This window comes from Mustelus asterias, chromosome 20 (assembly GCF_964213995.1).
Source record: "Mustelus asterias chromosome 20, sMusAst1.hap1.1, whole genome shotgun sequence".
In the NCBI taxonomy this organism is placed as follows: domain Eukaryota; kingdom Metazoa; phylum Chordata; class Chondrichthyes; order Carcharhiniformes; family Triakidae; genus Mustelus; species Mustelus asterias.
The window spans coordinates 15,220,065-15,364,243 of record NC_135820.1 but is presented as its reverse complement, the minus strand read 5'-3'; the positions used below and the strand labels follow the sequence as shown (position 1 = coordinate 15,364,243).

The window sequence follows — 144,179 nt, the reverse complement described above, 5'->3', positions numbered from 1 at the left end:
CAGAAGCCGTTACTGATGTCCGACACTGTGAATGGTTTTGCACGTGGGGCTTGTTTCATCATGGGTTCTGTGCTAATCGCCACTGTGGGAGCTGTGATGGGTGTGGTCTGATTTAGGACTTGATAATCAATTGTGAGCCTCAAGGAACGGTCCGGTTTCCTTCCCGGCCATATGGGGGAGTTGCTAGTGGAAGCAACAGGACGCAGGAATCCTTGTTTTAATAAACTTCTAATCACCTTGGCCACTTCCCCTTCGGCTTGCTTCGGGAAGCCGTACTGCCTTTGGGGTATAGGGTCAGGACCTTCGATGATTACCTCCCCTGTTATTCGGCCGCAGTCATGCTTGTGACTGGCGAATGCCTGTGTGTGTTTGGCTAATATAGCCTGAGCTTCAGGGTCCTCCGTCATTTCTGTGGGCCTGCTCCACAATTCTCCAAAAGTAGAGATTCGGTCTACGTATCTACCGGTGGCCACCTCGACTGGGGATTGACAGGTGGTTGGCATTAGACAAATGCAACAATTAGCGGGATCAAACGATAGGTTGCATTTCCTCATCAGATCGGACCCTAGAAGGTGCTCTGCCTCTGGGTGGAGTTTAACCAAGATTGCTGGGTGATGACATATTATATTACCCAGTCGAAATTCTAATGGGCCTGTTTCTGAGCCTTCCTGTAAAGGTCCCGTAAAGCCACTTAACATTATTGTTTTCGTGATCGGCCAAGTACAGCTGAGGTCACATGATGTGTTAAGAGTGGTACGGGATCCCCCTGTGTCCCATAAGAATTCAATGGGGCGGCCTCCTACTTTGCCTTTTACAAGGTGTCTCCCTACACTATCCCATTCAATGTTGCAAACCCACGTTGTGGAGGTCTGGCACAGTCCTGCTTCCAGTCCAGAGTCTAATTGGGAGTAGAGGCAGAAAGGGTGTCGGAGGCATCCACCGGGGTTGTGATGTATTGTCTGGCAGGTCCTTCTAATGACATAGGTCGGGATTCTCTTCTGTGAAATCGGTGGGGCGGTCGTAGGGTCTGGCTGGGCATGGCTTTACATTCCCTGGCAAATTGGCCGAACTGGCCACAGTTGTAACACTGCGCTTGTGGGGGTAGATAGCTGGAAGTGGCTTTGTCTTGTTCCCTGTACCTGGGGTTGTGAATATATCGGGGTTTTGCCCGGGGCTGCGGTTTTCTGTATCGATGATTGGCAGGGGTATATGAATGTGGGTGCCCTGAGTTTCCCTGTCCCCTTTTTCCATCTCCCCCTTCTCTTCGCCAAACCGGGGCTAGGTCTGTGTGGATTGGGTTCATATTTCCCTATTTTGTGGGTTTTGGGTGTCTGTTTTACCTGACTTCCCGGTCCCACACGCGAGTCATTTTGCAGATGGCCCAGGCTTCTGTGTGTGTACTATCATCGGGATCAAAATTCTCAAAGGCTTTCCGACTCTCCTCGGTGGCATGTTCTAAGAGGGTCCGGATCCATGTGCACCGGTGGTGTGCATTCAATTGGACTCGATTTAATTGGCCGAAAACCGCAACAAATTGGTTCCATAGCCGGCCAGCATAGTCTGTCGGTTGTTCCCCTCTCTTTTGTTAGCAGTTGTTTAAGCCTTGTACTGGGTGATCCCTATTGTAGCCTACGGCAGTAAGAACGGCTGCCTTCATTTCTGGTCGTCTTCCGCTGGCCACGTTCTGGGGTTCGGGTAGGGCGGAACGGATGGCAGGTCTTAACATAGCAAAATGAGTTTAAACTCTTCTGCCCCATCCAGCCCGTTTAAAACACTATATTGGGCGACCTGGTCAAAGAGAGCATGTGCATCCCCGGAGGTTACAAGTGCTCCAATCGCTTTAGCTATGTCAGTGAGCTGCGTCATGGTGTATGGAGTGACATCAGTCACATTGTTGTTCTGTCCATCCTGTCGTTGGGTGGTGACCGAATTTATCGGTACGGGAACCGAATTAGTCACCGGACTTATCGGAGTGGCAATTGGACTAGGGGCTGAGACTGAGTTTTCTCGGATGGGGGCCAGATTACGTGGTGCCGTTGGTTCATCACCGGGAACGGAAGTAGGGGTCCCCAGACAGCAGTAACACTCGCTGTTGCATAATGGCAGGCATCCTCTTCTAAGTTCCCTCACTCTCGCCCTGGGACACTATCCACTGTTTCGGTCGTGTATGCACTCATTACACCCCTTTTTATGGCTAATTCTGATTTTAAACCTGCAATCTCACGCAGGCATTTGGAATGGTCTGTTGCGCAAACTGTATTTGCTTTTCCTGCTTGGTGCAAAACATTTACTGCAACCAGCAGGTCGCTGCATTTACGTTTAACTTCCTCTACCTGTTGCAGCGCAGCCTCTCTCTCACTGACAGCACGCTGTGCCTTTTGGTCGGCTTTATCACATTGAGCCTGGAATTGGCTCATGTGTATCATATTGATTTGGTTCCTTTCCTCTCGCGTGTCTACCTCCGCTGCCAATTGTTGTATGCGCGTGGTAGCACTCATTAAGTCCTGCTTTAGTTGGGTTACCTGGCCTCTCTGTCCCATTTAACCCGGATAATCTCCGCTTCTCTACCAAGGAGCTGTTCTCGACATCTAACAATTGCAATCACCTTCCTCAGCTTGGGAGCCCTTTTACCCATTTCCTTATGGGCATGATTCCAGCAATTCTCTCCCTCGGATCCCAGATCCAGTTTCAGTGCATCACCCCACTTTACCCATTTGTGCCACTTATGGTTCAAATATAAACGGAGAACTTCCTCCCAGTCAGCATGATTGACGCTAATTATTTCCTTTTAGGATTCGTCACTTGTGTATAGGTAAGGGATTGGGGTAGGGGTCCGGTTTGCACTAAATTCCCTCCCGTAGATTTTACCCACATTCCCTAGACTGTTCTTGCTCCAACTACAGAGTTTGTCCACCTTGTGTTACAGACACCGGGCTTATGGCCCAATTTACTGATCAAATCTCTATTAGTCCTTCACTCACTTAAGACTGGCCATCACGTGGGGCAGCTGTCCTCTTAATTCAGGCTCAGACGGAGTGTTGGAGAATAGTGGGTTGAAGGTTCGACTTCAGAGTAACGTATCACTTCTTATCGAAGTCCCATCTGGGGTGCCACTGTTGTACCTGTGAATTCTCAGATACTTTCGAACAGTTTGTTAACTACAAGGTTTTACCCCGGTGCCCTTCTTTGCAAGATGAACAAACGACAAACACAAGTTTATTAATAACAATACTATTAACCCTTAAATTACCCACATAAAACAAGAGGATATCCCAGATTCAAGTATACAACCTGCAAGATGGTTTCTTTAAACCGCAGGCTCGATTCTCAGAGTCCCTCTGGTCTGTCGTCATGAAGGTGAGTCTCGATGGTAGCTTCTTCCTTCCTTCCTTCTCTGGTCAGTCTTCCGAATGGTCAAGATCGTCTCCCCTGGTGAGTCTGCACTGCTGTGTGTCTGAAAGTGTGTCCCTTTATCCCCCAGCCTGCTTGCCTTTCCAGAAACTTCTCTGCCTTTCAGCCAATGAGTGCCCAGGAGGGGGTTCCAATGCTCGGTGGGTTTCTTGATCTCTGGCTGATAGGAAACCAGGGTCCGGCCCCCAGGTGTCCCATCTCCCTGGAACTTTCGGTGATGGAAAGTCTGGCCCGATCTGGGCTTCTAACAATAGGCCGGTGCATTTCAATGAGGTGCAATGATCTCCTGCTAAGTATCAGTAGAGTCTAACGTCCTTTGATGGGTGGTTGATGGTTCAGGCCCAGACACGTTTGACAATTGGCCTGCCTGAGTTTTGACTGTGATTGATTTTAACATGCCCAATTCTTTAATTTAGTATATCCAATTATATCAGCCTGAAAACGAGGCTCTGTTTATATCACCACACTTTCTATCTCGTGTTTTTCCTCAGTCACTACCGTACCCAAGTAAGAGACCTGTCGTCTCATGATCTGGGCTTTCTTGGGATTTACCTTTAACCCTAAAGTAGTGAGGAGGTTTATCAGTTCAGCCAATAATTTTAGATGTTCCCCTCTTCTTTCAGTCAGCATTGTACCACGCATTCTGGTTTGCAGAATCCCTCCAAGCCCTTGGCTAAGCGCTGGTGAAATATAGAAGGGAAGTTGTGAAAACCTTGTGGTAAACACGTCCACGTGTTCTGTTGTCCCTGTGTTATGAAGGCAAATTTGTATTGACAGTGGTGATCTGAGGGAATTGACCAGAAGCCTTTACTGATGTCTAACACTGTGAAAAAGTTTGCGTCTGGGATTTCTTACATCACGGCTTCTGGCTAGTTGCCACTGTGAAGGCTGTGATTGGGGTGGTCTGATTTTGGGCTCGATAATCAATTGTGAGCCCCCAGGAGCCATGCGGTTTCCTTCCCGGCCATCTGGGGGAGTTGTTATTAGAACCAATGGAACGCAGGACTCCTTGTTTTAATAAACTGCTGATTACCTTGGCCACTTCCATTCTGGCTTGCTTGGGGAAGCCGTACTGTCTTTGGAGTCAGGACCTTCTATATTTACCTCCCATGCTATTTGGCCTCAGTTCTGCTAGTGTCTGACGAATGCGTGTGCGAGTTTGGGTAATTTGCCCTGTGCTTCAGGGTCCTCCGTCATTTCTGTGGGCCTAATCCACAATTCTCCAAATGTAGAGATTTGGTCTTCATATCTCCCGGTGGCCACTTCGACTAGGGATTAGCAGGTGATTGGCATTAGCCAAATACATCTATTAGCGGGGTCAAACGATAGGTTGCATTTCCCCATCAGATCGGACCCCAGAATGTGCTCTGCCTCTGGGTGGAATTTAACCAAGGTAGCTGGGTGATGACATATTATATTACCCAGTCGAAATTCCAATAGGGTCTGTTTCTTACCCTCCTGTAAATGTCGCGTAATGCCACTTAACATTATTGTTTTCCTGGTAGGCCAAGTACAGCCGAGGTCACGGGATGTGTGAAGGGACGTAGGAGACCCCTGTGTCCCATAGGAACGCGACGGGCGGTCTGCAACTTTGCCTTTTACAAGGGGTTTCCCTGCACCATCCCATTCAGTGTTCCAAACCCAAGTTGGAGAGGCCTGGCACAGTCATACGTCCATTCCGGAATCTGATTGGGGCTGAAAGGGGTGTCGGAGGCATCCACCGGGGTTGTGGTGTATTGTCTGGCAGGTACTTCTCATGGCACAGTTCGGGGTTTTGCTCTATGAAATCGCTGGGGTGTTCGTGGGGTTTGGCTGGGGGCTCTGGCCGAATGGCAAAATGGCCGATTTGGCCACAGGTGTAACACTACGCTTGTGGAGGTGAAGATCTGGGAGTGGTCACGTGGGACAACCGGCCATCTGGGGGAGTTGTTATTGGAAGCAATGGGACGCAGGACTCCTTGTTTTAATAAACTGCTGATCACCTTGGCCACTTCTCTTTCGGCTTGCTTATCTCAGACGGATTGTTGGAGAATACCTGTTTGAAGATTCGGCTTCGGAGCAACGTATCACTTCTTATCGATGGACCGTCTGGGATGCCAAATGTTGTCCCTGTTAATTCTCAGATATCTTCGACCAGAGTGCTTAATCCAAGTTTTTTCCCCGGTGCCTGTATTGCAAGATGGACAAAGGACACACAGTAAAGGTTCAATATCTTTATTAAAAATAACACTATTAACCCGTACATTGCCCCAAAAAAACAAGAGGTTACACCAGATTCAAGTATACTAACTGCAAAGATGGTTTGGTGAAACTGCAGGCTCGATTCTCTGAGTCAATCTGGTCCGTCGTCACGAAGGTGAGTCTCGATGGCAGCTTCTTCCTTCCTTCCATCTCTGGTCAGTCTTCCGGATGGTGAAGGTCGCCTTCCTCGTCGAGTCTTCGCTGCTGATGTGTCTGTGATATGTACCTTTCTCCTCCTGCTTGCCTTTCCAGGAACTTCTCTGGTTTTCGGCCAATGAGGTCCCAGGAGGGGGCGGGGTCCCAAGACCCAGTGTGTTTCTTGATGTATGCCTGACAGGACACTGGGGCCCGCCCCCAGGTGCCCACCTCCATGGTGTTGCTTACATGTAACCTGTTACCAGATAAGGTAACTGCAAGAACTCGAGGTGACAGAAATTGTGGTCCGATCTGGGCTTCTAACAATAGGCCGATGCATTTCAATAAGGTGCAATGATTTCCTGCTGGGTCTCAGTAGAGTGCAATGATCTTTGGTGGATGATTGATGGGCAAGGCCCAGACGTGTTGCTGTGTATATTTGACTTTCATCAAGTCTGGCCTGCCTGAGGTTTGACTGTGCTTGATTTCAATATGCCTAATTCTTTAATGTAGGATATCCAATTTAATCAGCCTTAAAATTAGGCCCTAATTATATTGCTACAATTCTCTCTGATCATCTCCAAACATCGACATTCCCGGGGCCTGGGATGGGGGGGGGGGGGGGGTGGTGGTATTCTGGGTCTGGGGTGGTGTGGGGCCGGCGGGGGGGGGGGGGGTAGGAGGGCTGGGGGGTAGGAGGGATGGGGGATTCAGCAGAAAATCTGTCTGGTTTTGCAGAGGGGAGGGGCATAAGCGATGCAGAGTAAGATGCTACAGTTGGGCGCGGGGTTATATTGCAGGGAGGGTGAATATCGAGTGAGGGAGCCTTTAAGGGTCGTACAAGAGTGATGGGTGGACTGTTGCACTTGCGGACGATATTATGCGGGAAATGGTCATTGAATGGTGTCCCGCTTTCCTCCCATGGTCATGAGAATTTGCAGGGTATATGGATTGCCAATTCTAACTTGTCCTTTCGTGTCCAAAGTTGTGTAGGTCGTGTTGATTAGCCATGGTAAATGTGCAGGTGTATAGGGTGAGAGCTGGGGCGAAGGCGAGGGGGTGAAAGGAGGGCTGATTAATATGCTGTTTCAGAGAGCCAGCACAGAGTCGATGGGCCGAATATGGGCCGATATGTACTCTTGGGATTCCAGAAATCATTTTGTTTGAGTAGCGTGTAAGTCAGTTCGCAATTAACTTCTTAACATCTTACACTATTATACAGTATAGTATACTGTATAGTACCAAAGTACGTCGGTTTTCTCTAAAAGACAATATCAACAGATGGTAACGCTGGTGGAAATTCGCCAAGAAGGCAAACAACAATTTAAAGGATTCCCTTCACATTTGCATCGCTGGATCTCTGGGACACTTTCCACCGCAATGTTCTTGGGGTCTCCACTGGATACTGAAATGAGTCTTGGAATGAAAACTTTGAGCATCCGAATTGCAGCAAATGGGATACACGGGATTAAAATATGATGAACAGACGTCATTGCGCTCTCGTCTTAAGATACAATAACAAAATGATACATCACAACATAAATGGATGTTGGCCAGCGTATACAGACTTGTGCACATAAAATAAATGTTTCTAAATTGCGCAGCACAGCCACAGTTCTCAGAACCACAGCAGCCGTTTTCTTGCTGCAATATTTTTTTTACAGATTCTGACAACAAATGGCCACGAAGCGATCAAAGGTGAAAGTGCCACAGTCAGTAGCATAAGGCAGGACAAATGGACTTCAGAGGAAAAAAAACAATTGCCGATAAAGAATTGAAATATGGCTGCATATCAGCTCAAGGTCAATGCCCAGCAGATAACGAATGGCACATTGGGGGACAATTTCCAACAAACAATAGTCAATATTTGATGCACCCGTGCAAGGTGACAGTAATCGTGCTTCTGAAAGACAACCGTTGCTTCAAGCGGAAGTTATAAAGTGCAGTGGCGAGGCCACACCCAGAATATTGGCTTCCTTATGTTAAGAGGAATGTTTTGGATGGGAATGTGCGTTGATTTACAAGACTGGTTCCTCGCCGAGCGTGACTGACGGGGGGGGGGGTGAGAATGCATTTTTTCGGGTTATATTCGCTGGAGTTAGAGATACGAAGCGGGCCTCATGGAAACTGATAAAGTGCACGCGGCAGGAGACTGGGTGGATGCAGGAAGGATGTTCGCGATGGTTGAGAATCCAAAACGAGGAGTCACTGTCTGAAGTTACACAGTAAACCAATTAAAGTTAAGATCAAGAGAAATTCATTCAGGTATCTTGCACAGGTCGGAGTTGACGTTAAAATAGTGTCAGTTGCAAGGGATTACATATAGCTTTTGCGGCTAAACGGAACAAAGGTTACTGCCGTGGGGGGCGGAGGGGGGGGCGGAGGGGGGGGGCGGAGGGGGGGGGGCGGAGGGGGGGGCGGAGGGGGGGGGGCGGAGGGGGGGGCGGAGGGTGGGGGGCGGAGGGGGGGGCGGAGGGTGGGGGGCGGAGGGGGGGGCGGAGGGTGGGGGGCGGAGGGGGGGGGGAGTGGTGCGGGGCGGGATGGCGCGGGGAGAGGTTACAGAGTTGAATGATCAACCACGATCACAATGAATGGCGGAGCTTGCTCGAAGGTTTCAAGTGGCCTCCTCCTGTTCCATTTTTTTATGTTTCCATGCTTACCGACAGTTATTTAATTGCCCGCTACCATCAATGTCTGGATGCACCAGGACGGCAAAGCTTGTAGTCCTGTGTAGCAGCATTTCCAGAGTGAGCCTCTTTTTATGTATGTCTCGTGTTGGTCTCCTGCAATCTTTATTGATTCTTGGTTCATATAGCGATAATGGGACAAAGGGATATGCAGCGTTGTGTGATTGAGAATAAATGATTTTCTGCTGATGGCTCAGAGCGTCACGTATACTGTTGTTCAGTATATTCATGATGATTTCATGTGGCGCTAGTGACAATAAAATGGACTTAATGTAAAGACGTTACTGAGGCTCACACAACTATTTGGTGCGCATTCCTTACGATACTCTCATAGCAGGCAAGTTGGTGATGTCAATGTCCTTCCCGCTTGTTGACTGACACGCCCTGATGTTCGACCGAGTATAACAGTAGGTCCTTTTGCACTCGACCTGCTCGGTCAGTAATGACACTTCATAACCATTCGTGATGGTGAAGTCCCCAACTATGAGTATATTTGGTACATTTACTTCCTCCAAGTGGTGTTTATAAGATATTTGTTCACCAGCTGACTGGCACAGGGTGGGTTGCGTGTATATCAACAGGAACCCTTCTTGCCCACGTTTGAACTGATAACACGAGACTTCATTGGGTCTAAATATTTGGATATGTGTACAGAAGGATTTCACGAACAATCTGACGTTCGTCCCTTAAATCCAGATATTTTTATTGCAATCAAAATCAGAATGGAACCCATATCCCCAGAAACCAAACCAGACAATGCTGGAAAATCTCAGCACGTCTGACAGCGTCTGCGGAAAAAGATGAGAGCCGACGTTTTTCGTCAATCATAGATGCAGTCAGACTTGCTGAGATTTTCCAGCATTTACTGTTTTTGTTTCAGATTCCAGCATCAGCAGTATTTTTCTCTCATCAGATATTCCCAGAACAGTACTCTGACTGTCTGTTTTATGCACCTGTCAGACAGAGTGCCCCTCGGTCGCCGCTCCCGTCCCAAGCTCCAGTCGTTTCTCGGTATACGTCATTGACTTCTAACTCTTTATGTCGAATACCGGCCCATTCTGATGGAAGATAGTCAAGCTGAAACGTTAATTCTCTCCTTCCCTTTGCAGTTGCTGCCCGAGGTTAGGCGTGCTTTCAGAATTTTCCTATTATTTCAGATCTGCAGCAGTCTCAGTATTTTCTTATTCCGCAGATTAGGCCGGGATTGTAACAGGAGAAGAGCCTTATTTGGGAAGGGGACATGTCGAAGTTTTCAATGCATAGTTGGTCTCATTTATCCAGGACTTTTTTTCCACCACAAACAGACTGTGACTCCGCCCATCACCAAAATCGCTCGAAGTCACTCTCATTGTCTACCTTGGTAAAAAGGGAGGGGCTACATTTCCCGGGCAGTGCTTCGAGTGAATGGGGTGGGGGTGAAAATGAGATGTGGTGGACTCCATCTGATTCCAGGAGTGGAGCCTGATTAGGGGGCATCTAATCTGTAGCCTGTTCTGATTATAGGAAAGGAGAGGGGATCTGTTGGCTCGAGAGTCACATTCTCGAACGTGCTGATGGAGATTAAGGCAGAGTGAGTAGGCTTTGGTTGACCTGTAACTACAGAGTAGTGTCCTCCAACACGGCACGACTACCACGTCTCTTTGTGAACCAAGAGGACGATGGGGTGATGAGGAGAAAGGCAAGAGAAGGCGAAGAGAGCAAGTGGGATTGAAATCGGTTGTCTGGTCACTACAGCCAATGGATCATTTTTTAACGATATCAAGAGAAACAAAAATAGGCCATTCAGCCCGAAAGACCAGTCCCGCCGTTTCGTAACACCAGAGGTGATACTATAATGGTATTAAATACCGTTTCTTGATGCACGGCTTGGCCGTGGACTTATTTGTATGCGAGGCGTATATTTATTGAACATTTGGATATATTCAAACATTCACCTTTCAATTGTAGGATCATATAATTCCTACAGTGAAGAAGAAGGCCATTGACCCATCGCATCTGCACCGATTTCGACTGAGCATGCCACCCAGGGCCGATCTCCGTAATCCTACATATCCACCCTCCTAATCTCCGAAATTACGCATCTTGGGACACCAGTGGGCAATTTAGCATGACCAGTTCATCCAACCTGCACAGCTTTGGACTGTCCAAGGAAATCAGGGTTTACATCGGAGACGAATTGTGAATCATGGATGATTGTTCTACTTTCCCCATCAGGGGAAATACTGCCTCACCGTCTAACTTTTGAAACTACCAGAGAACATTCTATATTGAACTAATTTCACGTGTCATTATTAGAAAGCGCGATGTGCAAATGACCAAACTGTTCAAAATTGTGTCATGAAATAACCATTCATTGCGCAAATCGCCGTCATGCAACTTTACGTAACCTCCTTGCAGGAACAATGTCGAAATGATTGAAAGGGTGCAGAGGAGATTTACAAGGTTGTTGCCTGGATTGAGTGGCATGCCTTTTGAGGATAGGCTGAGGGAGCTCGGTCTCTTATCCATGGAGAGACGTAGGATGAGAGGAGACCTAATAGAGGTTTATAAGATGTTGAGAGGCATAGATCGGGTGGACTCTCAGAGGCTTTTTCGCAGGGTGGAAATGGCTGCTACGAGAGGACACAGGCTTAACGTGCTGGGGGGTAGGTACAGGGGAAATGTGAGGGGGACGTTTTTCACACAGAGGGTGGTGGGCGAGTGGAATCGGCTGACGTCAGTGGTGGTGGAGGCAAACTCAACAGGGACTTTTAAGAGACACCAGGATGAGTACATGGGACTTAATAGGATGGAGGGTTATACATTGGTCTAGAAGGTAGAATAGAATAAAATAGAAACCCTACAGTGTAGAAAGAGGCCATTTGGCCCATCGAGTCTACACTGAGCACAATCCCACCCAGGCCCTACCCCATATATTTACCCGCTAATCCCTCGAACCTCCCCATCTCAACACACTAACGGGCAATTTTAGCACGCCCAATCAACCTAACCCGCACATCTTTGGACTGTGGGAGGAAACCAGAGCACCCGGAGGAAACCCGCGCAGACACGAGGAGAATGTGCAAACTCCACACAGACAGTGACCCAAGTGTGGAATCGAAACCAGATCCCTGGAGCTGTGAAGCAGCAGTGCTAACCACTGTGCTACCGTGCCGCCCTTAGGGGTATGTTCGGCACAACTTGTGGGGCCTAATTGCCTGTTTGTGCTGTAGTTTTTATATGTTTCTATGTGTGTCCTGAAATATTGAGGATTAAAGGGTGCGCTATATTTGAGGTGTTTCCTGGTCAATGCCCTACTCATCCAGACTTTTGCACTACAACCGCTTTTCAACAACAGTAAACATTGTCCGTTCCTTCCTGCTGCATGTCCTGAACTTATTGAGGAGGACGGCTCAGTTTTAGGAAAGTATGCGAGTGGGAGGGTGAAAAGAGTGTGAGGGAATGGTGTATGTAGAGAGACATGCTCGCTGCCGAGAGGAGTGACCCCTTCTGCACTGTAGGGAGTCGATGACACGTGATGGCATGACAATGGCGGATCCACTCTTCATTATCACTGAAGCCACGCTGAGACAAAATAATTGGATATATTTCCGAATATCTTTCTTGGGCAGCAATCCGCTGTGTCATCATCAGTGTCCTGTATAGTGCAGCCGTAGACTGTTCTGTCTGATTGAATATCAAATTTACCTGTGGTCATTTGTTGCCAAAAGCTGAGAACACAATATTGCAGTTACTTTCCTCGAAAAAAGTTGTATTTCTTTCCATGTTTTTTTTTTATAAACTTCATTTTCGTTTAACATATGAACCCCTGAATATTGTCGATAATATATTATCGGACGGCTTATGAAAAAAGTAAGGATGTGTGGAATAGAGGGAAGTTTGGCCGATTGGATAGGTAACTGGCTATCGAACAGAAGACAGAGGGTGGTGCTGGATGGAAAATTTTCGGACTGGAAACCGGTTACCAGCGGAGTGCCAGAGGGATCAGTGCTTGGTCCTCTGCTATTTGTAATTTTTATAAATGACTTGGAGGAGGGGGCTGAAGGTTGGATCAGTAAATTTGCTGAAGACACCAAGATTGGTGGAGTAGTGGATGAGGTGGAGGGCTGTTGTAGGCTGCAAAGAGTTATAGATAGGATGCAGAGCTGGCCTGAAAAAATGCAAATGGATTTTAACCCTGACAAATGCGAGGTGATTCATTTTGGTAGGACAAATTTAAACGTGGATTACAGGGTCAAAGGTAGGGTTCTGAAGAATGTGGAGGATCAGAGAGACCTTAGGGTTCATATCCATATATCTCTGAAGGTTGCTACTCAAGTTGATAGAGCCGTGAAGAAGGCTTATAGTGTGTTGGCGCTCATTAACAGGGGGTTGGAGTTGAAGAGCCGTGGGGTTATGCTGCAACTGTACAGGACCTTGGTGCGACCACATTTGGAATATTGTGTGCAGTTCTGGTTACCTCACTACAAGAAGGATGTGGAGACACTGGAAAGAGTGCAAAGGAGATTTACCAGGATGCTGCCTGGTTTGGAGTGTAGATCTTATGAGGAAAGGTTGAGGGAACTTGGGTTTTTCTCTTTGGAGCGGAGGAGGTTGAGAGGAGACTTGATAGAGGTTTATAAGATGATGAGGGGGATAGATAGAGTGAACGTTCAAAGACTATTTCCTCGTGTGAATGGAGCGGTAACTCGGGGGCATAATTATAGGGTTCATGGTGGGAGATATAGGAAGGATGTCCGAGTTGGGTGTTTTACTCAGAGAGTGGTTGGGGTGTGCAATGGACTGCCTGCAGGGATAGTGGTGTCAGAAACTTTAGGAACATTTAAGAAGCTATTGGATACGCACATGGAGTACTTCGGGATGATAGGGAGGAAATAGCTTGATCTGGGTTTCAGACAAAGCTCGGCACAACATCCTGGGCCGAAGGGCATGTTCTGTGCTGTACTGTTCTATGTTCTATGTTCTAAATACATCGTGGAGGAGTAGCACTGACTATAATGATAAAATCAGTATAATATTTAAAGATACCTTCTGTTCAGAAGGTCAGGATATAGAATGGTTTTAGGTGGAAATGAAGAATAATGTTGGAATTAAATCATTAATTATAATGGCTTGCAGGCCCCTTCAATGTCGGAGGCATTGGTGGTGATCTTTCAGGAATCACTGGAGGTAGAGAGGGTACCAGAGGACTGGAAAGTAGCTAATGTAGCAATGCTGTTTACGAAGGGAAGGGAGACATCAGACGCGAATTTATAGGCAGCTTAGCCTGACTTCCGTCATTGGCAAGATTTTAGAGTCCATTATTAAAGATGAGATTGCAGAGTACTTGGAAGTGCATGATAAAGTAGGACTGAGTCAGCAGGGCTTTGTCAAGGGGAGATCATGTCTGATAAATCTGTTAGAGTTCTTTGAGGAGGTAACAAGAAAGTTGGATAAAGTAGAACCAGTGAATGTGATATTTTTAGATTTCCAGAAGGCCTTTGACAAGGTGTCGCATAGGACACAACTTAAGTGCCCATCGTGTTAAGGGTAAGATCCTGTCATGGATACAGGATTGGCTGCCTGGCAGAAGGAAGAGAGTGGTGATAAAGTGGTATTTTTCAGGATGGCAGCAGGTGATTAATGGTGTGCCTCAGGGGTCAGTGCTGGGACCGCCACTTTTCACAATTTCCATGAACGATTTGGAAGAAGGAATTGAAGGTACAGTTTCTAAGTTTGCAGATGATACAACGATATGTAGAGGGACAAGTAGTATTCAGGAAGCGGGGAGGGCGGGGGAGAGCTACAGAAGGACGTGGGCAGGTTAGGAGAGAGGGCAAAGGAGTGGCAGATGGTATACAATGTGGAAAGGTGTGAGGTTATGCACCTTGGAAGCAGGAATGGAGGCATAGACTATTTTCTAAATGGGAAATCAGAAAAACAAAGGGACGTTGGAGTCATTGTTCAAGATTCTCTTAAGTTTAACGTGCAGCTTCAGTCGGCAGTTAGGAAGGCAAAAGCACTGTTAGCATTCATGTCGAGACGACTAGAATACAAGAGTAGGGATACACTTGTGAAGTTGTATAAGAGTCTGGTCAGACACCATTTGGAGTATTGTGAGTAGTTTTGGGCCCCATATCTAAGGAAGGATGTGTTGGCCTTAGAAAAGGTCCAAAGGAGGTTCACAAGAATGATCCCTGGAATGAAGAGCTTGTCGTATCAGGAACAGGTGAGGATTCATCTTCTGTATTCGTTGGAGTTAGACGAATGAGGGGGCATCTTATTCAAACTAACAGGATACACGGAGGCATGGATAGAGTGGACGTGTAGAGGATGGTTCCAGTCGCAGGAAAAACTAGAACCATAGGGCACAACCTCAGGCTACATGGACGATCCTTTAAAACAGGGATGAGGAAGAATTTCTCCAGCCAGAAATTGGTGGAACTGTGGAACGCTTTGCCGCAGAAGGCTGTGGAGACCAGGTCATTGAGTGTCTTTAAGACAGAGATAGATAGGTTCCTAGTTAATATGGGGATCAGGGGTGATGGGGAAAAGGCAGGAAAATGGGGATGGAAAAAATATCTGCCATGATGAAATGGCGGAGCAGAGTCGATGGGCCGAGTGACCTAATTCTGCTCCTATGTCTCATGGTCTTCTGGTCTTCTAACCGTTACTCCAATTTATATCCTGGCGCGTGCTCTGAATGGAGATTGTTGTCCGAATTGTCCGTGCGTGAGACGGGAAATACCAAATTATAATGGGGTGAGCAACGCCTGCCCAATTAAGAACGAGCAATTGCCAAAACCTGGGGAGTGCCTTCCCGTTTAAATCAACAGATCAACACTGGATCCTGCTCATTCTGAACAATGTTGCCATGCGTCTTTCATGTTAGGTAGGAACATAGGTTTTAGAATTAGAAGTTGACAAATTCAGCCCTTTGGGCCTCTTCCATCACTCAATTAGCAGATGGCTGATCTCTCTCTGACTGAAATCCACCTTCCCACCTGTTCCCAATGACCTCTTCTCCCTCTTTTTAATAAGAAATATGTTATTTCGTTCTTGAAATCATTCAACGATTCAGACTCCACCGCGCTATGGGGTAGCGAGTTCCACCACCCTCAGCGAGAAATAGTTCCCCCTGATCTCCCTTTTAATCTCTCAACTTATATCTGTGACCATTTCTTTCCTCTTCTCAGTAAGAATGAACAAATGGCCAACATTTACTTCATCAATCCCTTTAAAAATTCGATACACCTCTGTCAGAACCCCTCGCACCCTTCCAAACTCCAGCAAGAAGAAGCAGAAACTGTTTTAATTTCTCGTCAGACGTCAAATCTTTCATCCCAGCAATGAATATGGTGAACATGATATTGCAAATATCGAAAACCCCTCTTGACTTACTCATTTGTGGGATTCACCTTTCTCCATTATCTCGTTCTTTCTCGATTCATTCATCATTACTTCAGCCAATTACTGAACTGCCATTTGCTCCTTCGCCTGTATGTTAGTATCCATGTTTTCAAGCTTTGTTTCAAACAGTTTTCCTGCAAGAAAATTATGTAATGTGTTCTCCAATACTTAGATCAGGACATTGATCGGTGAGGGTTTGGACAGAACACGAATTATTGGCAGCAGACACGAAAGTCCTGGTTCCCAAATGGTAGGGGAACCACACCCACTATCTGTATCTTAGATATCGTCAGTTTCATAGAATCGAAGAAACCCTACAGTACAGACATAAGCTATTTGGCCCATCGAGTCTGCACCGACAACAATGCCACTCAGGCCATATCCCCCTAATCCCCGCGAATCTCCATTGCATTAAAGGACAATTAAGCATAGCCAATTCACCAAACCTACACATCTTCTGACTGTGGCAGAAAACCCACCCATAAATGGGGAACGTGCAAACTTCACACAGAGACCAGAATTGAACCGGGGTCCCCTGCGCTGTGAGAGAGCAATGCTAACCAGTGTGCCAGCGTGCCGCCTGCTTCCTCGGCCGAAAGGCAGCCTGATTCATATGTTAGGTGAAGAACAGCCATGAGTCAGAGGAGGGGAGAGAGAAATTGGAAGAGCAGAATCTGATTGCAGTAGCTTGGAATTGGACAGCAAAATCTATGAATCTTTCTACAGCATTACATTACATGTTGGCAACTTACCATTGGCTCTCATTAAGGGATCGAATTCTACGGACGTTTGACATTATCAGGTTCATTTATTATGCCATCCTCGGAACGATTGGTGTCCTTGATAAGTCTCTTTTTCCAGATATGAATTCTCCAAATCATATTTTACTATTTCACTGTTCTGTCATTTGTTCCTCCTTTCTTGCGAATGGTGTTTCCCCTAGTAATCTGTCTATCCACCCATGACTTTGAAAAATATTGTCCATTTTTATTTCGCATGTAATTACCGTTTTCATTTCCGATGTTAGAGCTATAACTAGTTAGGCCAAAACTAGCTCAGCAAAATCCAGTAAACTTCATTATTGTTTTTGTCATTTAATCATTTGGATCAAATAATTCAATGGTCTCAATACCCATGTCCTGCATTGTGGGTCATTGTCCAGTGTCTGATGCTGACAGAAACGTTTTGAAACAGCGTTTTTCTGTTGACGCTGAACACCATCTGACGAGACATCAATTTCTCATTTTGTTATCCTATCTATCAACATCGTCTTTATATTATGCATGCCCTTACTTGCCTCCATTCATCTGGATATAATCCCTCCTCCAGCAGACATTTGGAAGTTGCAACGTTATCTTGACAGAGCTGACATTTGCAAACATTGTGTAGACAGTAGCCCATCCAAAACTCAGATGCCAGGATCCCATTGTAGACACATCCCATCTCCGATCATATTTGCATTCACTTGACAGACTATTGGTTGTCTGCCTGATAGTCACTCAATTAGCTTTTTTTTAAAGTTCATTTTTTAAGTTCATGTATTAGTGTCACAGGTAGACTTACATTAACACTGCAATGAAGTTACTGTGAAATCCCCCTCTTCGCCAAAGTCTGACGCCTGTTCTGGTCAATGAAACTAACCAGCACGTCTTTCAGACTGTGGAAAGAAAACGAAGCATCCAAAGGAAGCCCAAGCAGACACACGGATAACGAGCAAACTCTACACAGACAGAAACCCAAGCCGGGAATCGAACTCGGGCCCTTGGCACTGTGAGACAGCAGTGCTAACCACTGTGCCACTGTGCCACCATGCCGCCCCTTGATCTCTTCTTTGAATTCCAATATCACCGTTGCCTAATTACTGAAATTATTACCCCTATCCACTTGAATATTTCTTCAATCGCTCTTTGGTTTCCAATCCGCAATATTTGGATTTACAGCACCATTAGTTGATTCCAAAGAATCGCCTGATACGTGAACTAGTGCTGGCCGCATTGTCCATTACTTTCATTATTGCGTACATGGCGCCATTAAGTTAGTGAATTAACAGCCTGGCCCTATTACGCCTCATCTCGTGTCGTGGGGAAGTTTCTCAATGTGACGCTGGTTGGCTTTTCAATTAGATTTCATATGCCATAGAGTCCAAGGAATGTAAGGCTCTGGAAAGGTACATCAACCCATTGAGTCTGCAGCGACAAAAACAACCACAAAGTCTAATTTGAAGACCATTCCAAGATATAATCACTCCTTATTCAAGTAATTGACTCCTTAAGAAACGTGCAATACAACCTCCATTTTCACAAGTACTTTGTCTCACCTATAAATCCTATACCCCGGAATGTTGAGTTGCCATTCCTGCCCTTCCCTCAACCATGTTTCTGTGATAGCAACAATATCACATTTCCAGGTGTCACTCCACGCCCTTAACTCATCAGTCTTATCTGTTCCACTCCAAGCATTAAAGTAAAAACCATCCAGCCTTGCCTTACTCTCTTGACACTCAACATAGCTGAACTCATCTTGATTTGCTTCCTTTACTATATATCTCACAATGTATCTACTCTGCTGATGTTTTATGTCCCCACCTGCTGACAGACTACACATCCCAATATCTTCGCAACTTGATTCATGCACAATGACTTGATATCTTCTAACCAGTGGCAGATGAAGTCTCGTTCAGTAGCACGAGAGAAGCCATTTAGCCTGCTGACAATGAACCAAGACCCAAACAGCAGGGAAAATGTTTTTCACAAACACTGCTGTGGGAAAGTCAATGAAGGTATTTTGGGAAGACTTTTTAAGGTTGGGTTGTGCAAACAGTTCACATGCATTTAACCAGGACAACTGACTGTTCACTTAAATTTCGATGAGGTATGTGGACAACGATACAGTACATTCCGGTCTGCAACATGACCATCACATGGAACAGAAAAGGAAGAGAGATTAACCTCTGCAAAGTAGGATGAGGAGGTCGCACTTCACCTCAGTCTGTGCTACAACAAGTGACATTTTCTAATTGACGAGTTAAGCATGAGCAATGAGTGAGGCAACTTGAATACAGGAATCAAGATGTGAAGTAGACTGTGTATTTACGTCATTACAAATGGGGCGTTTGCAACAGAGCTCGGTCGCAACTGTCGACTGAAGTTGAATTTTCATTGCTCGTATCTGCATCAGCAACTTTCAAGGCCGAGCTCACTATTTCGCATACCAGTAAGAATTTACTTTATCAATACATCAGATAGTATGCAATCTATAGCAGATTCTTTATATCTACCGTTATGTGGCAGGGACGCGGAGTCAATAATATTTGCCTGATGGGAGGGATTTTCCCTAGTTGACTTGTTCCCTGGTTCACTGGTTTACGGGATCCAGGGTGAGGTATCTAAATGAATACAAAATTGTCTTCTTGACAGAAGCCAGAGGATGGTTGTAGAGAGTTGTTTTCAAACTGGAGGCCTGTGACCAGCGGTGTGCCTCAGGGATCAGTACTGGGCCGCTGTTATTTGTCATTCATATTAATGATTTGGATGAGAATATAGGGGGCATGGTTAGTACGTTTGCAGACGACACCAAGATTGGTGGCATAGTGGGCAGTGAAGAAAGTTATCTCCAACTGCAACGGGATTTTGATCAATTGGGCCAGTGGGCTGACGAATGGCAGATACAGTTGAATTTAGACAAATGCGAGGTGATGCATTTTGGTAAATTGAACCAGGGCAGGACTTACTCAGTTAATGGTAGGGCGTTGGGGCGAGTTACAGAACAAAGTGATCTCGGGGTACATGTTCATAGCTCCTTGAAAGTGGAGTCACAGGTGGACTGAGTGGTGGAGAAAGCATTCGGCATGCTTGGTTTCATCGGTCAGAACATTGAATATAGGAGTTGGGACGTCTTGTCGAAGTTGTACAAGACAGTGGTAAGGCCACACTTGGAATACTATGTGCAATTCTGGTCACCCTATTGTAGAAATGATATTATTAAACGAGAAAGAGGGCAGAAAAGATTTACCAGGATGCTACCGGGACTTGATGGATAGAGTTAACAGGAGAGGCTGAATAGACTGGGACTTTTTTCTCTGGAGCGTAGGAGGCGAAGGGGTGATCTTATGGATGTATATAAAATAATGAGGGGCATAGACAAGATAGATAGTCAATATCTTTTCACAAAAGGAGGGGAGCCTAAAACTAGAGGGCATAGGTTTAAGGTGAGAGGGGAGAGATACAACAGTGTCCATAGTGGCATTTATTTTTCACACAGAGGGTGGTGAGTGGTTGGAACAAGCTGCCAGAAGTATTCGTAGAGCCGAGTACAACTTTGTCTTTTAAAAAGCATGTAGATAGTTACATGGGTACGATGGGTATAGAGTGATACGGGCGAAAAGCAGGAAATTGGGATTAGGTTAGGGGTTTTAAAAAAAGGGCGGCATGGACAAGTTGGGCCAAAGGCCTGTTTCCATGCTGTAAGCCTCTTTCACTCTATGACTCGATGACTTCGTTTTGTCGTTCGTCCCTATCAACAAGTAGAAAAAGTGAAACAATTTGCACTCGATTAAAGCGCAGTGGGTTTGCAATTATTCATGGATCATCAATTCGGTACATTTCCGATCCTGTACCTGCACTTACGTGCAGTCAACCCATATAACCCTGTTGAGGACTGTAACGTGAACATGAGCACACCTTTCTGGAGACGAAATCTACACAATCGGCATATGTTACCAATAACGTTTCGGATCCCGAATGACTGCACCTACCCACCGCCCCCCCCCCAACCCCCCGACCCCTCCCCCACCTCCCTCCCCCATCCCAACCCCTCCCGCGCCTGCTCCAGACAAACACATACAATCACGCAATCCACCGCACTATCGGAAAGTGACACATCTGAAGTGCTGGCAATTGTGCCACGACCATCCTGGGGTAGACAATCGGTATGATTAAGCAGCGTTTTTCATGCCCGAAGAGAGGGAACGCTTTTGGCAGCTACACATTGAAGGTGTTTGTAATGTTCTACTGCATCTTTCGTTTCACTGTCATTGTTAGCAGGCAGTGGGAGGGAAGTTGGTTCCAGTAGCGGTAATTTCACCACCTCAAAATTTCGAGATCCAGATCATTGAGGATGTGACTTCAAATTCACTGAAAATCAACTGCGGACTTTATATCTCATGAAAATACTACCGTATAAAGATTGCCTCACGAATCGTTACCATGAAGCAAATATATTTTTTGGGGGTAAATACCCAGGTGCGCCAAAATCGTTACCTTTCCAATTACATTACCAATGCGAACCTTTCATCGTGAATTGGTTTGGGCTGCAAATGAATTCAGATTCAAAGCAATGTTGACTCTTAACAGTTTCGGGGCAATTAGCGACTGCCAATGAATGATTCCAGCCACACTCACGTCCCGTGAATGAAGTGAACGGAAAAAGGGGAGTAAAAAGAGGGACCAGAACGTGACATTGCTGACACTTGTGGCCTCGATGCGCTTTCTGAGATAGCCTGCAGAGACCATCGGCATTTAAAAAAAATCATTCATGGTACTTGGGCGTCGCTGGCTGGCTCGCATTTATTTCCCATCCCTCGTTGCTATGGTTCACGTTGCGGTGGTTCAAAAGTACACATGTGGACGGCAGAGTTCCTTCCCAAAGGACATGAGTGAACCAGATGTTTTTTTTTTAACCCGCGAATCGACAATGGTTTCATGGCAATCAGTAGATTCTTAAATCCAGATACTTTTTCTGTTGAATTCAAATTCCATCATCTGCAGTGGCGAGTCCCGAACCTGGGTCCCCAGAACAGTAGCTGAATTTCTGGATTAATATTCTTGCGATAATACATAGGCAATCGCCTACCCATCTAAGACTTAGTAAACAGAACCACATATTCATGGACGAAAAAGAAGATGGATCAGCTATTAAAGAGAACATTTGATGCAACTCAGGAGAATTTGTCAATAACATGCAAACCAAATCCAATGCAATGGGTAGAAACGTGAAGATTTAACTTTGTCTGAAAAAGGGTCATCATGAGCTAATTAGGTCTTTTTCTATAAAAGTTTGGTCAAAAAACAGACCTTCTGATGCGTAAATAATAAGTCTGTTGCAAAAAGGAGGATTGGCTTTCATTTTATAGAGGATGCTGGATGCTTATTTATTCACTCAATGGATGGTGGCTTCGCTGGCTAAGACAGAATTCATTGTCCATTCTTAATTTCCTCTGAGATGGTGATGGTGAGCAGCCCCCGTGAACCACTGAAGACCATAAGGTGGAGGTACATGCTCAAGGCAAGGCTAGCATTAGAAATGAATAGCTTGCTTGAGTATTCACTGCAGAATAGATTTATTACGAAATGCTGGTAAGGGCTGAGCTGAAAAGAATCATCAGTGGATTGAAATAGAAAGGAAGACTGTGCAGGGACGGCTGCAAATATTTGGCGTGGTAACGCACCTGCTCCAAAAGGATTGAATTACAAACGTCTAAAATAAATGACATTGCAGATTGTGGACAGATTGTTCAAACATTCCCAATTTTCACAATATTTAGGAGGTGACAGCAGATTGCACTGCAGTAACTGACTTCATTAGTTCACATTACTGAGAGTGTAGAAGGCTGTGCCAAAGAAGAAAATCCGTGTGTTCCGCAACCGGGAACCATGGATGAACAGGGATATCAACTGCTTGCAGAAGTCCAGGTTTGAGCCATTCGAGTCAGGCGACACTGACCTATTCAAGAAAGCCAGATACGATCTAAGGAGATCCATCAAAGATGCCAAAAGACTAGGCTAGCCACACCGACCCGCGCCGAATGTGGCAAGTAACGTCTGCAAGACATAACAGGCCAAAAGATGAAGGCATGTAAATTCGCCGACTCCAACGCACTCCTCCCTGATGAGCTCAATGCATTCTACACCCGTTTTGAGCAAGAGGTTAGCGAGAGCATGCCCTCCACCATGGAAGCCCTGGATGAACCTGTATCTGGGGTCACCATTGCAGATGTCAGAGCAGCTTTCTTGACTGTCAACCCATGGAAAGCAACTCGCCTGGATGGGGTACCCGGACGTGCACTCAGAACCTGCATGGATCAGCTGGCGGAAGTATTCACAGTCATCTTCAACCTCTCTTTGCAACAATCTGAGGTCCCTATCTGCTTTAAGAAGACGATCATCATCCCGTTACCTATTAAAAACCAAGCAACGTGCCTTAATGACTATCAGCCGCTGGCTCTGACATCCATCATTATGAAGTGCTTCGAGAAAGGTTCATCATGACACAAATCAATTCCAGCCTCCCGGACTACCTGGATCCAGTACATTTTGCCTACCTTCGCAAAAGGTCCGCAGCACACCCCATTTTCCTGGCCCTGCACTTAACACTGGAAAACCTAGATAACAAGGACACCTATGTCAGACCCCTACTTATTGACTACAGTTCAGCCTTCAACATTATTATTCCAACGAAACCCATCTCCAAACTCCGTGGCCTGGGCCTCGCTACCTGCCTCTACAACTGGTTCCTGAACTTCGTAACTCACAGACCACAATCAATACGGATAGGCAACAACACCTCCTCCACGATCATCCTCAACACCAGTGCCCCACAAGGCTGTGTTCTGAGCCCCCTATTATACTCCTTATACAACTATGACTTTGCGGCCAGATTCCCCTCCAATTCGATTTTCAAGTTTGCTGACGACACCACCGTAGTGGGTCAGATCTCAAACAATGACGTGACAGAGTACAGGAAAGAGATAGAGAATCTGGTGAACAGATGCGGCAACAATAATCTCTCCCTCAATGTCAACAAAACGAAGGAGATAGTCATCGACTTTAGGAAGCAGAAAGGTGATAATGCCCTGCCATTTAGTTAGCTCAAAATTGATATGAAAGTAATCTCATATCTAATTGTGTCAACCTCTAACCTACGCATCCCAAGACACTAAGGACAATTTTGGCATGGCCAATCAACCTATCCCGCATATCTTTGGACTTCTAACATGCCAAGCATTGACCAAGGTACGTTTTAAAGAATGTGAGGCAATTCGCATCTACCATGCTTCCGGATCATCACCATGCTCTGGTGAAGAAAATTCTTCCTCACATCACGCCTATTTCTCTTTCCTCTTACGTTGAACTCATACCCCCTCGTGACTGAGCTTTCAACTGAGGGGAACTTTGCTGCTTATCCATATTGCCGATGCCTGTAATATTCTTCGACACCTTGATTAGGTCACCCCCTCGTCTTCTCTGCTCCAACGAAAACAACACAATTTGATCCAACTTCTCTTCATAACATAAATGTTCCATCCAACGCAGCATTCTGGTGAATCTCCTTTACAGGCACGCCAAGGCCATCAGATCCTTCCTATAATTTAGCGACCAGAGCTGCATAAAGTACACGAGATGTGGCTTAACAAAAGTTCAATACAACCCCAACATAAAATCTCTGATTGTGTTATCTCTGCATCGATTGATAATATCAAGTGCCCCATATTTATTTTTCAGCACCCAACCAACAGGCCCTTCTGCGTTCTGAAATCTGTAGGCGAGAAAACCAAGGTCCCTTTGTTCCAGAGAAGTCCCTAGTGTCACGCCGTTCACTGAATACTTCCTTCTGAAATTACTCCTTCAACGTATATCACCTCACATTTGTCAGATTCAAATTCCAGCTGCCACTTATCTGCTCATTTGATCATCCTGTCTATATCTTCTTGCAGTCCAAGACACTCAGCCTCACTGTTAACCCCCCGGGCCAGTAATTGTGCCGTTGCAAGCTTACTAATCATACGCCTCACATAGACATATATATCACTTCTTTAAATGTTGAATAATAGGAGACCATGCACAGATCTATGTGTCATGCCACAGGACACGGGCTTCAAGTCATTAATGCAACCTTCTGTCATCCCACTTATTTCCTTCAACTGAGCCAACTTTGAAACCACTTTTTCAAATTAGCCAAGTGCATTTCCGTTTGCCTTCTTTATAAGTCAACCATGTGGGACCATGTAATCGGCTTTGCTAAAAACCATAAAAACTAAATGAACTGCTTCACCCTCAAGGACACACATGGTCACCTCCTCAAAAAACTTAGGTTAGACCACCGTCTGAAAAACCTTGGCGACTAAATCTAATCAAGTTTTGCGAGTCCAATTGGAGATAGATGTTCTTCAGTATTATCTCCGATACTTTCCCTATCACTGAAGTGAGACGTACTGATCTCTACTGACCTCACTTATCTCAACAGATCTTCTTCAATGCCAAATCCACATTAGCTGTTCTCCAGTCCTTTGGCGCCTCCCCTGTGCCTGAGAGGATGTTTTTATTAAATGGGCCAGTGCTATTGCAATCCCCTCCCTTGCGTCTCACAGCAGCCTCGGCCCTGTAGTATTGTCCACTTGAGAAATTACCAACAACTCCAATACCTTTTCGTTCCCTATTTAAATTTGCTTGAGATCTTCAGTCCCTCTCCCTGAAATGCATCCCTTAATCATTCAAATTTATAAAGACGGTTACAAAGTATTCATTCAGCACCCTACCAATGTCCTCTGGTTCCGCTCAGAGATCGTCCCATTTGTAGTTGATGGGGCATACACTTTCCCTTGTTATCTTCCTCCCATTGATATATTGACAGAATGTCTTTGGATTTTCCCGCATTTTACCGGCGCGTTTTCTCATATTCCTTCTTTGTTTTCTTAATTGTATTCTTTAGCTCCCCTCTGCTCTTTCTGTACGTCACTAATGCCTCCGCTGTTTTATTCCCCTTGTATCTGATATGTATATAAAAACATTGAGTTTCATCTGTTCGCATCCTGGATTCCTGTAGTCTTCAATTGTCCTCTGTGCTTCATGAAATTCCTATCCACTTTTGAGGAAAAATGATGGGCTTCCGCATTTCCTTTTTATACGCCACTTTGTCCCCACTGCTGTTCAGTACATGTGTTTCACCAATCACTGTTCCCAATCCAACTTGGACAGATCCTGCTTCAAAATACTAAAATCCACGCTCCCCCAAAGCAAAACCTTTATTTTTCACACATTGTGTCTATTTCCCTGTCCATAGGAAACTTAAATTGTACTGTGATGTGATCTCTATCATTAAATGCTCGCCCACCAGTGGTCTAGCTTCATTCCTCAGAAGGACGACCAACACAGATCCTTCCCTTGTTAGACGGTCGACGTTATTTCCTCTTATGTTCTCCTATGAACAGTACAAGAAATCTGCTCTATTCAAGCCCTAAACACAATCTCTTTCCCAGTTATTGTTGGCAATGTTGCAATCACCCTCAGTAATTTTCCTATTGTCATTATTTTTGCACCAATTTTCCTCTTAGTCTTCTGAACTCCAGCAGATACAAACATAGCCCGTCTATTTTTTGTTTGTTGTTCTCCATAATCCAACCCTTTCCAAGTATTCGCCTGATGAACATTCTCTGAAATGCTTCCAAAGAATTTTCACCCACCCTTAAATTAGGATATCAATATGCCATACAGTTATACAAATGTGGTCTAATTGACATACTCTTGAAATGATACGTAACGCACTACTATTGAATTCTTCTCACAATCAAAGACAACTTTCGATTAACATTCCTAATTACCTGGTGTATGTGGCTTCACATCTTTTTTGATGCATGGACAGTAGCATTCAGAACTCTGCAGTTCAGATCTCTGCTTGAAGGAATAATGCCAGCGAGTGGTCCAATCCAGAATTTGCTTCTGTAAAATGTCTGATCTGACCATAGAACGTTTCCAATACCATAATCACATGGGTCAGTCCATGTTGGCCGGCACTTCGCTGTGCCCCCTAGCCAGGGCAGCTGATCGACTTTTCAGAGGAATTCTGTTCTACGTTTTGGTCCGATTATGCTTCGTTCCACAATCTCGTGAAATGAAGCAAGTCATATAAAATGGAGTTATGTGTGTCTGTGGGAAGTGGTCTTCTATCTCAGGGTTCACCAGGTCACCATATTTCTGGAAATTATCTGAGTCAGGCATGCTCCTGTACTGGAAATTTCACTGAGTGAGGTTTTCTCTTGCACTGGTGTTCTTTCTGATTCTGATATACTCTTGCATTTGAGATTCCATAGAGTCAATTGTTCTTCTCTTCTGACGATCACAATGATAGAAACATTCTCCATTCCATGAGATTTCACTGAGTCAGGCATGTTCTCCTGCTGGAGTTTCTCTGAGTGACGTATTTTCCTGGACTGGAGATTTATCTGAGTCAGGTATTCTCCTGTACTGGATTTTTTGTGGCGGTCATGTATTCTCCTGTACAGAGGATTTCTCTACATCATGTAATCTCCTGAATGGGGGATTGCTCTGAATCCAGTATTCACCTGTGTTCGAAAAGTATCAAACTAATAATCAGGACACTGGTCATATTATCTCTAATCCTCGGGAGTGGCAAGACTTCATTGCAATTATTACCTTGGTGAGTGATCAGATTCCGCATTTGCTCGTACCCTGGTGTTATAATTCAGGTCAGAAATTCGGAAATGTTCTCTGAAGTCTGACTGGATCACAAGTTTTGCACTTCGAATTTGGATAGGTTGAACATGAGATATTTCACTTCAGGTATGATTCGACTCACCAACTTTGGGGCTTTTACCAAGTAAAGTTTATTAACATGTCGAGAAAGAACATGAGCAAGGACGTTTACGAATTATTTACAAAGAAAACTGTGAAATTGTATCACCCTTAACAAGGACTCAAAATTTTCCAATCAAACAAATCCCATCAGCCAAACCTTTGCCACAGGTTTAACACAGAAAAACAGGAATGCTCACGTGATGCTGGAACTTAGTTCTTTGGTTGAATGCTGCATGCTCTCTTGATTCACACCCAGACAGCTTCCCAAAACACAATAGAGACTCCTGCATGCGAACCATTAACGGCAGATTTTCCACCCCAGGAAGGCCAGGAACTTTGTTTCCAACTCACAGCAGAATTTCCAGAACAGGGAGAGAGTGAAACATTTTTTTTCCATTCTGCTGACCACCCCCTTCTAAACCAAAACTGAAAATTAGTCTTCACATTTTTTTCTGCAGAGAAACCGTCTGACTTTGACTTGTCAATCACTCAATGTGAGGTCCTGAAATATCAGAGAAAATGTCTGAGGCCCTGGAGTAAAAAGAAACCTAACCTTATTCAAGCCATTGAGGCAGCAATTGAAAAACTTCTGGTGGACAGCCGGTGCCATAATGAAAAAAAAAACTGAAGCTGGCATAGCTGCACAGAACAGAAATAAAAAAAAAAACTCTAAAGACACACTAACATCACACCGGGAATGGTGCAACACAGCATCAAATTAATAATACTGACAGTAAACACAATGTGAATGGGGTGCCGGTGTGGACTTTGGGGTGGGGGGGGGGGGAATCTCTTGCGGACTGATGGCCTTACTTTGCTGGACTTCCAGTCCATTGACTATTGAAAACTGAGTGGATCAGCAAAGCTTGTCAGTGGTCAGACTCTGGGCGCATATCTGCTATCCAAGACAAGGATGGCAATACCGCCATCTATTTTCCAATGTCTGTGAGGGATTTCCGTTCCTGGCAAGTGATCCCAGTACCGGCATATTTTTATCTTATAGATTCCCCAGAATCCTGGCATGATCTCCAATGCCAAGGGGCCTCCAAATTCTGGGGTACACTTCTCTGTTGGGTCACAGTCGGATGTTGTTCAGACACATCGTGTGCAGGTGGAATTTACCTATGGGGGATAATTCTGGGCATTTCAGCTTCACTGGGGACAATTTAAAGGTCAGGAGTAACTTATTCTTGAGGTCTGAACTGAGTTCAATGAGCTGTCTCTCCTGAGATGTGTTCCAATTCTTAAAAGTCTGCTTTCACAAAGAATGATTTGAGGACGGGTGTTCTTCCAATCCAACACTGAATTCTCAAACAATGGAAATGCAATTTCCAGGTGCCCTGAGCCCGGGATGTCTCCTATTCTGGACAATAGTTGAATTTTAAAGAATATTTTAATAGCGTATTTATTTATTAGTCACAAGTAAGGTTTACGTTAACACTGCAATGAAATTGCTGTGCAATTTCCCGAGTCCCAACACTCTGGCGAATGTTTGGTTCAATGTACCTAACCAGCATGTCTTTCAAACTGAGGGTGCAAACCGCGGCACCCAGAGGAAATCCACGCAGACACAGGGAGAATGTGCAAATTCCACATAGACAGTTACTCAAGCCTGGAATCGAACCTGGTCCCTGCACATGGAGGGATTCAGAACCGTTCGGGGTTTGAATTTTCTCTTATTCTGGAATTTAATACGGGTTCTCTGCTGCATGTCCTATCACAGGCAATGGTCAAGTGCAAGTGAGCAACTCCCATTCACGTGACTTGAATGTCAGGGTTCATATTAAACTGAGAGCTCACAGGGTTGTGGATGGTAGAGAAATCTGAATCCAGGTGGAGGTCTAATTTCCCGAAGACTGTCTTGAATGTATGCTTACCAGGACGACTGATTCGAATGTTGATAATCCAAAACGACTGTGCAATCTGCTGGGGCGTTCTGCTGGGGCGTGCTGCTGGTTCGAGCTTTTCTTTTCTTCTGCTCGGTTCTTTGAGCTTTGTCGCTTATCCAGTACTGAGAGAGATCTGAATCTGACTTGTAATCCATTCCTTACCATTGGTTCCAATATGTATAAATTATTTACTCCGTTGTTGCGCTCTCTGTGAGTGCATCATCTATCACGTGGAATAATATGAATCCCAGGAGCACATTTCGTAGCCTGATGATCTATGATCCCGTTATGAGAAATGAGAATCTGGAGTTCAGAATCTTGAGGATTACTCCAAGTGCAGGGACAGATGGATTGCCATCTTCAGGCCATTGTTCACTGTGGTTGGTTAGATCATACTCCGGAAATTTGCCACTTGCAAGAGACGTCCTATTCCAGGATTTAGTCCATGCCTGCTTCTAGGAGTGGGACATGTGATTTCCAGTTCCTTGGAATATTCGGTGCTCTGCAATACCGGAATATGAATCATCTCCAATTGACTTGTTCTCCTATTTGACAGAGCATTCCCTATCTCCTTTCCCAGAGTCCATTGTTTTCAGTTCATAGAGAGTGGTGTGTCTGGTTGACACTGTCCTATTATGGGGACCTTTCCAATTCTATGGCATGTGTTCAATATCTGGGAGTTGAACATATTCAATGAATGGCAGTGTGTACATTTCTGAGTCTGTATGCTGGGTCACTTTCCAATTCTGATGACTTGTCCGATTCCAAGTGTCACAATCCCCGAAGAATTTCTATCCCAGTCGGAGCTCCATCCTGATTGACTCAATTCCATTCAGGGCACTTGTCACATTCTGACTATATGTTCCTATCATGGGGATGGGTATGTGTCAGGAGGCAAGTCTTTCCTGGAGAAAAATTGTTTGCCACAAAGGAGCAGTTTCAACCCGTGTGAAAAGGTCATCAACTCAGCCTTTTCCTGGAACCTCATTAGAATATATATGATGCCGTCTGGCCTGCTGCAAAGAGTCAGATGGCCGCCCAGACCCTTTTAAAAATGCGAGTTATTGGTTTCGTGATGGGGTCAGGTGGGAATTGGATCCTTTCCCCTCTGAGCGAACCCAAATTCATCTGCTCTGATGCTAATATCCAGCCCAAAATTCCAATGCTCACACAGACATCAACAACTCTCGGAATTTAAATTGCATTTCCTACAGAACATCCGATCAACTAAGATCGGATGCCAGGGATCATCGTTCACTTTTTAAAGGGAATGCTCGGGTCCTTTAGGGGAGATCATTGTTTTCTGGCCTTACCTGGCTTGCCCAATATGTGCAATTTGATCCATTGTTTTTGACTTCACAGTTCGCTGGGTCAGAGGCAATTCGGGCTGGGAAATATTTGCTGAAGCTGCCAGCAACGCCAACATATCATGTATGACGACAACAAAGATGCTATTTTTCCCTGAAAAAATACACTGTATTTTCGTTTCTCTCTATTGCAGTTAATGTAGTGGCGATTGTGATCCTGTCACAGATGAAGTGCGGAATTGCGAAGTGCACCACTCACTACTTGGTGGCAATGGCAACTGCGGACCTATTCTTCATTATCACCGACATCATACTGAACCGAATCCAATCTTATTATTTTTCAATGTCTTCCTTGGAACTCACACCTGTCTGCAGCGTTGTATATGCAATGGCCCGTGCAACCATAGATTGTTGTGTCTGCTTCACTGTTGCTTTCACTTTTTGATCGTTTTCTCGCCATTTGTTGCCAGAACCTGAAAGCAAAATATTGCACCATGAAAACAGCAGTTGTGGTTCTTGCAACGACTGGAATTCTGCACTGTTTAAAAAATATTCCCATATTCTTCAGATTTGAACCCTGAGCAACAATTGAAAATGTTTCGTGGTTCTGTACAAATGAGTCAAGCTATTTTACTGACCCCGGGTGGATTGGAATGAGAATGTTTGAAAAGGTTTTAACGCCATTTTTACCATTTGTTCTAATTTTGTTACTAAATGCTCTGACAATCAAACACATTTTAGTGAGCAGTCGAACCCGTTAAGCACTGATGAGTCAGTGGAAGAGAGAGAGTTGCAGCGACCCAGAGATGCAAAGCCGAACGAAGTCTATGATTTTACTCCTTGCAATGTCAAGTAATTTCTTACTTCTATGGTTGTTTTATATTTTATATTACTTTGATGCCGCAGAAAGTTTAGATGATTATTCCTTTCATATTTTTGAAAAAGTGGCGTATATGCTGCGCAATTTAAGTTGTTGCACAAACACATTTATTTATATGGCAACTCAATCCAAGTTTAGGGATCAGATCAAGATCGCGGTGAAATATCTATTTTCATTAACTATTCAATGCATGAACAAAAGAAGGCACTGAACGTTGAATGATATCATGGGAAAATGGCATATCGTAACTTTCAGAGGAATGGAAGGAAATGTTTTGGAAGAGCACAAACATCTGAAAGACATGGCAAGCGGAACCCACAAGATGACAAGAAGGATTCTAAAATGCTATGAAACTCATTTGACTGTTCTAATAAACCACAATATCTGTGAAACCATGCAAAAGCCTCCGAAAATAAATAAAACATCGCCAACATTGATCATGATCATTTGTATAGCTCTCCTGCGTTCATAAAAGTCCTTCTATGTGAGCACTGCCAAATCCCCACATAACTGTCCATCTTGCGAGTCTCTTCGGGGTGGCACGGTGGCAAAGTGGTAAGCACTTCTGCCTCACAGTGCCAGGAAAGCGGCATTGATTTCCAGCTTGGTCACAGTCTGCACAGAGCCTGCAAACTCTCTCCCTGTCTGCATGAGTTTCCTCCAGGTTTCCCCCCACAATCGGAAAGTCGTGCTGATTACTGAATTGACCAGTAAATTCTGCCTCAGTGTACCTGAACAGGTGCCAATGTGAGGCGACTAGATAATCTTCACAGCAACTTCATTGCAGTTTTAATGTAAGCCTACTCGCTGTTGAATAAAATATAAACTTTTCCATTAGCCATTTAAAATGTTCCTAGTTCTTTATTCAGTTCCAACCCATACAGTACTCCTGTTGCTCTATTCGCCAATAGCAACCAGCCCAATGAGTACAAGGTCTTCATCCTTACACGCCTCTTTCTCTTTTTATTATGAATGCTTCATCTGCAGACACAACTATCACTCCAGTTTTCTCCATTATCGACAACCCAAAGTATTGCCATAGCATCCCAAGCTCAGAAGCTGTCCTGTCTCCGAAGACTAATTAAATTTCTCATAAGTTCTTTATTCCTGCCACGACCTCTGGCAAATGGAGCCTCCTTATCGCTGTAAAATATCCCAGTCTTTACAAATCTCACGAAATGTGCAACGTTTTCCAATACCTATAATTTAAAAAACTTTCTCGCTTCCACCAAATCTTATAGCTTTAACCCTCTCAGTACCTTCTTCGGGAACAAACAATACTACAGTCAGCTCGAATTCATGCAGCTGTCCATATTTTTCTAACCTTTTTTGCAACGTCTACAACTATCCGGAATGTTTGAAGCTGCGCAAGCCCTGTTACGATCGAATTTGAAGATACACCTGCTCAGGAGTACACCAGAATGGAGCCCCGGCTCAAAGGGCCATAACTGTTGTTTTGTTATCCTTTTTTGTTTGGTCAGACATGGTTGAAACGGAGTCACAGAACCACAAATTAGTTTTTATCAACAAGAAAAAAATTACTCATTAAAAATATGTATTATAATGAAAGGAAGATCAATTTGGCATAGCCTTGGATGTCCATATTATGTCTCGGCTTGGAGACGGGGATTGGTGGTTATTTCACCTGATGGTCACCACACCTCTGGTGAGGGGCTAAATTGTGATGGAATGATTAACCTCAACAAGTAAGGGAATTGGAACCACATTTTTGATGTTTCTCCATACGACAAGCCAGCCATCGAGCCAATTCAACAAACTAACGTCTGGGTTATTATAAATTAATATTATTATTAGTATTATTAATTAATAATATTCCTTCTTTAGCTTAACATTTCCAAACAGGTATGATGTTACTATGGATGAAAAAATGTATTTACAGTGTCTGGGTCCAGATCAGGAACTCCAATGTATATTGTGAACTTAGACTAAATCCCAACCATTTTTTTTTAGATTTTGGCATTAGTGTGAGAATTAGGTGTTTTACTACAGGTGTCATTCTATTGACCCACAATTCAGCTTTCACCAACACAAACTTTATTTAGCAATCCAATTTAACCAGAACCAAAGGCATTCATGTAACTTTTACGAATTGAAATATTTAAGCATGGCAGGATACAATTCTTAACTGCCAGTCATCCTCTCTTAGTTCCAACATAAACAATATTTCCCACTGACGTTACGTGCTCTTCAGAATCAGTAAGTAAAAGGACGCAGGCTTCCATAGGTTGTAAGTCCACAGGGCTTTAAATATTTGTGGAGAGATGCAACTATTTTCTGTAATGATCCAGACTTAGAGATAGATGGAAAGAAGAGTTGCTTTACCTTGTAAATCCAAACAAACAAATCCCTGTTTTTGTTAACCTCTGTAATCCTAGCCCTTCCCAAGACACATGACATGTTGTTGTCAATTAACGTAATAAACCCGACTCTGAGGCCCCCAGCGGCAACCAAAAAACTTACAAAATTGCATTAATTCAGATTTTAAAAAACAATAACGAGGAACAATTATTCCTCTGCATTCTCAGCAGTTGGGCTGTCTGGCGCAGACAAAGGGACAACGCAAACCAGAGTGGGTTTCCAAACATTCCCTTCACAAGACACATGACGCAGATACATTTCTTAGAGGCACAGTATTATCACACCAGCTATAATCGGCATCAGCATACAATGTCAATATCTGTAGATATCTCCTCAGAATCGTCCCCAGACCATTATTGTATGAGAGCTTTAAATCTCCACACCCTACGTGCACTTTGTTTATTTCATCTTGCCGTATTACTTTCACTTAATGATCCACCTTTTTTTTCTGGTTCGCATTTTCCAAATTACCTGATTGACCAGAACTTCCACTCCAGTGAGTCCATGCCAGGATCTTGGCCCAGTTCTATGTGAGTCCCAGTGCCTTTTCGAGAAAATACTGTTAAACACTTTTGAAATGCCAGTCAGTACTTCACAACTTGTTCATTTCAAACCTAAGATTTACTGGTTAGAATAAACTTTTGGTATTTTTTTCACCAAATGTCCAATTTCGTCTAGTTCACTCAAGCAGAGGTCTATTCCCCAGCCGTCCTGATCACTGCATTTCAGATGTTCAGAATTCATCTTGTTGCAGCTCTCTGGGTTTCTTCACTTTCCACTTGTTACCTACTAGTTATCTCTATAGAGTACTTGCAATTGGAAGTTTGAACCTTTATTTCATTATATGATGCTCGCTGAGAAATCCACACTCTCTTTCTCTCTCTTCGAGTCTTCAACTCGAACTAATAATATTTTTGTACAAATTCCAGAGCAACACAAAATGCTTGCACCTCCAATTCCAAATTCCAGTCGCTGGGCGATTCAATAGTCTGCATTTCGAGGCTCTAAATGAAAATCGATTCTTAGCTGGACATTTATATTAAGTCGCCCAAAGACGGCTGTGGTGATATAAACAGGGCCTGGTTTTAAGGCTGATAAAATTGGATATCCTAAATTTAAGAATTTGGCATGTTAAAATCAAACACTTTCAAACCTTAGGCAGGCCAATTGTAGAAATACACAAACGTGTCTGGGCCTGACATCAACCACCCATCAAAGGTCGTTACACTCGACTGATACTTAGCAATAGATCATTGCCCCTCACTGAAATGCATCGGCCTACTGTTAGAAGCCCAGATTGGGCCAGGCTTTCCGTCACCGAAAGTTCCTACAGTTACATGTAAGCAACATCATGGAGATGGGACACCTGGGGGCACTCCCTGGTGTCCTGTCAGGCAGACATCAAGAAACCCACTGGGTATTGGAACCCTCTCCTGGGACCTCATTAGCCGGAAGCAAGAGAGATTTCTGGAAAGGCAAGCAGGTTGGGGGATAAAGGGACACACTTTCAGACACACAGGAGCGAAATCACGATGAAGCAGACGACCTTGACCATTTGGAAGACTGACCAGAGAAGGAAGGAAGGAAGAAGCTGCCATCGAGACTCACCTTCGTGACGACGGACCAGAGGGACTCAGAGAATCGGGCCTGCAGTTTAACCAAACCATCTTTGCGGGTTGTATACGCAAATGTGGGGTATTCCCTTGTTTATGTGGATAATTTAAGGGTTAATAGTGTTATTATTAGTAAACTTGTTGAACCTTTACTTGTGTTTGTCCTTTGTCCATCGTGCAAAGAAGGACACCGGGGTAAAATCTTATAGTAAGCAAACTGGTCGAAAGTATCTGAGAATTCACAGGTACAACAGTCGCACCCCAGATGGGGCTTCGGTAAGAAGTGATACGTTGCTCCGAAGTCGAACCTTCAACCCGGTATTCTCCAACACTCCGTCTGAGCCTGACGTAAGAGGGCAGCTGTCCCTCGTGACGGCCAGTCTTAAGTGAGTGAAGGACTAAAACAGATTCGACCAGTAAAATGGGCCATAAACCCGGTGTCTGTACAAGGTGGACAAACTCTGTAGTTGGAACTAGAACAGTCTGGGGAATTTGGGAAAAAATTACAGGAGGGAATTTACTGAAAACCGGACCCCTACACCGATCCCTTACCTATACTCAAGTGACGAGTCCTAAAGGGAAATTATTATGGCCAGTCATGCCGAATGGGAGGATGTTCTCCATTTATATTTGAACCATAAGTGGCCCAAATGGGTACAGTGGGGTGACGCCCCGAAACCGGATCAGGGATCCGAGGGAGGGAATGGTTGGAATCATGCCCATAAGGAAATGGGGAAAAAGGCTCCCAAGTTTAGGAAGGTGATTGCGATTGCTCCTGGTCTCGAACAGCTCCTTGGGAGAGAAGCGGCGATTATCTGGGTTGAATGGGACAGAGTGGCCCAGGTAACCCAACTAAAGCAGGACTGAATGAGTGCTACCGTGCACATACAACAATTGAAGCGGAGGTAGACACACCAGAGGAAAGGAACCAAATCAATATGATACACATGAGCCAATTTCAGGCTCAATGTGATAAAGCCTACCAAAAGGCACAGCGTGCTGTCAGTGAGAGAGAGAGGCTGCACTGCAACAGGGAGAATAAGTTAAACGTAAAGGCAGCGACCTGCAGGCTGCAGTAAAAGTTTTGCATCAAGCAGGAAAAGCAGCCCGGAACAGAGCACTCCAAATGCTTGCGTCAGATTGCAGATTTAAAATCACAACTAGCCATAAAAAAGGGGTGTAATGCGTGCATACACGACCGAAACAGGGGATAGTGACCCAGGGGTAGACTGGGGCATTTAGAAGAGGATGCCTGCCCTTATGCAACAGCTAGCGTCACTGCCGGCTGAGCCAACTGGGGAACCGCACCTCCCTCCCGGTAGTGGAACCAACAGCACCAGCTAATCCAGCCCCCATCTCGGAAAACTCAGTCTCAGCTCGCCGTCCCATTACCATCCCAATAAACCCAGTCGCTAATCCGGTTCCTGTACCGATGAATCTGGTCACCACCCGACGACAGGACAGACAGAACCACAATGTGACTTATGTAACTCCATAGACCATGACACAGCTCACTGATATATCAAAAGCGATTGGAGTATTTGAACCCTCCAGGGATGCACATGCTCTCTTTGACCACGTCACCCAATATCGTGTTTTTAACGGCCTAGATTAGGCAAAAGAGGTTAAACTTATTTTGCGATGTTTATGTCCTGCCATCCGTTCCGCCCTACCCGAACGCCAGAACTTGGCCGGGGAACCCTACCAGAAATGAAGGCAGTCGTTCTGGCCGCCATAGCCTACAGTAGGGATGACCAGGTACAAGGCTTAAACAACTGCCAACAAAAGATAGAGGAACAGCTGACAGCCTCTGCTGGCCGACGATGGAACCAATTTGTTGCGGTTTTCGGCCAATTAAATACAGTCCAATTAAAACGAACACCACCGGTCCACATGGATCCTGACCCTGATCGCACACGTCACCGAGGGGAGTCGGAAAGCCTGTGAGAATTTTGATCCCGATGATAATACAAACACAGAAGCCTGGGCCATCTGGAAAATGACTCGGGTGAGGGAACGGGAGGTCAGACAAACAGACATCCCCAAGCCCACAAAACAACGGAAAGATGAACCCGATCCACACACACCCAGCCCCGGTTTGGTGTAACGAAGGAGGAGGTGGGAACAGGGGACAGGGAAACTCAGGGCACATACCCCCAGATGCCCCTGCCAATCATCGATACAGAAAACCGCAGCCCCGCGCAGAACCCCGATATATTCCCAACCCCAGGTACAGGGAACAAGACAATGCCACTTCCAGATATCTACCCCCACAAGCGCAGTGTTACAACTGTGGCCAGATCGACCATTTTGCCAGGGAATGTAGTGCCCCGCCGAGCCAGACCCCACGACCGCCCCAATGATTTCACAGAGAAGAACCCCGACTTTTTTGATTAGAAGGACCTGCAAGACAATATATCGCAACCCCGGTGGATGCCTCCGAGACCCCTTGCAGTCTCTACCCCCAATTAGACTACGGACTGGAAGCATGACTGTGTCAGAACTACCCAACTTGGGTTTGCAACACGGAAAGGGATAGTGCAGGGAGACCCCTTGTAAAAGGCAAAGTAGGAGGCGACCCATCGAGTTCCTATGGAACACGGGGGGATCCCGTACCACTCTTAACACATTGTGTGACCTCAGCTGTAGTTGGCCTACCAGGAAAACAATAATGACAAGTGGCTTTCCGGGACATTTACAGGAAGGCTCAGAAACAGACCCATTAGAATTTCGACTGGGTAATATAATATTTCATCACCCAGCTATCTTGATTAAACTCCACCCAGAGGCAGAGCACATTCTAGGGTCCGATCTGATGAGGAAATGCAACCTATCGTTTGACCTACCCTAATTGTTGCATTTGGCTAATGCCAACCACCTGTCAATCCCCAGTCGAGGTGGCCACCGGCCGATGCATAGAACGAAACTCTACTTTTGGAGAATTGTGGATCAGGCCCACAGAAATGACGGTGGACCCTGAAGCACAGGGTCTATTAGCCAAACACACAAAGGCATTCGCCAGTCACAAGCATGACTGCGTTCGAATAACCGGGGAGCAAATCATAGAATGTTCTGAACCTAAACCCCTAAGATAGTACGGCTTCCCGAAGCAAGCCGAAGGGGAAGTGGCTAAGGTGATTAGCAGTTTATTAAAACAAGGAGTCCTGCGCCCTGTCGCTTCCACTAACAACTCCCCCATATGGCCAGTAAGGAAACAGGACGGTTCCTGGAGGCTCACAATTGATTTTCGAGCCCAAAATCAGACCACCGCCATCACAGCTCCCACAGTGGCGACCATCCCAGAAGTCATGATGAAACAAGCACCACACGCAAACCTTTTCACAGTGTTGGACATCAGTAACGGCTTCTGGTCAATTCCCTTAGATCACCATACAAATTTGCCTCCACGTTCCAGGGACAACAGAACACCTGGACGTGTTTACCACGAGGTTTTCATAATTCCCCCTCCATATTTCACCAGCGCTTAGCAAAAGGCTTGGAGGGATTCTCCAAATCAGAATGCTTCGAACAATACGTAGATGATCTCCTCTTACAGACTGAAACAAGAGGGGAAGATCTGAAGTTATTGGACGAACTGCTAAACCTCCTCACTACGTTAGGGTTAAAGGTAAATCCCAAGAATGCCCAGATCATGAGACGACAGGTCTCTTACTTGGTTAAAGTGGTGACTGAGGGAAAGCAGAGACAGAACGGAAGCGAATCGAATCTGCAACACACCTTCCCTTTCCAAAGGATGTGAGCTCCCTGCGCTCCTTTCTGGGCTTAGTGGGGTACTGCCGCAACCACATAGAGGGTTTCGTCACTAAAGCCGCTCCTCTAACCGAACCTTTACGAAAAAACACCCCGAGAGTCTGGCTGCGCAAACACACAAGCAGTCTCAGACCTCAAACAATCCCTTGTCCAAGCCCCGGCCTTACAGGTACCCAACCTTGAACTCCCCTTTGCCCTTGAAGTAGCGGCCACTGACAGCACACTCGCTGCCGTGCTCCTCCCAGAAGGGCACGGACGTATCAGCCCAATTGGTTACGCTTCCCGCATACTAAATCCAGTTGAACAAAGGTTTTCGGTGTGCAAAACCCACTTATTATCCGTTTTCTGGGCAGTGCACCACTTTAACTGCATAGTCGGATTGACCATCTCACTATACTTACAGAACAGACCCCCATGCAAGTACTGCTGAAGGGCCGAATTAAAGATGGGACGGTTCGTCAAAACCATATTGCACGGTGGGCACTCATGTTACAGGGTCGAGACATTGCGGTCAAACATACCCGGGTCCCCAAGTTCCTGGCAGACAACCTAGCCTACAGCGGGGAGCCCCTTGAATTCCAGGCTCCGGCAATAAAAACTCCAAGGGGCCATTTTCTGCCAAAACAAAAGGGAGGAGGAGCCAGAGGAATCGGCCAAACCCAGGCTCAGGACGTTTAAAAATTTTTGTAGATGGGTCATCCATGGTGGAAGAGGGAAACAGGAGGACAGGATGTGGGATATACGTGAAAGACCAAGAAGGCGAGCCCCTGAGGGAGATAGCCTTAAAACTTCCAGCACACATGAGTGTACAAGCTGCAGAACTGGCACCGGTAGCATACGTAGTCAGCCATCCTGAACTGTTCCCCACAGCCACAGACATACACTCCGATAATATGTTTGTCCGCAACAGCTTAACATAATTCATGCCCCTATGGGAAGCAAGGGGATTCATGTCAGCACATGGGAAACCTCTGCCATCAGCCCCACTGTTAAGATTTATTTTCGAGGCTGCCCAAGACCGGGAGTATGGCATAATTAAAGAAAAGGCCCACCACTGCACCTCCCCACTTGGGAACATAAGGGCGGATGAATTAGCCAAGAGAGCGAGAGAGGGGGAATTATGGCAACCGATAGTTACAGAGCGAATTGAAGCTGTCACTGTTAGCCAGACCAAGGTTGAAGACCTAAAACAAGCCCAGAGCAGTGCCCAGGACCTGAAACAAGTTCAGGAAGGGGCAAACCCCGCCTCCTTTGAAAAATAGCGAGACACAATATCGGTACAGGATGGGCTTGTCCTTCAGGACGGCCTTTATGTGGTCCAAACCAGGGACAGTAACCAAATCATTTTCCAAAACCACGATGTCCAGGGCCATCAAGGGGCACGAATCACAAGTGAGCGAATCAAAGGATTGTGCTGGTGGCCAAAGCTAGCACAGGATGTGCGGCATTACGTCGATAATTGTAGCATCTGTGCACAGAACAATCCTGATAAATATGCCCACAAAGGGGAACTGAGGCATACTCGCCCTCTGGAAGGTCCCTGGACAAATCTCCAGATTTACTATATTGGTCCCTGACCGCCCGGAGTGGAAGGTTACAAATACACCCTGATCATCGGAGACATTTTGAGTAAATGGGTGGAAGCTTTTCCAACCCGCACTAACTCAGCCAAGGTCACTGCTGACAACCTAGTGCAGCATATATTCACCAGGTGGGGCCTTCGCCGACGCATCGACTCAGACCAGGGCACTCACTTCACTGCCCAGGAAATGCAACGCGTAATGGAATTGTTCGGGATAAAGCAACAATTCCAAATTGCTTACCACCCCCAATTTAGCGGTGTAGTAGAGAGGATGAACCATACCCTCAAAGATATGATTCGTAAGACCGTTCAGCGGAACAATCACTCCGGGAACAAAGTCCTCCCCTTCATGTTAATGATAGTGCCCTATTGTTCCACCGGATTCACCCCCCATGTCCTCGTGACTGGGCGATCTATGCGAGGAATTGAACCTTTACTCGGGCTGGATCTGTCCGGGCCCTCACCCAAGAAAATGCCGTGAGAGCCATCCTAGAAAACATACAGGCTGGACAACAGGCTGGAGCCGTGAAGATAGACAAACGGAAGCAGCAAAGTAAGGCCTATTTTGATGGCAATGTTAAACCCATCGAACATGAGGTTGGGCAACAGATAATGCTCAGAGTCTTCCAGCCGGGAACGTTCTTGTCCCCCAAATATGCCGGACCCTATCCAGTGGTAGATAAGGCCAGCCCCTCGTTATAGAAGGTCATGCTCGACCACAAGAAAGCCGGGTGGTACCATGTGAACCAAATGAAGGCATTTGGCAAAACTTTCATCAATACCATGTCACCCTGGAAGGATTCTTTGAGTCACAAGGAACCCCCAACCCTTACCCAACAGCACCGGATCTAAACCACGGTCCACAACCTGTACCCCAGGTTATCAACCCCCACCCAGTATCCCCAGGACCAGCAAACCCACCCTCGGTTCTCGCCCCAATCTACAGGCCTTCAGGAACAAAACCCCGGACCAGACGACCCCGATAGAAAGGATGTAGAACCCGCAAACCTTACCCCTTATGGCGCCCCTGGTACCGGGACTCCCAGAACCGATGACACGGCGCTCACTACCAGAGGTGGTAACGCAGTGGGCATCTGGCAGCCAAAGGCCGCCCACATAGGTTCCCTCCACTAAGAAAGAATCAGGACATCACAGTCCAGATTGTAAATAGCTTTATCCGTCCACTCCACGCATCACCCAATTGAAAGGGCTTCTTATCTGCCCACATTATACTGCGTCATAATCTTCCTCGACACACCAGAATTTGGTTGTGGGATGAAGAATCTAATGCTACACTGTGCCATCGTCCTCCAACAACAAGGACAGCTGCCACAGTCCCAATATTTTATTTTCACACTCTGCAAACTCCTCACCCCACTCAATCCGATTAAACACTGATTGCCGACCAACCCTTCATATGACACTATTGAGCCTTTGTCATTCAATTACATATTTCTTTGTTTTTTTAAAAAAAAGATGGGAGTCATACGACATTCTGGTAAAGAAAAGGAAAAGAGAATCAGGTATTAATGAGAATTAATAGGTGCTACCTTGATCTCCCGCAGAATGAACTACATACTTCTCTGCTATCTGGGACTCCTGGTGTGAGACCGAACCACCGACACCACATCAACGAAAGACCAGAAGATCAGCCTACGATCCCAGATATATATGGTTCACCCCATCAGATGCAAATTCGCACGATGGAAGAAGGAATTTCTGCAAAACCAGGACTCGGCAAGGGCCATCCGACATCGGGAGAGGCTCTACAATCAAGAGCCTTGATACTCTCCCATCTATATTTAATATGTATAATCACTTGTCATGATGTACTGTTTATTGCTTTGTTTTGTATATACCCGATTGATGTATGGTTTTACGATTGTGGGTTAGGGATGATACTGTCAACCCAAGATACGGGTTACTTGCTTGTTGAGATGGTTTGGTGATAATTGTGACATCCGGTTCGCTAACGCTCATTGGATCAAGAGGAGGGAATGTGGTGATATAAACAGAGCTTAGTTTTAAGGCTGATAAAATTGGATATCCTAAATTAAAGAGTTGGGCATATTAAAATCAAACACAGTCAAACCTGAAGCAGGCCAACTGTATATATACACAAACGTGTCTGGGCCTGACCCAGCAACCACCCATCAAACGCTGTTACACTCTACTGATACTCAGCAGGAGATCATTGAACCTTATTGAATTGGACCGGCCTATTGTTAGAAGCCCAGATCGGGCCAGGCTTTCCATCACCGAAAGTTCCTGCAGTTACATGTAAGCAACAGCATGGAGATGGGACACCTGGGGTCGGACCCTGGTGTCCTGTCAGGCAGACATCAAGAAACCCACTGGGTATTGGAACCCCTCCCGGGACCTCATTGGCCGGAAGCCAGAGAAGTTTCTGGAAAGGCAAGCAGGCTTGGAGATAAAGGGACACACTTTCAGAAACACAGCAGCGAAGACTCAATGAGAGAGACGACCCTGACCATTTGGAAGACTGACCAGAGAAGGAAGGAAGGAAGAAGCTGCCATCGGGACTCACGTTCGTGACGACAGACCAGAGGGATTCAGAGAATCGGGCCTGCAGTTTAACCAAACCATCTTTGCGGTTAGTAAACTCAAATCTGGTGTATCCTCTTGTTTTATGTGGGTAATTTAAGGGTTAATAGTGTTATTATTAATAAACTTGTTGAACCTTTGCTTGTGTTTGTCCTTTGTACATCTTGCAAATAAGGACACCGGGGTAAAACCGTGTAGTAAGCGAACTGGTCGAAAGTATCTGAGAATTCAAAGTTACAACACAGTAATTGCTTGTTCAACTTTGAAATTACTCACTGCTTCAGTGCAAGCAAAGAGACTTTAAATTGAACTTATCTAACATTATGTCTTACTTCTGTTGCTTACACAAACAATGTCCTGAAAGCTGATGGTTTTCTAACAGCCGCTGGAAGCTTCCTGATCTATTTGACCTCGTCCAAGTGCTACAATCAACCCAGTTGTTCAACCACCCCAGGCCATACGGTTGCTGTAGATGTTATCTTGTACACCACCATTAAACTTTTCGAATCCGTGTCGTCTTCCACCCAAACCCAAAAAGGTCATATTCCTGTAAGCACAGGAAACTCCTTGGGATTTCATGGCAGTGTTCACTGGTGACTAGTAAATCAACTTTACTTAGACCTATAACCAGCTGCAGCCTCTTTTTCTACTTATCCCTGTATTCTCCTCCAGCCCCACGAACACAGACCAGATCTGTAGTATCCTGCAGCCCATTCTATTCACCGTTGCGGATATCATATTATCACAGTGCATAAAAATTACATTGTGAAGGGAATTGCTAGTAAATCTGTTGATCATTACATAAGTGGTTTCTAGTGAGATAGTGTGAGAACAAGAATGTCGGACAGGAAAGGAAGATAATTTGATAATAACACGACAGCATGCAGGACAATGCCCCACAGAAATTGAAGACTCTACTTCTCCATGCAGGAGCGCCTGATAAAGGATACGTTGAATTATTGAAGAGATAACTGAATCAGACTAGAAACTCCAAGGTGTTTTTTTGAAGCTCGCCTAGAAACTGAGTATTACATTTATGTTTGGCATTGGTGAGCATAGGTTGTTTCACTCCAGTTATGATTCAGGTGACGCACAAAGAAGCTTTTTTTAACAACGTTTTTTTAAGAACACTGAAACAAAGTTTCTGCCTGATACCATTTAAGATGCATTTAAGAGGCAGGAACTTTCAAAAGTTAATTGGGGTGTGTGTGGGAAGGCAAAGGGACGTCTGGTAAGTGGCACAATTACAAAAGTGTTAACCAGGGTTCAGGGTAAACCAATTCATCTTAGAGTGAAGGGCGAGGCTGGCCGAAGTAGGGAACCCTGGATTACTCGGGATATTGAGGCCCTGGTCCAGAAGCAGAAAGAGGCACATGCCATGCATACTCAGCTCGGATCAAGCTAATCCCTTGAAGAGTATAGGGGGTGTAGGTGTCGAGTTAAGAGAGAAATCAGTAGGGCAAAAAGCGGACACGGGATTGTTTTGGCAGATAAGGCAAAGGAGAATCCAAAGGTCTTCTGCAAATACATAAAGGGCAAAAGAGTAACAAGGGAGAGAGGAGGGCCTCTTTAGGATCAACATGGTCATCAGTGTGCAGATCCACAAGAGAAGGGTGAGATCCGAAATGAATATTTCTCGGCAGTATTTACTGTTGAGAAAAGCATGGATGTTAGGGAACTTGGGGAAATAAATAGTGATGTCTTTAGGAGTGTTCATATTACAGAGAAGAAGGTGCTGGAAGTCTTGAAGTGCATCAAGGTAGATAAATCCCAGGGACTTGATGAAGTGTATCCCAGGACATTGTGGGAGGCTCGGGAGGAAATTATGGGTCCCCTAGCCGAGATGTTTGAATCATCGATATTCACCAGTAAGGTCTGAAGATTGGAGAGTGGCAAATGTTGTGTCTTTGTTTAAAAAGGGCTGCAGGGAAAAGCCTGGGAACTATAGGCCAGTGAGCCTCACATCTGTGGCAGATAAATTGTTGGAAGGTATTTTGAGAGACAGGATCTACAGGCATTTAGAGACACAAGGACTGATTAGGGACAGTCAGCATGGCTTTTTGAGTTGAAAATCATTTCGCAAAAATTTGATTGCGTTTTTTGAAGGGGTAAACAAGAAGGTAGATGACGGCAATGTTGTTGATGTTGTCTACATGGACTTTAGCAATGCCTTTGACAAGGTTCCGCATGGTATCATGTTGCATCAGGTTAAATCTCATGGGATCCAGGGTGAGGTATGTAAATGGATACAAAATTAGCTTCTTGACAGAAGCTAGAGTGTGGTTGTGGAGAGTTGTTTTTCAAACTGGAGGCCTGTGACCAGTGGTGCGCCTCAGGGATCAGTGCTGAGTCCACTGTTATTTGTCATTTATATTAATGATTTGGATGAGAATATAGGGGGCATGGTTAGTAAGTTTGCAGATGACACCAAGATTGGTGGCATAGTGGACAGTGAAGAAAGTTATCACCAATTGCAACGGGATCTTGATCAATTGGGCCAGTGGGCTGACGAATGGCAGATGGAGTTTAATTTAGACAAATGCAACGTGATGCATTTTGGTAGATTGAACCATGGCACGACTCACTCAGTTAATGGTAGGGCGTTGGGGAGAGTTACATAACAAAGACATCTCGGGGTAAATGTTCATAGCTCCTTGAAAGTGGAGTCGCAGGTGGACAGAGTGGTGAAGAAGGCATTCAAACTTCTTGGTTTCATCGGACAGAACATTAAATACAGGAGTTGGGACGTCTTGTTGAAGTTGTACAAGACATCAGTAAGGCCACACTTAGAATACTGTGTGCAATTTTGGTCACCCTACTATAGGAAGGATGTTATTAAACTAGAAAGAGTAAAGAAAATATTTACTAGGATGCTCCCGGGATTTGATGGATTGAGTTACAAGGAGAGGCTGAATAGGCTGGGACATTTTTCTCTGGAGCGTAGGAGGCGGAGGGGCGATCTTATACAGGTCTATAAGATACTGAGGGGCATAGACAACGTAGAGAGTCAATATCATTTCCCGAAGGTCGGGGAGTCTTTATCTAGAGGGAATAGGTTTAAGGTGAGAGAGGAGAGATACAAAACTCTCCAGAGGTGCAATGTTTTTTTAAAAAGGGTGCTGAGTGTCAGGGACAAGCTCCCAGAGGTAGTAGTAGAGGCGGGTACAATTTTGTCTTTTAAAAAGCATTTAGATAGTTACATGGGTAAAATGGGTATAGAGGGATATGAGCCAAATGCGTGCAATTGTCTTTAGCTTACGGGTTTTTTTTTAAAAAGCGCGGCATGGACAAGATGGGCCGAAGGGCCTGTTTCCATGCTGTAAAACTCTATGAGTCTATAACACAATTAGGATAGAGCAAGAAATTAACCGTTATCTTACCAATGGCAAGGCTTAAGCATGATACAGTACAATATTAGCAACTAGCTCTCTGTTGTTCCCAGCTAAATAATGCTCACGTTGTCTCTGGCTATTTCATTTGTTTAGCTACTATATCAAATTAAATGCAGAAGGCTTCTGCATTCTTCTCATCAAATCTTGGCAACTCTTGCATATATTTAAATACATCTCCACCAGGCCCTGATCACTACTCCCAACATTTAACTTTATCTCCACCATTTTATGTTAACGTGCACCTCTCAGCTTCATTTTCCAAAGGTCAAATTATCTTCCTTTTTCTTTTCCCATTGTCTGTATTTAGAGTCGTTTAATTTCATTTCCCTTTTATTGCTCTTACTCTACTTTGTCTTTGCTGTTTCAATTGCCCCCTTTCTCTTGCTTTTGCCTCTCTCTCGCTCGGTTTTCCTTCGAATTCAAGCTGCTTTGTTTGTAAATATATCTTAGCCATTTTCAATTCGTTCGCCTTTTATTCTGGCAATTTTAAATGTTGAGCAATCACCACATTTTTCTCCGCCTTCCTGGCCCCTTCACTTAATGTCAATTGCAGCGTTTTTACCGATTCCAAAACCGTTGCTCTTACCTCCGTTTGTAAACCACCCTGAGTGACTTCTTCTGCAGCCCGGAACTTTTATCCACCCAACGCGCCAATATTCCAAAAGGCACTCCCTGCTGAAACCGAATGCAACACCTGTAAAGGAAACACAAATGTCCGCACCACTCACTATGTTTACGTTAAATACTCCCAAACTAAACAAGGAATATGGATTTTAATTTTGGACGAGTTCACAATTGTTAAGGCGCAGGCTCGATAGTCTAAGTTGCTTTATGAAGTTAGCCGAAGAGGTAAGTTTTACATTTGATTTTGGCATGAGTGAGAATAACTTGCGTCAGTTGCGATATGATTCAAGTGATGCACTAGGAAGCTTTTATCCAACAAAGTTTATTTAAGAACACAGTTAGAATAGAGCAAATCGAATGAGTAGAACGTTTACCATTTACAAGGCTTAAACATGACACGGTACAACGCTTAAATGACACGGTACAACTATAGCGAGCGATATTTGTTGTACCAATTTAAGAGCAGTACCCCATAGATATAAACAGTTCTTCAATATTAGTTAGCATGAAAACAAGAATGCTCACGTGATACGAGATTTCCAGCTTTTAACACCTATGGAAAGGGATCCAAACAGCCATTTTTAGAGAATGATATATCCTCAAGATCACAAAACAGATAAGTAATCATAATCTCTAGCAGCTTCCAGTCTTCATACTTCAGAGACAGGAAATGACAAGTCACTCTCTGCAGCTTCCGAAATAGCATCTGAAGAACGAAACCAGAGATTTCTGTGAAAACAAAGCTGTCCCTACTCATATGACCAAACCTGATGATTATCCCAATCAAGCTCGACTTTGCAATCCCAGGGAAGCATTAAAGCAACTGAAAACTGCATTAGTACAGATTCAAACAGACATGAGGTCAATTATACTATTTGAGTAACAAAAGATGATACTGACTGCAGACAAAACAGAACTGTCAGTGCCTGCGATAAACATCCTGCAACTAAAAATGATGAAGATGCATTTCTCAAAGGCGCAGCATCTTCACATTCTTCATTGCAAAACCTGCACTAAGAATCACAACGCATCACAAAGTCTTATTGTGAGATTGCCATTCGGCAGGGGATTCAACAACGGAGTGGCAATGGAATTTAAAGTTTGGGACAAGGGTAGACTCTCAGAGGCTATTTCCAAGGGCTGAAATGGTTGCTACGAGAGGACACAGGTTTAAGGTGCTGGGGGGTAGGTACAGAGGAGATGTCAGGGGTAAGTTTTTCACTCAGAGGGTGGTGGGTGAGTGGAATCGGCTGACGTCGGTGGTGGTGGAGGCAAACTCGTTGGGGTCTTTTAAGAGACTTCTGGATGAGTACATGGGATTTAATGGGATTGAGGGCTATAGATAGGCCTAGAGGTAGGGATATGATCAACGCAACTTGTGGGCCGAAGGGCCTGTTTGTGCTGTGGCTTTCTATGTTCTATGTTCTAATTCATATACTCATAAGATCATAAGACCATATGACATAGGAACAGATTTAGGCCACTCGGCCTATCGAGTCTGCTCTGCCATCAAATCAAGGCTGACATTTTTCTCATCCCCATTCTCCTGCCTTTGCCCCATAATCCCTGATCCCCTTATTCATCAAGAACCTATCTATCTCTGTCTTAAAGACACTCAGTGACCTGGCCTCCACAGCCTTCGGCGGCAGAGTCCACAGATTCACCACTCTCTGGCTGGATAAATTCCTCCTCATCACTGTTTTAAAGGACCTCCCGTTAGCCTAAGGTTGTGCCCTCTGGTTCGAGTTTTTTTTCTACTAGTGGAAACATCCTCTCCACGTCCACTCTATACAAGTCGCAGTATCCTGTAAGTTTCAATAAGATCCCCCCTCCCCCATCCTTCTAAACTCCAAAGAGTAAAGAAACAGAGTTCTCAACCGTTCCTCACACGACAAGCTCTTCATTCCAGGGATCATTCTTGTGAACCTCCTCTGGACCATTTCCAAGGCCAACACGTCCTTCGTTAGGTCTCCTTCCATATGGCAAAATGTAGCCCATCCAATGTGACACATAGTAAAGTCAAAAGGATTTTTGGTAAGGTCATGCAGAAACGCATGAAGCACCAAGAAAGTTCCTGACTGATAAAGGTGAGTTACTTGTCAATGAGCAATTCCAAGATATGTGTGAAGATATAATCATTGTAATTATTCACACTATAGCTGATAGCCCGTTTAGCAAAGGTACTTGTGAAAGGAACCATGCGATAGTGGACAGTATGGGACAAAACATATTAGCTGATCAACTGTATTATGAATTTCAACCGGCAGTGACCTGGGCAGTGCACGCAAATATCTCCTTGCAGATGGTGAGTAGGTACAGTCTATGCATTTGGTAGATGGAAGAAAAATCCAAAGTAGCCTTCCATGCTATCATATGCTGCCCTGCTCCAGAGGGGACGAGAAAGTTTCTGTTTTTTCTGCTCATCTGAATTCCTTGCCTGCAGGTAGAAATGTTTTCATTCAAACTGAGGATTTGGTGAGAGTTCAGCGAGCCGCAAATGGCCTGTCCGGATGCAATTTCACCAAGGATTTGTGGTATGTTATCAACGAGAAGGTCAGAAAAAAATTAGGGGTCTGGGAATGTAATAGGAGATAATGTGAAAGTAACGTTTGCACGACACAGCAATCAAAATGTTCAGGATCATTTTTCGTGGATTATTGTTGTTGACTATTCATTCTACACAGGCCATGAACATCACACAGGAAGTGTGGAAACACAATTCATTTCACGGGATATTCATGAGGAAGAGATGACAGTGGAAACAAGTTTGATAAACTATGAACAGGTTAATAATGAGACACAGGATAACTATTTTTTCAAAACCACAATACCAAAACTGGGCACAGAGGTAACATACATGCCAGACGTGATTAGAGTAGTAGGATATCAATATAATTCGGAGAGCAGGAAAATCCTTTGGCAAATATAGACAGTTGCTGAATGTTCAGGAGAAACTGCAGAAGATCTATGGATGTTTAAAAATATGAAGGTGTGAGAAGTCAAAAGACATAATACCAGTTCTGGCAATGAACCTGAGAATAGTCATGACGCGAGATGTTAAATTACAATTTGTGAAGGACGTTCTGCTCTAATGGGAGAAATATCATGTGGCAGCCGTACAGAAAAGACAGGAGTGTGAGATTTTTTTTTCCGCAATCGGGTCTGGAGAACAAGCTAGAAATCTCAAGACCTCGAGATGTCCCCGCCTTCGATCCTATCAATTTCCTAAAACAATTTCTCAACTAATACTGGTTTCCATCAGCTTCTTACTAAAACCCCTTTCTCCCCAAATTTCTGGAACATCATGCATGCCTTCCTTTCTGAAGATGGCAGCAATTTAGTTCCTCAGCGATTTATTTGAATTCGCCCGTTTCTGACTGGAAGGGGCCTACATTAGCATCGTCAACCTCTTAATCTCCTCTAAATACCTGCAGAAGCGTTTAGTCAGTTTCAACTTTCCCCAATGGTTGCTGTCATACTCTATTTTACCCTTCTCAATCATTCCCTTGGTTCTCCTTTGCTGAAATTAACACTGTTCCCAATCCTCAGGTCCATTCCTTTTTATGCCAAGTTGTATGCTTTTTCTTTGAATCTAAAACTTTCTCTTATTTCGCTTTTAATCCATGAGTAGGGAATAGTTAAATTAACTCTCTTGCGCTGAACAGGAGAAAGCAACTTCTGGAGTTCACCTATTCATTACATAAATGCCTGTCATTGGCTGTCCCCTGCCCTTCCTTCTGGTAATGTTTCCCAGCCCATCATAGACGATTCATGTCTCATAGCACCATAGTTACCTTTATTGAGATTCAGGAGCCTGATCTCAGAATCAACGAGATCATTGCGTTGACAAATAATTCTAACAAATTATGGTGACCCAACTGCAAGAGGTCTGTCACGACTAGATTGCCAAACAATTATTTGTCATTGCAGAATACCCGGTCGAGGATGGTCTGTTCCCTTCTTGTTTCCTCAACGTATTAGTCCAGGCATTTGTCCCGTATACACACCAGAGCCCCTCTTCTATTGTACTGTGACTAATTTGACTCTCTCAATCTACGTGCAGACCAACATCACCCATATTCACAGATATTCCTGTAACACATGCATCTCTGTTTTCCTTCTAATGTCATTCCAAACATTGTAAGAAGCCTCACAACACCAGGTTAAAGTCCAACAGGTTTATTTGGTAGCAAATACCATAAGCTTTCGGAGCTTGCTGCTCCTTCGTCAGATGGAGTGGTTATCTGTTCTCAAACAGTGCAAACAGACACAGAAATCAAATAGCAGAATACTGATTAGAATGCAAATCTCTACAGCCAGCCAGGTCGTGATCCGTAGTCCTTTCGGTATCTTGTCTGCTTTCTTGCATGTTTGTAGAAACTTGATGTCTGTGTCGATATGCGCGATCTTCTTGGAGATCCTCTCCACTTGGAGCCGGCAGTTTGCGGCGTCGATGGTAGTCATGATGTGGAGATGCCAGCGTTGGACTGGGGTAAGCACAGTAAGAAGTCTCACAACACCAGGTTAAAGTCCAACAGGTTTATTTGGTAACAAATACCATAAGCTTTCGGAGCTTGCTGCTCCTTCGTCAGATGGAGTGGTTATCTGTTCTCAAACAGTGCAAACATGCAAGAAAGCAGAGAAGATACCGAAAGGACTACGGATCACGAACTGGCTGGCTGTAGAGATTTGCATTCTAATCAGTATTCTGTAATTTGATTTCTGTGTCTGTTTGCACTGTTTGAGAACAGATAACCACTCCATCTGACGAAGGAGCAGCAAGCTCCGAAAGCTTATGGTATTTGCTACCAAACATTCCAAACATTACCAGGAGTTTGGTGGTCTGTAAACCACTGCCACAAATGTTTTATTTTACCATTTCGTGTTTTGCCAATTGACTCATACAGATTCCACATCGTATATATTAATATCTTCCCTCAATAACAGAATCTCCTTCAATCAACATTGCAGCTCAACTTTTATTTTCTGACTACCCTTCCTGAACATTGAATAGTCATCAATGTTTAGTTCTCATCCTTGGTCAACCTGGGGCAATGTCTAAATAGTACCAACTATATCATACCAATTTACATATAACTGCGCTACAAATTCATCCATTCTGTTTCACATGCTCCAAGTGTTCAGGTAGAAATTCTGAACGTGCTCCCTTTTAATATTTCCTGTTCTGTACCTATTACTTTAATTTTGTCTTTATCTTGATTTATATGCCTTTCTTACCTTTCTTACTCTTCTTGCTATCTTTTCCTCTAATTCTTGATTTGCCCTGCTCCGAATTCTTCCGAACGTTCCGATCACCCTGCCATATTAGTTTAAACCCTCCCCAATCTTCTAGAATGTGCACCCCCGCGCCCTCCCCCCAAGGATATCAGTCCCGATCAGGTGTAACCCACTGCGTTTGAACAGGGACCACCTACCCCAGAACAGGCCCCAAATCCCCAGGCGATTGTGAGGTCACTCGAACTGCTTATTTTTTGAATGAAAGCGTTGTTGGTAAAAGTTCTATGTCAAGCTCTGTACATCCGTGAGGACATTGGATATTTTGGCCAGTGAGATCATTATCACCAAGGTTTTACTGAACCGGATCCAATCACCCTTGTGTACAGTGTTAATTTTGTCCTGGACCGTGCAGCTGTAGACTGTTCTGTCTGGTTTGTTGTCATCTTCTCCTTTGATTTTATTTTGCTCTTTGTTTTCAAAAGCTGAAAACTCAATATTACAATAAGAAATATTTGGTTGTGGTTTCACCAATAACCAGCAATCTGCCCTGATTCAAAAACGTTCCATGTACATTAGATTTACACCTACAATAATAATCTATGATATCCCATGGTTCTGTTGAAATAATATATTTTACGAACGCACTTTGATGCGAGTCGGGATGGGTGACAAGATTGTAACCCCATTCTTACCATATATTTTATTTTTGTTGCTCAACGCTCTGCTAAAGTCCATTTCTTAGTGTCACATGTAGGCTTACATTAGAACTGCAAGTTACTGTGAAAATCCCCTAGTTGCCATACTTCGGCGCCTGTTTTAAAACACTGAGGGAGAATTTAGCATGGCCAATCCACCTAACCAGCACATCTTTTGTACTGTGGGAGCAAACCGGAGCACCTGGAGGGAACACCTACAAAACCCAGGAACACAATGCGGACTCCACACAGACAGTGACCCAAGCCGAGTATCGATTGCAGGTTCCTCACGCTGAGAGGCAGCAGTGCTACCACTGCGCCATAATGCCGCTCTGACTGTCAAACACATTTTTATTTACCATTCGAATCGGTGAGACACTGATGAGTCAGCGGAAGGGAGGTAATTACAATGACCCGGAGACGGAGAGCAGAAGGAAGTCTAGAATCTTGTTCTTTGCAACGTCGAATAATTTCATATGACTGTGGTTGGTGAATTTTTTATACCATTTTGTTCTGCAGGTGGCTCAGATGGTTATTCCCGTCGTACCGTTTGCGAAATTTAAATTGTTGCACAAACACATGTATTTATGTGGTGACTCAGTCCAATTTCAGAATGTAGCTCGAGACTGTGCCGTAATATCTATTTTCATGACTTACTCAATTCGTTAACAAAAAAAAAAACACTGACAGAAGTTGAATGATCGAGTGGGCAAAAGGCAAGACATGAAATACAGAGGGGCAAAAGGAAAAGTGGTGGAAGAGAACAAGCATCAGAAAGATCTAGAAGGTATGGGGCAAGAGGTACCCACCAAATGACATGCTGTGTTCTAAAATACTCCAGCTTGCATCATCTATGTCAGTCTGAATACCGCACATTAACTCTGAAATCTCCGACAGCCCCGACAAATGTTGCATTTCTGTAAATGCATCGAATAATCTAATCTAATAGTGCACTTCATTCTCTCAACTCGCATTGTCTGTACTTATAAAGACTTGATTACCTGTTTAGACTCGCATTCTAATCATTATCTTGTAATTGAGTTTGTGTCTATATCTGCCCTGTTTGCGAACCAAATCCTCCACTCACCTGATGAAGGGGCAGCACTTCGAATGCTCGTGCTACCAAATATACCTGTTGGACTTTAACTTGGAGTTGTGAGACTTCTTACTGCGCCTACCCCAGTCCAACGCTGACATCTCCACATCATGACATCTAACAATGACAATGAGCACCGACAACATCCCCCAGCACTAACAACATCATTTTCGTTGCACTCTGCTAAGATTCCCCATCTCCATAACCTCTAACAGCCCCTATAAATGTCCCTACCTTTTTATTGCCTTCCAATCCATAGAATACCACTACTGTTCAACCTCCCGTAGTAGCGTCAACCAGTATCACAACAGGATTTCAGGACCATACAAGCTGTTTCTTTTTTATGTGAAACATCCAAAAACGCAACTACCACCTCAACATTCTCCAATCCCGACTGCCCACCATATTTCCATAGCCTACTGCAGCGCTCAAACGCTTTCCTGCCCCACCCCAAAAGAAAGAAACAAAACATAGCTTGTAATAGCCTCCATATCTCTGCAACCATTTCTGGCACCTGCAGTCTCCCTCTTGCTGTAGCATCTGCCAGTCTGAACGACTCTCCCTAAATGTGTATCTTTTCCCCAACCTTTAATGTTGAAATCCGCCGGGCCAACCACTACAGCTGCATGTATTTCTGTAACTTCCAGGAACCCCTCATGTAGATCATGGAACCCCTACAGTGCAGAAGAAGCAATTTGAGCCATCAAACCTGCGCCAAATCTCTGACTATCTTTCCCAATGTTTCTCCCCCCACCCTATCCCCATAACCCCACACAGTTATCACTGCTAATCCATCTAATCGACACAACTGGGGCTGTTTAGCATAGGCAATCTATCTAACCTGCACATCTTTGGGCTGTGGGGAACAAACAGAGCACCAGGAGCAAACACACACAAACATGGGAAGAATGTGCAAACCGCACACATACATTCACCCAAGACCAGAATTGAACCCGGGCCCCTGGTGCTGTGAGACAGCAGTGCTAAATGCTGTGCCACCAAACTGCCCAAGTATCACAGCCATCTCGAATTCATACATATAGCCATGTATCTGTAACTTGTCAAATCATCTAAAATCATACCGATCTCTTGAAGCTGCTCTCGCCTCTCGGTCCCTTCTTATCTCTAACATCAATCAAAGGCTAGAAACAACCAATTTTCTTTCATCTGTTTCAGCGCTTACACCTCCCCACTAAAGAGGAAACATTCCACGACAGCCATAGCGTTTCTGAAATGTGTATCTTCTTCCAAACTTCAAAAATTGTATTATTTCCAACAGCACTTCGGCTGATTTAAGTCGCTCTAGACCTAGAATCAGATCCAGACCTTCATCTCACCCAACCTTGTAACCTCCTCGAGCCGTAGGAGCCCGAACCACCAAAGTAGCATCCTCCAGCCAATTCGTAACAACGTATATCATGATCAGCTCAAGCCCCTACAACACGCTCCTTGATCCCTGTAATCTGTAACTGCCTCCAGCCCTTACAGCACGCCCTCGCTCTGTGAACTCCTCCAGAGCCTGTTGAAATCATCCTTCATTTCTGCTAACTTCCGCTATCTATGTATGCCACAAAGTCCAGTGTTGACCTCCATGGATATGTAACATCCACTGAAGGGGTTAATAATCATAAAGGTTTTAAACTTACATAAGCTGCGAGCTGCTTGCTCATGTACAGGGCGATTCTGAGGCCAAAAGAGTTGAAATTATAAGTATAAGAAAGGCGTCAGTGATACAGCATGCACAAAACAACTCAAGTGAAGGTGTCGCTTGTCAGTGTCCATTCGAACATGAACTATATTTTTCGGCCTCGCACAGAAGCATTGCAAATTAATTGGCAAAATGCATAAAAAGTGTTTTTTTTTTCATTTGTGGGACATGGGTGTGGCTGGCGGGCCAGTATTTATTGTCCATCCCTCGTTTACCAGAGGGCAGTTGAGTGTCAACCACATTGTTGTGCATCTGGTGTCACATGTAGGCCAGACCAGGTAAGGACGGCAGATTTCCTTCCCTGAAAGATCGGTTTTTTTTTTCAACAATCGACAATGGTTTAACGGTCATCAACAGAGTCTTAATTCCAGGTTATTTTATTGAATTCAAATTCCACCACCTGCTGTGGATCCCCAAAACAGTAGCTGAGTTTGTGGATTAAACGTCTTGCGATAATACCACCAGTAATCACGTGCCAACCGACGCAACAACAGATGTTACCCTCCTGCCATCGAACATTTGAATCGAGAAGTCAACATGCATGGTCCGGCTTCAGATAAACCTCATGGCGCATTGGACATATTTCTGAGGCCCTTCCACAGAAGAGCAAACCCAAAGGGATTTTTAAGGATAGCTACAAATTGAATGGGGACAAAACAGTGGAGCTTGGTTCGGCGAATTAGTGTACAACGGACATATGACCCATAAGAAGGGCCGGGCATAAGTGAATATTGTGATGTGCTGTTCAGAATCTGAATAATATTCTGTGTTTGTCAGACTCTCGTGCTTCTGAGGAATAATAGCAAGATAATCTTTGATATTCTGCCATGGAAAAAGGCGGATCAAGTTGTACTGGTGGGCTCCAACTCGTGGTGTTTAATTATATCAGAGGTAGAGATAATTTCTTGTGGATTAAATTATGACTACAATCACAATTTCTGTGCAATTAACAAATTCATTCACTGTGGAAGAGTTCTATCTGCCTGCAAAAATGTCAGTTTTCCTGATTTTGTGCCTGGTTGGATGACACATTCTATTTTGAGGAGACATCGTGAAATTTGATCTGGCAGGCCATGCAAGTGCCATTGAAATTGTTCACGGAAACGTCGGCACTTCATAGAAGATACACAGAAGTATACAAATGCAATAGAAGCAGGAGTAGGATTCCGTACTTCAAATCTGCTCCCCTCAAGGCCGGTCTGTCGTATGAGAAGAACTTAAGTCGGTTAGGAATATATTCATTGGCGTTTAGAAGAAACTTATAAAATGCACTGTTCATTGTCATAATGTCTGATTATCAAATTCAATACGTTGATCCTGCCGTCCATTCATACACCTTGATCCCTTTCGCCCCTTCTTGAAATCGCACAACATGTCGGCATGAACTATTTACTGTGGTCGTGAAATCTACAGATGGAGCGTTTGCTGGTACAATACATTTCTCCTCACCTCAGTCCAAAATGTTTCCCCTTCATCCCCAAACTAACAGCCCAAGTTCTGGACTGCACCACCATCGGAAACATTCGTCTGAAAACACACTTTTTAATCCTGGAATAATTGTATTAGTTTCTATGAGATCCACATTCACACTTCCAAACGCGAATGAATCTACTCCGAACCGACTTAAGCTTTTCTCATACGAGAGAACCATCATGAGAGGAATCAGCAACCTGGTCAACATTTGCTGCACTCTGATAGCAAAAACATCCTTCCTCAGGGAAGGTCACCCAAAACTGCACACAAAGCGCATAACTAATCCAGGTGTGGCCTCTCCAACGCACTATACTATTCCAGTAAAACATGCCTATTCGTACACTCATATCCTCTCGCAATGAAGGTCTGCATAACATTTGCCTTCTTTACTGCCTGGTGCTTGAGCATTTACTTTCAGTTACTGCTGCATGAGGAGATCAATGTCTCGCTGAGTATACACATCACTCAATTTACACCCATTCAATTAATAATCCGCCTTACTATGTTTGTCACTGAAATCAATAACCTCACGTTTATCCACATTATACTGCATCTGCCATGCCGATGTTCACTCATTTAGCCTGTCCAAATCATAATGAAGCATCTCTGCCTCTTCCTCAAAGTTCAGCCCCTCATCCAATTTTGTATCGTCCACAAATTTGGAGACTATACATTTAATTTCCGCATCTAAACATAATGTAAATAGTTGCTGTGTAGCATTGAAGCCTGTACTACCCCATTAGTCACTGCCTGCAAATCGGATAATATTTTCTTTCTGTCTGCTAACCAGCCTTCATTCCATCGCAGGACATTTCCCGCAATCCGATATAGTTCAATTTTACATAATGATCTGCTGTGCAAGAACTTGCCAAAAGCCTTCTGAAAGTACAACGGAACCATATCCACCGGTTCTCCCTGGTCAACTCTATTGGTTACTCTTTCAAATAATTCCAGTCGATTAGTCAAGCATGATTTCCCTTTCATAAATGCATGCAGACTTCGTCTGATTATACCACAGCTTTCCAAATGCAGTGCTTATAGAATGCTTGCAAATGGACTCTAGCAAATTCCCAACTGCCGAAATTAGGCTCACTGGTTTACAGTTGCCTGTTTTCTCTTCACACATTTTGTTGAACAGAGGCTGAAGTCGGAAAATATACCTCTATAGGCTGGTATGAGTCAAAAATACAGTCAGGCTTTATTCTCACAAGCTTATGGGAGAACTTGACCCCTTGAAAGCGGAAGCCAAAGTTCTCACTGAACACAAGAAGCATGGATATTTATACATCAGGGTTCCCAATACAAGTCATGAAGCAAAGTCCAGTTAACAGTCCTTGATCGTAAATTATAGTTCCTTTAACAGCTTCTGATAGTCTTTGGATCATGGTTAGAAACCATGTGGTATCCTTGGGTCATAAAGCACAATTCTTCTGGTCGTTGCAGTCAAGGTGTCACCTCTGGTCCCCTGCTCTTCCCGCAGCGTTTCCTTTGAAGTGACTGAGTGACTGAGTGCCACTGTCCCAGTGGGAGTCCTCCTTCAAACGGCCATTCTCGCACTCTGCCATTTGGTCGCTGCTTCCTCTGTTTAAATCATAGACAAGCCTACAAGGAAGAAAGACTAAAATCTATATTCAACTGTCTGTTTTATCAGAATGATATAAACAAGCGAGGGAACCATGAACAAATGGCTTATACTAAAGTAAAAGATGAAAGACATGAACAAATGGCTTACGCTACTACCAGGAGCAATATAAAAAAGGGATGACACGCCACAAGGAAACGTTAGGTTTGTGATACATTGCAGGTACAAAGTTCAACCTTTTAGGTACAAAGTACATTGAGTACAAAAAAACACTAACCCTTTCCCTTCTTCAGAGGCATTACATTAACTACACTCCAACATGAAGGAACCATTTCGGAGCAAAAATATTTTTGGACAATGACCACTAATGGATCTGCTTTTTCGAGGGCCACTTCCTTATTTACTCTGGAATGAAGATTTTGAGGACCTTCAGATTTGTCCAACTTCAATTCCGTTAGTTTCCCCAAAGCCATTTCTCTTCTAATGCTGATTTCCTTCAGCTCCTGGCTAAATCTTGTGTTTCTCAAAACATTTGGTACATTATTCAAGTATTCGTTCATGAAGACTGAAGCAAAGTATGAATTTAGTTCCTCGGCCAGCTCTTTGTTTCTTGTTAGAAATTATCCAATTTCTGACTCTATATGGCCTCCTTTCATGTTTACATACATATAGAAACTTTTACAGTCTGTTCTTAAGTTTACATGATGTGGAGATGCTGGCGTTGGACTGGGGTAAACACAGAAAGAGGTTTAACAACATCAGGTTAAAGTCCAACATGTTTATTTGGTTGCAAAAGCCACAGAAGCTTTCGGAGCTCTAAGCCCCTTCTTCAGGTGAGTGGGAATTCTGTTCACAAACAGAGCATATAAAGACACAAACTAAATTTACATGAATAATGGTTGGAATGCGAATACTTACAACTAATCAAGTCTTTAAGAAACAAAACAATGTGAGTGGAGAGAGCATCAAGACAGGCTAAAAAGATGTGTATTGTCTCCAGACAAGACAGCCAGTGAAACTCTGCAGGTCTAGGCAACTGTGGGGGTTACAAATAGTGTGACATGAACCCAATATCCCGGTTGAGGCCGTCCTCGTGTGTGTGGAACTTGGCTATCAGTTTCTGCTCAGCGACTCTGCGCTGTCGTGTGTCGCGACCAATCATGTCACCTTCGCGTAAATATAAATCGTAAACAATTGTGGTCCCAACACTGATTACTGAGGCACAACACGAGTCACTGATCGCCAATCAGTAAAACACCCATTTACCGCACTCTTGGCTGTCTGTTCGTTAATCAATCCTCTATTCATGCTAATACATTACCCATAACACCGTGAACCTTTATTTTATGCAGCAGTCTTTGATGGGGCACCTTGTCAAACGCTTTCTGGAAATCATGAACACCACATCCATAGGTTCCTCATTGTCAACTGTGCATGTAATGTTCTCAAACAATTCCACCAAATCAGTCAAACATGACCTGCCCTTCAAGAACCCAAGCTGTGTCTTATCCATGGGACACTTTATACCCAGATGTCTTGCTATTTCTTCCATGATGATACATTCAAGCTTTTTCCCTAATACAGACGTTAAGGTAACTGGCCTGTACTTACCTGCCTTTTGTCTAACTCCTTTTTAAGAACGTCGCGTCACATTCGTTGTTTTCCAATTTGAGGGAACACCAGATTCCAGAGAATTTTGGGAAATTACCACGAGTGCATTTTCTATTTCCCCTGCCATCACATTTAGTACCCTAGGATGCGTTCCATCAGGGCCAGGGGACTTGCCTACCTTTAGCTCCATTAGCTTGCCCAACACTACCTCTTTTGTGATAGTTTCTAGGTTCTAGATTGTGATAGTTTCTCGGTTCTCACCTGCCATAGCCTTACTGTCATCAATTTTTGGCATGTTATTTGTGTCTTCCAGTGTGAAGACCGACATAAAATACCTGTTCACTGCCTCAACCATTTTCTCATTTCCAGATATTAAATCCCCCGACTCATCCTCGAAAGGACAGGTGTTTACATTAGTCACTCCTTTTCATGATATATATTTGGAGAAACATTTGTTATCTTTTTGTATATTCTGGGCTAGTTTACTTTCATAATCCACCTGACCTTTCCTCATAGCTTTTTTGTGGCTTTCTGTTGACCTGTAAAGATTTCCGAATCTTCACCACTTTGTATGCATTTTCTTTCAATTTGACACCCGACTTTATTTCCTTCGACATCCATGGCTGATTATCTACTTTTCTACAGTCCTTCCTTATCACTGGTATGTTTTGCTGACCACTGCGAAAGATCGCTTTCAAAGTCCTCCACTGTTCCTCAATTGTCCCACCATGAAGTTTTTGCACGCAGTCTACCTTAGCTAACGCCTCCCTCATCCCGTTGTAGTCTCCTTTGTTAAGCACAAGACATTTGTACTGGATTTTCCTTTCTCACGCTCCATCTGTATTTTAAATGCAACCACACTGTGATTCCTTCTTCGAGAGGATTCCTAACTGTAAGATCATTAATTATTCATGTCTCATTACACGGGAGAAGGAACCGTGTGAGAAATTGTTAATCAGCCGTTATCAGTATTTGGAAACAGTACCGTGCTGGTAGCATTAGTAAGAACATTGTGTGCTCTAGTCATGTCAAGTTTAATATTTTAAATTCTCGAACAGTACAGCTACACGTTGACATTCTGTTTTGTCGGGTCAGGAAACAAGACTGTTTCTGGGTGGTCGGGAAGCGATTTAAATGCATTTGTGAGCCGTCGAGCCCTGCTTTGCCCTATTTCGTTAGTTCAGTTCGATTCAGCAGAATTGGCCATCTGGAACAAAAACAGGAAATGCTGCAAAATCTGAGCAGGTGTGACAGCAAATGCAGAAAGAGAATAGAGCTAACGTGTCTTGTCTGGCTGATCCTCCATCAGTGAATCCGAGGTAGTTTGCTTTAATTACATGATCTGACTCATAATTTATCCAAAACGGATACATGGGATTGGCAACCATATGTTTTACAGTCAGGCAGGAATTAGAGACAATACCTATGAGATTTTATCGTCAATACCAACCTCTGCGACAAACATTCCCAGCATTGACGGCTGTCAACTCACTATGGACTTGGACCTATGGAACACTTCTTGGATTAGAATCGAATGGAGATCAGTTTCGAAGGGGAACCCAAAGGGGAACACTAATTGTACTAACGTAGAAATGGACTACGGCACCTCGCCTGGACTTGATCAGTATTTACAGTCTCTTCGCGCTCTCGATGTGGGCTACCATAAATGGGACCTCATACCACGGTCTTGATGACACGGTCTGGTGTTTGGAAACGACAACAGCCATCATTGGGAACTGTCCAATCTGTCTTCAGAGATCCAGAACTCTCATAATTGGTTTGATTCCTCACTTGGCCATCTGTTAGAAATGCCATTTTACAGACTCCTTCCTGTCCAAGTCCCTGACTGTGAACAGGGCTGCGAAGGTCATTGATTAGAATTGCTGTGTTGGAAAATTTGGACACCAAAAGGCAGAAAACAACGATGAGAGTAGCAACGCCATTATACAAGGGATTACAAAGTAAGCATTAGAATGCAACACATACAAGTCAATAATTATAGTGTATGCTAATCATTATGTAGGTTCAGACAACCTAATTGACTAGAGTGGTCTACATGATGACATTGATGATGTTTTGGAAGCAATACATTGTAAACCAAGTAGAGTTAAATTTTTCTGATATCTTGTTTTGTGCAACAAAGCAAGGTGAGTAGGTAAAGCTGGAAAAAGAGAAACGGAGAGTCAGTGACCACATGGTAATGTTAATGGATACCTATGGCAGATGGTGTAATTTAAATTCAATGGAAATCTGAAGTGCAAGAATTGTTGATAGTCATAAAAATCCATCCGGTTCACGAATTTTATTTAGGGAGGGAAATCTGACATCCTTGCCTGGCCTGACATGGCATACATATGAATCCATATCCATAGCAATGTGGGCACGGTAGGAAGTCATCCAATGCCAGTTAAAAGTCCAACAGGTTTATTTGGAATTTCCTTCAGCAGGTGACGCATGTGAGTCTTAACCCCTGTCCAACGCTGGCATCTCCACATTATGCATAGCAATGTGGTTCACTCTGAAAGGTACTCTGAAATGGGTTGGCAGATGTGGATGGGCAATAAATACTGGACAATATATGGATGTTCACATCCCGTAAATCAATCAAAAACAAGATCCTCTGAGATCAGGGATAAGAAAAGTCCAGGTTTCATTTGAACAAGTCAATATTGTTTGGTGAAAAGGAAATGTTGTTCAACAAATGTACGAGGTTTCTTAGAGATCACAAATAGGATAGATAACGGAAAAGTGTTGACGTTGCATCCATTGATTAACAAATAAACAATTTTTCAAAGTTGTCACGCAATGCTCGATAGGAAAAATGATAGCTTATGGAGCTGATGGTGGCGGTTTAAATGCTGAGATGATTTGAGTGATTGAATTCAGAATTTGGGGAAAACGAAAATGTTGTTGTTGGTCGGCACTGAATCACGTGATACCAACACTATCAGTGCTCAGACCTCAGTTATTTTGAATCTTTATGGACCACTTAAATGACGATATAAATGGCAATGTTTCGAAGTTTGGTAATGGCAGGATGATAGTGGGCGAGGTCTGCTGTGGGAGGACACAGAGTGGGTGCAAAAAATTACTATAATGTTAAATGAATTGGAATCAAGGACGCATATGGAGCAAGTGTCGGGAAATGTGAAGTTATTCAATAAGTAACCAGAATAGAAAAGCAGCATCCTTTCAGAATCCTTTCACCATTCATGGCCAAAAAGTCACAGAAAGTGAGAATGCAGCTGAAGCAAACAAGTAGGAAGACAAATACATATTGGATACTGTTGTGGGAGATGCTTTACCTGGGACAAGCTGCGACAGCCGGAAATCTGATACTGAGTCTGGCTCTAAAGTGCAAAAGAGTGGGTGGAAGAAGAGGAGAGCAATAGTGATAGGGGACTCAATGGTCAGAGGTAGGACAGGAGGTTCTGTGATCGGGACAGAGACCCACACATGGTTTGTTGCCTCCCAGGTGCCAAGGTCAGGGATGTCTCTGATCGCTTGCACAGCGTTCTAAAGTGGGAAGGTGATCAGCCAGATGTCGTGGTACACATCGGTACAAATGGTGTAGGTAGGAAGAGTGAGGAGGTCCTAAATAATGAGTACAAAGAGCTTGGAAGGAAGTTAAAAAGCAGGACCCCGAGGGTAGTAATCTCAGAATTGCTACCTGTACCACGTGCCAGTGAGGGTAGGAGTAGGATGCTTGACCGGATGAGCACGTGACTGAGGAACTGGTGTAGGGGACAGGGTTTCCGATTCTTAGATGGTTGGGAATTCTTCTGGTGCAGGTGACACCTGTAGAAGAGAGACGTGTCACACCTCAACTACAAGGGGACCAATATACTTGCAGGGAGGTTTGCTAGTATTATTGGGGAGCGTTTAAACTAGATTTGCAGGGGGATGGGAACCAGAGTGCCATGGCAGATAGTGGAGCCGGGGTAAAAAGACAGGTTCGTTCAAGCAAAATCATAAATGGAAGGATTGAGTGTGGTGGAAATCACCTATTGAGGTGTGTCTATTTCAATGCCAGGAGTATTGTGGGGAAGGCAGATGAGGTAAAGGCGTGGACAGACACATGGAAATATGACATTATAGCCATTAGCGAAACTTGGCTACACAAGGGACAGGACTGACAGCTCAATGTTCCAGGGTTCCGATGTTTCAGGCGGGACAGAGGCAGAGGGATAAAAGGTGTGTGTGTGGGGGGGTGGTGGCGGAGGGGTGGAGGGGGGCGTCGGTGGTGACATTGTTGGTCAGGGAAAACGTTACAGCGTTACTCAGGCAGGATAGATTAGGGAACATGTCTACAGAGGCCCTATGGGTGGAGCTGAGAAACAGGAAAGTTATGACCACATTAATGGGGTTGTATTATAGACCACCCAATAGTCAGCGAGAACTGGAGGAGCAAATCAGCAGAGAGATAGCTGACAACTGCAAGAAACAGAAAGTTGTGACTGTAGAGGATTTTATTTTCCACATTTAGATTGAGACTCGTGTACTGTTAAAGGTCTAGAAGGGGTAGCGTTTGGAAAATGTGTTCAGGAAAATTTTCTACATCAGCAGACAGAAGTGCCAACTAGAGAGGATGCAATATTAGATCTCCTATTGGAAAATGAGTTCGGGCAGGTGATGGATGTGAGTGTGAGGGAACACTTGGGATCCAATGATCATAATGCAATCAGTTTCAACCTGATCATGGATAAGGATAGACCTGGTGCTCGGGTTGAAATTCTGAACTGCAAAAAGGCCAAATTTGTTGAAATGAGAAGGGATCTGGGAAGTGTGGATTGGCACAGGCGGATCTCTGCTAAGGATGTAAATGGAAAGTGGGATGCCTTCAAAGGAGAAATTTTGAAAGTGCAGAGTTTGTATGTTCCTGTCAGGATTAAAGGCAAAGTAAATGGGAATAAGGAAACTTGGTTCTCAAGGGAGATTGTAACACGGATTAAGAGGAAGAGAGAATTGGATGAAATGTACAGGCAGCAAGGAACAGATCAGATGCTCGAGGAGTATAAAAAGTGCAAGAAGCTACTTATGAGGGAAATCAGGAGGGCTAATAGAAGACATAAGGTTGCTTTGACAGACATACTGAGGGAAAATCCAAAGAACTTCTATTGGTATATTAGGAGCATTAGGATTGTGAGGGATAACATCGGTCCTCCTGAAGACCAGAGTGGTCGACTGTGCACGGAACCAAAAGAGATGGGGGAGGGACTAAATCGTTTTTTTTTTGCATCCGTATTTACTGAGGAAACGGGCATGGAGTCTACGGAAATAGGGCAAACAGGTAGGGAGGTCATGGAGCCTTTACAGATTAAAGGGGAGGAGGTGCTTGCTGTTTTGAGGCAAATAAGAGTTGATACATCCCCAGGACTGGACCGGGTATTCCCAAGGAACTTGAGCGAAACTAGTGTTGAAATTGCAGGGGCCCTGGCAGACATATTTAATGTGTCAGTATTCACGGGGAAGGTGCCGGATGATTGGAGGGTGGCTCATGTTGTTCCGTTGTTTAAAAAAGTTTCCAAAAGAAATCCGGCAAATTATAGGCCAGTACGTTTGACGTCGGTGGTGGGCACGTTATTGGAAGGTGGAATAAGGGATAGGATCTACAAATATTTGAATGGACAGGGACTTATTATGAAGAGTTAATATGGCTTTGTGCGTGGTAGGTCATGTTTGACCAATCTATTAGAGTTTTTCGAGGAGGTTACCAGGAAAGTAGATGAAGGGAAGGCGGTGGATACTGTCTCCCTGGATTTCAGCAAGGCCTTTGACAAGGACCCTCATGCGAGGTTAGTTTGGAAGGTTCAGTCGCTGGGTATACATGGGGAGGTAGTAAATTGGATTAGACACTGGCTCATTGGTGTTTAACCTGGTGTTGTCAAAGCTCTTACTCAATGGGAGAAGCCAGAGAGTGCTTGTGGAGGATTGCTTTTCTGAGTGAAGACCTGTGACTAGTGGTGTGCCGCAGGGATCTGTGTTGGGTCCATTGTTGTTTGTCATCTATATCAATGATCTGGATGATAATGTGGTAAATTGGATCAGCAAATCTGTTGATGATACAAAGATTGGAGGGGTAGAGGACAGTGAGGAAGCTTTTCAAAGCTTGAAGAGGGATTTGGACCAACTAGAAAAATGGGCTGAAAAATGACAAATGGAATTTGACGCAGACAAGTGTGAGATATTGCACTTTGGAAGGACAAACCAAAGTAGAACGTACAGGGTAAATGTTAGGACTCTGAAGAGTGCAGTTGAACAGAGGGATCTGGGAATACAGGTACAGCATTCACTAAAAGTGACGTAACAAGTGGATAGGGTCGTAAAGAGTGCCTTTGGTATTTTGGCCTTTATAAATCGGAGTATCGAGTATAAAAGTTGGAGTGTTATTTTAATGTTATATAAGGCATTGGTGTGGCCGATTTAGAGTACTGTGTACAGTTTTGTTCACCTAGTTACAGGAAGGATGTAAATAAGATTGAAAGAGTGCAGAGAAGGTTCACAAGGATGTTACCAGGACTTGAGAAGCTGAGTTACAGAGAGAGATTGAATAGGTTGGGACTTCATTACCTGGAGCGTCGAAGAATGAAGGAAGATTTGATAGAGGTGTATAAGATTTTGATGGGTATAGATAGAGTGAATGCAAGCAGGCTTTTTTCCACTGAGGCTCGGGGAGAAAGAAACCCAGAGGGCATGGGTTAAGGATGAAAGTAGAAAAGTTTAAATGGAATATTGGGGGCGGGGGGGGGGGGGGGGGGGGGCTTCTTCACGCAGAGAGTGGTCGAAGTGTTGAGAGCTGACGGATAAAGTGGTAAATGCCTTTAACATTTAAGAAAACCTTGAACGGATTCATGGATGGGAGAGTTGTGGATGGGTATAGCCCAAGTTCAGGCAAGTGGGACGAGGCAAAGAATGGTTCAGCAGAGACAAGAAGGGCCAAAAGGCTTGTTTCTGAGCTGGAATTTTCTATGGTTCTATAATTCTATATTGTCCCTAATTATGACGGGATTTGAAGGGGAATAATGAAGAGGTATTGCTACAGTCATACAGGATTATGGTGTGAGCACAGGTGGAATTATGTGCGCAGTTTGTCTCCAGCTTTTGATTTGTATCGACCTGAATTGGAGGCAGTGCAGTGAAAGTACATTGCCCTCTGGGATGGGAAGGTTGCCTATGATGAAATGCAATCTAATTTGGGATTGCGTTCTCTGATATTGAAACAAATGATCTCATGGAAACCAAACACATTCTGAGGCGGGGTTCCAAAATTTTGGTGCGGGTAGATTTCATCCCATTTGCTGGGAGTCAAATATATGGGGGCAGAGTCTCACCGTAAGAAGCAGATAATTTAGGACTGAGGTGAGGAGGGATACTTTGACTCTTTGTTATCGTCTGCCACAGACCTTTGTTGTTTCACAGGGAATCGGTCCGTTGCGCCATCTCTTATCAAATTATCAACATTGAACAACCGGCAGCCTATTTTCCAGCAAATGAGAAGTCTGACCGTCAAATTACCAAATGAAAAAATATTACAATTCCTTGTTTACATTACAAAAATGTGATGTCGGAGGTGACAGAGAGGGGAAAGTCTGTTGCAGATTGACGACGTTAAGAAGAATATGAATAGTTGAGTTGCGCCAATTGAGAACTTAGAGAGGAATCTGCCACAAGGATAGGTTCCAGAAACTTGAAATATTATACTGATAAGAAAGGTTGTAAGAGCTGGAGTTGGCTACACACGATGGGAGATAGATAAGAGTTAGAGATAATTTGTAATATAACGACATTTGGCAGCAACGTCGTATAGAAAGGTAGAGAGCTCTGGTGGCTTCGAGGCCCTGGAGAAAGCTTCCGAGGGGAGGATATTTGAACTTGATTCTGCAATTCGCAGGAATAGGGTGTTTTGAATGGACTGGAAGAGGTAAGACATAAGGTGTGGCATATGTGCTGAAGGAACATATAGATATGAGACGTATTGCAGCGGGTGAAGTGGTGCACAGTGATAGGTGGAGTTGTAACAGCTCGAGGGTGTTTCTGATTTGTGAAAGTCGTTCATCTTATAGGACGTCATCAAGGTAGTTGGATGAAAGTCCTGTAGGAGGTTAGTCATATAAGAGAACCCGTCGAGGAGGGAGGGGGTTTGGGACTTTTGGAGGTCTCAAATGGTTCTGATGAGTTGAAATGATCGAGTCATCACGGCTAGGGCACTTCTTACACATCTGCTTTCTTTCATGTTTTGGAAATGTTTCAGAGATTTGGGATGTTGTATGGGCTGAAAGGTGTTAGAGCGAGTGTTGGCTTGTAGGGTTAGAAGAGGCGAGAACAATGGGATAGGGTGAAGTGGCTCGAGGTGGCTACATATCTAGCGAGGTTGACATCAGTTTGAGTTTCCTGAAAGATGGAATATTGTGAAGGCTTGTGGGCTGTTAAATAGGGAATGCTGTGGAAATACGGAATGCGATGGTGATTGGGATTGGAGGAGCGAACAGTGACCTAGAGTATTGTCATCTGAAGGGTACCTCTTGCCCCCTACCAGCAGATCGCTTCCATTTTGTGTTATTCCTTCCTGTCTTCTGGTAGTCACGACTTCCCATTTACCCATTGGACTTCTGAATGTCTCTCAGTTCTTTTGTTTATGAAGGAGTTTCAGAATTAAAATACCCGGATATTTCACCACAGCCTTTAGCTGCTCTCTGAACTTTGACTGAGTTGCAGCATAAATAAATGTGTTTGTGCAGCTGCTTAAATTGCGCAGCATGTACGCAATTTTTGTAAAGGTGTAAGCATCATCATCATTGAAGTAATCATGAACATCAAAAAAATTCAAAAGATATACAACCCACAGAAGTATGAAATTACTCGATATTGCAAACAGTAAAATTATGGACTTTCTTCTGCTCTCCATCTCCGGGTCACTGAGATTCTGTCCCTTCCTCTGACCCCTCAGTGCCTGACGGACTCGACTGCTCACTAAAATATGTTGGACTGTCAGAGCGTTGAGCAACAAAATTAAAACAAATGGTAATAGTGGCGTTAGAGCCTTTTCAAACATCCTAAATCCAACCCACACAGGGTCAGTGAAGTAGCTTGGCTTATTGGAACAGTACCATGGGACTTTGTTGACAATTTTTCTCGGTTTATATCTGAAGTACATTGGAATGTTTTTTAAAAACAACAGAGTGCCCGTTGTTGCGAGAACCACAGTCGCAGTTTTCTCAGTGCAATATTTAGTCTTCAGCTTCTGGCAACAAATCGCTACATATCGATCAAAAGAGAACGCGATAGTGAACCAGACAGAACAGTCTATAGCTGCACGCTCCAGGATATACAAAATACTGCACGCAGGCGTGAGGCCAAGGAACGATTTTGGAAAATAATAAGACTTGATGTGGTTGAGTATTACGCCAGTGATAATGAACAGTAAATCAGACGTTGCCATTGCCACCAGGTAGCGAGTGGTACAACTGGAGAGTCCACATTTTTTCCGTGGCAGGATGATAATCGCCATTAAATTTGCTGTAATCAAAGAAGGAAATATGTTGGACATCAGTGAAAATGTATCCTTATATTACGTGCAAGCATGAATGTGCACTTTGACAGCAGAGTGAGCAGACGCTATCTGTGCCAATTTGCCTTTAACTCAGTTTTGTGTGAACCACGGAGCACTGGATTTAAAGTCACTTGTCAACCCAAGAAAGTAGGATTGGCGGTAGTTTCACTTTCCTGAATGCAAAGTATTGAATCTGTTGTTATCCCCCCCTCCAAAATAGATCATGGTTTGATGACGTTGTTACAAGTCGCTGAATAAAATTCGACATGTGAATTGTATTGCATTGAAATTCCAGAATCTGTTCCATATCCAGTGTGTGTCGATATGAACCAAAGAATGGTTATCAGCATCGAAAGTGAGTGAATTGGCAATGGATGAAAAGGCAAAGGATTCTGACTGTGACAAAAAACCAATGCTTCCATGCTTCACAGAGACTGGCAAAGGTGAAGGAACAGACAAAGGTGAAGGAACAGACAATTCCGAGCAGTTTATATATCATTCTGAAAACAAATTAAGAAGATACCGAGAAATGATAGAGTTGATGATCCTTTGACTTGGGATTCGAACTGATCTTAACACTCGTACAATTTTCCCTGGATAGGAGCTGCCTCTGATTCGAGCAGGTCCTAAAAATCCAAGGCATTCTTCCTCAATTTTACATCAGCCCTCAAAAAGGAGAAAATCAATTGGCCATTTGCCTGTATAGAACGCTTTCACTGAATCCACCATTATTTCAAGCCAGAGCATGGGATGTAAACATCTCTCAAAGATGGCCAGCACGGCCGTGACATTGAACAGTTCCCATTAACACACAACCCAAGACACTCAGACTCATTGTATAGATTGGGGAAATCTGTTCTCAGATCAATCGGTGAAAAGAACACCGCTGCCCACCCCCCAACTGCACCCCCCCCCCTCCCCGCCACCCCAATCACCAATGAGTTCGTCCAATGCACCAAATATCCTTCTCCTTGATTGGATTCCTCGAGATTCGGAAAAGTATTCTGGAAATTTTGCACAAGTTGGATTCTCTGCATTCCATCATCACAAATTCAGTGATCTCCCAAGCTCAGAGGGAATGAAGCGTTCATATCATTGCTGTGAGATTTGATCACAAGGTCATTACAATTCGCTGGGCGCGCAATACAACTGGCAACCTGGATTGAACGTCAGAGGATGACAAGTTCCAAAGTTGAAAATCGTTTTGTACTCAGTGAACCATTCCCATTCCATATCGTACCATTCCCATGAAAGCGAGACATCCCGAACTTGGAACCCAACCTGAGAACCGAAAACGAATTTGTTGCAGTCCTCACTTCGGTGGGTGAATCCCCAGATTACATTCTGGAATGAAGACTACAGGGAGTCAGAATCGGAATAAACTGTTGAATTATAGAGTCACCAAACTCAAATTGGATGCTGGAATGAAGTGTCATTGGTCTTCTACCAATGTCTCGTGCAGCAGCAATACCAATACCTATCTCCATATAATAGGTCTATACAGACACCCGATAATCTGCATTGTGAAGGGCACCAAGATTACCATATCACTGATGTTATAACACCCTGAACTTGGAAATATTTGGGAAATTATTTCCACCATGCTGTAAGACAGGTAAACCAATGTTTTGGAAAGTAAATCTGTCACACACTTGGTAACATTCTGGGATATGAGATACAAATAATCGAAATCTTCTTTCAGTAACAAAGATCCAGATTCGGAACATTCCTCAGGATTCCTGATGCCGTGGACAATTTATCAACAATTCTCCCAGAAAAAAAAGCAGTATCCAAACAGCCCCAACTCCTGACTGAGATAAATCTCAAGTACTGGAGACGACATTTTTTCAGTACAGGAGAAAGGCTGACTCCGACAAATTCCATGCACAGCATTACAGTAGCAAACTTAGAGAAATCATCACTGCGGCAGAATACTTGACTCAAAGTGAAATCCAGGGCAGGAGAATACCTGATTCAGAGAAATCGTCAGGACAGGAGAATTTCTCATTCAGATAACTCTCGTCGTCAGGAGAGATCTGTCAACACGCCAATAGATTCTGAGATGGTGTAACCCATGTCCACAGAATTGCACGACTGGCTTTCAGAAAAGGATGGTTTACTGAGGACACCTACGTCGTTACATGGTGCCCAAGAAAGGTCACGCACGAATTCAGGCAGTTTCACTGAATAGAGGGCATTGCCGAGTCAAGTTCACTACCAGGCAAAAGACAACGACAATCACTAATGAAGCCACCGCATAAGGCAGCTTCTGCTTCTACAGCAAGGCACTCACAGAATCCGATCAAATCATTAAAAAGAAACATCCAGAAGCAGAAGGGACGGATCCAAATTTAGACCACCCCATTGCATAACACGCATCCAGAATCAGACCAATCTATTGGATAGGAGGCACCCACATTCAAACCAAACTATAGGTTAGGAAACATCCAGAATAAGACCAAACTATTGAATAGGAAATATCCAGAAACAGAATAATCCATTGGATCTGAAACATCCAGATTCCGAGTAATCCAATGGATCGGAATCATCCAGCAATAATAGAATCCCTTGAATGCAGAATCTGACCAAATGTTGGATACGAAACATCAATCAGGATAGCAATCAATTGTAAAGTAACAATCCAGTGTTCAGACAAGGCCATTGGAAAAATAACATCCAGAAACAGACCAATAGAATTATTAAGATCGATCCAGAATTTGATGAATCAGAATAGGAACACTCATTTAGGTTGTAAACATTGCACAAGGAACATCCAGATTCAGAACAATCCATTGAATTAAAAATATCCAGAATCAGAATAAAATATTGCACATGGAATATTCAGATTCAGAGCAAGCCATTAAATTGGCCAAATCCACAATTAGAACAGCTAATTGGACAAGCAGAATGGTACAGTTTTGGAGCCAACTCCCGGTGGTTCAAGTAGGAATTCAGCAATAATTGAGATCCTAATTTGTTTTGTTATTACTTCCTGGCATGGAACTATGAGCAGGAGCAGGCAATTTAGCCTCTCGAGCCTGTTCTGCCTTTCAATACGAATATGGCTGATCTCACCTCCAGCACACCAAATAACCACCACAACAAATGTGGAAATGAATGTGGATGTCTCCTATGCAATATATTGGTCTGTTTCTGTATGTCTCCTATCTAATAAATTGGTCTGATTCTGGATGCGTGTTATGAAATGGGTCGGTCTAAATTTGGATCCGTCCCTTCTGCCTCTGGCTGTTTCTTTTTAATGATTTGATCCGATTCTGCTTTGTTCCTATCGAACGGATTGAAGTGATTCTGGACTGTTCGCATCACATGGATTGTTCTATCTGGAGTAGTTTGTCTCCTGTGGTTACAAATGGTTACAACATGAACTAAAACAGCACCATTGATTAAGGCTAATAGCATCAGAGCTATGAGCAGGAGCACGCAATTTAGCCCCACGAACCTGTTCTGCCTTTCAATACGAATATGGCTGATCCCATCTCCATAAACATTCATCCCCTACTAAGGATATATATATATATATATATATATATATATATACACACACACACACACACACATATATACATCCTCTTCAAATTTATATCGTGTTACGCTGTTCAGTGCACTCTCGGGTAACCATTTCCAGAGATTCATGATCGTTTGAGTGAAAAGTTCGCTCCTAATTTCTGTTTTAAATCTGAAGTCTCTTAGTCTAAAACTGTTTGATCATTTACCATTCTTCTAAACTCCAGCAGATATAGGCATACGTTGCTCAATCTTTCATTCAAATGACATGTTTTCCTCCAAGGAATCGATCTAGCGAAACATTTCTGAACTACCTCGAATCTATTTTCATCGGTCCTAAAGTTAGTGGGCCAAAATTATGTCAAGTGTGCCAGATGCAGTCTACACAATGCCAGATTTTGTTGCGCCAGCACTTCCATGCTTGTATATTATATTTCATCAGCAATGAAAGGCAATCGTCCTTTCTGAACCACTGCCGAGAATGTGGTGTTTATTCGCCACAACGATAGTGAATAGAATATTGTTTATTTCCAAGTTAGCGTGGTGAGTGTTATGAAGGATACATTCCAGGTGGTTCTATTTTCATGACTCCAATGACTCTGCCATTGTAGACAGAAACAATCGTATGTTTGGAAGATGCTGGAGAAGGAGACTTGAAGAGTTTCTCCAGCTCACCTTTTACCTCGCACCTTACTATGCATTGCATCAGAGGTGCAGGGAGTGAATATTTGTGGATTGGTGCAAATCAAACGCCGAACGTTTGAATGAATTACGCCGAACTTCTTGAACACTGGTTCAGATGCAATCATCTTGGCAAGTGTAGAGTAGTTGCCACCAGTTAGGTTCGTGAGAATATAGAATTTCATAGAAAGCTATATAAGACAGTAAGAGAGAAAGTAAGGGTGCAGGGATGGTGGGGGGTTGGGGGGGCGTGGTTGGTGAGCGGTGGGGCGGAGAACCTAGAGGCCAATCGGAACAGATGTACTACACTGGGGAGAGAATGGTGCGGTGAATTAAGGAAGGCAATGAAGCAGCCAGTCAAAATTATTACACTCGGAAGGCAAACTGTACATAATAATCTCCAAGTTGATTATTAATTACCATACGTCTTCACCTCTTTCATAACACCACATAAATGGATTTATTGAAATAAAGAATACGAGAATGGAAACACACAAACGGGCATCAAGGAAAAGCCATTCCGATCCCGAAGCTTGCTTTGCCATTCAATAAGGTCATGGCGAAACGTTAAATATGCTTCGAGACTATCTCATTTATAGTTAAGCGCTTTGCCTTGCAATGTATTTTTCAAAATCAGCCACCAAAATACTGAAAGGTTATTCTGTTTAATCAGTGACACCGAATTCTGATACTCCTTGTAAGAGATGATTTTTTTTTTTAAAAAGGGGTATCCAACAACACTGCACTAGATTAAAATCACATGCTAAACAAGTGTATACCTATGGAGCATAGCTTGATGCTTTACAACACTAAAAATGCACAGAGTTAAGGGAACTTGTGCAAAAGGAGCAGAATGGAACTGATTGTTGACGGGAGAGCACGTCTGCCATCAAAAATCAGGACCATTTTAAACAGCAGGCACTTGCACTGCGCTGACAAAAAAAGTATTGCTGTCATTCGAAAGAATAGGATCAAACTATAAATTTGCTGTCAGAAAATGTCAGTTAGAATGTGAAGTGGGGAGTTTAAGGAAGTTTAATTATCCACAGGTATCTCCTCCCTTGAATCAGACCACTCCCATGTTTGGCGGAAATCAAGAACCTGAGACACAAATCACTCATCACTAGCATATGCAGCTACTATCTCCAACACAGGACATTTGAAAGCAAACTCGTCTCGCTGTTGCATCTCCGGCGTGAAAACTGAATGCCACTGTCAGAGGTTAGTTATGGCCCCTGCAGCTTCATTGCCACGTAACTTATTCCAAGATCATTTGGCAAGTTGAAGGAACCCTGTTCATTCTGGTCAAGTAATGGTTGGAACAGGGTATTTCTGCAAGAATCATCGATTAAAAGGCATATTTTGGAAAGGGAACTGACATTCATTTGATTTAAACTTCTGCGAGTTTCTGCTAAAAAGAAATTCGAAATGGGCAAGAACTCGAAGTGTCTGTATTTGAGTTTGAAATTAAGCGATACAGATTTAGATTCGTGAAGGTCAGCTTGTTCTCAAAATATAAACATGGAATCGCAGAGCCCTTCAGTGCAGAAGGAAGTCATTCGGCCCATCGAGTCTACACCAACCACAATCTGACCCAGGCTCTATCCCCATAACCCTATGCATTTGCGCTCGCCAGTCCCCTGACACCAAGGAGCAATTGAGCATGGACAATCCACCTAACCCGCACATCTTTGGACTCTGAACATAAGCCTGAAGTTTGTTGGCAATCCGTTTCGAATATTCCAAATCAATTGTGTTAAAACAAAATTGTTAAGCTTTGGTGAACAACATATTTCACAACGTAATTCTTTCAACTTTCATTAAGCAGGAAATATTAGAAACTGAATGTTTTCAGGAGAAAATAACGATATCAAATGAGATACATTTGTGAAAAATGAACGAAATTGAAATATATATGTGCAAGTATATGTATAATTATAATAAACTGATGCAATTGTATGCAAACTTTTGTGTGCTAACTATTCACCTCTATGGGCCATCACGAAAGAAAACCCTTCCACAAGACAATTGACAAAAACATTTTCCACAACATTTTTAATATTTTCATCAAACCTATAATTTGAAATAGTAACTCACTTGATTTCTTGGCTAGAGCGAGAGTATAATCAAAGAATCATAGAATCACAGATCTATACATTACAGAAGAGGCCCTTTGGCCCATTCAGTCCGCACTGACACATTAGACACACCTGAATTCCCATCTAATCCCATCTGCCAGCATTTCGCCCATAGACCTGAATGTTCTGATGTGCCAAGTGCTCATCCAAACACGTTTTCTAAAGGGCGTAAGGCAACAAGCCTCTACCGCTCTCCAAGGCAGCGCATTCCAGATCTTCATCACCCTCTGGGTAAAGAAGTTTTTACTCAAATTCCCCCCATCCTCCTTTCCCTCACCTTGAACCTATGTCCCCTCGTGACTGACAATTCAATGAAGGTGAACAGCGACTCCTTATCCACTCTATCCGTGTCTTTCATAATCATCTATACCTCGATCAGGTCGTCCCTCAGTCTTCTCTGCTCCAACAAAAGCAACCAAAGCCAACGTAACATCTCTCCCAGGCAACATCCCGGTGAAGCTCTTCTGCACCCCCTCCAGAGCAATCGCACCCTTCTGATAATGTGGCCACCAAAACTGCAAACAATTTTCGAGCTGTGGCCTCAGCAAAGTTCTATTCAACTCCGAGATGATTTCCCTGCTTTTGTAATTTATGCCTCGATTGATAAAGGCAAGTGTCCCATCGGCCTTTTTCACCAATCTATGAACATGCCCTTCTGCTTTCAGAGAACTGTGGACAAACACGCCAAGTTCCCTTTCTTCCACAGAATTTCCTAGAGTCCTACATTCATTGAGTACTTTCTTGTCAAATTACTCCCTCAAAAGTGTATCACCTCACATTTTTCAGGGTAAAATGCATCTGCCACTTCCCTGCCCATTTCACTATTCCGCTACTACATTATTAAAGCCTAAGACACTCCGCATCACTGTTAACCACCCTTCAAATCTGCAAATTTACCAATCCTATCCGCACATAGCCGTCAATTTCACTTTTATAAATGGTGAATGATTGGGGGCCCAGCAAAGACCTCTGTGTTACGCCACTGGACACTGACTTCCAGTCACTGAAACAGCCTTCCATCATCACACTCTGTCTCCTACAATTGAGAAAATACTTAATCCACTTGATCAAATTACTTGTATCCCATGTGAATTAACCATCTTTACAAGTCTCCCGTGTGGAGCCATGTAAAAAGTTGTGTTGAAATCCATATGAACTCTATCGACTGCACTACCTTCGTCTGCACACCTGATCATCTCCTCAAAACATTCAAACAAATTTGTTAGGCATGACCTCCACCTGACGAAGCCATGACGACTAATCCTGATCAAGCTTTGAATCTCCAAGTGGAGATAGATGCTCTCCTTCAGAAGTTTCTCCCATAGTTTCCCTTGTTTGTGTTTTGTTAATCAGGTGATGATGATTTCCAACCCCGAGTGAAGCCAACCGTTTTGAGAAATAAAGCACAGATTGAAATGACGTTACAATTAGGGCTATGGGGAGAGAGCGGGTAAATGGAGTTGAAATCAACCATGATTGAATGGTGGAGTGGACTCGATGGGCCGAATGGCCTTACTTCCGCTCCTATGTCTTATGGTCTTATGGTCTTACAATTCAGAAAAGCACCAAACTTGCTTTTGACATTGGAATTGATAAGAATCAGGAAAGGATTTTTGATTTCAAGCATTGAAATTGATCTTTCCTGATATTTAATGGAAAGAACAAAGAAGCAAATGTGTTAGCATCTGAATCAAACATGAATGCTTATGTCATAGGTTATACATGTCCTGTGCCATATCAACAACTTCCAGTTCCCCTTCCCAATCCGCCTCCTTCTCACCATGGGAATCCAATACCTCTGCAGGTCCATTCCCCACCAGGATGGCCTTACGGCTCTTCGCCTCATCCTCGAATAGACCTCTGAACAATCCCCATCGAGCACCACTCTCCCCCGTCTCGCGGGGCTGGTTCTACACCTCAACAATGTCTTCTTTATCTCATCTCCCTTCCTCCAAATAAGAGCTGTGAGCACCCTCGTGGATATAAGTTATGCCTGTTTCTTTATGGGTTACTTGGAGCATTCCGTGTTCCAGTCCTAATCCGGCTGCGTCCCACAACTCATTTATCGGTACATCTGGACCTGGAATGTTTTTTCGCATTTGTACCCAATTTGAATTCCTCTATCATCTTTATTTGTCAATCTCTGACACTTCTGTTCCCTGACCTCCCTGTCTCCATTTCTGGTGATAAATTGTCCACCAATATCCATCACAAGCCCACCAACTCCTATGAAACTACATTGACTACAACTCTTCCAACCCCACATCCTGCAAGGACTCCACCTCATTCTTTCAAATCCCATGCCTCCATCACATCTATTCAGAAGACGACACTTTCCAAAATCGTGCGGCCGATATGTCTTCCTTCTTTCTTAATCGTGGTTTTCCACTCACTATGGACACAGCTCTCGACTGCGTCCGACCAATCCCCCGGACCACTGTTCTTCCCCTCCCCCCCCCCCCAACCTCTCCCAGAATCAGGATAATGTCCCCCTACTCCTCACTTTTCATCCCACTAGCCTCCACATGCAAAGGAACATCCTCCACCATTTCTGCCAAGTCCAGCATGGTGCCACTGCTCAACACATCTTCCCCTCACTCCCCTTGCCAGCATTCTACATTGATCGTGGCCTCCGGGACACACTAGTGCGCTCCTCTGCCACAACCAACACCTCAAACTCTGCCCATAGGGCCTCCTCATGGAACCGTAGAAAGTGCAACACCCGCCCCTTTACCTTCGCCCTGCTGCTAAACATCCCTTTCAGGTGAAGCAGCACTTCACAGGCACTTCGTTCAATCTGGTCTATCGCATTTGTTGCTCCCAATGCAGTCTACTCTGCATCAGAGAGAGTCCAAATTCAAACTGGTGATTGCATTGCTTAACATGCTTGGGCCATCCACAAGCATGATCCAGACCTTCATGTCGCTTTGCTGCTTCAATAAACCGTCTTATTCTCTTCTCCACATGTCAGTCCTTGGATTTTTGCAATCTTCAAGTGAACCCCAACTCAAACTGTGGATTAGCACCTCATCTTTGGATTAGGCACTGTACAGCCTTCTGAACTGATCATTGAGTTCAACAACTTCAGTGTGTAAATTCTCCCCTCCACCTTCACCACATTTCCATTTACTTTATTTCATTCAGTATCTTCTTTTCATCTCATTTATCCATTTTGATCATCTTTCTTTCTCACTTTGACTTTTTTCCACTTTTCCATTCCCGCTCTCCTTCTTGTATCATACAGCGGGAAAGAAGCACACGCTCACCTTACAATTAGAAGATTCCGGAAGGATTATTGAAGGATGCTCACTTTTAAAGACGCTCACTTCGACACATGCAAAACAACCATATGTGCGATCGGGCAGGGAGGTTCCAGCAAGCGTGACAAAATAACACGGTCTGGGTGAAAAGAAAATGAGGGTCCACATCCAATAAATAAGGAAATGCGTGTTGATAACTTATGAATGGAAGATTCAAATGAAGAATTCAAGAAGAACTTGGAAAACCGCTGTGAATGAAGAAGTAGTTTCCAGCTTGTGAAATAACTAACATCAAGATTGCATGATACAGCTGCTCGAATGAATGGACTTGCCCAGCTACAGGTCCAGCATTGTGACAGCAAATGATTAACATGGCTCAAAGAGTATGAAAATAATCGTAAATGAGAAAAGAACTGACACATACCTAATAGAGAACCTGACTTTAACTGGACTCAAGATGGATAAGGTGAAGGATGAGCTCGAGAATATTTTATGCCGATAATTTTTCGTGCAATTTTATGGTGTCACTGTGTTTCAATGCAATTATACTGATTCAATTACATCGAAAATTTAGTTGTGAGAAGTGGGGGTTAAAGGGAAAGGAGGTTGACGTTCTTGGACAAGGCTGAGGGCCAAACGAGGGAACGAAAACGTGAAGTAATAGACTTAGCAAAAGAAGGATAGACCTAACATCCCTGCATTAGAACAAAATCACAGGTCATCAAATGTCCTACCTCAACTTCCTAGTGTCAACCAAACTTGCCTGCATAGTTGTTTATTTCTGTGCAGAATATATATACTTTGCTAGCCAGAGGAATACAGATAAACTTTTGCATGAAGATTTAGTAATAACTCCACATCGGAAACCATTGAATTTTAAGCAATATCTTGTGCACTGAATACACTTATAGCAGTCTGCATCCGTGACTTACAACTGTGAGTAGCATCAGAACGCTATCACTGTTATTGATGTGTTACAGCTGTGAGAGCTGTAACAGAGGAGTGTGCTCCTCCAAATGTTCATCTGGGAATTATCTCGCTGCTTTAATAGGAAATAAAGTATCACACAATTTCCCTGGCTCTCCTGTCGTTCAGTGGAAGAAGTCGAAAACAACAGAATCATAAGTGGAAACATCCACGCACATGCATCCTGTCATTATCCCTCCAGGTCTTAGACATTTCAGTCAAGTCATTTCCTCTTCAAACTCCAGCGGATTCAAGGCTCACCGTTCCACTTTTTCTCACAATCTAATCAATTCAAATCGTAGTCTGTTAAACATTCAGGGAAACGTTTTCAGTGCATTACATCCTTCTTTAAATCAGTTGACGAACACTGTGCAGAGATGTCTCTCAGTAGTTCCCTGTCCAACTGAAGCATAACCTCTTTATGTTTAGAATCAACCAATTTCGCAATGAATAATGACATTCTTTTTGCTCTCCTACTTTTGTTCAAACGGCCTACTCGCATTTTGTGATAAATTTCGTTACTTCTGCTCAAAATGGATTCCTGTGTCATAACAATTACAGAAAAGGAGTTGCTGGAAGTCTTAAAGCGTATCAAGATAGATAAATCCCCGGGACCTGATGAAGTGTACCCCAGGACATTGTGGGAGGCTAGGGAGGAAATTGTAGGTCCCCGAGCTAAGATATTTAAATCATCGATAGTCACGGGTGAGGGGCCAGGAGATTGGAGAGGGGCAAATGTTGTGCCTTTGCTTCAAAAGGGCTGCAGGGAAAAGCCTCGAAACTACAGGCCAGTGAGCCTCACATTTTGTGGTGGGTACGTTGTTGGAAGGTAGTTTGAGAGACAGGATCTACAGGCATTTAGAGACGCAAGGGCTGATTGGGGACAGTCAGCATGGCTTTATGAGTGGAAAATCATGTCTCACAAATTTGATTGAGTTTTTGAAGGGGTAACCAAGAAGTTAGATGAGGGCAGTGAAGTTGATGTTATCTACATGGACTTTAGCAAGGCCTTTGACAAGGTACCGCATGGTAGGTTGTTGCAGAAGGTTATATCTCATGGGATCGAGGGTGAGGTATCTAAATGGGTACAAAATTGGCTTCTTGACAGAAGCCAGAGGGTGGTTGTAGACGGTTGTTTTTCAAGCTGGATGCCTGTGACCAGCGGTGTGCCTCAGGGATCAGTGCTGGGTCCACTGTTATTTTTTGTTATATTAATTATTTGAAGGAGAATATAGGAGGCATGATTAGTATGTTTGCAGATGAACCAAGATTGGTGGCATAGTGGACAGTGAGGAAGGTTATCTCCGATTGCAACGGGATCTTGATCAATTGGGCCAGTGGGCTTACAAATGGCAGATGGAGTTTAATTTGGACACATGCGATGTCATGTGTTTTGGGAGATTGAACCAGGGCAGCACTTACACATTTAATGGTAGGCCGTGGGGGAGAGTCACAGAACAAAGAGATAAAGGGGTACATGTTCATAGCTCCTTGAAATTGGAGTCACAGGTGGACAGAGTGGTCAAGAAGGCATTCGACATGCTTGGTTACACCGGTCAGAACATTGAAGACAGGAGTTGGGACCTCTTGTTGAAGTGTATAAGAAATTGCTAAGGACACACTTGGATTGATGTGTGCAGTTCTATTACCCTATTATAGAAAGGATATTATTAAACTAGAAAGAGTGCAGAAAAGATTAACTAGGATGCTATCGGGACTTGATCATTTGGGTTATAAGGAGAGGCTGGATAGACTGGGACTTTTTTCTCTGGAGCGTAGTAGGCTGAGCGGTGATCTTAGAGAGGTCCATAAAATAATGAGGGGCACAGATCAGCTAGATAGTTAACATATTTTCCCAAAAGTAGGGGAGTTTAAAACTAGAGCGCATATGTTTAAGGTGAGAGGGGAGAGATACAAAAGTGTCCAGAGAGGCAATTTTTTCACACAGGATGGCGAGTGTCTGGAACAAGCTGTGCGAGGCAGTAGTAGAGGCGTGTACAATTTTATCTTTTAAAGTGCATTTGGACAGTTAAATTGGGTAAGATGGGTATAGAGGGATATGGGCCAAATGTGGGCAATTGGGATTAGCATAGAGGTTCAAAAAAAAGGGCGGCATGGACAAGTTGGGCCGAAGGGCCTGGTTCCATGTTATAAAACTCTGTGATTCTACGACTCTTTATGACTCTATGAAAAAATAGAAATCCGTGCTCCTTTGTTACATGTCTCAATCCTCTGCTTAGTAGTGCCTTACGGAGCCGAAAACAGCAATGATTGCATGTTACAAATATCGAGGATCAGAACACTTTCCTGACTTTCACCGTTGCAGAAGTGGAAACATCATTTGCAACAGGGGATCATTTATCTTGCCAAATGGGAAGATGATACAGTTATGCACTCATAATACACAATCTGTCAGGACAGATCTGATGAGAATCTGACAAATCAGAACATTATACTGTACAAGTTAACATTACGCCAACATTGAAGACGAATAACCTGATGGCCTTAATGCAACGCAATTCTGCAAAGAGAAAGTCTACCAATGATGCATGGACAATGCGGTAAGGAATTCCACTGCATTTGGTGACCTACAATGCAGGAAAGGATATTCTCAGATATTCATGCACACGGAGTTCGGAGGTTTCATTCCCGACGGTTACTCTCAGTCACCTACTGCTACTTGAAATCAAAGAACCATCGAAGCTGACACCTGCTCAATAGAATCATTATTTTCATAAATGCAATAATTTAAGAATGCAGCGGCCATGCTATCAATCTTTACTGTAACAGATCTAAATATCTGGGTGTTTTAAGACATTTGATTGAGCAGGTGCTGAGAACATGACTTTGTAACGTTCAGGACGTGATATCAACAAGTAACAGGAACAGAGGCAAAGGCAAGCTCATGTATAGATTTGTACAAAGTCACTGGTATTAGACACTTACCAGGAATACCGATGATGGCAAGGGACACATAGTATATTCTCCTGGCCACTTGAATCGGGAGATGCATTTTCTCTATGCTGTGGTCTTATTCTTCGTACTGCAGGCAATAAATCTGAACGAAACTCTGAGAGGATAGATTCCCAGTACCTTACCTTTATGCTCTCATGGATCTCCACAGGGATATTTTGATTGCATTTTGTTTTTAACAAAGAGAATGCAGCAGCTGGTGTAACTACTTGTTAATGGTCTTTTCTTTTCCCCCATGGTTGAATTGGATCCACCCCGAAAGACTGGATGTACAGGATAACATGCAATCCCTCGTCATCACTGAAAGTTGTTGCCAACGCAAATGGAGACGTTCGTTGAACACTATCAGTCCCATCTATAGACCTCATGTCATTTCACTGATGTTCTTTATCTCGTCGTAAATAAATTCCCAACGATGAAAGGATTCTCAGGAATGTTTCACTGCAATCTGTGTTGTGTCTTCTATTTTAGATGCGGTAATTAAGTTAATCATTTAACAAACAGCCTAAAATCGTTGCAGCTGTAAGTTGTCCATTGGAATATCGAATCCTGGTAGGGTGCTTGCAAGGCCAGGACAAGTATTTTCAATCCGCATCTCATCCACATCGTCCTGCATTTTTCTCTTCCACGAGTCAGTTGTCATTCAGTTTATTGTCGATGTATTTGCCGAAGGAAAAAGGAGAAAGGGAGAATGTTTGGGGTGCATGGGGCCCTTCATTATGCTGGCTGCTTTGCCGAGGCAGCGGGCAGTGTAGACAGAGTCAATGGATGGGAGGCTGGTTTGCGTGATGGATTGGGCTACATTCACGACATTTTGTAGTTCCTTGCGGTCTTGGGCAGAGCAGGAGCCATACCAAACTGTGATAAAATCAGAAAGTATGGTGCACCTGAAAACGTTGGTGAGAGTCGCAGCTGATATGCCAAATTTCCTTCGTCTTCTGTGAAAGTAGCAGTTTTAGTGCGTTTCGTAACTATGGTGTCGGCATGGGGGACCAGGACAGGTTGTTGGTGATCTAGACACCTAAAAACCTGAAGCTCTCCACTCGTCCTACTTCGTCCCCATTGATGTAGACAGGGGCATGTTCTCCTTTACGCTTCCTGAAGTCGATGACAATCTCCTTCGTTTTGTTGACCTTGAGTGAGGGATTATTGTTGCCACACCAGTTAACAAGTGTCTCTATCTCATTCCTGTACCCTGTCTCGTCATTGTTTGAGATCCGACCCACGACGGTGGAGTCGTCAGCAAACTCGAAAATCGAATTGGAGGGGAATTCGGCTGCATAGTCATAGGTGTATGAGGAGTGTTGTAGGGGTCTCAGAACACCGCCTTGTAGGGCACCGGCGTTGAGAATTATAGTGGAGGAGGTGTTGTTGCCTACCCTTACTGATTGTGGTCTGTGACTCAAGAAGTTCAGGATCCAAAAACAGAGGGACGTGGCGATGCCCAGGCCATGGAGTTTGGAGATGGGTTCCGTGGGAATAATAGTGTTGAAGGCTGAGCTGTAGTCAATAAATAGGAGTTTGATATAGGTGTCCATGTTATCTTGTTGTTCCAGAGTTGAATGCAGGGCCAGGGAAATGGCGTCTGCTGTCGACCTGTTGCGGCAGTCGGCAAACTGTAATGGATCCAGGTAGTCTGGGAGGTTGGAATTGATTCGTGCCATGACTAACCTTTCGAAGCACATCATAATGATGAATGTCAGAGCTACCGGCCGAAAGTCACTAAGGCACGTTGCTTGGTTTTTCTTAATCACCGGGATGGTCCTCTTCTTGAAGCAGATAGGGACTTCAGATTGTTGTAAAGAGAGGTTGAAGATGTCTGTGAATACCCCCGACAGCTGATCCACGCAGGCCCCATCCGGGCCAGTTGCTTTCCCTGGGCTGACCTTCAAGAAAGCTGCTCTGACATCTGCAACGGTGACCCCAGATAGAGGTTCATCCAGGGCTTCCAGGGTGGAGGACAAGCTCTCGCTGATCTCTTGCTCAAAACCGGTGTAGAATGCATTGAGCTCATCCTGGAGGAGTGCATTGGAGCCGGCGATTTTACATGCCTTCATCTTGTAGCCTGTCATGTCTTGCACCTTGCCATAGTCAGCGGGGGTTGGTGTGGCCAGCTTCGGATTCTAGCTTGGTCCGGTATTGTCTTTTGTCATCTTTGATGTATCTCCTTAGACTGTATCTGGCTTTCATGTATAGGTTGAACGCCTCAGACCTGGACTTCACCAAGCAGTGGGTATCCCTGTTCTCCCTTCTGCCCAATATATATTTTTTTTGCCCCTGTAAAGTTTGCATTTTCAATGTAAAATGACAATATGAAAAAGTAAACAATAATGACATCAAGTATTTTGAGACACCAAAGGGTGTCACAGTGGCAAAGGAGTTAGCACTCCTGTCTTAGAATGTTTGGGAATCGGGATCAATTCCAATTGGGCCACTTTCTGTGTGGAGTATGCACGTTCTTTCCTGCGTCTGCTTGTTTTTTTTAATATCATACAATGATGGGGCATGGACGTCAGTGTCTCGTCACCATTTATTGCCCATCCTAGTCGCCCTTGAGAAGATGGTAGTGAGCTGCCTTGTTGAAACGTTGCAGTCCACATTCTGTCGGGAGAGAATTCCAGGATGTTGACCCAGGAACAGAGGAGGCACAACACTATCTTTCCAAGTCAGGAGGGTGAGTGTTTGGAGGATAACTGGCAGCTGTGGTGGTCCCATACATGTTCTGCCCTTCTCCTTTTTGATGGAAATAATGGTGGGTATGGAAGGTGTTGACGAATGAGCTTTGGAGATTTGCCGCAGTGCATCTGGTAGGTAATAAACATCTCAGGGTGCTCTGGTTTCCTCCCACAGTCCAAAGATGTGCACGTTGCGTGGATTGCCCATGCAAAAATTGCACGTTGATGTCCCAGGGTGTGCAGGTTAGAGGGGGAGCAGCACGGAAAATAAATGTGGTGATGGGGATAGGATCCGGATGGGATGCTCATCAGAGAGTTGGGGAAGACTCTATGGACTGAATGGCCTCGTTCTGCACCGATGGGATTCTAACATTCTATGCACAATTGCTATCCACAGGCAGCTGTTTCAGACCTTTTAAACTGGATATCTTTCCAGTCTAAGGAAAAATTGGAGAGTGTCTGTGGACCACACGTGTGAAAGGAACGCGAACTGCTTGGTGTATTACACTGGCCTGCACAGAATTAAATGTCACAATTAGAGTCAGCTGACATCAGCGAAGGCAACATTTTGTGGAGCTGCTGCTCTGCTGTTTGTGAATCACACTTTTCAGCCAATCACAAGAGGAATCTCTGCATTCTTTTTGTTGATCCGTTCATGATTGTTATCAATAGATTCTCTCCATTTTACAAACAGCAGAGCAGTCAGTCGCTCAATGTGGCTGCGTTGTGAGTCTGGAATGTCGGTTTCATTTCATACTCAGAAACCTTACGTTTTTTGCTCTAATACCTCATGGTTTGGTTAAGGAGAGGGAAGTATGTTTCATTCCGAGTATTAACAGGAGGGAATGCTTTCAGTTGGGAGTGCAGCACTCTCAGTATTCCATTGTAGTTTCTGAAAATACCTGTGCCACTGGCTCATATGCAAGAGACAATTCCATTGGCCCAGAGCTGACACTGACTCTCGCCTGAGTCCAAAGGCTTACATACTTTTATTGAAATAATGAGGCCATGCTGGCATGTGCTGGTCTGGAAACTGGTGATCAGGATTCTACAACGAACCATGTTAGTCTACTCGCTTCAGAGGGGTTGGAAACATTATTAAATTACAGAATTGTTATGGTGCTGAAGAAGACCATTCTGACTATGAAGTGTGCACTGGCTCGTCAAAGTAGCATTGTGCGTCAGTGCCATTTCTCAGCATTTTCACCAATCCTTTGCACATACATTCGATTGAAATAATCATCTCATGTCCTGTTCAATGCCTCAAATGAATCTTCCAATGCACTTCCATGCAGTATATTTCAGACTCGAATGACTCGCTGTGTAAAAAATGTTTTTTTTCTCTTTTCACATTTGCTACTTTTGCAAATATATTCAAATCTGAGCCCTCTCGTTATTGATCATTTCACGAGAGGGAAACGTTTATCTTTGTCTATTCTTTCAAGCCCGCTCATGATTTTGATCACCTCTATCAAATCTCCTCCGAATAACCTACTCTCGAAGGCAAACAGTGTCAACGTGTCCGATCTATTCTCTTAATTTTGCTTCTATTCCCTGGAGCCATTCTTGTCAACATCTCCTGCATTGTCACCCATGCATTCCCATTTTTCCTTTAGTGCAGTGCCCAGAAATGTAGACAGCTGAAGTCTATCTAGTTCGCTATCTAAGTTCAGCATTGCCTCATTCCTCTTGTAGCGTATGACAGTTTCGATAAAGCCGAAGGTACTTTATCAAATATTTCCATCTGTTCAACAACCTTCGATTATAATGCCCATATACACCCAATTTCCTCAGCCCTAATACCTTTTGAAGAATTGTATCTACAAGTTTAATTGTCCGTCCGTGTTCTTCCACATAGAATGCACCTCCTCACATCGTTTAAATGAACTCCATCAGCGGCCGATCTGATCACTCGATAAATCTTTCCCTGTGCTTCTGAAGTTCTACACTGTCTTCCTCATATTGTACAGCATTTCCAAAATACTTCTCAGCCACAATGTTTTGAAATTCAGCCTCTCTCATCCTCATCTCCACCAACCACCCCCCCCCCCACCCCACCACCCTAACTCTGCACCGCCACCCCCAACAGAAAATAGACCGAGACAGGGGATATATTTTAGGAAAAGCAAGGGCTACAATATTGACGCCTGGGAAGATTGATGGCCATCCATCGCCTGGCCAGATAAAAGTAAACATTGACCATAACAGTCGACTCCCTACCATTGAAACAATATTGTATTTATATTGTTATGGTTCCCGTTTCCCATGCATTGGAATGTCCCTCACAAATCTGCCGAGTTCCACTCGAACGACTGTCACTTGAAACCCATGCATACCATATCAACCGAATAGACTTCATCCACTGGTGAGAGATTAATTGAATTGTTTATTTATTTTATTAGTCAGCTAGTGTGTGTTTTATTTTGGCCTTTACCTGTGCAGCAGTATTTTAAGTTGAAAGTGAAAACTGGAAGTGGGCTGCTAAGGAGTCTGGGAAGGATTTTTATTTTAACTTTAAAAGTCAGTTACCGGGGAGGTTCCCCCTCATTGTTCCACTGGAGCAAGCTGAGAGGGAGTGATTCGAGGCAGCAGTGCTGGTGAGAGATTAATTGAATTGTTTATTTATTTCATTAGTCAGCTAGTGTGTGTTTTATTTTGGCCTTTACTTTTGCAGCAGTATTTTAAGTTTAAAGTGAAAACTGGAAGTGGGCTGCTAAGGAGTCTGGGAAGCGTTTTTTAAGCGCGCGAAGTATAAAAGGTGGGCTGCAGTATACAGCGGGCAGCGTCGGGAGCGGGCAGTGGAGTGTGTGGGAAGCAGAGTGTGAGCTATAAGGCTTTGGCTCACAGGGCTTAGGCAGAAAGGGCGAGCAGGGGTGAGTTTAAATTCATTTATGCACTTTCTACCTGGCACTGGCAAGGTATCTAGAGGGGATGGGTGTGCAGGCAGTGCTATGTTCCTCTTGCACTATGTTTGAGGTGAGGGACGACGACAGTGTCCCTGCTGATTACACCTGTGGGAAGTGCACCCATCTGCAGCTCCTCCAAAACCGTGTTAGGGAACTGAAGCTGGAGTTGGATAAACTTAGGATCATTAGGGACGCGGAGGTGGCCATAGACAGAAGCTTTAGGAATACAGTTACTCCGAGGAATGAAAACAGATGGGTGACGGTGAGAGGAGCTGGGAGTAAGCAGTCCGTGCAGGGATCCCTGGTGGTTGTTCCCCTTAGCAACAAGTATTCCGCTTTGGATACGGTTGAGGGGGATGACATGCCAGTGGTGAGCCGCAGTGAGAGGATCTCCAGCACTGTGTCCGTCTCTGTGGCTCGGGAGGGTAAGGAGCAGAGCGGGAGGGCAATAGTTATTGGGGACTCGTTAATTAGAGGGATAGATAGGAGGTTCTGTGGCAGCAAAAGAGACTCACGGATGGTAGGTTGCCTACCGGATGCCAAGGTCCGTGACGTCTCAGACCGTGTTTTCCGGATTCTGAAGGGGATGGGGAAACAGTCACAAGTCGTGGTACACATTAGTACCAATGACATAGGTAAGAGAAGGGACGGGAATTTAAAGCAGGAATTTCTGGAGCTGGGCTGGAAGCTGAGAGCGATGACAAAACATGTGGTCTTCTCTGGTGCGTTGCCGGTGCCACGTGATAGCGAGTTGAGGAACAGGGAGAGAGTGCAGTTAAACATGTGGTTGCAGGGATGGTGTAGGAGGGAGGGCTTCAGATACGTGGATAATTGGAACACATTCTGGGGAAGGTGTGACCTGTACAAACAGGACGGGGTGCATCTGAACCAGAGGGGCACCAATATCCTAGGAGGGAAATTTGTTACTCTTCAGGGGGGTTTAAACTAATTTGGCAGGGGAGTGGGAAAATGAGTTGTAGTCCAGAAGTCAGTGAGGGTGGTGAGGTATTGGGGAAGGTATCAGGGTCCAGGGTGGGTACCGGTAGACAGGAAGGTGGGTTGAAGTGTGTCTACTTCAATGCAAGGAGCATCCAGAACAAGGTAGATTAACTTGGGGCGTGGATTGGTACTTGAGACTACGATGTTGTGGCCATTACGGAGACGTGGGTAGAACAAGGACAGGAATGGTTGTTGGACGTTCCGGGGTGTAGATGTTTCACTAAGTGGAGGGAAGCTGGTAAAAGAGGTGGAGGAGTGGCATTGTGAATGAAAGATAGTCTAATGGCTGCGGAAAGGCATTTCGAGGGGGATCTGCACACTGAGGTAATATGGGCTGAGGTTAGAAATAGGAAAGGAGCGTTCACGTTGTTAGGAGTTTACTATAGGCCCCCAAATAGTAATAGAGATGTGGAGGAAGAAATTGCTAAGCAGATTATGGATATGTGTGCAGGTCACAGGGTAGTTGTCATGGGGGACTTTAACTTTCCAAATATTGATTGAAACCTTTGTAGGTCAAATAGTTCGGATGGGGCAATTTTTGTGCAGTGTGTGCAGGAGTGTTTCCTGACACAATATGTGGATAGGCCGACAAGCGGTGAGGCCACATTGGATTTGGTACTGGGAAATGAACCGGGCCAAGTGTTAGATTTGGTTGTGGGACAGCACTTTGGAGATAGTGACCACAATTCGGTGTCTTTTGTTATTGCAATGGAGAGGGATAGGGCCGTACGGCAGGGCAAGGTTTACAATTGGGGGAGAGGTAATTATGATGCGATTAGGCAAGAATTAGGGGGCATAAGTTGGGAACAGAAACTGTCAGAGAAAGGAACTAATAAAAAGTGGAACTTTTTCAAGGAACAAATACTACATGTCCTTAATAGCTATGTCCCTGTCAGGCAGGGAGGAAATGGCCGAGTGAGGGAACCATGGTTCACGAAAGAGGTGGAATGTCTTGTGAAAAGGAAGAGGGAAGCTTATGTAGGGATGAGGAAACATGGTTCAGATGGCTCGATTGAGGGTAACAAGTTAGCAAGGAATGAGCTGAAAAAGGGGATTCGGAGAGCTCGGAGGGGACACGAGAAGTCCTTGGCAGGTCGGATCAAGGAAAACCCCAAGGCTTTTTACTCTTATGTGAGGAATAAAAGAATGACCAGGGTGAGGTTAGGGCCGGTCAAGGACATTAGTGGGAACTTGTGTATGGAGTCAGTAAAGATAGGCGAGGTGATGAATGAATACTTTTCTTCAGTGTTCACCAAGGAGAGGGGCCATGTTTTTGAGGAAGAGAAGGTGTTACAGGCTAATAGGCTGGAGGAAATAGATGTTCGGAGGGAGGATGTCCTGGCAGTTTTGAACAAACTGAAGGTCGATAAGTCCCCTGGGCCTGATGAAATGTATCCTAGGATTCTTTGGGACACAAGGGAAGAGATTGCAGAGCCTTTGGCTTTGATCTTTGGGTCCTCGCTATCCACGGGGATGGTGCCAGAGGACAGGAGAATGGCGAATGTTGTTCCTCTGTTTAAGAAAGGGAATAGAAATGACCCTGGTAATTATAGACCGGTTAGTCTTACTTCGGTGGTTGGTAAATTGATGGAAAAGGTCCTTAGAGATGGGATTTACGACCATTTAGAAAAATGTGGATTAATCCGGGATAGTCAGCAAGGATTCGTGAAGGGCAAGTCGTGCCTCACACATTTGATATAATTTTTTAAGGAGGTAACTAAGTGTGTTGATGAAGGTAGGGCAGTTGATGTCATATACATGGATTTTAGGAAGGCATTTGATAAGTTCCCCCATTGTCGGCTTATGATGAAAGTGAGGAGGTGTGGGATAGAGGGAAAGTTGGCCGATTGGATAGGTAACTGGCTGTCTGATCGAAGACAGAGGGTGGTGGTCGATGGAAAATTTTCGGATTGGAGGCAGGTTGCTAGCGGAGTGCCGCAGGGATCAGTGCTTGGTCCTCTGCTCTTTGTGATTTTTATTAATGACTTAGAGGAGGGGGCTGAAGGGTGGATCAGTACATTTGCTGATGACACCAAGATTGGTGGAGTAGTGGATGAGGTGGAGGGCTGTTGTCGGCTGCAAAGAGACACTGATAGGATCCAAAGCTGGGCTGAAAAATGGCAAATGGAGTTTAACCCTGATAAATGTGAGGTGATTCATTTTGGTAGGACTAATTTAAATGTGGATTACAGGGTCAAAGGTAGGGTTCTGAAGACTGTGGAGGAACAGAGAGATCTTGGGGTCCATATCCACAGATCTCTAAAGGTTGCCACTCAAGTGAATAGAGCTGTGAAGAAGGCCTATAGTGTGTTAGCTTTTATTAACAGGGGATTGGAGTTTAAGAGCCGTGGGGTTATGCTGCAACTGTACAGGACCTTGGTGAGACCTTGGTGAGACCACATTTGGAATATTGTGTGCAGTCACCTCACTATAAGAAGGATGTGGAAGCGCTGGAAAGAGTGCAGAGGAGATTTACCAGGATGCTGCCTGGTTTGGAGTGTAGGTCTTATGAGGAAAGGTTGAGGGAGCTAGGGCTGTTCTCTGTGGAGCGGAGGAGGCTGAGGGGAGACTTAATAGAGGTTTATAAAATGATGAAGGGGATAGATAGAGTGAACATTCAAAGACTATTTCCTAGGGTGGATGGAGCTATTACAAGGGGGCATAACTATAGGGTTCGTGCTGGGAGATATAGGAAGGATATCAGAGGTAGGTTCTTTACGCAGAGAGTGGTTGGGGTGTGGAATGGACTGCCTGCTGTGATAGTGGAGTCGGACACTTTAGGAACTTTCAAGCGGTTATTGGATAGGCACATGGAGCACACCAGGATGTTGGGAGTGGGATAGCTTGATCTTGGTTTCAGATAAAGCTCGGCACAACATCGTGGGCCGAAGGGCCTGTTCTGTGCTGTACTGTTCTATGTTCTATGTTCACTCTTTCTGTTTTATCATGAAGAAATTCGAGTTCATTAAGTAAGCACGATATTCCCTTTCCTCCACTTGAGGCTGCAGATAATGAGGAGTATAGAAGACCTTTCTTTCAACAAGTTCTTCTGTTGGAGAATTAGCTCACGAAAGTTGGATATTCTTTCTTCTCAACACAGATTGTTCCATGCAAACATGCACTTCACCCGAATAATTGTTTCTTGAAGATTACCAACCACTGAATTTAAACTGACCGGATTATAATTACTGCATCTATCATCGCAACGTTAATGAGCAAGAGTATTCTCTTTGCAAATATTCAGCCTTGTGGTACTTCCACTTACTGTAATACAAAATGAAAAAATGTGGCATGCGCCTCTGAATTTTCCTTCCCAATTTGTTCAATACATTTGGATGCATCACACCTGGTAATTTTGCGTTTAATTAGAGACGAAATTTTCAACATTCATTCCCTTTCCAATTTCAATCCTCCTATTGAAAGACTTTTCTCACCCCTCGCCATGTCCTGGATAGCATCTACCTCCTTGGTAAAGACAGATGTAACGTATTCATTTAATACAGCGGCCATATCCCTTTCTCCACGTGTAAAGGCAAATTTTAGGTACAAGATCGGCCCTAACTCCTGTTATATAGGAAGTTTGGGATTTGACTTTATGTTTTGTGCCAGTCAATTCTCATAATCGAGATTCACTTCACTCATGTGCTTTTTCACCTCCATTCTGAATCACTTGTACTCCTTATTCTCAATTGCCTTGAGTGTCTGATGCCTGCCATTAGCAATGTTTTCGTTATTTATCTTCACTTCCGTCTCTTTCTTCCTTCCAGAATCTCTGGATGTGTCAACATCATTTTTCAATTTGAAGGAATATACCAGGAATATGTCCAAACCTAGAAATGTTTGCAGTTATCCAGTGTTGTGCAAAAGTTTATCCTGTCAGCATTTTGTTTTAGTCAACCCGGCAAAGGTTTGTTCATGTCAATTTAATTAGGAGCTCCCCTGTTCATTATTCCTACTTTGGATTGCCAATTACCAAGTTCTAATATCATCCCCAACCTTACGATATAATGACAATTGATTCCTGAATGTTCCCCCACAGTCACATTAGCTACTTGGTTAACCTCAATTTCAAGAACAAGGTTCAAAATTGCATCCTGTCTTGGACTGGATAACAACTACTATAGACGATTATCTAGAAAACAATTTAGGGACGTTTGCCTCTCACACATTTTTCACATCCACTGTCACAGTCTATATTCGGATACTTAAAGACACTCTATGATAATGACTATTTATTATTTGTTTCTCTCTGCAATTCCCTTCAGTTGTGTTCTTCGACATACCGCCAAGACGCTGAATGTCTATCGACTACTTCACCCAACGTTATTGCAACTTTCTTCTTCCTTATCTCCATCTAACTGGATTCAGCCTTGGATCCCACAGGGACCTCTCCATCACTGTAATGCTCTCCTCAACCAATACTGCCACTTCCCACCCGACCTCCAGCCAGGTGCTTGTTATCGCCACATCAAAATTCAAATTCGCAAACGACACCTGCAACTTCCCAATTTTATTGCTTTACTCTGTGCATTCACACATCTGCATCACAACTCTGAATTTAACATAATGGTTTTCTTTCTTACTCCAGCTTCATATTTTACACTTCTGTTATTTATGTCAGTGCAGTCCTATCTATATTTTGTGCATGCTTCAAATCCTCTCTAAGATAATCGCTTCATCCTCACGGCCTTGCATATGTTATTTCAGTAGAAAATATCGAACATGAAGTGAACCTGAAGTAAATAAGGACCAGAGGTAACATGATAAGTAGCACTTGGAAATCTAATATGAACTCGTGTTGTTAAAGTGGTGAATTGTGTTGTCATGGTCAATGGGCGTAAATTATTCTGCATGCTGCAACCCTTTTCTTGGTACTGACATTTTTGTGAAAGCGTTGTTAAATGCTTACATATTTGTGGTTGTGATATCTCTCATTCCACGAGGGTGATTGTAACTTGTACATTTCATTGCATCAAACTGGGACAGGGTAGAACTGTTGCCTGGTCCGTGCGATTTCCAATCCACCTCAAATTGCACTTGTGTTGCCCTGTTTGTATCAATGTTTGATGAAGAGAAATTGTTGATGTCGCAGGGAAATGAGATTACGAGTTGTACGCTGTGAACTTGCCCTGTTCGTGATGCTGAAGGACAGCAGAGCTTCAAAGAATCTCACCAAGTACTGGGGAGATGTCACATAGACAAATCTCCTCATATGTGTACATCAAGTAGCCACAGATGATCATGAGGTGTGATGTCAGGGGAAGTGCGGGGTCGTGAGGGGACAAGGTTGACTGGGTGAAAAGGGGTTCGGGTTGTATCCTTGAATTTGAGGGGATGGTTCAAGTTAGGTCCGTAGGATGGCCGTTTCTAGTTGGTTGAAAAGGGCTAGGTCTGAGTTTGTAGAGGAGATGGATATTGGTGTTCTCGGAGAGAATCATAGAATCATAGAAACCTACAGTGCAGAAAGAGGCCATTTGGCCCATCGAGTCTGCACCGACCACAATCCCACCCAGGCCCTACCCAATACATACCCAGCAGGCATTAATACATACCCAGCTACTCCATCAACAGAAAAACGAACCAAGTTTTTTTTGCTGTATTCAGCAGATTACCTACAGAGATAAAAAAAACCCAGGGAGAGAGGAACACCAATAGAAAACAATAAACATGTGGCGACACGATGGCACAGTGGTTAGCTCTGCTGCTTCACAGCTCCATGGAACGGGGTTCAATTCCGGCCTCGGGTCGCTGTCTGTATGGCGTTTGCACTTTTTCCCAGTGTCTGCATGAGTTTCTCCCGGGTGCTCTGGTTTTCTCCCACAGTCCAAAGGCGTGCGAATTTAACTCTAGTGTCAGGGGGATGAGTAGGCTAAATGTGTGGGGCTGCGGGAATTGGGCCTGGGTTGGTTCGTAGTCGGTACAGACTCGATGGGCTGAATGGCCTCCTTGTGTCCTGTACGGATTCTATGAATCGACGCCAGATGTGGTCGAACAATGTGCAACTTCGCAAAAAGGAGCTAAACAGCATAACATCGTGGAAAAAGCCCAATACTATCACCCCACCCATACCATCCCCATCGCGTTTTTACAGAATCTATAATTTGCCTGTACATTCATAGGAGACAAGATTGGATTCCATAATCGCAAACTCACAAATGTGCAAAAGGAAAATAGTTTTAACGAGGGTTTGCCCCATCCACAGTGAGGAATAAGCTCAAACTAACAATCTCTACCACCGCAATCCTGCTGTGATGTTTCTCCGTTTATCTATGAACAAAATGAGATGTTCCAAAAATGAAATACTTCGGGGTAAATGCACCAATTACAGCACCGAAAAAAGCTGGTAAATACCTCACAGCCCTCATCTCACACAATCAACTCACCATGCCCTCCAACTGAAAAAAGGTGATGGGAAACAATTCCTAAACCAGGAAATATCTCCATATTGCAAACACTTAAAACAAAAACATTAGAATTTGACACAGGTCCAGAAGCATGGTGGACAGACCATGTTATCCATCTCGCATCCCAGGTAACACACATCAAAACAAAGATTGCACGCGAAAGTTAATGCAAATTGAATAATGTCATCCCTCATTCCACCGTCGGTGCACAAACATGGACGAACTCCATAAACGTGAATAAAATAATAATAGGAAAAGAGACGAAAAATGTGTTTCTACTAGTTTATCATGCACCGTGGTGAGGATAAAAAGGCTAGAATTGAAATCAGGCAAAAATTACAAGGAAAAGAATCAGGATTAATGATGAACTGCAGGACGATATAACCATTCACAGATAGTGAAAAATCCAACGTTATTGCAGGATCATCGAGCACCATATCGGATCCATCCAGAGTTTTAGCAAAGCCGTTGCACCTGCGCCATGTTGCAGCCAGAAGCCACGATAAGGAGATACCTAAGTCCCAGAAGTTGGAAAAGACCCAACACGTCCAGCCACCTACAGCCCTTCACGATGAACCCTCACGACAGAACACCATAAGACTAGTGGTTGGAGTCTTCAAATGACCCCATGTTTCCGAGACCAGGTGCAATGTGTTCCATCAAACATGGAACACCAAACCTTAAAAAAAATGATTCTTTAAGCTCCGCAGCCAATTCTAAAATTTAGCTCGGAATGCATCCCTCGTTCTCCTTGGGAGCAAGGATCCTTCTGCTGCAACCCCATCGCTGCCCCACCATCGGGATGTTCCATAAACTGCGCAGCAAGATTTCAAAGGACTGAAGATTTGGCGCACCAAGGAAAATGTAATCTCAACTGTCAAGAATCTGTCTACTACAAATTCCATTCACTTCAGGATGACTCGCAATCCATGAATGTGAGCACCAGTAAACCGTGACGGGGAACTGAGACTGTCGTCCACAAATTCCTTCACGATGGCAGCCATCATGTTGATGCCAACAACATCGCCAAAGCATAGGCCCTGCATACCAGCGAAACAATCACGTGAACTGGGCCCTATCAAGTCCCTCTCCAACGCATCAATCAAATGAGCATTTATTTTGGCTTAGCTCGGCATCGCCAAAATTTAGACCAGATGTTGCACTGGGGATGGGACCTTGACAAATCCAGATTGATAAATTCAAAATGGGGTCTTCGTGACGTGACAAAGTGAGTAGGTGCAACTGATTGTTGGCAGCAGAACATATTTGCCCTGAACAATCACATACATTGGGAACAACAGGAACTTGCTGATAGCCCCCAAAAAATGATCAAGACATTGATCCTTGAAGGTGACGTCACAGGTGGAGAATGTGGTGAAGAAGGCATATGGCATTCTTGCTTTTATAGGACGGCGCATAGAGTATAAAAGTTGAGGCCTGATGTTGCAGATGTATAGAACGTTGGTTCGGCCGCATTTGGAATACTGCGTCCAGTTCTGGTCGCCACACTACCAGAAGGACGTGGAGGCTTTGGAGAGAGTACAGAGGAGGTTTACCAGGATGTTGCCTGGTATGGGGGGGGGGCTTAGTTATGAGGAGAGATTGGGTAAACTGGGGTTGTTCTCCCTGGAAAGACGGAGGATGAGGGGCGACTTAATAGAGGTGTATAAAATTATGAAAGCCATAGATGGGGTGAAAGGTGGGAAGCTTTTCCCCAGGTCGGTGGTGACGTTCACGAGGGGTCATAGGTTCAAGGTGAAGGGGGGGAAGTTTAACACAGATATCAGAAGAACATATTTTACACAGAGGGTGGTGGGGGCCTGGAATACGCTGCCAGGCAAGGTGGTGGAGGCGGACACACTGGGAACGTTTAAGACTTATCTAGATAGCCATATGAATGGAGTGGGAATGGAGGGATACAAAATAATGGTCCAGTTTGGACCAGGGAGCGGCACGGGCTTGGAGGGCCGAAGGGCCTGTTCCTGTGCTGTATTGTTCTTTGTTGATTGACAGTCAGCAAATACCAGTTAAAGAATGCAGTGGGGGCTTTAAAGAAGATCATTCATCCACAAAGTGTCGCCTTCCCTCAAATGGGCGACCCACCCTGAGACACAAATCTGTCAACAGTGAGCAGATGTAGTTGTTGTCTCCAAAAAATAAAATTTGAAAGCAACCCCACCTCGCTGTCGCCTCTCATTTGTGAAAAATGAGTGTCAGTGTCGGAGGTTACTTATGACTTCTGCACCCTCATAATCAGAACTCTTATTCCAAATTCAATTGCCATGTTGAACGAATACCGTTCATTCTAGTCAAGTAGTTGTTGGAGCAGGGTGTTGTTTGCAAGAATCATGGATTCCAAGGATTATTTTGCAAAGCGCAATTAAATTCATTTAATGTGAACTTCTATGTGTTCCTGATAAAAAGAAATTCCAACTGCGCAAATATACGAAGTGGCTGTGTCCGAGTTTGAAATTAACGTGTACAGATTTAGAATAGTGAAGGGCAACTCGTTCAAAATATAAAGGTAAGACTGCAAATCGACTGCTATTTAATTTGAACGTTCCAAAACATTTGAGGTAGAACAAAATCATTTAGCTTCGGTTAACAACACGTTTCACAAAGAATTTCATTCAGCGTTCATTCAGTCGCAAATACTGGAAATTAAAACTGGTTTAAGGAGAAAAAAATAAAGCAAAACAGGAAAAAGTTGTGCAATTATCAAGGATAAGAACATGCTGCTGAAGCTTAGCTATTGCAGAAGTGGAAACATCAATAACTACAACTCATCATTATCCAGCCCAATGGGAAAATAATAACGTTTTGCACTCATAATGCATAATCTGGCAGGATTGAGCTATTGAGAAGGGGATTAATCAGCACCTTAAAATCTTCACATTACATCTACTTCGAGAAATAAGAGATTTTTTTTCTTCTTAATGCCATGCAACTGCAAGGGCAAATGCTGACGATGACACATGAACAATTTGGTAAGGAATTCAAATGAGTTTGGTGACCTACACTGGAGCAACAGATAGGCCCAGTAATTCATGCGCACTGTGAGATCGGAGTTTTCACTCCAGGCAGGTGCTCTCAGACGGCTATTGCTGCCTGAAATCTCAGAGCCACATGCTCTGAGAACTGATTCAACAGAACACATTTGTTTTCCCGAAAAGCTGGATAAAAGATGGATAATACAGTTGTCAAGTTGGAATTTTTTTCTGTAACAGGACAAACCACACGGATATTTTGGGACAGCTGAGTGCAATATTGCTGAATGCATGACTTTATAACGTGGGCATCAGTTCAGGATGTGATATTGACAATCACAACAGCAAAACCAAAGACCAGATCATGCACGGATTTGCAAACGTCACTGGTAATAGACACTTAGCAGGAACGCTGATGCTGGTAAGAATCACATCGTATATGTTCTTGGCCATTTTAATAGGGAGAGGTATTTTCCCTATCGTGGCTTTTCTCTTCGTCACTCAGGCAATATCTCTGAAAGAAACTCTGAAAGGATAAATTTCCAGTGCCTTACCTTTGTTTTCTCCAGGAGCTCCACAGGGATATTGCGACTGCAAAATTGTTCACAGATTTCTTTTAAACTTTGAACAAAGAGCTTATTCTCGCTGATGTATGTGTTTGTGGACGGTATTTTTTTTTAAAATCTATTGGATCCGCCCACAATGTCTGGATGTGCAGAATAACATTAAAATCCTGGTCATCACTGGAAATTATTCTCAACAGAAATCGAGTTGTTGTCTCAACCACTATCAGTCCCATCTATAGATCTCATGTCATCTCAGTGGTTTACTTTATTCCGTCGCAAATAAATTGTCAACGCCGAAGAGGCTTCCCGGGGTTATCTCACAACATTCTGCGATGTTTCTGATCTTTTAGTTGTGATAATGGAGTAAAATATTTAAAGTACAGACTAAAATCGTTGCAATGCTAACTTGACCATTGCACTTTCGGATGCTTGCCGTTTGCTTGCAAAAGCAGCTCAGTTATCTTCAATCCCCAACTCTTCTCATCGTGCTACATTGATATTTTTCTTCAAGTCAGATACTCATTCAGTTTTCTTCCAATGAATTTGGCTTCACTTCAATATAAGTTTGCCGAATTCAACTCTACTATGCTGTATCACAGGGCGGGTTCAATTAGTGGACGCCAGTGGTCAGCTTCATTTTTCGCTACTGCTGATTGCGTTTCTAATTGGAAATGAGAGGTTCATGAAGAAGATAAAAGAAAGGTATCAAACAGCTTGAGACACCGAATTGCTGGTGGGTAACAGTTACCATTCATAGACTGCTGATTCACAGCCATTTTTCGGGATATCTTCCCAGATTAAGGAAAAGTAAGATTATCTCAGTGTCACACATGGGTTACAAGAACTCGAATTGCTTGTTGTATCATACTGATCTGCACAGAATTGAATGGAGCAGGTCCAATTCACAACTAATCTGAGCTGACGTTAACGAAGACAACACTTTGTGGATCTGCTGTTCCACCGTTTGAAAACAATGTATGAAATTGTTCAGCCAAATATCGATGCATTCCACTCTGCATTTTTTTTGTTGATAGGCTCATGATTCATCTCAATAGATTCACTGTAATTTTCGAACAGCAGAGCACTCAGTCAGTCAGTGCTGGCTGCGCTGGAAAACCTGGAATGTCAGTTGCATTTGATACTCAGAGTCCTTACATAGCATGGTCAGATTCTGGGCGAGGGACTTTTTTTTCTTCATCAGTATAAACAAAAGGGAATGTTTCGATTTGGGAGTGCAAACCACTGTCAGTATTCCACTGAAGTGTCAGCCTTGATCTTGTTCACCTGACGCAGGTCCAATAGTCCATTCCACTGGTAGGAAGCTGACACTGACTCTCTGCTGGGTTCAGATATTGACTTAATACTGTGGCAAAACTGGGCACTAAATAATATGCGCTGTCCTTGAAACAGGTGATCAGGATTTTGCAACTAACTATGTTAGTCGACTCGCTCCAGGAAGAGCTGGAAACATGAGTGAAATACAGTATCGTTACGGTGTTGAAGGAGACTGTTCTGCCCATTGAATGTGCACTGGCTCGCCAAAGTCACATTGTGACTTAGTAAGCCCTACATTTTGTTGCAATCTTCTGCACATTGATTCAGCGGAAGTAAATACTTCGTGTCCTCATGAATGCCTCGAATTTATCTGTCGTCAATACACTTCAGGCACTGCATTCCAGATTCGAAACACTTGCTGTGTAAAACGTTTTTTTTTTCTCATTTCACATTTGCGTCTTTTGCGAACCAATTCAGCTCTGCACCCTCTTGTTACCAATCCTTTTACGAGGGGGAAAGGCTTCTCCCTCTCTATTCTTTCTAGTCCATCTTTGATTTTGAACATATCTATCAATCTCCTCTCAGTATTCTGCTCTCGAAGCCAAACAATCCCAAACTCTCACATCTATTCCCTTAATTGATGTTTCTCATCCTTGGACACAATTTTAAAACCTCTCCTAAACTCTCACCAATTAGTTCACATCCTTCCGTTCGTGCAGTATAAAGAAACATACACAGCTGAAGTCTAACTCGTGTCTAGTTTAAGTTCAGCATGATCTCATTTATTTTGTACTCTATGCCCCGATTAATACAGCTTAGGATATCCCATGCTCTCTCTATCGGTCCTGTCCCATTCAATGATTGATGCACGTAGACACACAAATTCCTCTGCTCCAACACCTCTCCAATGATTATGGCCACGATTGTACATTGTCTATCCACGTCCTGCCAAGCAAAATGCATCACTGCACTTCTTTCAACATTGAACTTCATCTGCCTCATTTCTGACCACTCCAGTCATTTGTCTAAATCACTTTGAAGTTCCGCAGTGCCCTCCTCATAGTTTCGGATAATTCCAAAAATTGTAGCAACCACAACGTTTGGAGTCATGTCCTCCCCGTAACCAAGTCCCTCCTCCACCCACCATCTCCAAAATAACACAGATCGTTAACATATTTCAGGAAAACCATGGGTTTCAATACTGATGGCTAGAGAAATCCACAGCAATCTTTCCCCCCCAGCCGGAAAAATATCCACAGAATATTGTTATTTGTTTTCTACTATTCAGCCAACGCTGTATTTCCGCCCCCACTGATCCCTTTCCCCATGATTTTGAACGGCTGACAAAAAACTTTTTGTGTGTCACTATATTGAATATCTTTTGAAAGTCTATGCAGTCCATATCGGCATAAAAGCCCTTATTCCGTTTTCCTGTAACATCTTCAAAATTATCTATCTAGTTGTTTAAGGAGGCTATGTGCTTCCCTCCCCTTGGGGCATTGAAAAAAATAATGTATCGGGCAATTTTGAAATATAAATGATCCGGGGCCCAAGTCCTTCTGACCGAAAATTGGACTATGAAAGGTCTGATTTCTTCCTAAGCATCCGAAATTTTGCCATGTGACCACCAAACCTAAAATAAAGAATTAGTTCTTAAAACATGAACACAAATGAAGCTAAACTAATCACCTGTACTGTTTGCAATTTTCCAGCAGTTTGGCAACTGCACTGAAACTAGGAAATATTGAAAATTCGTGGCATGTACCATTGAAATTGCCGCTTCCACTTCTTTCAATGCTGTTTGATGCATCTCATCCGGTCACGGTGGACTTAGTTGCTGACAATATATACAACACTTCTTCACTATTAAATTTGAACACGTCGATTGAAACAGTTTCATTCTCGGTCACAATGCCCTGGGTCGCAAATACCTCTTTGGTAGGGAGAGATTAATTGTTTTCATTTCCTGCCTCAGTCATACCCCTCGATTCATTGTAAATGCTCTTTAAGGTCCACAATCTATCCCAATCCTTGTATATAAAGAAAACGTTGGATTGATCTTTATGTTTTTCCAGTCCCTTCTCGCCATCCACATTAATTTCCCAAATGTGTTTTTTAACTGCCGCTCTGAACCGCTCGTACTCATCTTTATTTTAAATTGCATTGTCTGTCTGATGCCTGCCATTGGCACATTTTTGTCTTAATCTCTATCTCTGTCTTCATCCTGAGAGATCCGGATATGTTTGCCATATCTTTTCATTTTGAAGGATTATATCTTGAATATTTCCGAACATGTTTATTTTCTTCAAGAGAGCTACATTTTACCCTTAACATTTGGCTCCCGTCTTTCCGGCCGAGTTTTGATATTTTCGATTGAATTAGGATCTGCCCTTTTTCTTATTCCTACTGAATTACCTATTGTCCCTTGACTTTAACAGATCAAAACTTCAAATATAAAGATCATTGTCTCCTGAATGACCCGCAACGTAACACGGTCTCTTGGTTCACCTTATTTCCAATGATCAGGTTCAAAATTGCATCCTATCTTCTTGGGCTGGATAACTACTGCTGGAGAAAATAATGGGGCAAACAATTTAGGACCAGGTGCCTCCCTCGCCCTTTCCACTACCAATTTTGAGTCTACATTCGGAGAACTGAATCCGCCACTAATATGATGAGTTTACAAAATGTTTGCATCTGTTATTTCCCTTCAGATTAGGTTTATTTAATATCGCTTCCATGAGCTGGCAGTCTATAGATTGTGGGCTGGCAGCACACAATGTTATTGCTCCTGAGCTCCAACAAACTCGATTCGGACTTTGAACACTAGAGCACTGCAATGCAATCCTTAGCCAATACTGTCACCGTCCTCTCTTCCTTGCTTTCTTACCTTTCTTTTTCTCTGAGCTCCTTGTAAGCAAGAACTATTTAACACCGAGTCCTGCCCTACTTTCAGCCAAGTGTTTGATATTAAATTCATATTGAAATTCAGTGCCTGCAACTTCCTTGTTTTATTGCTTTTACTCTGTGCATTCGTGTGCATTCCTGTGCATGCATAACACCTCTGACTTTGAAGTCAGTTTCCCCCCTTACTCCAACTTCACATCTTGTCATTTGTCTTGGTACAGTGCTATCTTCCCGCACCATTTTTGTGCACCCTTATATTCCTCTTTAATCCCAAACCCTTTTCATTCCAAAACGGAAATGAAACATGTTTCATTTCATAGAAGGTATGGAATTCAATATGTCCAAATGATAAAGGACCAGGAGTAACATAATTAATAAACAGTTGATAACCTTTACTCAATTCACGCTAGTAATAGTGGAGAATGGTGTCACGATGTTTCACTGGACATAACGTAACCTGAATGATGTAATCCTCACCTCGGTATCTTCATTTCCTGAAATATTTGTTCATCGGTCACTTCTCTGTGGTTGTAATACATGATGTGGAGATGCCGGCGTTGGACTGGGGTGAACACAGTAAGAAGTCTCACAACACCAGGTTAAAGTCCAACAGGTTTATTTGGTAGCAAATACCGTGGTATATGCTACCAAATAAACCTGTTGGACTTTAACCTGGTGTTGTGAGACTTCTTACGCTGTAATACATCCCATTGCATCTTAGTGTTTCTAATTGGTACATGGCAGTGCAACAATCCATGGGGATACGAAAGAACTGGAGCCTGGTCCCTACTCTTTCCTACCCACTTCAAATTGCAGTCGTGTCCATCAACATAACTGATTTGGGAGACATCACAACCTGGAATGCAGATGATACGAAAGTTATCGATAATATGGGTCCTGAAATATGAATTGAGAGGAAATGGAGAATTAACGTAGAAACCAGCACATGCTTTAAACCATTGTTACGAATATACTGCAGGATATTATACAAATTGCTGGTTTCTTCGAATAGATTACCGATTGGCTGAGGCACATTGCTCCAAATGTAGAAACTTACCCCAGCCAATCCTTTTTTTCGATTGCATCAACGTGTGTGTGCGTGTGTGTGTGTGTGTGTTTGTGTGTGTGCGCGCGCGCGCGCACGTGTGTGTGTGTTTGAATTCCAGTTAAATGAAAGTACCTCAAATGGTTAATGAAGGGCAATGTATTATTCGACGGGGAAACGGGGCCACCAGCTGCACGCTGTGAACTTGCCTTGTTCATGCTCTTGAAGGATAGATAAGCTTTCAAGAATTCGCAAATTACAGGAGACAAACCACAGAGATAAAACTCTTCACATGCACATCACGCTGCTACAGAATACCAAGATATGTCAAATCGCGGGAATTTTCCGATTGTGAGGGGACCAGGTTTGTTATGTGGGCTGGGTTTTGGATCGTGTCCTTGAATTTGTGGGTTCGGTTCAGATTTTGTATATGGAATCGTGGGTTTAAGTTGAGTTTTGTGCGTGACATCAGAAGTTGTGGATAGGATGGGGCTTGGAAGTCCAAGATGGGGGCAGTTGGTCTTTTGCGATGTTCGAACAACTCTGTCGAATGGAAGATAATTTCTTTGGGTCGGGTTAGGGTCACGGTTATGACGCCAAGTCAGAGAGTGATGGGCAAGTTGACAGGTGGACTTGAAGAGGGCATTGGTTCGTATTACTAAGTCCAGGAGTCAGCTCCATGAGTCGGGGCAGGTTCGGTCCTGGAGAGAGGTCGTGACACATCCACCAGTCAGGAGTTGGTCACGTCCTTCGGCGAGTCAGGCGTTTAGGTTTGCTCGGATCTGCAGCTCAGGAGGGAATCGAGTTGTGTGGGGGCTGTTGTGTGAGGTGAGTGGAATTCCTTGAGGGAGCAGTGGATGTGGTGGAAAAATAAACCATAGGGGGCTGGTGGTGCACTGATGAGCATGTGCTCCCTCTCGAGTCAGAATTTTGGTGGCGTCTTTCTGGGTCATTATAACAGTCAACCGGATGTTAGAAGAGTTTGAAATCCCTGAAATTTTACTGTGCATGTCTTGGTTTAACCATGGCGCAAGTTGATGTTACCGATTTAGCATATTTTCAGATGGCTCCCAGCATAGGGCATTTGCGGTACAATCACTCACCTGTAAATTTCCAAGTGGGATTGTCCAGTTTAATTTCACGGTGACACCCAAATTAGAAACTGGGGAGCTCTTGGTTATGGCTCAGAATCTTAATGCAAAATTGGTGCTGGGGGATGGTAGGGAGAGAGTGTGGGGTAACCTCACATAAAACAATGTCACGTAGTGTGATTTTGCACATCTCTCTGAAAGATGCTTACCTTCCTGATGATTGATAGATGTAATATTACAACACCTACTAGGCCACAGATAAACAATTAATTGTCATTTACCAAACAGATATTTTATCACAATGTTGTTTCAATAAACGCTGCTGATGACATGTACTTGTTTGGGTGGGTTTGTATCTTGGACGGGTTTGTTCTGAGGTATGGTCTGCCCTGGTGTGAACGGCAATCTTAGATGGGAGGAGCTGTTTCATTTTTCATTATTCTTCATGGGATATCTGCATCGCTTGCAAAACTAGCATATGTTGCTCAGGGGTAATTGACCGTGAGCAAGTGAATGTGATTCAGTTCCTCAAACTGCATCCGTCCACTGGGGAAACCGACAGTGCTGTTTGGACTGGAGGTCCTGCTTCTTGGCCCATTGTCCATCGAGATGATACATTTCAATTATATGTAATATTCTGTTGAAGAAATCTTGTTAAATTGCCACTATGCATTTTGCATATGATACATGTGGCTTGTATTGCACATCAGTAATGCAGGGAGCATTTATGTTTTCTGATCCCGGTGGAGACGTTAAAAACTCAGGTGCGCTGCTTCATCCTGGATGATGTCAAACAAATTGTGTGTTGTCGAGGTGCGCTCATCCAGGCAAGAGGCGGGTTCTCCATCATACGCCAGACTTGTGTCATCTAGACGGTCTGGGAAAGCCAAAGGATCAGATACTCACTTCAGAATTTGAAGCAACGGGCCTTCTCCTTGAGCCGTGATACTTATATTGTTTATCCAATTCAGTTTCTCCGTAACAAAGACCCCAAAGATGAAGATCGTGTTCAAATCAGCAAAGCCGTTTAATGGCAAGGGGAAACGGGAAGTAATGTTTCTCTTTCTTGGCAATGGTGATTATCGAAGTGTTGTGTGGTTTGATAGTTATAGACCTTTGAGCTGCCATGTCTGAATGTTGGCCAGTGCTTCCTGCTTATGGACATGTAGAAATTCAGTATCATGAATGCAGAACACTGCACAATCATGGAACATCCCCACTTACTACATGGTGATGGAGGTGAGGTCCTTTATGAAACAGTGGAAGAGCGATGGGTTTCAGACATTACTCTGAAGACATGCTGAGATAAATCCTGGAGCTGAGATAAGTGGCCACCAACAATCATATTTGTTTTACTCTCTGCTCGACTAGACTTCAGAAGTGAAAAGATTTATATTTTCCCTGGTCCCCATCGAATTGAAATAAAATAATACTCCATGATTGCTAATTTGACAATCTCACGGCGAGGCACCGTCACCGTTCATTCTGCATTTAGCTGATTGTCATTTTATTTGGACTCCGTGTTGAATGGAGCACAAATGATAAGTAGAAGTTTTTACGGCAGCCTTCAGCGAGAGGTGACGAGTGACGATTCCTCTCAGCCTCCACAGAAGGTCCCCCGTATCGCCAATCCCGTCTTCGATTCTCTTCACATCCTGTCCTGCAACGAACGAAGACATTGGATGCTACAAAGGCTATGGACACTGAAAATATTCGGAACACATGTCTCCAGAACTCACTGCACCCCACGCCAAGCTATTTCAGCACTACTAAACACTGGCATCTGCCGAGTTGCGTGGGAAATTGCCCTGGTATGTTCTCTCCACAGAAAGCAGGAGAAATCTAAATTACCCAATTGCCGCCACACCAGTCTATTCTTGATTAACAGTAAATTGTTGTCGAGGGAGAGGTGGGGGCGGGGGAGGGGGGCGGGCAGGGGCGGAGGGGTGGGGGCGGTCATGACCATTGGTATCAAGAGGCAGGTGCTGAGAAATAACCTGCTCACGCATCCTTCCTTTGGATGCCGCCATGATCCCTCAGCTCTGAATGCAATCTTGTTTCATACGTTGAGTTAACCTACTGCATCTAACTAAAGTCAATTGTTGCATGAATACTCCCATCAATTAACCAAATGGGATGAGGCTGGTTTCAGATATTGTGGACCGGTTGTCTGTTTCGGCTGCAGAATGGTGGCAGCCTGCTGTACAACAACTTATCAGGAGATGTTTCCAAGTTGGATCTCCTCACACACAGTGAAGTTCCTCGACAGTATTATTTTGAATGAAAGCACACCACTCAAGATATAACTGGCCCAGGAAAGGAGAAGATGTGATTGATAGGGGTGCGCCTCGCAGGGATTTCAGGAGGAGACACGTCAATACTTTTCCGTTCCAATTGTTACAATCTCATGGCTACGAGAAAGGAATGGTGAAGAGGCACTTTGCAAATTTTGACCTGGAGGATAAGGCAGAACAGCATTGACATGTGCTAGCAATAGAAAACTGTATAGTTTATGGGACAGTAGGGCATCTGCAACCAAGCTCTATATTACCACAAGGGTGCTTCCTTAGTATTATTAGGGTAGGTGATATTTCACAGCGACTGGGAAGAACGTAGAAAGCACAGGCGTAAATGCAGTTGTCTCAGTTCGTTTCACAATCAATAACGTGAGTCGAATGAGGTGTTGCAATAGGATCAGGATTTTGGTTCTAGATTAAATACCAGGCCATTGGCGCTGGTGGGTGGGGAGTGAGGCGGGTGGGTGGTGGGGTTGGTCGGGGTGGGGGGGGGGGGGGGGATTGATTATTGTCGGTGCCGCGTGCATGTTGATACAGGCGCTTATAGGGCAGACGTATTAACTTGTCGCTCAAGGACAATTGGAGGAAAGAGGGATTATTTTAACTGGAACATCAGTACCAGCTCAGGAAGAGCGAAAAAAACGCAAATATTGAGATAGGTAACACAAGAATTGAGAATGGTAACATTAAATGGGGACGCAGCATAATTGGTAACCTGTAGTGGAATGGAGAGGCCTCTACAAGAAGCATAAATCAGCAACCCTAGTTTATGAGAGAATACAGTAAGAGTGGACATCAATTCGAAATAGGTATTTATAAAACTGGAATCTCAAATGGTGAAACTTCAAATTCGACAAAATGAAATACTAAAGATTGAACAGGGCAGTGCAGAGAAGCACGCAGTGTCCTTTATGCAACAGGGGAACTCTCGGAAATCGTATTTGGGAAGAAGCCTGATACTATAACACGGATTACTAATGTACTGTAACTTGGAACTAAGGAAGTAATGTTCGATATATTTGGAAAATAATAGAGCAACTATGGCAATGGAGCACTGTAGTTATCCGGGATGACATGATCACAGTGGAAGGAAGTAACGCAGCTTTCGGCAAGAAAACTAGAAAATCTATTTGCATCGAGATAACTTATCATAAATTATCAATTTTGTAATGGAGGTTGTCTGCCGACCAGTTGCTAGTGAAAGTAAGATGGAAGATGGAACATGGAGGAATTTAGGAAATAATTTCAAACAAAACGAATAATGATCATGCAGCATTTCAAATCACTGACATAGATTGGAAAGAAGGTATAGCTGAAGCCAATAATGGAATGGAGTTCCTACAATTTACACCCGATTCCTAGCTGCCCAGTATGTAACCAACTCAAGAATGGAAGCAAGTAGAAACAGGGAACGAAACTAGGCATACAAAAAAAGGTAAGTCAAGAAGCAACTAGGCAATATTGACTGTAATATGAAACATGTGAAGACAACGTAAGGGAAAGACGTAAGCATGACGGATAATAGATGAAACGATCGAAGACAAAGTTGATGTCCATAGCTGGGAGATCAACGGACACGAGTATTTGCAACAAACCATGCGGAGCAGTAATGGAGAGCATGCAACACAATAATCAGCAAAGTGAATTCACGTGCATTCTGCCATGAGGAAATGGCGGCACAGCAGGGGGAGCATTGATGAATAAAGGCGCAAATGTGCACTTGAAGTTAATAATAAAGAAAGTAAAAGAGCTCTATGTTTGACGTCGGAGGAAATAACCAAAAGAATAATTTGCAAATCAAAGGTGAACTATGAAATTAAATTCTCAAGAAACAGTTAACAGGAAAAGGAAAAATTAGGACAGGGACAGGGATAAGAGACTGTGCTGTAAGTAGAAATAGACTGCATAATATCACAAATAATGTTAGCAAGGTAGCTAATATATTAAATAATTCGTTTGATATGTACCAGGGGGAAACGAGAAATGGACGTGTACAAGAACAAGGAGATGACAAATGAGATAAGTGCATGTAGCATGAAAACAGTTGTATTCAATTAATTAGCAATCAAAATTATGACATAGAACGTGGGTCTAGATGCATTGCTTTAGTATTTTGAATGCCCGGTAACAAAAGCTCCTGATCTAATTGCACGCTTATACTAATCCCACATCTAAATTTAAATGTAATCAGAACCCTGATTTTAAACTTCGCAGTAAAATTAAATCTAACCTTTGGCACAGTGGTTCGCACCGCTATCACGCAATGCAAGGGACCCGTGTTCGATTGCCTGTGTATAGTTTGCACGTTCTCCCCGTATCTGCGTGGGTTTCCTCCGGGTAATCCGGTTTCCTCCCGCAATCTGAAAGCCGTGCTGGTTAGGAACAATAAGACAATAAGTCTAATTGTAACCCTGGCAGTAAATCCACAACTAAAACGAAGGCAACGTCTTGTCATAGCGTTAACCCTAAATCCATAGCCCTAAATCCTGATCTGACACCACATTGCTAAACAGATCCTGGACTGAGATCTGACACCAACACTCATCAAAGACTCAAAGTTACATTACTGCTAGTATTATATCTGACCCAAAACTGAGGAACTGTATCCCAACAAATGTCTGTAAACACAAATCTAACCCTAATGCATGAGTTAACGCCAACAACTGTCTTCACACGAACTAGCAGTAATCTGAAAACTACCGGTTGCCATAACATCAATTCAAACTGTGAAAGAAAATCTCATGCTAACGGTCACCCTGAAGCTCTGATGTTAACACTTAACATTACTTATGTGCAAAAATACCACAAAAACACTAACTGTATACATTGACTTACTTTAAACTCGAATACTCAGTCTAATAGTAAGGCAAACATTAAAACTCAGCATAAATTAACTGCAACCTTAAAACTACTGAGGGAGGCAAGGGCGGAAATTGCTGGGGCCTTGACAGAAACCTTTGTAATCTCATTGGCTACAGTGAAGTTTCAGACGACTGATGGATAGCCAATGTTGTTCCATTTTTTAAGGAGGACATCAGGTATAATCCAGGAAATTAGAGGCCTATGAGCCTTATTTCAGCCGTAGGGCAATTATTGGAAAATATTTTTAGGGACAGAATTTACCCACATTTGGAAACAAATGGACTTATTAGTGAAAGACAGCATGGTTTTGAGAAGGGGAGGTTGTGGCTCACTATCCTGATTGAGTTTTTCGAGGAAGTGATGAAGATGATAGATGAAGTAAAGGTAGTTGGAAGTTGTATACATGGACATCAGTAAAGCCTCTGACAAGATATCTCATGGTAGATTGGTACGAGAGGTGAATTCACACGGGATCAGAGGCGAGCTGGCAAGATGGATACAGAACTGGCTTGGCCATAGAAGACAGAGGGAAGCAGTAAAGGGGTGCTTTTCTGAATGGAAGGCTGTGGCTAATGGCATTCCACAGGGATCAGTTCTGGCACATTTGTTGTTTGTAGCAGATATAAATGTTATGGAGGAAAATGTAGCTGGTCTCATGAGTAAATTCCCAGATGCTAGGAATAGGGAGATAGTACAATTGAACGCTTGACTAAAGGACTGGTCCAAGAGGGGGGGGGGGGGGCTTCATTATTCCTGGATCACTGGGAAGTTTTCAAGAAAGGAGGGCACGTGCACAAGAAGGACGGGTCACAGCTCATTTGGAAGGGCACGAATATCCTGGCTGGGAGTTTTGCTAGTGCAGTTCGGGTGGGTTTAAAATGATATGGCAGGGGGGTGGGGATCAAAAAATTAGGTCTACAATTGTAGAGGCTGGGGACGAGCTTGGGGCCAGGCCAAGGCTGGCAAAGAAGAAGAGCACTCTGGGGAGAATGACCTCACTGGGCCTGGAGGTCTGGAGTGCATCTACTTCAATGCAAGGAGCGTAGCAGGTAAGACAGACGAACTTAAGGCCTTAATGTTTCCGAGGAATTTGGATGTAGTTGCGGTGACACAGACTTGGTTGAAAGAAGGACAGGACTGGCAGCTGAATATTCCTGGGTACAAGTGTTTTAGGCGAGATAGAGGAGGGGTCTAAAAAGGGGGGGAGTAGCAGTATTAGTTAGAGAGCATATTACAGCGGTGCAGAGGGAGGACAATTCAGAGGGGTCGTGTAACGAGTCACTGTGGCTGGAGCACAGAAACAGGAAGGGAGCAGTCACTATGTTGGGGGTATACCAAAGGCCCCCCCAACGGCCCAAGGGAAGTGGAAGAACGGATATGTCAGGAGATAATGGATAGGTGCGAAAAATAGGGTTGTTTTAGTGGGAGACTTCAATTTCAATGGTATAGACTGCAAATCGCGTAGGGCTGGGAGACTGAACGGGTAGGCATTTGTAAAATACGTACAGGAAGGTTCTTTGGAACAATATGTAGATCGCCCGACTAGAGAGGGGGCGATACTGGACCTGGTACTGGGGTATGAACCCGGTCAGGTCTTCAAAGTTTCGGTAGGGGAACGTGTGGCAAATAGTGACCACGATTCTATTAGCTTTAGGATAGTGATGGAAAAGGATGAGTGGTGTCCCAAGGGTAAGGTGTTGGATTGGGGGAAGGCTAACCTTAGTGGGATTAGGCAGAAATTGGCAGCTCTTGATTGGGAGAGGCTGTTTGAGGGTAAATCCATATCTGGCATGTGGGAGTCTTTAAAGGAACAGTTGTTAGGGCTGCAGGATAGGAATGTGCCTGTAAAAAAGAAGGATAGGAAGGGTAGGATTAGAGAACCGTGGATAAACAGGCAATTGAGGGATTGGTCAAAAAGAAGAGAGTGGCGTACGTTTGGTCCAGGCAGCTAAAAACGGAGGGAGCTCTGGAGGAATACAAAGAAAGTAGGAAAGAACTCAAACGAGGAATTAGAAGTGCAAATAGGGGTCACGAAATTGGCAGACAGGTTTAAGGAGAATCCCAAGGCATTTTATTCATACGTTAGGAACAAAAGGGTTGTCAGGGAAAAAAATCGGACCTCTCAGGGACAAAAGTGGGGAATTATGCTGAGAGCCCAAAGAAGTAGGGGAGATCCTAAATGAATACTTTGCGTCGGTATTCACAAAGGAGAGGGATGTGTTGACTGGGAGTGTCTCGGAGGGGAGTGTTGACCCGTGATAGAAAATCTCCATTACAAGGGAGGAAGTGTTAGGTTTTTTAGGGAACAAAAAGACTGACAAATCCCCAGGGCCTGATGGAATCTATCCCAGGCTGCTCAAGGAGACGAGAGATGAAATCGCTGGGCCTCTGACGCAAATCTTTGTCTCGTCACTGGACACAGGTGAGGTCCCAGAGGTTTGGAGGAGAGCTAATGTGGTCCCGTTATTTAAGAAGGGTAGGAAGGATAACCCGGTAAATTATAGGCCGGTGAGCTTGACGTCTGTGGTCGTGAAGTTGTTGGAGAGGATTCTTAGAGATAGGATGTATGCGCATTTTGAAAGGCATAAACTCATTAACGATAGTCAGCATGGTTTTGTGAGAGGGAGGTTCTGCCTCACTAACCTTTTGGAGTTTTTTGAAGAAGTGACTACAATGGTTGACGAGGGAAGGCCCGTGGATGTCATCTGCCATTTCTTTACCCAAATTTCCAGGGTCTTTTTCTGGCTGGATGCCTGTGAATAGTGGTGTTCCGCAGGGCTCTGTATTGGGAACTCTGCTGTTTGTGATTTATATAAACGATCTGGAAGAAGGTGTAACTGGGGTGATCAGTAAGTTTGTCTACGACACGAAAATGGCTGGACTTGCAGATAGTGAGGAACATTGTCAGAGGCTACAGAATGATATAGATAGGCTGGAAATTTGGGTAAAGAAATGGCAGCTGGAGTTCAATCCAGATGAATGCGAAGTGATGCATTTTGGCAGTACAAACGTAGGGAGGAGCCATACGATAAATGGCAGAACCATAAAGGGTGTAGATACGCAGAGGATCCTGGGTGTGCAAGTCCACAGATACTTGAAGGTGACGTCACAGGTGGAGAAGGCAGTGAATAAGGCATATGGCATGCTTGCCTTTATAGGACGGGGCATAGAGTATGAAATTTGGGGTCTGATGTTGCAATTGTATAGAACGTTTGTTCGGCCGCATTTGGAATAATGCGCCAAGTTCTGGTCGCCACGCTACCAGAAGGACGTGGAGGCTTTCGAGAGATTGCAGAGGAGGTTTACCTTGGTGTTGCCTGGTATGGAAGGGCTTAGTTATGATGAGAGATTGGGTAAACTGGGGTTGTTCTCGCTGGAAAGACGGAGGATGAGAGGTGATCTAATAGAGGTGTATAAAATTATGAAAGGCATAGATAGGGTGAACAGTGGGAAGCTTTTCCCCAGGTCGGTGGTGACGTTCACGAGGGGTCATAGGTTCAAGGTGAAGGGGGGGAGGTTTAACGCGGATATCAGAAGGATGTATTTTACGCAGAGGTTGGTGGGGGCCTGGAATGCGCTGCTGGGCAAGGTGGTGGAGAATGGGAACGTTTAAGACTTATCTAGGTCGCGACATGAACGGAGTGGGAATGGAGGGATACAAAAGAATGGTCTAGTTTGGACCAGGGTGCGGCGCGGGCTTGGAGGGCCGAATGGCCTGTTCCTGTGCTGTTTTGTTCTTTGTTCTTTGTATGACACAAAAATTGGTGGATTTGAGGAAATTGAAGATGATTGTCAGAGGATACCGCAAGATGTTGACCGGTTGGAGTCTTAGGTGGACAAATGGCAAATGGTGTTTAATCCTGCCAAGTGTGACATAATGCATTTTGGAAGGTGCAATGCATGTAAGAATTATACAGTAAATGGTGTAACCATCAGGAGTATTGACAGACCGAGAGATCTCGGCATACATGTCCACCGATCACTGAAAGTGCCAATGCAGGTGGATAAGGTAATCAAGAAAGCAGACGACATGCTTTCCTTCAATGGTCGGGGCACTGAGTATAAAAAAATGGCGGGTCATTCTGCAGCTGTACAGAAACTTGTTTCGGTCTATTAGAATATTCTGTAGTATTCTGGTCGCCACAATACCAGAAAGATGTGGATGATTTGGAATGGGTACAGAAGAGGTTTACCGGGATGCTGCTTGGCCTGAAGGCTGTTAGCTATGAGGAGAGGTGGCTTAAACTCGGTTTTTTCTCACTGGAACGACGGAGTTTGAGGGGTGACCTGATAGAATTCTACAAGATTATGAGTGGCATCGAAAGAGTGAATAGTCAGATGTACTTTCCTCGGGTAGAAAAGTCAAGTACTGGAGGATATACGTTTAAGATACGCGGGGAAAAGTTTAGAGGAGATGTGGGAGGCAGGTATTTCTACACAGAGCGTGGTGAATGTCTGAAATGCGTTGTCTGGGGAGATGGTGGGATCAGGTAACAGCATCAATTAAGGGGCAAACTAGACGAATAAATGTATGGGGTGGGAATTGAAGTATACGGACTCCATAAATACATCCCGTTTTAGTTTAGGCAGGCATCATGATCGGCGGAGGCTTGGAGGGCGTGTTGCTGTGCTGCACGTTTCTTTGTTCTTTGTTTTTTGTACTGGTAATTCGAGTCAAATCTAAACCATTCAATTAACCCTAACTGTAAAACTTAAATTGAAGATTTAATTCAAATCCTAGTCCAAGTGCCAAGGTTGCTGTAACCCTCAACTCTCCAGTGCCCTCTGAAATGGCCTCACAAGCCACTCAATTCAAGGCATGGGCAATTAATGCTGGCCAGCCATGTCGCACAAATGAATAAAGAAAAAATGAAACACGTATTGCATTCCGAAAGTTAATCCTACCCCAATAGCATATCTTCAGCATCCAAATTAATACAAATCATAAAGCTAAATTGCACTTTTCCGAATCCACAAATAACATAGATTTAACCCAACAAGTAGAAGTTAGCGTTATTCATACACCACCAGTAAACGTTAAACTGGAACAATATGAAAACTGATGCTCAAACTAACGCTAGTAATCAGACGAACACCGACCCTAATCCTGAAAATAATTGTAACCAGACTCTCATTCTAACTGTTAATTCCACGCTCATCTTAATGTTATCTGTATCCTGAAACTAAGCTGAATATTAAAACAAAAGATCACATTAAAACTGGTCCAAACACTGACGTTCACACGAGTTCACACTGATTCTCCAACCAATCCAGTGAACCTAACTGTACAACTAAAGTAAACATAAAACAGCTGCGAGCCCAACAGGAACGGAGGCACTGATCAGAATGCAGAATACTGTTAACCTTAACATTTAACCCTAAAACCAGAAGTAATCCCAAACCTTTTCAAAATCATAACTCTAATTCTAACACTCATTTCATCGTAGAACGCAATAATAAGACTAAATGTACTTCAAACCACAACTTGCAAGGACTCAGTTTTATATTCTTAACTTTGTATCTAACTCGAACACTAATCGCAAGTCTAACTGTATTTCTCAACAAAGCCGTAACTTTGAATGAAACCAAAAAAGTAACTGTAATCCTAATCCAAATGTAATTGTAATCCTTGCCTTTATAGGACGGGGTATAGAGTATAAAAGCTGGAGTCTGATGATGCAGCTGTATAGAACGCTGGTTAGGCCACATTTGGAGTACTGCGTCCCGTTCTGGTCGCTGCACTACCAGAAGGACGTGGAGGCGTTAGAGAGAGTGCAGAGAAGGTTTACCAGGATGTTGCCTGGTATGGAGGGTCTTAGCTATGAGGAGAGATTGGGTAGACTGGGGTTGTTCTCCTTGGAAAGACGGAGAATGAGGGGAGATCTAATAGAGGTGTACAAGATTATGAAGGGTACAGATAGGGTGAACAGTGGGAAGCTTTTTCCCAGGTCGGAGGTGACGATCACGAGGGGTCACGGGCTCCAACTGAGAGGGGCAAAGTATAACTCAGATATCAGAGAGACGTTTTTTACACAGAGGGTGGTGGGGGCCTGGAATGTGCTGCCAAGTAGAGTGGTGGAGGCAGGCACGCTGACATCGTTTAAGACTTACCTGGATGGTCACATGAGCAGCCTGGGAATGGAGGGATACAAACGATTGGTCTAGTTGGACCAAGGAGCGGCACAGGCTTGGAGGGCCGAAGGGCTTGTTTCCTGTGCTATACTGTTCTTTGTTCTTCTTTGTTCTTTGTTCTTTGTTCTAATCCTTCCCGAACACAAGTGCTAACCAAACCTAATGGTAGTTCCAAACGCTATTCTCGCCTGAACAGGAATATTAGCCATAGCTTTATTCGGCGTGTTAACAAAAACGTAACGATAATTGCAAATAAACCGTAACTTTAATGTAATTACTATCTGCAATCCTGATCCTGACCACAACTTTAAACATAAAAGCCAATGGAACCCAACTTCAACTTCAACCCTAACACTCACACGAATGTTAACAACATACCTGACACAAACTGTGACCTCAGTCTTCAAAACATCTGCAATATTCAAATTAACTCGAAAAGAAAACAATGATCGAACCAATTTAACTGTAACGTTAACCTAACTGTAATTCTGAAATTTAATTTTGAACAAGAAACCAACTGGGTCCTTAACTTTCTTCTGAAACCTAACACTTGGGACGGCACGGTGGCACAGTTGTTTGCATTGCTGCCTCACAGCATGAGGGAGCCGGGTTCAATTCCGGGCTCAGCTGACTGTGTGGAGGTTGCACATTCTCCCCATGCCTGCACGGGTTTCCTTCGTGTGCTCCGTGTCCTCCCGAACTCTAAAGATGTGCAGGATAGGTTGACTTGATATGTTAAATCGAACCTTGGTAGCAGGGTGGTTACGGGGATTACCCAACATTCACCCATGAGGTACCAGTCAACGATCCCCCACTAGCGGTCAGGCCCAGGCTATGTGAAGTTTCCATTGTCTCAGCATCACAGGCAACGATTGTACGTAGGGCGGAAAAACAGCACAGATATGAATGTTGCACGCAGAGGCAAGGTTTCAATGAATCAGCACATCCCGGAGTGTTGTGCACCGGAATTGAGGAGGATACTCTGACATTCGGGAATCATTCCTAAAGTACCAACACATCGTGAAGTACATTAATGAGACAATACGTGACCTGACAATAATTTAAAGAACGTCAATAATTTTAATGCTCCTTGCTCAGAGAATGTCACGTCAAATATTGAAGTTTTACATGAGTTGATTGTGTCATTAGAATTTTTCATTACTTGGTGCATTCTAAATCAATTGCAATGCAAATATATTTCCTGGCAACATAGGCATAATTTGATGTTTTAATGTGTTTGTTCGAGTCCAAAGGAGATGATGAAATGTGCGAGAATGTCCTTGTGGAAATGAAAGGGAGGTTAAATTAAGAGCTTTGAGAATGTACTGACTCAGATTTTGATTCAGAGTGTTCGGCTGCAACACGAAGTGACACATCAATTCGCATAGACAATGCTTGGAGCTCTTACTGCATAAGACAAGTTTACAATGTTACTTGTTCTTTGTTACTGGTGTTCCTGGTAAGTGATCAACGCAGTTGAACTTGTGTAAATATGGTATCACATGTTGGATCTCTGAAAGTGGCATATGCTAATCTATTGGCTAAAATTATACAGAGACAGAAAGATGATATAGTTTCCTTAAATTAATTTCCAAAAGTATCCATACCACTTCGTCACACTTAATTTCCGCCCAAATGTTGGGTCAAGTTGATTGTGCGCGGCATTTGCGCGTGGGACATCGGGGATGCTCTCGCGCATGCGTTTTTGCGCTGAAAGAGCACCAATTTTGAACCCCAGATCGAGGTTCTGAAAGATGTCATTGTGCCAAATCTTCCCTCACTTGCTCCGTGGTAAGGTGAGTTTTTGCCCTTATTTGTGTGCATTTTTATTTTTTGGTCTTGCTGCAGAGCGCAGAGGCAGCAGACATTTTTGGATGCGATGTTTTTTTGTACAGATTTTTAAAATATGTTTAACATTTGTAACAGTAAGTGAAAGAATTATTTGTTAATTTTTATTGCAATTTTCTCATGACAAGTAATTCCAGTAAAAGGTTCGTTCTGATGTTACAAAGTGGATTTTAGTGCCTGGAATACATTTCAGCATTTGCATTTTGCAATATATTTTAAGCAATTCTTGACCATATTTTAAGATAGTCCCCGATGCAACGTTGATCCTTCTTTAACTTGGCTAATTCGAATGTTTCAGGAAAGTGTATCGCTTAACATAACATATGCACGTCTTCTCATGTTTATCCAAATTTTAAGATTCTTCTTGATAAAACGTTTATATTTATGTAACTTGGCTAGTTCAAATCCTTTGGAGTCAGGCTACATGCAAAATTCAATCCACTTTCCCCTCTCCCCTTTTCCTCTCCCCTTCTCCATCCTTCACCCCATCCAATTCCCTCTCCCCTCCTTCCCCGTCTTTTCCCCTTCCCCTCCTTACCCCTCCTCATATTCCGTCCCTCATTCACTTATTTAGAGACAATAGAATTGTTGTGTTAATGTATAGATATTTTATTGATTGTTGGTAGAATAATATATATTCGTAAGAAATTTGAAAAGGTGGGGCAATTAAATATGTCAGTTCAGCTGTTAAAGAAAAATGTTTAGTTAAATGTTAACATGGCCTCTATGTTTTATATTTATGACGTTATTTTTGTTAATAAATATTTTCCATTCAGCCACAAAATTCTGCTCTTGCTTGATTAAAATAAAACAAACATTTAAATGCGAAATTATACAAATGCTTTATTGAAGCATACATAACTGTTAACTGTGAGCATTATAAACGAAGTAAGCAAGGCAGAAGAATACTAATGATAAACACATCTCGATTTTCCACAGCCCAAAATGTAAACTCTCCTTTGATCAATCTCATACACGCATCCAAAAGTATGGTTCAAAAAGTTCTGACCTCTCATCTTCCCATCAAATTTTCAGTTTCCATCATCGAAAGTAAATTAAAATAATTTCCCAGATTTCGAATATTCAGAATAAAAACATTTATAATCATTTATGATGCAGATTTAAGTAGTAATTTTCCACGGCCCAAAATGTAATCTTTCCTCTTTTTCTCTTCATGAATTAAGTCTTCTAAATCATGGTCAGAGAGGTTCTGAGTTGTTTCAGCAAATATTTCACAATGGCAATATTATATATTAACAAACACAAATACACAGAAGCATGCCACACATATTAATAAGTAACATAATAAAGGAATGCCGGTTTAGTGTGACATGGTGGCACAATGGTTAGCACTGTGATTCTATGATTCTAACTAGTTTTTTTTTTCAAACGTTTGGAGCAAGTAAAACATATGTCCATTTATAAATGTTCAATCATTAAACTAAACTTAAAAAATACCGTTTCAGTGAGCCAATTTGGGTAATAACTATGCTGAAGAAATAGCGAAAAAAAGAAATACAAATTCATACCTTTTAAAAGAGCAGGGAAATATTTCCATTTTCAATGCCAAACTGCCTTTTGAAACCTGAACCTAAATGGACGTTCCCTGTCTTGCTGTGTTTTAAGGTTGTGTGGTGAGGATTTGCCTGACTTGCGCTGGACCCTGGGGAGATAGTTGTGCTGAAGGTCAAAGACTGCTGTACCCAGCGGGAGTCCTGGCAGAATTTCTCGCGCAAGTTAAGAGCACAAAGGTTTCTTCTATTGTTGATGGCTCGTACACTTCAGCAGGGGAGTAACAATGGTGAGTAACAATATTACTGAATCTCAGGTGGGATTGATACCTCCTGGGATTGAACAACCAGTGAAAATTCAAATAACAGATGTGTTAGAGGAAGCAGATCCTGACACTTTTCTTGAACAACAGTAAGAGCTTTTACAACACCAGGTTAAAGTCCAACAGGTTTATTTGGGAGCAAATACCATGAGCTTTCGGAGCGTTGCTCCTTCGTCAGATGGAGTGGAAATATGCTCTCAAACAGGGCACAGAGACACAAAAACAAGTTACAGAATACTGATTACAATGCGAATCCCTACAGCCAACCAGATCTTAAAGATATAGACAATGTGGGTGGAGGGAGCATTAAGCACAGGTTAAAGATATGTGTATTGTCTCCAGACAGGATAGCCCGCAAGTCCAGGAGGCAAGCTGTGGGGATTACTGATAATGTGACATAAATCCAACATCCCGGTTTAGGCCATCCTCATGTGTGCGGAACTTGGCTATCAGTTTCTGCTCAGCGACTCTGCGTTGTCGTGTGTCATGAATGCCGCCTTGGAGAACGCATACCTGAATATCAGAGGCTGAATGCCCGTGACTGCTGAAGTGCTCCCCCACAGGAAGAGAACAGTCTTGCCTGGTGATTGTCGAGCGGTGTTCATTCATCGTTGTCGTGGCCTGTGCATGGTTTCCCCAATGTACCATGCCTCGGGACATCCTTTCCTGCAGCATCAGGTAGACAATGTTGGCCGATTTGCAAGAGTAGGTACCATGTACCTGGTAGATGGTTATCTCACGTGAGATGATGGCATCCGTGTTGATGTTCCGACACGTCTTGCCGAGGCTGCTGTGGCAGGGTTGTGTGGTGTCGTGGTCACTGTTCTCCTGAAGGCTGGGTAGTTTGCTGCGGACAATGGTATGTTTGAGGTTGTGCGTTGTTTGAAGGCAAGAAGTGCGGGTGCGGGGATGGCCTTGGCGAGATGTTCGTCTTCGTCAATGACATGTTGAAGGCTCCAGAGGAGATGCCGTAGCTTCCCCGCTCCGGGGAAGTACTGGCCGACGAAGGGTACTCTGTCCACCGTGTCCCATGTTTGTCTTCTGAGGACCTCGGTGCGGTTTTTCGCTGGGGCGTGTCGGAACTGTTGATCAATGAGTCGAGCGCCAAATCCTGTTCTTACGATGGCATCTTTCAGCGTGTGAAGGTGTCAGTTGCGATCCTCCTCATCCGAGCAGATCCTGTGTATACGGAGGGCATGACTTCTTTAACGTGTTTAGGGTGGAAGCTGGAGAAGTGGAGCATCGTGAGGTTATCCGTGGGCTTGCGGTACAGTGAGGTGCTGAGGTGACTGTCCTTAATGGAGATGCGTGTGTCCAAGAATGCAACCGATTCCAGAGAGTAGTCCATGGTGAGTCTGGTGGTGGGATGGAACTTGTTGATGTCATCATATCGTTCTTTCAGTGATTGCTCATCATGACTCCAAAGGGTGAAAATGTCATCGATGTATCTCCTGCATAGCATCGGTTGAAGGTCCTGTGCGGTGAAGAAGTCTTTTTCGAACCTGTGCATGAAGATGTTGGCATATTGAGGTGCGAGTTTGGTCCTCATTGCTGTTCCGTGTGTCTGGATGAAGAACTGGTTGTTGTGTTGTCATCGTCTGCCATCTCTCCACATGATGACTTTTCTTGAATGCATGATAACAAGATCACAAAGTCCAAGGTTAGGATGAGAAGAGAAATCAAAGAGTAAAGATAAGGAAATTGAAGCTCAATTATCAGAGGCCATTTTGATCAGGTAGTTCAGAAAGAACAAGGAGAGGTGGAGACGAAGTTGATGTATTTAGTTGAGGAACGACAGCAGAATTATAACAGAGAGATATAGAGATAAAGCAGTTTAGTCAGAAAGAATACACATAAGAATCCAAAATATACCAAAATATCATTCCTTTAAAAATGATGTCTTAATGAGGAACTGGAAACATTTACATACTCAGGGAGGGGAAAAATGGGCAGAAGTCCATCAAGTTTTATTACTGATTGATTATAGAAAATATGTGTTGTGGGTAGCAGATGAGGTACCAAAGAACAAAGAAAATTACAGCACAGGAACAGGCCCTTCTCCCCTCCAAGCCTGCACCGACCATGCTGCCCGACTGAACTAAAACCCCCTATCCTTCCAGGGACCATATCCCTTTATTCTCATCCTATTCATGTATTTGTCAAGACGCCCCTTAAAAGTCACTACAGTATCCACTTCCACTACCGCTCCCGGCAATGAGTTCCAAGCACCCACCACCCTCTGTGTAAAAAATGTGCCTTGTCCATCTCCTTTAAACCTTGCCCCTCGCACCTGTGCCCCCTGGTAATTGACTCTTCCATCCTGGGAAAAAGCTTGTGACCATCCACTCTGCCCATGCCTTTCATAACCTTGTAGACTTCTATCAAGTCGCCCCTCAACCTTTGTAATTCCAGTGAGAACAAACCAAGTTTCACCAACCTCTTCTCATAGCTAATGCCTTCCATACCAGGCAACATCCTGGTAAATATTTTCTATACCTTCTCCAAAGCCTCCACATCCTTCTGGTAGAGTGGCGAACAGAATTTAACACTATATTCAAAGTGCGACCTAACTAAGATTCTACAAAGCTGCAACATGACTTGCCAATTTTGAAACTCAATGACCCGGCCAATGAAGGCAAGCATTCCGTACGCCTTCTTGACTACCTTCTCCACTTGCATTGCCACTTTCAGTGACCTGTCGACATGTCAACCTCGATCCCTTTGTCTATCAATACTCTTAAGGGTTCTGCAATTTACTGTTTGATTCCTATCTGCATTAGACGTTCCAAAATGTATTACCTCACATTTGTCCGTATTAAATTCCGTCTGCCATCTTCTCCACCCAAGTCTCCAACTGATCGATATCCTGCTGTATCGTCTGATGGTCCTCATTGCTATCCAAAATTCCACAAATCTTTGTGTCGTTTGCAAACTTACACATCAAACCAGTTACTTTTTCCTCCAAATCATTTATATATGTTACAAACAGCAAAGGTCCCAGCACTGATCCCCGAGGAACACCACTTGTCACGGCCGTCCATTCAGTAGCACACCCTTTCACTGCTACCCTCTGTCTTCTTTGACAGAGCCAGTTTTGTACCCATCTCGCCAGCTCACCTCTGATCCCATGCGACTGCACCTTCTGCACCAGTCTGCCATGAGGGACTTTGTCAAAGGCCTTACTGAAGTCCATGTAGACGACATCCACTGCCCTACGCTCATCAATCATCTTTGTCACTTGCTCGACAAACTTGATCAAGTTAGTGAAACACGACCTCCCCTTCACAAAGCTTGGAGGTCGTGTCTCACAAACCTCCAGTCGGAGGTCACTTGGGAGTAAGGAAAACTCAAGAAAAACTGGAAAAATATTTTTATTAGCCTGGAGAGCTCAAAGATGCGGTTGAATTTTGCTGGAAATGTCACACGATGGTTAATGGGAAAACCCCAATCGTAAAAAAAAACAGTCCTCTTAATATCCATTGCGGCTTTTGAGGACCCTTTACAAAAGTCTTAATTGATGGTGTAGAACCATTCCCTCAAAGGAAAAGTGGGAATCTGTATTTATTGACCATAATTGTCTGCTATCTTTGCAGAGGTTATCCCATTCTGCAAATTACAGTTGGAAGGATTGTAGAGAAGTTACTTTATCTTTATTGGAAACAGACCACCCACAGAAATACAATCAGATCAAGGCTCCATTTTACATCAAAGTTATTGAAAGAGGTTTTAGATAGCTTCGGGGTAAAACAGTTTAAATCAACTGCATAACATCCAGAGTCACAGGGGGCATTAGAACGGTGCCATCAAAATTTAAAGACCAAGTTCAGGTTTTATAGTCAAGGTTATCAAGAGGATCGGCATGAACGTATTTCACATGTATTTTTGCATTCAGGGCTGTACCTAAGGAGTCTAATAAATTCAGTGTCTTTGAATTGATGCTTGGTCATGAGGGAAGAGGACCACTTAATTAATTAAAGAGAAATTGGTGAGTCAGCATTCTGAGTCTACATTGTTGGACTTTGTGTCAAATTTTAGAGAGAGATTAACTGGAGCTGCTGATTTGGCGAGCCAACATTTAAACGTGGCACAGCATGTGATGAAACAGGAAACAGGTAAGAAATCAAGAATCTTAGTGTTGCTCGCGGGGATTAAGTATTAGTACTACTACCAATTCTAGGTGCACCTTTCAAAGCAAGGTTTGGTGGGCCTGATCAAATTGAAACGAAATTGGGTGAGCTGATTTATTTGGCAAGAACGTCAGCGAGAAGGAAAACTCACAGACTCATTCATCTGAACAAGCTGAAACGTATTTTGATTGGGAAGGAAAGCAGAAGGAGAAGTTGTTAGTTTTTACAACTTAGAGTGAAGAACCAACTCCCAGTGATTCTGAATTTGGCTTTCCTCAAATTAGATTGAATAATGATGAAGTTTTCAGATATTCGAAAAACTTATTGAATGACTATCCAGAGGAAATGAAAATGACATGAAAGTGTTTTTAAAATCACATAGTTATATATATGAGAATGAACTGGGAAGTACGAAAATAACTGTGAATGAAATGGTTGCAGAAAATGCTGTTGGAAATTGAACATTATCCGTAAACATAGAACATAGAACATGGATCATAGAGCATTACAGCACAGTGCAGGCCCTTTGGCCCTCGATGTTGCGCCGACCAGTGAAACCAATCTAAAGCCCCTCTAATCTACACTATTCCAATATCATCCATATGTTTATCCAATGACCATTTGAATGCTCTTTATGTTGACGAGTCCACTACTGCTGCAGGCAGGGCATTCCACGCCCTTACTACTCTCTGAGTAAAGAACCTACCTCTAACATCTGCCCTATATCTCTCACCCCTCAATTTAAATCTAGCCCCCACCAACTCCCCCCCCCCGCCCCCCGTGTTAGCCATCACCATCCGAGGAAAAAGGCTCTCACTATCCCCCCTATCTAATCCTCTGATCATCTTGTTTGCCTCTATTAAGTCACCTCTTAACCTTCTTCTCTCTAACGAAAACAACCTCAAGTCCCTCAGCCTTTCCTCATAAGACCTTCCCACCATACCAGGCAACATCCTGGTGAATCTCCTCTGCTCCCTTTCCAACGCTTCCACATATTTCCTATAATGTGGCGACCAGAAATGTACGCAATACTCCAAGTGCGGCCGCACCAGAGTATTGTACAGTTGCAGCATGACCTAATGACTCCGAAACTCAATCCCTCTGCCAATAAAAGCTAACACACCGTACACCTTCTTAACAACCCTATCAACCTGGGTGCCAACTTTCAGGGATCTATGCACATGGACACCCAGATCCCCCTGTTGATCCACACTACCAAGTATCTTTCCATTAGCCCAGAACTCTGTATTCCTGTTACTCCTTCCAAAGTGAAGGCGTAATCCTCTCAAGTTGACGCAGTTTCAAAAGGAAAAGCTAATGCTTCATCAGTCTGAGATGTAGCAGCCGAAAGTCACGATTAACCGTGTAAAACTGGTGAATGTGGAAATCATGAGCAGGTGCGGAGTCGGATACAGGACAATTTCACTAATTTGGAACCTGCTGCTGAGTTGTTGAAATGACTTGAGCATTAATTACAGAATTGTCAATAAGAGCTGGTAATAAATGAGAAGAAACATGCAGCTGAACCAGCAGTCATTTGTGACCACGAGGTGGAGATTGAGGAGCAGAAGTATTTTACTCCTGCAGATGAAAGGAAAAGACAACACGTGAAGTAAGACTATTTGCTCAAACCATACAATCATTCCAAACGAATCTGTACAGTGTGCACCGACATGGAGACCCAGGGAACTGGACTACTCATAGCTGGTGTTCGAGTACATTACAGTGGTTTCCGGAACAGCCTGATAGCCACAACGATTTTTGGTACCATGCTTGCAACGCGGTTTTACACCAGGAAAATCATTCTGCTAAGTGTCTTATCAAGATTAGAAGAGATTTTTGTTTATCAGTTTCATATACAGTCATAGTATCCTTCTGGAAGTCTCCATTCTTAATTTATTGTTTTGTTTCCAATTCGTTTCAAAACAGCATGCAAGTTGGGAAAACACTGGTGTGATCAGAAGTTGCCATTGTATTTCTTGTAGTCAATACATTCAGCTGACCTTCAATGCTTTGTCAAGTGAGTGAATATTTAATATTCTGAGTGAAAAGCGATCAACCAGATTGATTTGTCATTGTTTCTGCCAAGCTTCTTGTGTTGTTGGAGCTGCACTTCACCAGATAAGAGGAGTATAGGCACCCGACCCTTGTCTACCACTTTGTAGATAGCAGAAAAGAAATGAGGAGTGAAAAAGTAAATGAAAGATGACATAATTCCAAGCCTTCAATATTTTTTACAGGCATGAAATTCACGACGCGAGTCCAGGTTTATTTCTGGTCAAGGCAAGAGTCCCACATGTTGATGCTGGGGTATTCAACAATATAATTGTGGTTAAAGGTCAAGATGAGATGATTTTGCGTTGATGATTTGATTGAACTTATCTCTGATACTTCTCCTGGCAAGCCTTCCTTCACGCTGAAAGCAATCAGAAACCAAAGGGAAGCAGCCAGATTCGAATTCCCAGCGGGCCGATGGGAACATTTGTGTTCAATAAGTATTCAGAGTTTGAAGTATAAAGGTGGCCACAAAATGAAAATTTTAGAAACCATTTGGTTCCCAATTTATTTTTAAGCCGAAAATCAGTGAACCTTACCTGTTCAGGCCTAAATGTAAATCTGGATCACAAAAATGTCATTGACTCTGAGATGGTCAAACAATGGCCATAAAGGATTGTCAATAAATGTTGACCCAGTCTGCAACATCCACATACCATGAATGATAGGGGAAGCATAGTGACTTGATGATAATGCTCAAATGAGGACCATTGGCTAAGAAATTGCAGCTACAGTTGCAGTGCATCCTCAGCGTGAATAGGGAACTTTGCATTCACAGGACCAATATGTTCATGGGCAAATGTTTTTTTTCACAGCGGCGGGAAGATTAGGAAGGACAAAATCAACTGGGTGTTTTATTTTTCTCTTTGTTTTGTTACAGTCGACAGCAGCTCAGTTTTCTGAACATATTCTTCATAGTATCGGCATCTCCAGGCGACCGAGCAATTTTTGACATAGAACTGCTACAACTCATTACATATTGTGCCCCTGTTATAGACATGCTTCACTGAGGGAAGCAGGGGGACACATTATATACTCGGGAAAACTAATGTACTTATCTACCTGCCACAGTGACAGCTAAGCGTGCACATGCCATTTCACCAGCTAAGAACACGTCTCGACAGCAAAAAATAAGAAATACCTTTGCCAATGTTTCAACAGTTGTTATTCGTTCGCAGGGTCGTTGGAGTTAACGTGGAAGACTGAGAGAGCAAGTCCCTTCGCAATTTATGGCACTGTGCTGCCAGGTCTGGTTGGGGTTTTCTGTTGAACAGAAAGGACAGGCCCGGGAGGATTCCATAGGAAACTGCGAAATTTGGCTCGATGTTTTGATTTGGTGATTATGACCTATCTGTGGGGCAACTCTCCCAATCCTGAAACAAGCTCCCAGATGTTAACAAGAATATTTTTGCCGGTTGAACTGGCAGGGAGTGCTCTTGTCATTTCCAGTACTTCGCTCAATATAATTTGCTTGATCTATTTTTATTATTTTCCTGTCATCTGCAGCTGCTCCAAACTGCATGGGAGTCGATGCATGTTGCCAGAGGGTTCGCTTCATGCGGCTGATTTGTTTGGATTGTGTTACACTCCTGAATTTTGAAACAGTATTATTTTCGGCCAGTTGAGTATCTTCGACCACTTGCTGATAGATGATAGATACGAATTGGGGAGTGAGCAGAGGAGCTACTCTCTTCCAAATCCCCAGCTTCATACATGCTTCATAGGCCTTGTCTTAATATTGCTGATTCAGTTGTTGTGCTCGTCAACGAAAACCACCAGTAGATTTCTGGAGTGTGATCCAGCATTGGTAATATGATTAAATTGCAAGTTTAAACGATTAGATTTTCTCTTCATGGAGTTGGTCAGTCGTATGTCGCAACTTGTATTTGCAACATTACAACCAAAGCATGCATGTTGAGAAGATCTTGCTGCGTGCAGACACGACATCATTCATTACCTTTGGAGTTGCAAATGAACAAAGAACAAAGGAAACTACAGCAGCAGGAGGCCCTCCGGCCTTCCAAGCCTGCACCATCCATGCACGCCCTCCGAATTAAATCTCCCCACCCTTCTGGGGACCATATACCACTACCCTCATCCTATTCATGTATTTGTCAAGGCGCCCCTCAAACGTCGCTACCGTAATTGCTTCCACGACCTGTCCCGGCAGCGAGTTCCAGGTACCCACCACCCTCTTTGTAAAAAGACTTGCCTCGTTCACCATCTTTAAACTTTGCCCCATCTGCCATCTGTCCACCCAATCGACTTAAACCTACGACCTAGAGTAATTAACTCTTCCACACTTGGAAAATGCTTCTGACTGTCCACTCTGTCCATGCCCCTCATAATCTTGCAAACTTCTATCAGGGCGCCCCTCAACCCACATCGTTCCAGTGAGAACAAACCAAGATGATCCAAACTCTCCTCATGGTGGATGCCCTTCATACCAGGCAACATCCTGGTAAATCTTTTCTGTACCCTCTCCAAAGCCTCCACATCCTTCTGGTAGTGTGGAGACCAGAATTGAACACTATATTCCAAGTGTGCCCGAACTAAGTTTGTATAAAGCTGCAACATGACTTCCGAATTTTTAAACTCAATAACCCGGCCCATGAAGGCAAGCATGCCATAATGCTTCTTGACTTCCTTCTCCACCTGCTTTGCCACTTTTCGTGACCTGTGTACCTGTCCACCCAGATCCCTCCGCCTATCAATACTCTTAAGGGTACTGCCACTTACGATCTATCTTCCATCTGCGTTAGACCTTCCAAGATGAATTACCTCACATTTGTCCGGATTAAACTCCATCTGCCAGCTCTCTGCCCAAGTCTCTAACCGATTCATAACTTGCCGGATCCTCTCACGGTGTGCATCACTATCCGCAATTCTACGAACCATTGCGTGAGCTGCAAACTGACTAATAAAACCAGTCACATTTTCCTCCAAATCATTTGTATATATTAGCAAGAGAAAATGTCCCAGTACCGATATCTGAGGAACGCCACTCGTCACAACCCTCCATTCAGAAATGCACCCTTCCATTGCTACTCTCTGTCTTCTATGACCGAGACAGTTCTGTATCCATCTTGCCAGCTCACCTCTGGCATCGTGTGGCTTCAACTTCTGCACCAGTCTGCCATCAGCGACTTTGTCAAAGGCCTTACTGAAGTCCATGTTGACAACATTCACTGCCCTACCCTATCAATCATCTTTGTGACTTCCCCGAAAAACTCGAACAAGTTAGTGAGACATGACATCTCCCCTTCACAAAACCATGTTGCTTATCGCTAACATCTCCAATTATTTCCCTGTGGGAGTAAATCCTGTCTTGAAGAATCCTCTCCAATATTTTCCCGACCACTGTCATAAGGCTCACCGTCCTGTAATTACCTGGATTATCCTTGCTAACCTTCTTAAACAAAGGAACAACATTAGTTTTTCACCAATACTCTTGGACCTCCCCACTTGCCCATGAGGATGCAAAGATTTCTCTCAAAGCCACAGCAATTACTTTCCTTACCTCTCTCAGTATTCTGGGGTATATCCCATCAGGGCTTGGGCACCTGTCTACTTTAATGCTTTTCAAGACCCCCAATACCTCCTCACGTTTGATGTCAACATGACCCAAACTATCTACACACCGTTCCCCAAAATCATCATCCAACAAGTACTTCGCTTGGGGAATACTGACGCAAAGTACTCACTTAATACCTCACCCCTTTCCTCTGGAACCATGCATCGACTCCCATGCTGTCCTTCAGTGGGCCCACCCTCTCCCTGGCTACCCGCTTGCTCTTTATATATGTATAACAAGCCTTGGGATTTTCCTTTATCCTGCTGGCCAATGGCATTTTCTGACCCCTTTTAGCCCTCCCGACTACTTTCTTAAGTGTATTTCTACTTTCCTTTTATTCCATAATTGCTTTGTGTTTTCCCAGCCTCTTATAATTAACATGTGCTTCTTTTTTTCTTCTTGACGAGGCTCAGAATATCTCATTATTCAAGGTTCCCAAAGTTTCCTGTACATATCCTTCATTCTTACAGGATCATGCCGTCCCTGAATTCCTACCAACTTACACCTGAAAGCCTCCCACATGCCAGATGTTGATTTGCCCTCAAACATCTGCCCCTAATCTGCATTCTTCTGTTCCTGCCTAATCTTGTTGCAATTAGCCTTCCCCAACTTTAGAACATTCGCTTGAGGCCTACACTTATCATTATCCATCAGTTCCATAAAGCTTACTGAATTTTGATCACTGTTCCTGAACTGCTCCCCTCCTGAAACGTCGACCACCTGACCGGGCTCAATCCCAAGATCATGTTTCGCAGTCAATATAGGGAGTTAAAATTATCCATCACAACAAACTGTTGCTTTTGCACCTTGCCAAAATCTGTCTACACATTTGTTCTTCTTTCTCTCGCTGCTTGTTGGGAGGGCCATAGTAACTCCACAACATTGTAACTACATCCTACCTTTTCCTGAGCTCTACCCATATTGCCTCGCTGTATGAGCCATCCCAGGTGTCCTCCCGAAGTACAGCTGTGATATTCTCCTCAATCAGTAGTGCAACTCCCCATCTCCTTTTACATCCCCCACTGCCAATCCTGTCCTTCCCATAACCAACTCTCTCTAATTGCACCAATATCATAGCCCTAAGTATTAATCCACGCTGTAAATTCATATGCCTTACCTGTTACACTTCTTGCATTTAATCAAATGCACTTCAGTCTACCAGCCTGCTTTATCAGCAATCACACCTTGCGTGCTCTTCCTCTGTGCCTTACTCGCGCTACTCTCTACTTCGCCTTCAGTTAATTCGCCTTGATTTTTATTCCCATCCCCCTGCCAAACAAACTAAACACTGCAGTGTTATACTAGCAAACATCGCGGCTTGAATATGTATAGCCCTCCAGTTTAGATGCAACACGTCCTTCTTGTGCAGGTCCACCTGTACCCGAAGAGGTTCCCGATGGTTCAGATATCTGAAATCGTCCCTCCGACACCAGCTGTTTAGCCACGTGTTGAACTGTACGACCTTCCTACTTCGAGCCTCACTGGCACCTGGCACAGGGAATGAACCTGAGATTACACCCCTGGAGCTCCTGCCTTTTAACATACAACCTAATTCCCTGAACTGCGGCTGCAGGACCTCGTCGCTGTTCCTACCTATGTCGTTAGTAGCAATAAGAACCAGGACTTATGGTTGTTCACGCGCTTCCTTCAGAATGATTTCTGCCCGTTTCGAGACATTCTGGACCCGAGCAGCGAGGAGGCAGTGGACCATCCTGGAGCCTCGGTCACCTCCATCGAAGGGCCAATCTGTACTCGAAACTACAGGGTCCCCTATAATTATTGCTCTCGTGCTCTTTGTCACTCCCTGCTCAACAACAGAGACAGCCGTGGTGCCACTGCTCTGGCTGCTGCTGCTGATGTTATCCCCTGATTGGCCAGCCCTCTCAATAGTATCCAAAATGGTATACTTGTTAGGGAGGGGGACGACCACATGGGATATCTGCCCCTTCTGGCTGTCATCCATCTATCTGCCTACACTTTGGATCTCACCATATCACTAAAGCTCCTGTCGATAACGCTTTCCGCCACCTTTATTGTCCTAAGTGCATCCAGCGGCTGCTCTAATGTACCCATATGGTCTGTGATACTGGATATTGTATCTATCAGAGAACATCCCAATTTCTGGAATTATTGTGGGAAGAAATCAATCTATGAATCAGTCCAAAATGTTTTCTTTTCCTGGGAACACGATCCTGAAATGATCCTGCACTGATATCCCCGGGGATGCAATGATAAAACTGCAATGAGAGTCTTAAGGCAAAGTCTTTCTCCAGACAACCTATTTTCATTTATTTTAATTTTGTTGGTGGTTCCTTGAGCCCAGACTCTGTCAATTGGTGCTCTATAAGACAGGCAGTCGTTTTCACCTCACTTCCGGCACTCAGCTCTTTTGTATGTTCAGACAAACACAATATCAACGGTGGATAAGGGATGAACAGTCCTGGAGGACCCCAGGTTGAGCATTTTTAAGTGCTTCCTGATGACACGATGAACGGTGTCTCCCATCACTTTGTCGATGATTGACAGCAAGCAGATTGGGTGAGATTTGATAAAATAGCGGGTCATTTCCTTGACATTATATTTCACAGCATAAAAAGAGCTGATTCGTCTCATGACTTTATATTCAAATTATATTGGACTGTATCGCCTTTAGATCACAGAAAATATTGATTCAGATCAACTAATGCTTGCCTTTCATTTCACAACAAATGGCTCCCTCTGAAACGACCAGCATACGTTTCCATTCCTGTCTCCTTCACCCACTGATTGGTGTTCCCCATAAATATTTAGCTGCATATAGTGTCAATTTTAATGTTTTTACTGATGCTGCACCCCATATTCTATGTGTTTCAGATTCCAAATGGAGGGACTCACATCCCAGCAGTGAAGGGGTTAAAATTTAGAGGGGTTTCTAATCACATACAGCATAACCCCCAGTGTCAAGAATGCACAAGCCTAGTGATTATCAAACGCATTCCCGTACTGACAGTCCAGATATGTTTCAATCACAAATCCCGGCTTTCTTTCCATTGAGGATAGGGGCATTAGTGGAAACCTAGCCACATAGAGGCTGTCTGCCTATTTTAAGCACTGAAAATAATCTATTATCTCCGAGTGCCAGTCTCTTTTTGTCCCCATTCAGTCTCTCTAAAACTGAAAGTGACCAGGGTGAAGGATCATTGACATTTTGATTATATTTACTGAACACAAACTGTGACCCGATCATTAATCATGACATTCTTGAAGTGCAGAAATTGAGCCTTTACAAACTTGGCCGAGGGTAGAACGAAGATGTGCCCATAATTTGAAATCTTTGTCCCTGTCGCTTTCTGACAATGAATTGAATGACGATTGTGATCTTGTCGTGGGGAAAGTGAGATCTCTCCAGCTGCACAACCCGCTACCTTATGGCGATAGCAACGACGGATTTATTGCTCATTTCCATCGAGGTCATATTTAGGCGGTTCCGATATTATTACTATCCATTGTGTTTCCTGGACATTACACCTGTGTGCATTGCTGTCTGTATCCTGTACCGTACAGCCATAGACTGTTCTGTCTGGTTCACCATCACTTTCTCCTTTGATCGACTTGTTTCCATCTCTTGGCAGCAGCTGAAAACTAAATATTGCACCAATAACACGGCGGCTGTGATTCTGTCAACAAGCTGTGTCCTACTCTTCATAAAAAATCAACCCTTTTCCTTCAGATTCAAACCTCAACTGATAATCGACAATATCCCGTGGCACTGTAATAGTATGCCAAGCTATTTCAATTACCCTGAATGGATTCCAATGAAATTAATTGACATGATTTTAACTCCATTGCTCCCATTCGTTTTAATTCTTCTGCTTAACCCCCTGACAGTCAGATACAATTCAGTGGCCAGTTCAGTCCGTAAGAGACTGAGAGTTCAGAACAAGGGAAGGAATTGCACTGACCCAGAGATGGAGAATAGAAGGCAATCTGTGATTCTACTTTTCTACAAATCCGGCAGTTTCATATTTCTCTGGTTGGTTAATGTTTTACAACGACTTCAAATCGAAAATATCTTCAGTTAAAATTCTTTTTACATCTTTGAACAAATCGTATATATGCTGCTGCAGAATATAAATTGCTGCACACACACCTTTATTTATGGAGCAACTCAGTCCAAATTCAGAGAGCATTGCAAGATTGTGATTAAATATCCAATTATATCAATTATTCAGTTGTTTAATAATCGCAACAAATGAGAGTTGACTAAAGGTTCACTGGGATTTGTGCAAGGGGTGACTACTGTTCGATGGTAAGATCAAAGTCTGCAGAAGTTAAAGGAGAGTTCTGAGCGAGGTTGAAAGGCTGCCAGGGTGCTCAAGGGCCACAATATTTAATTGCAGGAAAAGGCAGATTCGACAAGGAGCAGTTATTCAAAGGCAAGAGCTGACCATCGGAGGACCCGGCATAAATGTGTGAAGAAAAAAGCGAAAGAACACCCACGGTACACGAAAGGAGGAGCAAATGCTTCCATCTCTCCTCTGGCTGCTTAGGTTCCATTATCAGCTCCTTGCGTTTGCACAAAAAATGAAAACAAACTTCGTCTAATAAAGATCTGCAGAAACTGGAAAGATGTAATGTCAACTGATTATTGTTATTCTTTGGAAACGTAGTTTTGAGTCTGCCCATTTTACATTCGGTGCCACTCGCAACAACTGTCACGCTTTTTCTCTAACATCTTGCATTTATTTCCATCTCCCTGCCTCTCGCTTTCTCTGTGCCTCCCGCCCTCAGCGCAAAAATATTTAGCTGGCATCTGAATGAGAATGTTACCACACTCAGACACCCAAGCCGAGAGACTTAGTGGTGGAAGGAGACCCAAACGAGACTGGTCATGTTCGGAATGACACCGAGCTGCCGGCTAATATACATTCGCCGACTTCTCCGTCTCACCAGAAATTCTCTCAGAGTGGAGCAGAATGTTCACAATTTCCTGATCATGTTTCACAGGAACCGCGCATTTGAATCATCAGCAAAATCACTTGCCTCGACATCTGTAACGGCACACCAAAGGATCTCTGTTCCAATTCATCCGTTTGAAATCCTGATTTTTGCTTTCATTACGTCAACAACTATTGCGCCAGAGCCCTGGACAAAACGTTATGCTCTCCCATCCGTGTAATCAATATATTCAAAGGCTCTGTTGCTCGTGTCCACCTAAGTTACAACGATCGCCGGTCCATATTACCCTTATATCCATTGGGGTACACCAGCTTGCTTTCTCACATGGCATGGTTTAAGATTCACATTCTTCATTTAAATTTTCGGCTGCTGTAATCTCGTTCAGTACGAACAATAATTCATTTCTTAATCACATCCCATCCCTGCAACCTCTTTTAGCCTCTACAACTCTCTCTCCACATCTCTGCAACCACCTCCAACAATTATAACTTCAAATTTCTGACGATATCCAAGTCGTACGATGCTCGACATTCCGCAAATTGCCCTCCATCCTCCTCCAGCCCCGAAAACTATGGCAGTTGTTTGTAATCCTCTAATTATTGCTTCCTAATTATCCCGTGAGTTCTGGTGTTCCCGCATTGGCAACTGTCTGTCCTAAACTCTTAATTCCGCTAAATGAAGTCCTGTCGATTTCTTTCTCTCCAATTTAGAACGCTCCTTTAAAAATCAGCACAAATTCGTGTTAATTGCTCGCGGCCTTGATAGAACTTCCTGCATAACTATTAATAAGGGGTAGCAGACAGATTTTGGAGATGGGACACGCCAACCAATTTGAGTGCCAATACCTCAGCCTGATGATTTTTGTGATGTTGTTCCATTGTCGATGTATTTAAGAGAGATCTGAGTTTCACGATTTGGTTCCAAACAAAGAAAAAAATTTGTTTCCTTCTGACCATGTTGGAGTCAAGACTGGTTCGCGGGATATTGAAACAATATACAAGTGCGCGGATGTGCAGAAAAAACTCTGAATAATGGATCAACTGAGCTGCTTCAAATCATTGGGAAAATTCGCTGGAGAAAATCTTCTAATCATCTGCACCTATTTGCCAAACAAGACAACGTGAAATGTTAATATGGCATGTAGATTAGGGAACCATTTTCAAATGATCAGGGCAATTGCATTTTTTGCGTCAGAAAAATGATTTTAAGGCAATTACGATCTGTGTGGAGTTTGCAAATGCTCCCCGTGTCTGTGTGGGTTTCCTCCAGATGCTCCGGTTTCCTCCCATAATCAAAAGATGTGGAGGTTAGGTTGACTTGTCATGCTAAGTTATCCCTTCGTGTCACAATATTTGTGGGAGTAGGAGTAGCACGGTAAATACGTGGGCAAGCATTTGGGCGTACAGGGATAGGACCATGGTAAGATGCTCTGTCGGAAAGATGGTGCATATTTGATGGGCTCAATGGGCTCCTTCTGCACTGCAGGATTCTAAGGTGTTAACAGTCAAAGATAATAAGATTCAAGTTGAAACTTTGGGGGGTGATTAGTAGAAATCGTGCGTTTGGAATTTAAAACACTTACTGAAATGTATTTGCGATGTGATAACAGATAAAATGAGACCTGTCAAACCATCCAGGTAAACATGGGATGTTAATGTCATGTGATTAAGTGAGGTGATCGACAGGTGAGAAATTTGGATAAAGTCAGCATATTCCCGAGCTCAAGGAAATAAGTGCGATAAAATGAGACAGAACATTGAAAATATTGAACAGTGAAAATTTGCGTATTATTAAAAGGAATGAAGACAGTTTACTTCGAGAATGGATTCGAAGGCCATGGGGAAGATATCATGTATATATATATATATATATATATATATATATATATATTTGTGTACGTGTGTGTGAGAGAGAGAGAGACAGAGAGAGAAGAGGACAGATATCACAATCGAAGCTGAATGTGATATGGAACACAATGCCTAAGAAGTATTTCAGCAATAATTGCAATAATTGCAGAAAGTATTGTGGAGAGCCTGAACATATCCCAATTTCCAAAGAAAGGTCGAGTATTAACACCAACTTGGAAATGTGGTTACACGAAATACACAGCTGAATAAATGAAGACAACAGACAAAGCAAGTCACCACAAGTGTTCTGTTAATCCCTGATCTCTCAAGTATATGTCAGTCTATTTGGAATTTTCCAATACATATGCAGAATTATCCCTCAATGTGTATCTTTCTTCACATGATTTTGTTGTAATTCAGCTCACTGTCATGTTGATTTTTTTGCATTTAACTTGCAGGTGCTGGAAGAGAATTAGGGCAAGAAAGCTCGTAAAATGTTCAACGAATAAATCAGTATCATGGCTCATTTAGGGTAAATGTGGTAATAATTGGGGCTATTATACATGTAAAAAGTGGATTGCTTAAAATTTTAAGTCAGCCCTTTACACAACTTAATTTATAATCCAATTATCATCAATTATTTCGGTTAAATTTTACTAAGATTTGCAGGAGTTGCTTTTGATTTGAGAGTGATGTTTGTAAATGGTACTTGGCAGCCATATGTACTGCCAATGGTTGGTATAAGAGAAGAAGACTACACAAGAAATTGAAAGTAAAACAGAGAGAATACATGCCTTTGCATAATTGGACAAAGGATGTAGTAATCTTTATTTTTTGTTGTTGCTTAATTGACAAATTAGACGATCTTAAAAATAGCCCCACCTTCAAAATAGCCCCACCTGCAAAATGGACCAAGTAAAAATAACCTATCCGGAAAATAAAACTCACCTGCAATGCACACCCAAGGAACCTATTTGCTTTTAAGCCAATTTATATTGTCTGGCTTTGTATTCTCTGTGAAATGTGTCATGCATTACGTCTTCCTTAGTTCAATTGGCTGCTTTGTCTCTGGTGCTCTAATTCAAACATTCACCATTCCCTTTCTTCTTCATTTGCGGCTTACGTTTGCGTTGTCGGTGGCATAGTGCTATTGGCACTGAAAGACTTCTACAAATCCAAAATCATGCTTTGGAGACCAGCGTTCGAATCCCACACGATGCTTGTGGAATTTGAATTCACTACTTTAAAGTCAAATCTGGTGTTAAAGGTATAATGGTAATTGTAAAACATGCTGATTGTCATAAAACACATTTTGTTCCTTCAGGGCAGGAAAACTTTCACCCTTATCCGATGGTAAAAGTGTGGTTCATGTGTCTTCTAAATGCCTTAGCATGCCAATAAGTTCAAAGGCATTTTGGGGACAGGACAAGAAATATTGGCTGAGCCAGCGCCAAACACGTCCCATGATTTCTTTTTAAGTTCAATATTTTCTTGGTTTTATGTATAATATCGATAAAAATTTTAGCTTCCACTTATATTTCAATTTGAAACTGCTTCACATGCAATTGAATTCAACCAATGCAATAGCCATTTATTCTGGGTCGACTCTTCTTTTCCAATTCCAGGTATTGTTTAAAAGGAAAAAGACAAATAGAACGGTGCAACACAGGAACAGGCCCTTCGGCCCTCCCAGCCAGTGCTGATCACAATGCCCCAAATAAACTAAAAAAGCCCTTCTGCCCTTATTCAGTCCATATTCCTCTATTATCTCCATATTCATGTTCCCATCCAGATGCCTCTTAAAGGTTGCTAATGTGCCTATTTCCAGTGGTGGGGAGTCCAGGAATATATGTCATAATTTGAGCATAAGGGGTAAGCCTTTTAGAACAGAGGTGAGGAGAAATTTCTTCGCCCAGAGGGTGGTGAGTATGTGGAATTCACTATGACAGAATGTAATTCAGGCCAAGACGTTGTCTCACTTCAAGAAAGAATAGATACAGCTCTTAGGGCAAAATGGATCAATGGATATGGAAAGAAGGGTATTGAATTCGATGATCAGCCATGATCAAGATGAATGGCCGAGCAGGCTCGAAGGACTGAATGGCCTACTCCTACTTTTAGTTTCAATGTGTCTGTGTTTCTATGTTTGCTTCCACCACCATCTCTGGCAGCGCATCCCAGGCACCCACCATTCTCTGTGTGAAAAGCTTTCACCGCATACTTCGCTGAAACGTTCCCCCTTTCAGCTTGAACCTGTGCCTCCCTTGCAATTGATCGTTCCATCCTGGGAAAAAACCTCTGACTATTCACCCTGTCTTTGCCTCATAATTTTGTAGAACTCTATCAGGTCTCCCCTTAGCCTCCTTCTTTCCAGTGAAAACAATCCGAGTTTATTCAATCTCTCCTCATAGTCAAAACCCTCGAGAACCAGATAGCATCCTGGTGAACCTTATTTGCATTCTCACCGAAGCTTCTAGGTGCTATGGCAGTGTGGTGACCAGAGCTACATGCAATACTCCAAATACGGCCCATCCAATGTTTCTATAGCTGCAACATGATTTGTCAACGCTTGTACCCAATTCCTCAGCAGATGAAGTCTGGCATGCCTAAGCCTTCGCAATCACATTGGCCACCTGTGTTGCCACTTTTAGGGAACTGTGAACGTGCACACCCAGGTCCAATATCTTATTTTTCCTAAGGTTTCTGTCATTTTCAGTGCAATTTAGAGATTAATTTAATGTACCAACATGCATCTGTCCAGATTAAACTCCATCTGCATTTCCGTGCCCAATTCTCCAATCTATCTATATTCTGTTGTATACTTTGACGATCCCCGGCACTATCAGCAACTCCACCAACCTTCGTATCATCCGGAAACTTACGAATGAGACGACCCACATTCTCCTCCACATCATTCATGCACACTGCAAAGAACAGGTCTCAGTTCTGATCCCTGTGGAACACCACGAGGTGCAGCGCTCCATGCTGAAAAACAATCTTCCACTGGGATTCGTTGTCTTCTATGACCAAACCATTTCTATACTCATCTAACCAGCCCGCCCCTAATCCCATGTGAGTATAGTTTTTGTACCAGTCTACCATGTGGACGTTGTCAAACGCCGTAGAAACATATAAACTGCATGCATAGCCAGCCCTTCCCTCATCAATTATCATTGTCAACTCTTCAAAAACCCAATTCCAGTTGGTCAGACATGACCTTCACCGTACAACCCAATGCTGCCTGGGTGGCCCACTGGCAAAGTGGTTCGCACTTCTGCCTCACAGCGCCTGGGTTCGATTCCTGCCCTTGGGTCACTGTCTGTGCTAATTTCCGCACGTTTTCCCCGTGGCTGTATGAGTTTTCTCTCGGTGCTTCAGTTTCATCCCACAGCCTAAAAGGTGTGCTGGTTCGATGCATTGTCCATGCAAAATCCTCCCTCAGTGTACCCAAAATGCGCCGGAGTGTGGTGACTAGGGAATTTGCACAGTAATTTCATTGCAGTATTAACGTAAGCATGCTTGCGAAAATGAATGAATAAACTGAAGAATTAGTCCATTTTAGTCGAAATGTGCAGAGATCCTGTCCCTCAGTAACGTTTCCTAAAGTGTCCATCACACTGACGCCAGGCTCACCGGCTTATTATTCCCTGCATTATCCCTGTTTACTTTCTTAAATAGGCGATCAATATTGGCTATTCCCAGTCCTGTGGAACGCCGCCTCTACTCGAAGAGAATGGAAACATATCTGTTAAGGTACAAGTGTGTTTCTATAGATCTGATATCACCCAATGTGTTCGCATTCTGTTAGAGATAATAAACATTAACAATTCAAATATTCGGAAGACCATCTTTTTATTGAAATGATGCAGCCATAGTTTTCCACTGATTAAAAAAGAACATTTTACTGCATGACATTTAAACAAAGCAAATATGTCACATGATCTGAAAAGACCAATGTAAGTTATACATGACTGCAAAGGGGGAATGCAGGTCATTAGATAGTATAAATTGCAAGTTGCTTTGAGAACAAAATTTAGACAATACATATGATTCGCATCTGTAAACGCTTCAACTTACATGTGAAAAAGCTCACTCATCAAAAGACCCTGTCTTTCATCTCAATAATTTCAGTTCATCTTCCTCTGTAACTCTTGTGCCAGTCAATAAGAGCATTGCAGCTCCATTTTGAAACCTGTGACTGTCCAACGTCTCTGCACCACGGAAGTTCAGAGATTGTGATTCAGAGATTGGAAACAGGAGTTCTGTGCTCGCTGATAGAAAGGCTGAAAGGCTGCTTGGCGACCGAGGGAACCTGTGCGTTTTCTCTGAAGATAACGAAGATGAAGTTGAAGTTTAGAGTGCAATTTTGGACATCTGAGGAAGTTAAAACCTCTGGTGGAATGAACATTTAGCAAATGGTCAGTAACCAGCAGGAAGAAAACCTTTTGCATCTGAACCAATCCAAGAAGCAGGCATCTTGTTGAACGAGTGGTCAATCTTCACTGGGTTATGTGACTGTCACTGCCTTGCTGAGATAAAACTAACAGCGTCCGTTTGACTCATTTATTGCATTTGTATTGAGATCTATCCCAACAATTGTCTGATGCAATATAATGCAATTTCCTTGTTACAAAAGGTTTTATTATAAACGTAACACGTTCAGCAATGAACTGCTGATTTTTATTTACACTAACTTTCCGCATCGGTTTCTGGGCAAAAAAAAATGTTAGTATCTCACAAGACAGATTTCACCATGGGTTCTGACTTGCCCACTCGTTTTAGCGGCTGAAATTCTATCAATGTCAAAGGAAAATGTAAATTTGGAGAGACATGCGGTGGAGCTAAGTATGAACGGAAGGGGAGATAAAGGGATGCAGATATCATGGAAGTGAGGATGGCAGGTGATCAACAGAATCCAGAGAATTGCTGCCGAGCAGGAGGGCATTCGGCCTTTTGTATCTGAACCTTCGCGCCAAAAGGGTATTCTTAACCAAGTCCACAACCCCGCCTTGTCTCCTTAAAACCACAAATTTACCATGACTAATCCACCTCGCCTACATGCCTTTGGACACTAATGGGCAATTCCGCATGGTCAATCCATCTAACCTGAACACCTTTGGAAGAAGAGGCGAAGAATGAAATATAAGTTATATAATGCTGAAGGAAATACATCCTTTCCAAACAATTGTTTTGCACTTATCTTGACAAGGCACATTTCAGAAAAAATCCAGTCGGAGATGATAAATCTGGGAGAGGGAAGTTGAAGAGCTTGTGGTTGACAAATGGGGAGTGGATAAGAAAGCGCACATGAAGTTACTAATGACTGGGATGAATGACAACTGGGATAAATGGCGAGAGACTAAATTAAGAAAGAATGGGAGCGGAGAAAAGAATGTGGATTGAGACAGAATGAGGGAAATGGGGACGGGGAGAGGGCGGCAACAGGTGCAGTTAAGAGAAAGGAGATTTCAATACCCGTGGAAAGAGTGGCACAAAAGGCACGAGATGATGAAGAGATGGAAGGAGACAGAAATAGATGTGTGAGATCGAGTGGAAGAGAGAAAGGGAGTGTGAGAATGAATGTCAGGAAAGGGAGACAGACAGAAGGCTGATCGTTTCAGGAAAATTGTCGCAGGTTGGGAAACCAAATAAGCAAGAAGCCAGAAAATGTGTGGTGGAAATGTGAATTGTCCCGCTATGTTTAACGCCACAAAAGTGAGCCTGATCCTTCAAAGTTATTGACAGCTTAGGATCACAACTGAAATGAAATTATGACTATGAAAAAAATATGATCTTATACGGGAACCTCAAATAAAGTACCTATTCTCCAATGAGACCCTATCGTACATTTATCTTTACAT

The 144,179-nt window shown here is 43.6% G+C and overlaps 1 protein-coding gene across 1 annotated transcript; it reads right to left on the bottom strand.

Moving 5' to 3' along the window:
* Nucleotides 1–69,476: 69,476 nt before the first annotated feature.
* On the bottom strand, nt 69,477–133,496 carry LOC144508228 (neuropeptides capa receptor-like). The gene is made up of 6 exons (XM_078236041.1): nt 133,172–133,496; nt 132,915–133,021; nt 132,693–132,802; nt 77,648–77,786; nt 72,376–72,442; nt 69,477–70,372 (listed from the first exon to the last, which is right to left on the bottom strand). Exons 1-6 carry the CDS (start codon nt 133,494–133,496, stop codon nt 69,477–69,479), a joined length of 1,644 nt encoding a protein of 547 aa, XP_078092167.1.
* Nucleotides 133,497–144,179: the final 10,683 nt, after the last annotated feature.

Bases quoted from the DNA above. Each gene is read 5' to 3' on its own strand.
- LOC144508228 (XM_078236041.1), bottom strand. From the start codon at position 133,496: ATGGATGACAGCCAGAAGGGGCAGATATCCCATGTGGTCGTCCCCCTC. The intron at 77,787-132,692 runs GTAGACTGAAGT...TCTCAATTGTAG, and splicing joins ATTGCTGATAAAGCAGGCTG to GAGACAGAGTGTGATGATGG. The intron at 72,443-77,647 runs GTAAATTTGCAG...GCGTGTTGACAG, and splicing joins GCTATGTGCGGATAGGATTG to ATCTCTCCTGACGACGAGAG.